This window comes from Oncorhynchus gorbuscha, linkage group LG13 (genome assembly GCF_021184085.1).
Source record: "Oncorhynchus gorbuscha isolate QuinsamMale2020 ecotype Even-year linkage group LG13, OgorEven_v1.0, whole genome shotgun sequence".
Classification (NCBI taxonomy): Eukaryota; Metazoa; Chordata; class Actinopteri; order Salmoniformes; family Salmonidae; genus Oncorhynchus; species Oncorhynchus gorbuscha.
In genome coordinates, this window is record NC_060185.1 from 70,490,544 (window position 1) to 70,634,722 (window position 144,179).

Here is a 144,179-nt window from a genome sequence, read left to right on the forward strand (position 1 = left end):
ACGGAAAAGTTTTGGCATCGGTCCCCAGATCCTCAAAAAGTTCTAGAGCTGCACCATCGAGAGCATCCTGACCGGTTGCATCAGTGCTTGGTATACCAGCTGCTCAGCATCCGACCGTAAGTAACTAGATGGTAGTGCATACGGCCCAGTACATTATTGCGGAGTACATTACTGTGGCCAGTTTTTATATTCTCATTTTATTTAACCTTTATTTAACTAGGCAAGTCAGTTAAGGACAAATTGCTATATACAATGACGGCCTACCAAAAGGCAAAATACAATATAAATATAGGACAAAATATACATCACAACAAGAGAGACAATACAAATCTACATAAAGAGAGACCGAAGACAACAACATATTAAGGCAGCAACACATGACACGGCATGGTATCAACACAACATGGTAGCAGCACAAAACATGGTACAAACATTATTGGGAACAGGCAACAGCACAAAGGGTAAGAAGGTAGAGACAGTAATACATCACACAAAGCAGCCACAACTGTCAGTAAGAGTGTCCATGATTGAGTCGTTGAATGAAAATATTGAGATAAAACTGTCCAGTTTGAGTGTTTGTTGCAGCTCGTTCCAATCGCTAGCTGCAGCGAACTGAAAAGAGGAGCAACTGAGGGATGTGTGTGCTTTGGGGACCTTTAACAGAATGTGACTGGCAGAACGGATGTTGTATGTGGAGGATGAGGGCTGCAGTAGATATCTCAGATAGGGTGGAGTGAAGACTAAGAGGGTTTTATAAATAAGCATCAACCAGTGGGTCTTGTGATGGGTATACAGAGATTACCAGTTTACAAAGGATTATAGAGTGCAGTGATGTGTCCTATAAGGAGCATTGGTGGCAAATTGGATGGCTGAAGGGTAATAAACATCTAGCCGCTCGAGACCACCCTTACTTTCCGGTCTATAAAATATGTCTCCGTAATCTAGCATGGGTAGGATGGTCATCTGAATCAGTGTTAGTTTGGCAACTGGGGTTGAAAGAGGAGCGATTACGATAGAGGAAACAAAGTCTAGATTGAACTAGCCTGCAGCTTTGATATGTGCTGAGAGAAGGACAGTGCACCGTCTTCCTGCCATCCAGGATCTATGTACTAGACGGTGACAGAGGAAGGTCCAAAAAGACTTCAGTTACCCAAGTCAGACTGTTATCTCTGCTACCGCATGGCTATGTCCAAAAAGCTCCTTAACAGCTTCTACCCCCAAGCAATAAGTCTGCTGAACAATTAATAAATTGACCACCCTAACTATTTCATTGACTACCCCCCCCCCCTTTGTTCTTCCACTGCTGCTACTCACTGTTTATTATCTTTGCATAGTCACTTCACCCCTACCTACATGTACAACTAACCTGACTAACCTGTACCCCTGCACATTGAGTCAGTACCGGTACCCTCTGTAAATAGCCTCATTATTGTTTGTTTTTTAATTACTTTTTTAAAGTTTAGTTTACTTTGTCTAAACACGTCGTTGTATTCAGCGCATGTGACAAATAAAATTTGATTTGGATACAGTAATTGCAGAGAACAGCAAGTTGAACATGTAACCCAAGTCAAAACAAACACCTACTGACAGCTTGGAATTCAATTGTATTGGAAATCTGTGAGAGTGGAGACCAGCACCCATCACCGTAGCCTCAGGGAAGAAACACAGAAATACAGTGATAACCTGCAGCACGGGATGGTCTCGGAGGGAATAGTAGATATGTTGACTGAGATTTATGAGGTGTATGAGACTCTGATAAACTGTGTTTCTTCCTGCCAGTCCAGAGGTGTATGAAGTGTTGCTGCCGGTTGGTGTGAGTGTTGACAGCCATTCCCGCAGGGAGACGTACGCCCGGGGCACTGAAGATGATCCACAACTCCCCTTGGTGTTTTTACCCAGAGTTCACCAGGACTGACACTGAACACAGATTTACATCCAGCACATCGTTTTGCACATCTCTTCTGTCACCACCACATAGAACTTAAAGCTTCCTTCACCAATGTGCTATTTTTTATATTGGGTTTGGACACATTACATAATATATACTCAATGTATCTATTATACATTGAGTCATACACAATACATTCCATAGGTTGTGAAGAAGGGGATGAGGATAGGCTGATTGAGGAAGTTGCTTATGGCAACCAGTTACTGTTGGTGGTGAACAATTGCATGACCATATGACTGGGCCAACAGAGACGTGAGAATACTAACTGCACACAGACGCTGTATTCACGTTAGCATTCTAACGTGATTGCGCATGAGGCAAGACAGCATCTCCTTCACATAATAACGGTGAAATGGATATTGTGCAAGAGACTCGTACACATTTGTTCTGTTCCGTTTAATTATTTTAGTCAGTAGTCATTAGCAGTCAAGTAAGGAAACACTCCCCAAATGTTACCAATGGGGAGACACATAAGCCATATGCCCATCCTTAGAACACTAACACTTCCACTTGCAACGAAGTGCTTTGTTTTTTCTTCAGCGGTTCATTAGATCCCAGCAGTTACAGTATGTCTAGATAAAATGGGCAGATGTGAAATGAGACGGGGCATAACAATGTTATTGGATCATTAACCAAGTCCACACTGGAAAGACTTGTCTGCAGACTCTGGATTCCCAAGTCTTGGGTGTGACTTGTCTTGGGTGTGACTTGTCTTGGGTGTGAGTGTGTCTTGGGTGTGAGTTGTCTTGGGTGTGAGTGTGATTGGTGTCAGCATTTAGTACAGATCTCTAAAACCATAGTATTGGTATTTATTTGGATGGATGAACATCCCTGTGAGCAATCTCTTAGAGCTCAGACAGAGCAAAGACACTCACGGCGTTACAGACACTTTTAAAGGCATTTATTGATGAAATACACACTAGTTTTCGACAACAAAAAAGCGTCCTTAATATTGTGTGTAGGAAATTCCAGCCCAGTTCTCTACCCAAAACTCCTTTAATGTAGCAATGGAAACCAGTTTATTACATGTGCAATAAAGAATCATAATTCAAAAAAGAGGACAAGCACAAAAGACACCTGAATAAGTGCCTGTGTTTAACCCAGAAACACAACTGTGGAAATGTCTGTCACAGACAACGGCAAAACAAGAGAAACAAGACCAAAACTAAATCCAGCCATTTCATATCCGGGTGCATTAGTGTAGTCTGAGATTCCTGGTCACCCCCAAGACCAGGAAGGCATTTTTGTGACCTGAGGAATTGACTGGAAAGCAAAACAAAACAAAGTTAAATTGAGTTTTTACGCTGAAGCCTGGAACCATCTGAGAAACTTATATTGCGTATATAACCACATTGCCAGATTTACATTTGTTTTTCTTTTACCCAAAAAGGAGCACAGCTTGTATTGGTCGTTTACAGAGAGCATTGCGCAGAGGTGATCACTTAGAATAATACAAAAGAGGGAGGACAGTTACAAATTCATAATTTAAGCCGTACAATATTATGCATGAGTCTTGTATGTTTTAAACAAACAAAAAGGTCAATCATGAACACGGGGAAGGATATCAAATCTCTTGACATTTTTCAAAAACAAATAAGCTACTGTAAAAGTCATAACTTTACAGTACAAATAAATAATAATAATTATAATACAAAATTTGGACAGATTTATATCGATGACGACCACATTTATGGCTCATGAGGGCCTGCCACTGTGAAGGTTGGTAACTGTGGGCTTACTTCCCTACGCGTTGAGGGAAAATATGACTGTAACTCGTTAGTCTATATCGAACCAACATTTATCTGGCTAATTAACTCGCGTTGACATCCAGACCACATCCCGTTCCTCTTTCTCAGTCTAGGTTCCTAGTTGCAGGGGATAATTTGACGCCTTTGAAATGGACAATTGAAATGGAAATCTCATGTTGAAGTGAAAGCCCATTCCAGACAGTTGCCCCTCAATTGGCACCACCTGTGAGACTGTGATTCACTCCACTTAGGCATAACACCGTCAAGAGCCAAGCTGCCTTTCTGAGTTAGTGCAGTGGTGCGGTGCCTCCCTGGCCCGACAATCTGTATTTTTTGAGTGTTTCATCCAGACTAGCCGTCTGAGTGACCCCAGTCACACGTACCTGGTCGCCTGGGTGATTACAGAGCTTTACAGGAGAGCTCAGGGGGCCAGAGTAAAAAAGAGCCATCATACTCAGTGAAGACTGTTATTACAGGAACAAGCACGGACATTTTGAGACCACCTGGAATACTTTGATGTCTATCCAGGGTATCCGGTCTAAAATGACTGCCACTGTTAAGACTTATCGCTCTTTAAAAAAAACTGTGTTAAAAGCCTCCTCATGTAGCATGTCTAGTTCTGGTCTTCATAAGTGGCATTATGACAACTCAATTCGCTGGTAGTCAATAAGGCAATTAAACTATTTATCAGTTCCTTTACAGCTCGCCCCAACCGCAGTGTGGATAATTCGGAGATAACAAGAAATGAGAGTTTATGAGTTGAGGCCGTGGTTTCCACACTGGCAACGATTCAGTCTGGATGCAAACACCGGTCTGCAGTGAACACTGTGGGGAAGCCTGTAAGCCTCTTAGCCTGGCTGTCAAGTGAAGCAGCACTGATGTCTCAATGTTGGGCTGATAAAAGCGTGAAGATCGATCCAATCCACTGCTTCGGAGGTGGAACCTGCCCGCACGTTACTCCTCACACCTCTCAGGCATACTATTATGGTCTCCTGGGTATGAGTTAACTATGGAAACATTCAAACAACAATATCTCTGCCTACTTTCCTGGCAAGGAATGCACCCGACCAATGCCTAAAAACTGCCAGAAGTCATAAAAGTGTAGTGAGTGATAAAGAAAACCAACTGTGGAATGAGATTTCTGTACCAATTACATAGAGAAGAATGAACAACTACAGCTAGGACTGGAATCCCCATGCTTTTAACTGAGGTTACTGTGGCTCGCATGAAAATACCCCAAAATAAATACACTCTCTCTCTCTCTGAAGCTGAATGATTTGGGTTTATAGCTACCCCAGCTTTTCTGTATTTTCAATAACACTCCTTCACGGTCCACAACTTTATTGACCATTCTCTCTGTTCCATTTCCAGAGCAAGCCTGGACCGTGGGGAAAAGCAAACAAACAAATCAACAAGAAAAAGCCAGCACATTTTTCCTCTGCACAGAGAGAGCGAGAGAGACAGTTGTGACAAGAAAAGACAGGGCTCCGGCACGTAGGCACTAGGCAGGTCGTCACGAAGCCCGACTAGTGAGTGACTGAACTACTATCAGCACTCGGAATCCACTGCACTCATTTTAACCCTCTGAAGCTGATCTGCACAAGATTGAGTTAGAGAAAAGAGGTTAGCACCATACTCAGCTCCAAGAAGAGAGAAAAGAAACGCAAGCACCAGCTTTCACGGTGGCAGAGCCCCCAAAACAAGACCCCCTCGCCGCCCCCATTCTGTCCCAGAGATCACATCACAGGGATCCTGAACAGTACTCACGTGCATACAAAACAAGTTGAGAAAAGAAGATCTGAGACCCATAACAACACCATGTAACATGCCTTTGTTCCAATTATACCAGTTCTTAAAGGAAAACTCAACCCGAAAACTATGCAAAATACATCACACGGGGGATGATTTATGTCATTTTTAAGTTACATATCTTGAAAACTTGAGTGCCGACAAGCAAAGCATTTTTGGGACTATATCAACAATGGACTAATGAAACAAACACCAAACGACGATATTGGGGTGGAATTTTCCTTTAAGAAGCCATAGATAATGCTGCGAAATAGTGACTACATCGTTTTTCTCTGATAGCTTTTTTTGCAATACGTAATGAATCCATGGCTATTTGGAGGGCGTACCGGCTAATATGCTGTTCAAACAAAGCTAATGTACATGTATGGGGCTTGTAACACAAAATGCATATTTCATTCACACTACAGACAAGGGGTCAATAATGACAAATAATACATGATTAATACATGATTAATACATGATTAATACATGATTAATACATGATTAATACATGATTAATACATGATTCGGCTCTTGGATGGGGTAAGCTAAGGTCAAAGGCTGAAGGTAGTGATAAAAACAAGAAATGAGTCAGACAGAACTTATGCATATTGTGTTGCCATATGCATACCAAAAATATTTCACACCATAAGACATCACAACAAATACCAAGGTGACCTGTGTATAGTCAAAGTATGGAAATGATTTTTTTTAAACAAAATACTTATATCAATATATTTATGCATTTACTGATGGGGGGGCTGTTAACCAAATACAAAAACATTTTGGTTAAGCTGGATTCCGTAGAGACCTGTATGAAAGTCTTTTTTACATAGTATGCACCTGTAGAAACGTATTTGGACTGTGTACAAGACCGACAGCTTTCCTTGCATAAACACAAGGAGGGGAACGAACAATTATTGACAGAAATATTGACAGTGCAGTGAGGTAATGCTGTGAGGTCTGAAATGTTATTTTAGGGTCCAGTTCAAGGAAAGGATATTTCAGTTGCACTGACGAAAAAGGTGGCCGTGACTATGAATTAAGACTGTTCCGGTCCCTCCGTGCCTTGGTTCCCGTAATACACAGTTAAGCCATTCAGCTCTGAAGTACTTTCTCCCCCAACTCTCATTAGATACACTCAAATAAGCACTCAAATTAGAGCCACCTCCCAAAGGTCAAAAAGTAGATTTTGATAATATCATATAAAAAAATGATTTTATTTCATATGCTCAAAAGAGTATTTCTCTTCAATATCTGAGTGTGCTTCTTTAACAAAATGAAGAAACTCGAAGCTCTTGTGATATTAATAACATCTCAATTTCATATTTGACTCTCTGTTTCAAACAGCTCTCTATCTCAGGTCACATACTGCTGTGAAATAGATGATATCTCAGCGACTTTCATATAGCTCACCACGTGGAAATACAAGGGGAAGTCAAGGGGTTTTTCAAGCCTTTGGCACTAAAGGTAGCGATGAGATAGGGACAGAAGGAGATAGGGACAGAAGAAGGGATGCCCTGTACATGAAGATCACCCAGTGGAATACATTCTACTAAGGAGTAGGACGCTATAATGCTATCAGAAGCTGGCTGCTTTTGTAGACGGTCTCAAATTCATATATTGCTCATACGGCAATGCAACGTCATTTCAGACCCTTTTCTTCTTCTTTTTTTTTACACGGCAGAAGATTTGATATATTTATTTGATTTCTCTCTCAGACAACTATCGGCTGCCCTTCTAAATACCGACAAGAAGTCTTCTCTGCATTAAAACTCTAACGTACCCTCCAATGCTACATTCGAGTAGCCCAACAATATAGCACTTCTGGAACTTTTCCTAACAGTCTAAAGTCTCTCTCCTACTCCTTTCAATCTCTCTCATAATGACATTTTATGTACAATATTGTTATATAGAACATAAATTACTAAACACTTGTTTTTGCCTATTCACAATCAACGTTCAGCAAATCCCCGAAGCAAATTAAAAATCAAAGAAAAAAAATCAGAGGACAATTCAACAACTCAACAAACAGCTTAGAAACAGTCTTATCATGTAACTTTATATACTTTCTGTGCTCCCAAGACTCACTGACTTTAACCTGAAAAAGAAAACGAATGGTTAAAAATCCTCGTCCTCCCCTTTTTTATCAGTTAATGAACGTCCGAGGAGTGAAGTCTGTAGAAAACAAAAAAGACGGTAGAACGATCACCCGACATCTTGTTCGTGTGTAAACAGAGCACCAGTAGTGTCTTGGTTCCATGTCTCTCACCTGTACAAAAGTATAAATATATGCTTTTTCTCTCTAATTTTTCACATATCTAGGACGTATAGTGGACAAAAAAAAGGTTGTTTTTGATCCAAACCCGCCAGTGGTGCAGTATCTGTGCTGGGGTTCGTTGTTTGCTGGCTTGTGTGTACTTTTGCTCTGGTGTGTTGGTGTTGGGGTTGATCGTCTCTGCATAAATAGTACGTTGCACAGTCCTGGGCCACTGGGCCAAAACAACCGTTCTGTCCGACTACAGCAAATCCATTTTGGGCCTGTAATGCAGCAGGAGGGGGGATTTCTGGAATACAAACAAAACAAATGACAGAGAAAGACTGACTGAAAACCATGCAGCTGGCATAATGTACTTCTAAACAAATGGATATGCTACTACTTTGTTTCTATCCTTTCTTAGCCTCTAGTATACGTCACCTGGATTTAAAATGATCAGCTTGGATCGTAACATACACTTCACTTTATCTTGGGGTTTTATGTCATCGTAGCAATTCGTGAGAGAAAGGGTCTCAAAATAGTTTCAGGAGAACAAGCTGTTTTCTTAACTGAGACCCCTGTGTGTAGTGATGGGAAAAGCGAAGCTTTCTCGGTCTTTGCGAGGCTTTCTCTGTCTTTGGGGCTTTCCCCAAATTGTGCCGGAAAATGGTTAATGACTCGGAGCTATTAATTAACGATGCACATTAGTGACATCACCTGGTTAGCAATGACAAAGCAGCATGTGACGTTCATATGGAAGTCTTTTCCAGAACATTAATCAAACCTCCGTGGCGCAGCGGTTAGTTGTGGGTGTTAACGCTCTGCGCTTTTAGAGAAAAACTCAAATGGATCTTCTGCTGTCCCCATAGGAGAACCCTTTTGGGGTTCTACTGGAAACCAAGAAGGGTTATCCTATGGGGACAACCGAAGAACCATTTTGCAACCTATTTCCCTAGGAGTGTACAATCAGCTACCATTACAAGTTCGCACCTTCCATCATGGGTCCCTTTTTTGCTGTGAATCCCTTTTTATGCTGTCAAAAATTGTGAATATATGGCATTATTTCAGATGTTATAGACAGAAGCTTATTCTACACTAAATAAAACAAATTGTTTGAACAACAATGTGCAAAAAGCGTGGTGTTGCACAATTTTTTTTTGTAAATAATATGTCTTCGCTGGGGTTTGACCCCATTCCCTGTCATCAGTGAGTGTTTTGGTCGCCGAGACCATGACTCTACATGCTGAGCTGTTCAGGTGACTCGACAAGAAGAAAATCCTAACTACATTGTAGGCCTAAGTACGGTGTCCAGTAGAGGTCGGTGTTTTAAAGCAACTTGGAATCGAAAATAGCACTGGAACCACAGCAAAATCTGTGGCATTTTGCAACACACGGTTTGAAAAACCACGTGATCAAACAAAGCTTCGGGTGCCATTGATCATGCGACAATGTTACTTTGAAACAGGCGTCGGTACATTGTGTCAGATCAGTAGTGCTTTGAAAACGGAATCGGAGCACCGGTGCTCCGGGATCAAATGTTCCATCACTACCTGTCTGCACAGCTTTTCAGCATGCATATCTGTGGATGATCTATGCAGAGTACATACATTCAACAGAACCTGAAAAGCAATATTAAAATGTCAGGAGACTTATATTAAGAAAGTATTACCTTAAATCTCCATCTCGTCACGACAACGAATTTCAAAGTGTGGTCCTTCCCCAAGATTTCTTCATTGCATAAAATGTCCAGCTGTGTGAATGGGAGATATAAGAACGCCACATGTATTACCATTTTACTGGAAGGAAAATCCCCTGCAGGGCATGCAGAGAGTAAATCCCTCTTAAGCTAGGGGTGTTTAATGCTGTGACAACAACCCGCATGACCAGAAACATGCTCTGCTATGATAACAGTTCATACGTTGTCCTTCTGAATCGGGCTTGTGTCTCCCATTGCCGTGGAATTATAAAATGAACCCTCCAAACACTTTCCTTTTCCTCTCACTTTCACTCAGCGTCAAACCATCTCCGTTTCTTGGAGAGGAAAGAAAGATGGCACCGTATATTTGACGGTGGGCCCGTAGCACCTTGCGCATGGAGGACTTTTGGAAAAGCACAAAAAGCATATTTGTAGACAACACGAATCAAATGCCGCCTTGCCAATCCACTCCTCCTCCTTAGATTAAAGTTTGATATTCTGTGAGGCGGCTGGCCGCATTTGCATTCGGCCAATCAATACTCTCCCTAACACAGACGCTGAGGCGCTAAGGGGAAAGGGAGAGAGGAGAGGAAGCCCGTGTGAAGCAGCACTGCCATAGCAGCACCTACTGGTAGCTGGCTGTTCCTTCTTTTTATGTTTTTTTTCTCCTTTTTGTCCCCAATTTCAAGGTATCCAATTGGTAGTTACAGTCTTGTCTCATCGCTGCAACTCCCATACGGACTCAGGAGAGACAAAGTTCGAGAGCCGTGCGTCCTCCGAAACACAACCCAACCAAGCCGCACTGCTTCTTGACACAATGCCCATTTAACCTGGAAGCCAGCCACACCAATGTGTCGGAGGAAACACCGTACACCTGGCAACCATGTCAGCGTGCACTGCGACCGGCCCGCCACAGGAGTCGCTGGTGCGCGATGGGACAAGGACATCCCTGCCGGCCAAACCCTCCCTAACCCGGATGACGCTGGGCCAATTGTGCACCGCCTCGTGGGTCTCCCGGGCCCAGCCGGCTGCGATAGAGCCTGGGCGGCTGGATGTTCCTTCTAACAGAGAAAAAATGTTTCTTCCTTGCTGTTTTTGCCTTGGTGTCAGTTTAAAACCGTCTTGCCACATCAAAGACATGCAGAAATAATAGACAGCGTGTATTCGAGTAGTGATTCAATTATTGATATTATCATAATATGAAAGAATGGACACAATATCCAAAGATGTGTTTGGGGCCTGGGAGACATGGCAACAAGTTCGAAAACTTATTAGAAAAAAATAAATAAATTATAAGACACATGGTGTGAATGACGCAACGCATTCAGCTCATGTGGGCTGCTGAAATATCAAGATGGATGCCACAATTATCTTACAGCTATACCAATACAACCCATGGGAAAGTGATGCGCTGTGCTTTGACACAGCGGGGGCTGTTGACGCACACTTCCTCTGTGTGTTTGCCGTTGAAAATAGATTTGGTTGGAACAATGACTCTTAATATTCAATAGACAACAATAGAGCAGCCGACAGCTGTATTGCGCTACGGACGCTGGTGATGGAAGAGTATGCGGTGAAGACCACCCACACACACTCACACACATCTTCATGACAGACAGATACCAGAGAGAAAAGGCTAATTGAACACCCAGGATCTCCCCCATACAGTTATGACAGGCAACTCACAACGACATGACAGAAAGCAAATTATATTACAAGAGCTTATTTCCCCCAGAACATATGGCGGATGGTAAATGCTTTGTGAAAAATAATGACAGCAGAGAGTGTTTGTGATGGTGCATACAGATTCACTGCCTTCAGAAGAACAAGAATGCCTTGTTAAAAGTGATCACCTTTCAGTTTAAAGTGCATGGGAAGGGCTTAAAGAGACAGCTAGTCAAAACCACATCTTGGGGCCTCCTTAAAAATAAGTCCTTTATCACTGAACAAATGTTACAGAGTCCAGGTCAGTATCAGCAGGTAAACCAGGAAAAATCCCCCCCCCCCTCCCTCCCACCCTTGCCATAAAGTGTGTTCGACGTACCTCATTAAACGATGTCAGGTTAAGCTTTTTGGCGATGAATTTCTTGAGGTGAAGGACCGTGGCTTGAGCCGAGCAGCGGATCCACTTGCGCTTCAGGTCGCGGAGCTTGCTGCTGTTGCACTCCAAACAGATGCTGACCTGCAGGAGGGAAGACAAACTACAAAATGACTGAGGTGGAACTTAACTTTTCCTTTCAGGCGTCTCAGTACAGTCATGAAGGCAGACCAGATGACTTATCTTAACTCTCCTGTGCTGAAAATACAGTGCATCAACCACTTTCCATCCTACGTTTAAAATACCATTCCACATGAGACTTGCTATCCAAATGGAATAGGTATCGTTCGTGGTGACTCTGTGCCATGTCATTGTCTCAGTACGCCAGGAGATGGAGAATGGCACCCTTTTGGAGCATGGCAAAACGAAGATGGAGCCGCAGGTGGCTTGGCAAGGCTGTGCCCGAAACGAGTCACATTGCATTACCAGCAACAGGCCTCTTCCTCAGATTGCCATACAGGCACAGGCAAAGTGCCCTGGTAAAGTGGCTTTCTCGTGCCATTTTCAGGTGATTTCTTGGGATCCGGGGATGGAGTAATAGAAACAGGGTATTAACGCCACCATCTTTCTCCCTCAAACATCAAGAGATCCAGAAACAGATAAGGCTCTCCAGACTTATGCTTTAACATGAAAATCATCTCAACTTGTAAATAAATACTCCTCAGCCATGTAACGTATCGAAAGCAAAGACTGCTGTAAAGTGTAAAGACTGCTGTAAAGTGTAAAGACTGCTGTAAAGTGTAAAGATCGCTGTAAAGTGTAAATGGCTGGTTTTCAATGGAACAAGCAATGAAGGAAACGTTATGATGCAAATGAAGGCTTCGCATTGAGAGAGTGAGAGACAGAGTTAATGGTAGTTCAGCAGCAGTCTTCGGGGCCATTACATTAGTGGAATCATTAGGGAACTGCCAAGCTGGTATGACTCGCAGCAAATTCACAGATATGACTGATGCAATAGCCCAGGATATTGAGTAAAGGAAGGTCTTTGGAGCAGCAGAGAACACCTTTTCTCTCTTCTTTTGAGCTGTGTAATGAACAGCAGACGACATCAAACGCTTAAGGAGAAAACGTGAAATGACTTTATAGATTCAATGACTAGAGATTTAAATATTTTACATTTCAGTCAATAGTTATGTCCATATTCAGCAGCCAAATATCACCATCCTGGAGTTAGATAGCATGGTGTCAGTCATTATAGTTTTTCTAAAAAAATGTTTTTTTTTGATCACATAACAGATCAGTCCTTGTATCGTTTTTTATCGGGAGCTCATTTCCCTTGAAAAGAACTGACACCAAATACACTCTCTCCATCGTCTGGAAATCCTGGATGTGCAAATTCAATTGTTTGTGCCTCGGCCAGATGTGAGCAGACATGGCTCTGATTCATTTTTCTTTCGTGGTTCTTCTTCCTTTCAGTTTCAGTATTGTGCTGCTCTCATTAGCCTGCCTTGGCTTCCCTTCACACCCCAAGGTCAACCTTTAGAAGGTCAGCCAGCAGACATGGTGGGAGAAGTCCAAACCCAGCCATGCATGGCCCTCTCCTGCTGTTATTACTACTACCAACTAGAGTTGAGCTGCTCGTCCTCTCTGTCCTCTTTCCTTCTGTTCTCTTTTCTGTTATCAGCCCTTTCTGTACGACCTCTCTCCTCTCTGTCCTCTTTCCTTCTGTTCTCTTTTCTGTTATCAACCCTTTCTGTACGACCTCTCTCCTCTCTGTCCTCTTTCCTTCTGTTCTCTTTTATGTTATCAACCCTTTCTGTACGACCTCTCTCCTCTCTGTCCTCTTTCCTTCTGTTCTCTTTTCTGTTATCAACCCTTTCTGTACGACCTCTCTCCTCTCTGTCCTCTTTCCTTCTCTTTTATGTTATCAACCCTTTCTGTACGACCTCTGTCCTCTCTGTCCTCTTTCCTTCTCTTTTATGTTATCAACCCTTTCTGTACGACCTCTCTCCTCTCTGTCCTCTTTCCTTCTCTTTTATGTTATCAACCCTTTCTGTACGACCTCTCTCCTCTCTGTCCTCTTTCCTTCTGTTCTCTTTTATGTTATCAACCATTTCTGTACGACCTCTGCTCTCTGTCCTCTTTCCTTCTCTTTTCTGTTATCAACCCTTTCTGTACGACCTCCCTCCTCTCTGTCCTCTTTCCTTCTCTTTTCTGTTATCAACCCTTTCTGTACGACCTCTCTCCTCTCTGTCCTCTTTCCTTCTGTTCTCTTTTATGTTATCAACCCTTTCTGTTCTCTCCTCTCTGTCTGTTATCAACCCTTTCTGTACGACCTCTCTCCTCTCTCTGTCCTCTTTCCTTCTGTTCTCTTTTATGTTATCAACCCTTTCTGTAACCTCTCTCCTCTCTGTCCTCTTTCCTTCTCTTTTTCTGTTATCAACCCTTTCTGTACGACCTCTCTCCTCTCTGTCCTCTTTCCTTCTGTTCTCTTTTATGTTATCAACCCTTTCTGTACGACCTCTCCTCCTCTCTGTCCTCTTTCCTTCTCTTTTATGTTATCAACCCTTTCTGTACGACCTCTCTCCTCTCTGTCCTCTTTCCTTCTGTTCTCTTTTATGTTATCAACCCTTTCTGTACGACCTCTCCCTCTCTCTCTGTCCTCTTTCCTTCTGTTCTTTCTTTTATGTTATCAACCCTTTCTGTACGACCTCTCTCCTCTCTGTCCTCTTTCCTTCTGTTCTCTTTTTCTCTTTTATGTTATCAACCCTTTCTGTACGACCTCCCTCCTCTCTGTCCTCTTTCCTTCTCTTTTCTGTTATCAACCCTTTCTGTCTCTTCCTCTCTGTCCTCTTTCCTTCTCTTTTATGTTATCAACCCTTTCTGTACGACCTCTCTCCTCTCTGTCCTCTTTCCTTCTGTTCTCTTTTATGTTATCAACCCTTTCTGTACGACCTCTCTCCTCTGTCCTCTTTCCTGTCTCTTTTCTGTTATCAACCCTTTCTGTACGACCTTCCTCTTTCCTTCTCTTCTCTTTTATGTTATCAACCCTTTCTGTACGACCTCTCTCCTCTCTGTCCTCTTTCCTTCTCTTTTCTTCTGTTCTCTTTCTGTGTTATCAACCCTTTCTGTACGACCTCTCTCCTCTCTGTCCTCTTTCCTTCTCTTTTTCTGTTATCAACCCTTTCTGTCCTTCTCTTTTCTGTTATCAACTCTTTTCTGTTATCAACCCTTTCTGTACGACCTCTCTCCTCTCTGTCCTCTTTCCTTCTGTTCTCTTTTATGTTATCAACCCTTTCTGTACGACCTCTCTCCTCTCTGTCCTCTTTCCTTCTCTTTTATGTTATCAACCCTTTCTGTACGACCTCTCTCCTCTCTGTCCTCTTTCCTTCTGTTCTCTTTTATGTTATCAACCCTTTCTGTACGACCTCTCTCCTCTCTGTCCTCTTTCCTTCTCTTTTCTGTTATCAACCCTTTCTGTACGACCTCTTTTTCTGTACGACCTCTCTCCTCTCTGTCCTCTTTCTTTTTTCTGTTATCAACCCTTTCTGTACGACCTCTCTCCTCTCTGTCCTCTTTCCTTCTCTTTTCTGTTATCAACCCTTTCTGTACGACCTCCTCTCTCCTCTCTGTCCTCTTTCCTTCTGTTCTCTTTTTTTCTGTTATCAACCCTTTCTGTACGACCTCTCTCCTCTCTGTCCTCTTTCCTTCTGTTCTTTTTATGTTATCAACCCTTTCTTTTCTGTTATCAACCCTTTCTGTACGACCTCTCTCCTCTCTGTCCTCTTTCCTTCTGTTCTCTTTTCTGTTATCAACCCTTTCTGTACGACCTCTCTCCTCTCTGTCCTCTTTCCTTCTCTTTTCTGTTATCAACCCTTTCTGTACGACCTCTCTCCTCTCTGTCCTCTTTCCTTCTGTTCTCTTTTATGTTATCAACCCTTTCTGTACAACCTCCCTCCTCTCTGTCCTCTTTCCTTCTGTTCTCTTTTCTGTTATCAACCCTTTCTGTACGACCTCTCTCCTCTCTGTCCTCTTTCCTTATGTTCTCTTTTCTGTTATCGACCCTTTCTGTACGACCTCTCTCCTCTCTGTCCTCTTTCCTTCTCTTTTATGTTATCAACCATTTCTGTACGACCTCTCTCCTCTCTGTCATCTTTCCTTCTCTTTTATGTTATCAACCTTTTCTGTACGACCTCTCTCCTCTCTGTCCTCTTTCCTTCTCTTTTCTGTTATCAACCCTTTCTGTACGACCTCTCTCCTCTCTGTCCTCTTTCCTTCTCTTTTCTGTTATCAACCCTTTCTGTACGACCTCTCTCCTCTCTGTCCTCTTTCCTTCTGTTCTCTTTTCTGTTATCAACCCTTTCTGTACGACCTCTCTCCTCTCTGTCCTCTTTCCTTCTGTTTTATGTTATCAACCATTTCTGTACGACCTCTCTCCTCTCTGTCCTCTTTCCTTCTCTTTTATGTTATCAACCATTTCTGTACGACCTCTCTCCTCTCTGTCCTCTTTCCTTCTCTTTTATGTTATCAACCATTTCTGTACGACCTCCCTCCTCTGTCCTCTCTTTCACTCTCCATTAACCTAATCTCCTGTCTCTCATTCCTCTCTTCACCTCCTTCCTTCCATCCTCTCTTTTTCACTCACACCGTCTTTTCCCTCTCCTCCACAATTTCATAGCAGACTCTCTCATCCACAGTGACTTATAGACCTTCTATCTACCCTCCAAATATTTGTTTTCTTTTATCTATTTTTCACATCCTCCCCTCAACTGTCTCCATTTCACCCTCTCCATCTCTCCTGTGTCTCACCTGACACTTGACAGCAGTTCACCCCTCCCTGTATTCTATCCACAGAGCCTAGCTACAGCTGCCCTATTAGCTATTCTTTCCACACTCCATTCCTCTGCTGAATACCAAAAGAGCGGGACCTTGGACCCCTGGTTCAATCTCCCAGCCAAGCGTAGACGACGTGCCGCTTGGCTGGGTGTGGACGGGCATATTTTCAAAAACGGACATGTTGCTCATTGCTCTGCAGGGACAATGGCTAAATGGTAAACAGCCAATCTCCTAAAGCTATACAGTCGTGACGAGTGTGCGACGGCTCCTTTATTGAAATGACTGTTTGTGGATACGACGGCGACATGCAGCTACAATAAAAGCCCTCTATGCATTATTGATATCATCCACAGGGCTGAGAAGTTACCTGAATACAAATGACATCAAGATGGAATTCATGTAAAACCGTCGCCCATTTTGAATGGGTTATCTGTATGTGTGTCATGCTGGGTTGTATATTTACAACTCAAAACAACCATAGGCCTACCATGTTGTGAACTGATAATTACAAAAGATTACCTATTACCCAGGGGAATGTTGATTAGATTACGTAATTTCATGCCATCCAGACATAGGAAATGAAAGATGAGCTTGGAGATGACTCCTTCCTGTCCTGCAGGAAATGAAGGGGGCATGTGGTGGAAGGGCACCTACCTGCTCGTCGCTGCGGTGATAATCGTTATCCTCCTCCGGTTTCTCCTCCGCCGTTTCCTTTTTGTCTGCGTTCTCTGTTTTCACCTCGCCTGTTGTCAACCAATGAGGGAAGTAACAGTTAGTGGTAATAGAGACTATTAAGCCAAAGTTCTTTCATTTCTATTAAATTCATCATTTGGATGTTTCAACAAATTAACAAATGTAACTTCATCAAGCCAATGCGTTCTACAAAATGACCACAGACAATTACGAGTGACCGATCTGTGTTACCTTTAATCTTGTAGACAAGACATAATTGACTTTCATGCCTGCTCTCTTTGTTGGCTAAACACAAGCAAACGCTCATTTGATGCCAGAAAACAGGGCATGCTTCTTTCTAATTAACTAAATGGCCTGTATTCAACTGTAGTCTCCATTCATGCAGAAGCACATTTATTAGACAATTACGTGGCCCAAAGTGTCAAGCAGTTTACTTGACTTGTCCACCATCGAAGCATATCCCTCCATTACAGGACACCTATTAATCAAGGCAAACCGATTCATTCATTCACTAATTTGCCATTGTGCCAGGGGAGGGGAGCTAACATCAGACCTTTCTTTGGTTTAAATCGGCCTCAGGGAACCATTTGACCATCTCCTCAAAAGGATGGAAGGAGATGGAGAGTTGGAGCTGGAGAAAGGTTATTAGAGAGTAAGGGCTGATGGTCACTGGCAAGAGGAGGAGAGAAAAGAGTCTTCTCCACACACCGGGGTAGCTAAACTGGGGAATAGTCTTAGAGCGGTGAGGCCAGCTCTTGTTCAACAAAACATACTATTGTTGGCTACAGCGATTTGGGTCACTGTGATGGAGAACACCTTGGTAGAAAGGGCCATGACAATCTCCCAATCGGGGTCAACTGAGTCAGTTTCGTGACGGCAAAACGAGGGACGTCATCTGAGCTCAGTTGATTAGGTAGCCCCTTGTTTGTGGACAGCCATTTTCTCCCTCTCTCTGATTGGCGATGGGACTGGGGCCCATCTTCTATTGTTCTCCCTTCGCTCTTCACAGCCCATCCCAAAGGGGATTGGCGGTAAGGCTTGAGATAATCTCAAGTGTAAACAGAGTGATTGCCGTTCAAGTGACGGAAAATTGGATACGATTCACCTTTAGCCAATCTGAAAATAACTCAATGACACTAAGTATAAAGTGGACATTGTTTCCATTTTGGGAATAATTCTAGGAATAAGGCGATTGGACAGTGCTCTGATTGTAAACGCTGATATTATCGAGTCTTAAAGACAATAAACTAGTGGGCTAATATGAATCCTACATGTGACAGAGAAACTGGTGGGCTAATCTGAGTACTACATGTCACAGAGAAACTTGTGTGCTAATCTGAGTATGACATGTCACAGAGAAACTGGTGGGCTAATCTAAGTACTACATGTCACAGAGAAAATGGTGGGCTAATCTGAGTACTACATGTGACAGAGAAACTAGTGGGCTAATCTGAGTACTACATGTCACAGAACAACTGGTGGGCTAATCTGAGTACTACATTTCACAGAGAAACTAGTGGGCTAATCTGAGTATGACATGTCACAGAGAAACTGGTGTGCTAATCTGGGTACTACATGTCACAGAGAAACTAGTGGGCTAATCTGAGTACTACATGTCACAGAGAAACTAGTGGGCTAATCTTAGTACTACATGTCACAGAGAAAACTGGTGGGCTAATCTGAGTACTACATGTCACAGAGAAATTAGTGGGCTAATCTGAGAATGACATGTCACAGAGAAACTGGTGGGCTAATTTAAGTACTACATGTCACAGAGAAACTTGTGGGCTAATCTGAGTACTACATGTCACAGAGAAACTAGTGGGCTAATCTGAGTATGACATGTCACAGAGAAACTGGTGGGCTAATCTGAGTATGACATGTCACAGAGAAACTGGTGGGCTAATCTGAGTACTACATGTCACAGAAAAACTGGTGGGCTAATCTGAGTACTACATGTCATAGAGAAACTGGTGGGCTAATCTGAGTATGACATGTCACAGAGAAACTGGTGGGCTAATCTGAGTACTACATGTCACAGAGAAACTAGTGGGCTAATCTGAGTACGACATGTCACAGAGAAACTGGTGGGCTAATCTGAATACTACATGTCACAGAGAAACTAGTGGGCTAATCTGAGTACTACACATCACAGAGAAACTGGTGGGCTAATCTGAGTACTACATGTCATAGAGAAACTGGTGGGCTAATCTGAGTATGACATGTCACAGAGAAACTGGTGGGCTAATCTGAGTACTACATGTCACAGAGAAACTAGTGGGCTAATCTGAGCACGACATGTCACAGAGAAACTGGTGGGCTAATCTGAGTACTACATGTCACAGAGAAACTGGTGGGCTAATCTGAGTACTACATGTCACAGAGAAACTAGTGGGCTAATCTGAGTACGATTCACAGAGAATGTATTTTTCTCAGTGAATTAGCTTTTACATAACTTGTTGACCATCTAAAAACATATTTGTCTTCACGGAGGATATTGTCGTAAAGAGTCGGCATGTGAAAGAGAAAGAGCGAGAGAGGAAGAAAGAAAGACGAAACGAGAGATAACAAGTAAGAGAAAGAGAACACAACAGTGAGAGAAATAGACAGAACAAAAATATGACAGTGAAAGCCTTTTTGAGCCCTTGAAGTGAAGGTGCCATTATAGATGCATCCATTAGCACGCTCATGTCATTCCCCGCTTCGGGGTTTGGCTCTCAGGAAATCTGGGAGCAGGAGCTGCCGTCTGTCATTAGCCCACGAGCTCCACACTATCTCTGTTTTGCTGGGCAGTGAGTGCAGACAAGGGTTTAATTTCTGCTAGGATTCTGTCAATGTGTGTGTTAGCCATGGCTCAGCCCAACTTACAGCGACAGCGGGGGGTAGCACGAGAGCAGTTCCACTTCCATTTGAGCGTTAATTACAAGAAATCAGAAAGGTTATTAAGCAAGCGATTAGGTCTGCTCTGTGACGACCCTCTGGGCACGCGTTTACAAAAACCCTCAGTGTCGGGCTGGGATGGAATGCGGCCGTGCATTACAGCCACCGCCACTTTCTCACACTGATTGGGTTGGGCTGAATCAAGAAACAAGGCGATACTAAGTGGAGGAAAATAGAGGACGGATATGATGAGATGTGTGTGCCTGGGTTCCGGCAAGGTGAGCTGGGCTGTACCATTGCGTTGAGGATCTAGATGTTTCATGCTGCACAGCTCTCCTTTGATGTCCCCGGGCACATCCATTCCCAGCTTCTGATAGAAGTCTCTTTGTTTTTTTATCTCCGCTGCAGGAGTGGGGAGGAGGGAATGAGAGAGAGAGACACAAGGGAGAATTAAGGCCTTGCTTTGGCTGAAGGTGCCTGTCACTAGGGATTCTTTAAGTCTGATATGGAGCAGTATTTGTCTCATTACAGTCCCTCAGATACGTCAGTGAATGCACATGTCAAATCCTTGATAGATATTCCAGGGCTATGTGCTTTGGGATGTTAGTTATTCAGTAACTCCGCCTCAATCTCACGGTACAAACAGATTGTAAGGAAACAGGGTTGAGAGATGTGTATGGGCAGAGAATAATAGTGAAAGTTTAATGTTATTGGTGAAGGGACAAGGAAGAAGATAAGCCAATATGAGATAATTACCCTCTTGTAACCCCGGCACCAACTTGTAGACAATGTCTTGCATTGTCCGGTCATGGCTAGAGGAAAAGAGATGAAATCTAGAAATGAAAAATCTAACAATTTATACTGACAGTTTAAGATATGTTATACCCTGCTTACTCGGTCTTGTTCGGAAGCTTTTATTTTACTGTAACTGACGTTGGCGAGACAGTTAAGATCATTCGATTTGTAAAAAGATGAAATACATAAATGCTGATCATACACACCTCCTAAATGTCAGCAGCATATGCTTGATGTGTGAACACCCTTTACCATGAAAGAGCGAGAGTGACAGCTAAACGCAGCGCCTCAACCACTGCCCAGCACAGCAGTGACCATACTCTATTTCAACAGCGGAAAAGCATTGTGACTAACAGGACCCAGTGGGGTGTGTTGTGATGGCACGAGGACCCTGGAAATATATTTGGTGTTCCTGCAATCTGGAGTGAAGGTCATTCCATCTATTTGCTGCTCAGGACCACAATTAGCTGATTCTCACCCAAAGGCCGACGAGACCCGACCCCTTACCACGGCGGTAGCTAAACTTTGACTCGCCTAAACACATCAAGGTGCGACAACTTTTTGACAGAACCCTTGAATGCACAGGGGCGTGGGGGTGGATGGAGCTTCAATTACTTTTTCGCTTAAATATGCAATGTGCAAGATTTCCTAATGCTCGATGATGACACATACCCTTCATTTTTGGGAGAATATGGCGTATCAGGAATGTTATATATATATATATTATATATATATATATATATACAGTAACAGTCAAAAGTGTGGACACACCTACTCATTCAAGGGTTTTTCCTTGGGTTTTTCCTTATTTTACTATTTTCTACATTGCAGAATAATAGTGAAGACATCTAAACTATGAAATAACACATATGGAATCATGTAGTAACCAAAAAGGTGTTTAAAAAATCTAAATATATTTTATATTTGAGATTCTTCAAAGTAGCCACCCTTCGCCTTGATGACAGCTTTGCACACTCTTGGCATTCCCTCAACCAGCTTCATGAGTCACCTGGAATGCATTTCAATTAACAGGTGTGCCTTGTTAAAAGTTCATTTGGGGGATTTCTTTCCTTCTTAACTCTTGATACTACCCATCCCGGGTCCGGGAGCATAATCATCAACTGACACTAATTAGCATAACGCAACGGACATAAATATTACTAGAAAATATTCCTATTCATGAAATCACAAGTGAAATATATTGAAACACAGCTTAGCCTTTTGTTAAATCACCCTGTCATCTCAGATTTTGAAAATATGCTTCACAGCCAAAGCAAGACAAGCATTTGTGTAAGTTTATCGATAGCCTAGCATAGCATTATGACTAGCTAGCAGCAGGCAACCTGGTCACGAAAATCATAAAATCAATCAAATTAAATTGTTTAGCTTTGATGAGCTTCGGATGTTTTCACTCACGAGACTCCCAGTTAGATAGCGAATGTTCCATTTTTCCAAAAATATTATTTTTGTAGGCGAAATAGCCCCATTTGTTCTTCACGTTTGGCTGAGAAATCGACAGGAAATTGCGGTCACGACAACGCCAAAAAATATTCCAAATTAGCTCCATAATATCGACAGAAACATGGCAAACGTTGTTTATAATCAATCCTCCAGGTGTTTTTCAAATATCTATTCGATAATATATCAACCGGGACTGGTGGCTTCTTAGTAGGAGAGAGAAACAATGGCCACATTTGTCCTTTACGCACCAAACACTCTGAGAGACTTCAGTTGACCACTGACGCAATGTTGACGTTTAGGCTCATTTTTAAAAATAAAAGCCTGAAACTATGTATTGTGACACTAGACGCATTAGGGAAGCCATAGAAAAAGGAATATATTTGATATCTCATTCACTGCTCAATAGGAACGCATAGGAACGCAGAGCTTTCTAAATAAGAGTCCCTTCCTAATTGGATTTTTCTCAGGCTTTTGCCTGCAATATCAGTTCTGTTATACTCATAGACAATATTTTTACAGTTTTGGAAACTTTAGAGTGTTTAACCTAAGCTGTCAATTATATGCATATTCTAGCATCTTGTCCTGACAAAATAGTCGTTTACTTTGGGGACGTTATTTTTCCAAAAATGAAAATAGTGCCCCCTAGATTCAAGAGGTTAATGCAGTTGAGCCAACCAGTTGTGTTGAGACAAGGTAGGGGGAATATACAGAAGATAGCCCAATTTGGTAAAAGACGAAGTCCATATTATGGAAAGAACAGCTCAAATATGCAAAGAGAAACAACTGTCAATCATTAATTTAAGACATGAAGGTCAGTGAATGCAGAAAATTTCAAGAACTTTGAAGGTTTCTTCAAGTGCAGTCGCAAAAACCATCAGGCGCTATGATGAAACTGGCTCTCATGAGGACCGCCACAGGAAAGAAAGACCCAGAGTTACCTCTGCTGCAGAAGATAAGTTCAATAGAGTTAACTCAGAATTGCAGCCCAAATAAATGCGTCACAGAGTTCAAGTAACAGACACATCTAAACATCAACTGTTCAGAGGAGACTTCGTGAAACAGGCCTTCATGGTCGAATTGCTGCAAAGAAACCACTACTAAAGGACACAAATAAGAAGAGACTTACTTGGGCCAAGAAACATGAGCAATGGACATTAGACTGGTGGAAATCTGTCCTTTGGTCTGATGAGTCCAAATTTTAGATTTTTGGTTCCAACCGCCATGTATTTGTAAGATGCAGATTAGCTGAACGGATGATGGTGGTTCCCACCATGAAGCATGGAAGAGGGGGTGTGATGGTGTGGGGGTGCTTTGCTGGTGACACTGTCAGTGATTTATTTAGAATTGAAGGTACACTTAACCAGCATGGCTACCACAGCATTCTGCAGCGATACACCATCCAATCTGATTTGCACTTATCATTTGTTTTTCAACAGGACAATAACCCAAAACACACCTCCAAGCTGTGTACGGGCTAGTTGACCAAGGAGAGTGATGGAGTGCTGCATCAGATGACCTGGCCTCCATAATCACCCAACCTCAACCCAATTGAGATGGTTTGGGATGAGTTGGACCGCAGAGTGAAGGAAAAGCTGCCAACAAGTGCTCAGCATATGTGGGAACTCCTTCAAGACTGTTGGTAAAGCATTCCTCATGAAGCTGGTTAAGAGCATGCCAAGAGTGTGCAAGGCTGTCATCAAGGCAAAGGGTGGCTACTTTGAAGAATCTCAAATGTAACATATATTTGGATTTGTTTAACACTTTTTTGGTTACTACATGATTCCATATGTGTTATTTCGTAGTTTTGGTGTCTTCACTATTATTCTACAAGGTGTGTCCAAACCTTTGACTGGTATTATATATATATATATACACACACATATATATTAGCGTAGTACAACTGTATCAGTTCATCATAAGCCCAAAAGTATTTGCATGAAATATGGTTAGATTGCATGAGTTTGCATGCATCAGTTTTCAGCACCAGTAGTAGAAGTTGTTTTGATCTCTGCCTCTCACACCTAGTTTGAACCTGTTCCATGATTTGTGTTTTTAAAAAATAATGCACTGATGTATCTTTCACCTGTTTAAATGTTTGGCATTCATGAGTTTTTTATTTGAAACAAACAACTACTCCAAGATGGGCCTTTCCATTAAAATAGGGGCATATGCCTAATGACTAAATAGCAGGTAGACATTTAAGCTGGCGAACATCCCAGTGGCCACAATACTAATTAGAACCTACTGCCCCAACACTGGACAACAGATGGACAACAGTCTCTTTAGTGTGTGTGTGTGTGTGTGTGTGTGTGTGTGTGTGTGTGTGTGTGTGTGTGTGTGTGTGTGTGTGTGTGTGTGTGTGTGTGTGTGTGTGTGTGTGTGTGTGTGTGTGTGTGTGTGTGTGTGTGTGTGTGCGTGTGCATGTATATATGCATGTATTCTGTTGTTGTGTGTTCCCCCTCCACTGCCCTCTCCTTTGACACTACATTGTTCATTGGACAGTGCTGCTGCCCCCTAGTGGCGGGTCTCTGTGCCTCACACTGATGAAACTCAACACTGAGCAGGTAAGGGGAAAGTGGTTTAATGTCCAGGCTGCTCACTCACCCGATGTACTGCAGTGGGTGGCTCTGGTGAATGACAATCCTGCACGTGGGACAGGTGTTATTCTCCTCAAGGTACTTCACTAGACAGCTTCTGCAGACTGGAAGACACACAGCGAGACACGCCCCTTCCATGATCAGCATTATGGGTGCCTTGTTCTCCTATCTTTTAGGTTTTAAAAAAGTGAAGCTTTTTGGAGAGAGAGGTTTTTGGACAATGTGAGTCTCGTTGCTTCATGTCTGGGGGTTGTTGAGAGAAAGTCATTTTCACCAGAGGATTATGATTAAAGCTACCTACTGTACACTCTACATTGACATTTGGTAAACGAAGACTTTCCACGTGTGGTACAATGGCTCCCTCTAGGGCATGACTGACCTACTACATTACTTGCGTTGCCACTGACATTCACGCAAATACATCTCTATCATTACCACAACTACTTTGTGGGGAGGTTTGCTTGATTGTTGTGATAATTACACTTTATTGTGACAACGGAAATGTATATTCTTGTATGAAACCTTATGCATGAAGCCCTCATAAAGATACAAGAGCAGTGTTACTATCTGAAGACTGTGTATGAGTTCCATCGGCAGGTACTCACAAGTGTGTAAGCACTCCGTGACAGTAGTGGCATCTATCAGGTACCCCTCACACAGGCGACAAGTGATGTGGGCGTTGATGTCCCACAACTTGATCTTCCTGGTTAGCGTCTCAGGGTTCTGGGGAGAAGAAGGACAAAAAAAACATGCTGAGTCCAAACTCAAGTTGTTCTGTTTTGTTTATTTTGTACATTCTAAGGGTAACCTCCCAATTCAGTTCTGAAAAAAAGACTAAAAGATAAAGACCTGTCAACTGTCCAACTCATTTGTATCAAGGTCATGCAGAGTACTGCTTTGTACAAAGTGCCTTCAGAAAGTATTCATACCCCTTGACTTAATCCCCATTTTGTGGTGTTACAGACTGAATTGTGTGTTCACACCCATCTACACACAATACCCCATAATGACAAAGTGAAAACAATAACATCACCTTTGACAACGATTACAGCTGTGAGTCTTTCTGGGTAAGTCTCTAAGAGCTTTCCACACCAGGATTGTGCAACATTTGCACATTATTCTTTTTCCAATTCTTCAAGCTCTGTCAGAATGGTTGCTCTGTAACTATTTTAAGGTCAACATTGGCTCATGGTGAAATCCCTGAGCGGTTTCCTTCCTCTCCGGCAACTGAGTTAGAAAGTATGGCTGTATCTTTGTTGTAACTGGGTGTATTGATACACCATCCAAAGTGTACTTAATAACTTCACCATGCTCAAAGGGATATTCCATATATGCTTTTTACATTTTTACCCATCTACCAATAGGGGCCCTTCTTTGTGAGACACTGGAAATCCTCCTTGTCCTTTGTGGTTGAATGTGGGTTTGAAATTCAGTGCTCGACTGAGGGACCTTACAGACAATTGTATGGGTGGGGTACAGAGATGAGGTAGTCATTCAAAAATCATGTTAAACACTATTATTGCACACAAAGTGAGTCCATGTAATATTACGTGACTTGTTAAGCACATTTTAACTCCAGAACGTATTTAGACTTGCCATAACAAAGGAGTTGAATACTTATTGACTCAAGACATTTCAGTTTTTCATTTATTATTTATTTGTAAAAAATGTCTAAAAACACAATTGTACTTGGATATTATGGGCTATTGTTTGTAGGCCAGCTACAGAAAATCTCAATCTCTTTTAAATTCAGGCTGTAACAACAAAACGTGAAAAAGTCAAGGGGTGTGAACACTTACTCAAGGCACTGTTGAGAGAGAAAAACAGACAGACAGAGACAGGCAGGCAGGGAAACAAGCAGTCAGTCAGTCAGTCAGTCAGTCAGTCAGTCAGTCAGTCAGTCAGTCAGTCAGTCAGTCAGTCAGTCAGTCAGTCAGTCAGTCAGTCAGTCAGTCAGTCAGTCAGTCAGTCAGTCAGTCAGTCAGTCAGACAGACAGACAGACAGACAGACAGACAGACAGACAGACAGACAGACAGACAGACAGACAGACAGACAGACAGACAGACAGACAGACAGACAGACAGACAGACAGACAGACAGACAGACAGACAGACAGACAGACAGACAGACAGACAGACAGACAGACAGACAGACAGACAGACAGACAGACAGACAGACAGACAGACAGACAGACAGACAGACAGACAGACAGACAGACAGACAGACAGACAGACAGAGGCCGAGACATGAAACTCCATTCATGGAGGGTGATTGTCTTGGCTTACCCCTAATGCCGCCATGTGTTGACTGGGGATAATTTGGCAGCCACGTCTCTTCCTGCAGGCACGAGGTGGTGTTAGCTCCGCATCATGGATGCCCTTTCATGTGGCTAGGAGAGAACACAGAAAGACAACAACACGGTTAGAATTTTTTGTGTTCTACAGCAGTGGTGGTTCCCCCAAAGTCCCTTGTACCATGGGATAAAACAGTCTTTCTAGCCCAGGGTCCTCCAACTCCTATCCCGGAGAGCAGTGTTGGAATATGAATTTACTGTTTTAAATGAGGCCTCACCTCCTGGCTACACTAGTGACCATATCCCCCGTGCATCCCGCAAAGGCGGAGGTGTTGCTAACATTTACGACAGCAAATTTCAATTTACAAAAAAAAAATGATGTTTTCGTCTTTTGAGCTTCTAGTCATGAAATCTATGCAGCCTACTCAATCACTTTTTATAGCTACTGTTAACAGGCCTCCTGGGCCATATACAGCGTTTCTCACTGAGTTCCCTGAAATTCCTATCGGACCTTGTAGTCATAGCAGATAATATTCTAATCTTTGGTGACTTTAATATTCACATGGAAAAGTCCACAGACCCACTCCAAAAGGCTTTCGGAGCCATCATCGACTCAGTGGGTTTTGTCCAACATGTCTCTGGACCCACTCACTGTCACAGTCATACGCTGGACCTAGTTTTGTCCCATGGAATAAATGTTGTGGATCTTAATGTTTTTCCTCATAATCCTGGACTATCAGACCACAATTTTATTATGTTTGCAATTGCAACAAATAATCTGCTCAGACCCCAACCAAGGACCATCAAAAGTCGTGCTATAAATTCACAGACAACACAAAGATTCCTTGATGCCCTTCCAGACTCCCTCTGCCTACCCAAGGACGCCAGAGGACAAAAATCAGTTAACCACCTAACTGAGGATCTCAATTTAATCTTGCACAATACCCTAGATGCAGTTGCACCCCTAAAAACTAAAAACATTTCTCATAAGAAACTAGCTCCCTGGTACACAGAAAATACCCGAGCTCTGAAGCAAGCTTCCAGAAAATTGGAACGGAAATGGCGCCACACCAAACTGGAAGTCTTCCGACTAGCTTGGAAAGACGGTACCGTGCAGTACCGAAGAGCCCTTACTGCTGCTCGATCATCCTATTTTTCTAACTTAATTGAGGAAAATAAGAACAATCCGAAATTCCTTTTTGATACTGTCGCAAAGCTAACTAAAAAGCAGCATTCCCCAAGAGAGGATGACTTTCACTTTAGCAGTGATAAATTCATGAACTTCTTTGAGGAAAAGATTATGATTATTAGAAAGCAAATTACGGACTCCTCTTTAAACCTGCGTATTCCTCCAAACCTCAATTGTCCTGAGTCTGCACAACTCTGCCAGGACCTAGGATCAAGAGAGACGCTCAAGTGTTTTAGTACTATATCTCTTGACACAATGATGAAAATAATCATGGCCTCTAAACCTTCAAGCTGCATACTGGACCCTATTCCAACTAAACTACTGAAAGAGCTGCTTCCTGTGCTTGGCCCTCCTATGTTGAACATAATAAATGGCTCTCTATCCACTGGATGTGTACCAAACTCACTAAAAGTGGCAGTAATAAAGCCTCTCTTGAAAAAGCCAAACCTTGACCCAGAAAATATAAAAAACTATCGGCCTATATCGAATCTTCCATTCCTCTCAAAAATTTTAGAGAAGGCTGTTGCGCAGCAACTCACTGCTTTCCTGAAGACAAACAATGTATACGAAATGCTTCAGTCTGGTTTTAGACCCCATCATAGCACTGAGACGGCACTTGTGAAGGTGGTAAATGACATTTTAATGGCATCGAGGCTCTGCATCTGTCCTAGTGCTCCTAGACCTTAGTGCGGCTTTTGATACCATCGATCACCACATTCTTTTGGAGAGATTGGAAACCCAAATTGGTCTACACGGACATGTTCTGGCCTGGTTTAGATCTTATCTGTCGGACAGATATCAGTTTGTCTCTGTGAATGGTTTGTCCTCTGACAAATCAACTGTAAATTTCGGTATTCCTCAAGGTTCCGTTTTAGGACCACTATTGTTTTCACTATACATTTTACCTCTTGGGGATGTTATTCGAAAACATAATGTTAACTTTCACTGCTATGCGGATGACACACAGCCGTACATTTCAATGAAACATGGTGAAGCCCCAAAATTGCCCTCGCTAGAAGCATGTGTTTCAGACATAAGGAAGTGGATGGCTGCAAACTTTCGACTATTAAACTCGGACAAAACAGAGATGCTTGTTCTAGGTCCCAAGAAATAAAGAGATCTTCTGTTGAATCTGACAATTAATCTTAATGGTTGTACAGTCGTCTCAAATAAAACTGTGAAGGACCACGGCGTTACTCTGGACCCTGATCTCTCTTTTGAAGAACATATCAAGACCATTTCGAGGACAGCTTTTTTCCATCTACGTAATATTGCAAAAATCAGAAACTTTCTGACCAAAAATGATGCAGAAAAATTAATCCATGCTTTTGTCACTTCTAGGTTAGACTACTGCAATGCTCTACTTTCCGGCTACCCGGATAAAGCACTAAATAAACTTCAGTTAGTGCTAAATACGGCTGCTAAAATCCTGACTAGAACCAAAAAATTTGATCATATTACTCCAGTGCTAGCCTCTCTACACTGGCTTCCTGTCAAAGCAAGGGCTGATTTCAAGGTTTTACTGCTAACCTACAAAGCATTACATGGGCTTGCTCCTACCTATCTCTCTGATTTGGTCCTGCCGTACATACCTAAACGTACGCTACGGTCACAAGACGCAGGCCTCCTAATTGTCCCAAGAATTTCTAAGCAAACAGCTGGAGGCAGGGCTTTCTCCTATAGAGCTCCATTTTTATGGAACGGTCTGCCTACCCATGTCAGAGAAGCAAACTCGGTCTCAACCTTTAAGTCTTTACTGAAGACTCATCTCTTCAGTGGGTCATATGATTGAGTGTAGTCTGGCCCAGGAGTGGGAAGGTGAACGGAAAGGCTCTGGAGCAACGAACCGCCCTTGCTGTCTCTGCCTGGCCAGTTCCCCTCTTTCCACTGGGATTCTCTGCCTCTAACCCTATTACAGGGGCTGAGTCACTGGCTTACTGGGGCTCTCTCATGCCGTCCCTGCAGGGGGTGCGTCACCTGAGTGGGTTGATTCACTGTTGTGGTCATCCTGTCTGGGTTGCCCCAACCCCCCACCCCCACACTTGGGCTGTGCCGTGGCGGAGATCTTTGTGGGCTATACTCAGCCTAGTCTCAGGATGGTAAGTTGGTGGTTGAAGATATCCCTCTAGTGGTGTGGGGGCTGTGCTTTGGCAAGGTGGGTGGGGTTATATCTTTCCTGTTTGGCCCTGTCTGGGGGTGTCCTCGGATGGGGCCACAGTGTCTCCTGTCCCCTCCTGTCTCAGCCTCCAGTATTTATGCTGCAGTAGTTTGTGTAGGGGGGCTAGGGTCGGGTTGTTAATTCTCTCCTTCTTTCTTTCTCTCTCTCGGAGGACCTGAGCCCTAGGACCATGCCCCAGGACTACCTGACATGATGACTCCTTGCTGTCCCCAGTCCACCTGGCCATGCTGCTGCTCCAGTTTCAACTGTTCTGCCTTACTATTATTCGACCATGCTGGTCATTTATGAACATTTGAACATCTTGGCCATGTTCTGTTATAATCTCCACCCGGCACAGCCAGAAGAGGACGGGCCTCCCCACATATGCTCACTCTAATTCTCTCTTTCTTTCTCTCTCTCTGAGGACCTGAGCCCTAGGACCGTGCCCCAGGACTACCTGACATGATGACTCCTTGCTGTCCCCGGTCCACCTGACTGTGCTGCTGCTCCAGTTTCAACTGTTCTGCCTTGTTATTATTCGACCATGCTGGTCATTTATGAACATTTGAACATCTTGGCCATGTTCTGTTATAATCTCCACCCGGCACAGCCAGAAGAGGACGGGCCTCCCCACATATGCTCTCTCTAATTCTCTCTTTCTTTCTCTCTCTCTGAGGACCTGAGCCCTAGGACCGTGCCCCAGGACTACCTGACATGATGACTCCTTGCTGTCCCCGGTCCACCTGACTGTGCTGCTGCTCCAGTTTCAACTGTTCTGCCTTGTTATTATTCGACCATGCTGGTCATTTATGAACATTTGAACATCTTGGCCAAGTTCTGTTATAATCTCCACCCGGCACAGCCAGAAGAGGACTGGCCACCCCACATAGCCTGGTTCCTCTCTAGGTTTCTTCCTAGGTTTTGGCCTTTCTAGGGAGTTTTTCCTAGCCACCGTGCTTCTACACCTGCATTGCTTGTTGTTTGGGGTTTTAGGCTGGGTTTCTGTGCAGCACTTTGAGATATCAGCTGATGTACGAAGGGCTATATAAATAAATTTGATTTGATTTGATTTGAATACCGATGTGTTACCACTGGACGGGAACAAAAGCCTGTACTCACCCAGCAGCTCTCCAGGACAGGAGTTAGAGAGGCTCATTCTAGCCTTATCCCAATGAAGAACTAAACTGAGATCAGACAAATATTGGAGCACAGAATTGATCTGCCTGATATCAGGCTTATCTTGAACCGCAACCGCTTAAGAGTTGGCTGTGACCCGCCATCTTTGGGACACTGATCTACAGACCTAAAATGAACCTGGGAAAGTGCTCAGACTATTGAAACAACATTTACACAATGAGAACATTGTATGAAGTGGAGACGTCCCTGAATTAATTTAACAAAATAAGAACCATATTTAAAGTAACTTCAGATCCAGTAAAGCCTAAAAATAAACATTGGACCTAATATTTCCAGGAGAAAAAGTGGTGTCCCCACATGACACGAGGACTGACGTATTGCAGTACTTAGTCACTCTATTAGACAGAGGCCTAGAGATTCACTACCCATTCTGAGCCAGAACGCTTTGAGTAGTGAGCTCCAAAAACCTCTTTGACTTGGCATGAGATGGACTCCCACCGCTTTTTCTAGCCTATTGATCTTAAATGTGAATTCTCTTTTACTCTGTCTGGGACAATACAAGTCTGCCTGTGTGCTTTTGTCTGCTCACCAGACCATGGCATCAGTCCACTTACTCCATTGAGGTGAGTGAAGGAAGGCTGCTGAGCATCTATTAGGGGTTCTCTATCACCTGGGCTGCGCACCAAACCATGTAACACAGTTGTTGTAACAGTTGCCAGACTGTCAGGGTTGAACAAGTGCATTCAGTTGCAGAGCCCTTGCAATTGCGTTGACAGGACGTGTTTACCTCTTTCCGTATCAAAATGACCCAGGGCGTGTTTACCTCCTGCCATATCAAAATGACCCAGGGCGTGTTTACCTCCTGCCATATCAAAATGACCCAGGGCGTGTTTACCTCCTGCCGTATCAAAATGAGCCAGGGCGTGTTTACCTCCTGCCGTATCAAAATGACCCAGGATGTGTTTACCCCCTTCCGTATCAAAATGGCCCAGGATGTGTTTACCCCTTCCGTATCAAAATGACCCAGGATGTGTTTACCCCCTTCCGTATCAAAATGACCCAGGATGTGTTTACCCCCTTCCGTATCAAAATGGCCCAGGATGTGTTTACCCCCTTCCGTATCAAAATAACCCAGGACGTGTTTACCTCCTGCCGTATCAAAATGATCCTTGACGTGTTTACCTCCTGCCGTATCAAAATGACCCAGGGCGTGTTTACCTCCTGCCGTATCAAAATGACCCAGGATGTGTTTACCTCCTGCCGTATCAAAATGACCCAAGACGTGTTTACCTCCTGCCGTATCAAAATGACCCAGGACATGTTTACCTCCTGCCGTATCAAAATGACCCAGGACGTGTTTACCTCCTGCCGTATCAAAATGACCCAGGACATGTTTACCTCCTGCCGTATCAAAATGACCCAGGACGTGTTTACCTCCTGCCGTATCAAAATGACCCAGTGTTGTAACCCTGTGTTTTGTTTACTACTGGGTTGTATTTACTACTTGCTTTCAATGACATTTTTCTCAAGACCTGTTCGACTACGGACCAAGCCTCTTACAGAGACAACTGAACGAGAGTGCTTCATTAATGAATGTAGGACAATTCCAAGTTGATAAGACCATAAGGGCAATTCCACGGTTCCCGGGATTACGCTTTGACTCAGATTTTTCATTTTAAAATGTACGCCAAACAAAAAACATTGATTTCAAAGTTTAACAAACCATACAATTCTATGCACAAGGACTTTCACAAAAACACATTTACTGGAAGAACTGTGCAAATGCAAAGTTTGGTAACAGAATTACTGTAAAATCTCCCTAAGTGTTTTATGTGACCGGGTTTTCCAGAAACTCTGTTAAATATCTTCTCCCAATTAAGATTCAAAAACATCTGCTGAAAGAAAGACACCTTGAGTTTGCAAAAATAAATATTTTGGTTATTGATCTACAGTAGGTGAAGTGGATTTACACCCGGTAACGGGATTGCCTCTAACCCTGTTACGGGGGCTGAGTCACTGGCTTGCTGGGGCTCTCTCGTGCCGTCCCTGGGGGGGGATGCGTCACCTGGGTGGGTTGATTCACTGTTGTGGTCGGCCTGTCTGGGTTCCCCCCCCCCACCCCTTGGGTTGTACCGTGTCGGAGATCTTTGTGGGCTATACTCGGCCTTGTCTCAGGATGGTAAGTTGGTGGTTGAAGATTTCCCTCTAGTGGTGTGGGGGCTGTGCTTTGGCAAAGTGGGTGGGGTTATATCCTTCCTGTTTGGCCCTGTCCGGGGTGTCTCGGATGGGGCCACAGTGTCTCCTGACCCCTCCTGTCTCAGCCTCCAGTATTTATGCTGCAGTAGTTTATGTGTCGGGGGCTAGGGTCAGTTTGTTTATCTGGAGTACTTCTCCTGTCCTATTCGGTGTCCTGTGTAAATCTAAGTGTGCATTCTCTAATTCTCTCCTTCTCTCTTTCTTTCTCTCTCTCGGAGGACCTGAGCCCTAGAACCATGCCCCAGGACTACCTGACATGATGACTCCTTGCTGTCCCCAGTCCACCTGGCCATGCTGCTGCTCCAGTTTCAACTGGCCTGGGCCCTAGGACCATGTCCCAGGACTACCTGACATGAGGACTCCTTGCTGTCCCCAGTCCACCTGGCCATGCTCCTGCTCCAGTTTCAACTGTTCTGCCTTACTATTATTCAACCATGCTGGTCATTTATGAACATTTGAACATCTTGGCCACGTTCTGTTATAATCTCCACCTGGCACAGCCAGAAGAGGACTGGCCACCCCACATATGCTCTCTCTAATTCTCTCTTTCTTTCTCTCTCTCGGAGGACCTGAGCCCTAGGACCGTGCCCCAGGACTACCTGACATGATGGCTCCTTGCTGTCCCCAGTCCATCTGACTGTGCTGCTGCTCCAGTTTCAACTGTTCTGCCTTATTATTATTTGACCATGCTGGTCATTTATGAACATTTGAACATCTTGGTCATGTTCTGTTATAATCTCTACCCGGCACAGCCAGAAGAGGACTGGCCACCCCACATAGCCCGGTTCCTCTCTAGGTTTCTTCCTAGGTTTTGGCCTTTCTAGGGAGTTTTTCCTAGCCACCGTGCTTTTACACCTGCATTGTTTGCTGTTTGGGGTTTTAGGCTGGGTTTCTGTACAGCACTTTGAGATATCAGCTGATGTACGAAGGGCTATATAAATAAATTTGATTTGATTTGATTTGATTTGATTTGATTACATCATGGGTCCCTGATCTGTACTGTACACAAATGCATAACTATGGATATGAATGTCATTCTCTTCATGGTGATGTATCCCGAATAGGTAAACGAACGTAGTAATATGGAATATCCTTATTTTGCAGATTTATTTTGCATATTCTAAACACTGGCATTTATTGTAATGGACTCCGCTCCCAAAAAAGACCACATTTGAAACAATCTGAACCAATCATAAACGTCTATGTTTCACAAGTTTGGACATCACTGTAGAGCACAGTAGAGCACTGAACAACACAGCACAGTAGAGTTCAGTACATTATACTGTACTCTGTTCTAGTGTGCTCTACTATACTGAACTATACTGTACAGTACTATAATGTACTCTACTTTCCTTTACTGTACTGTTCTCTATTGTGATCTACTATAAGTGTAGTGTCCTGTACTGTCCAAACTTGTGAAACATCGACGTCTATGATTGGTTCAGATTTGGTTTGGCCTGGGCAGACTGACCAAATTTCAACCACTTTTCAACATCCACGGATGTCCATTGTCAGCCGGTGCTCAGTGGGTACGGCTGCTGGTTACAGTAAATGGAAAGAGGGTAGGTGGTAGGTGTCAGGAAGAGCAGGGAGAGGTGGTATTAACTGGAGAGAGAGAGAGAGAGAGAGAGAGAAGAAAAAAGTGAGAGGGAGAAGTTGTCCAGACTGTTTTCATAGTCTTGCTTTGACCACCAGATAACAGAAATACAAAGAAAATAGTTATGAGCTGAACATAACAGTATGGCAGTGGAAGGGAGGACAGTAGCAGGTGACCCAACAGTGGTTTGTGACTACTATGATTGTAGCAAATTTCTTTGCAGTAATTTGATTCCAGATTTTTCTGTAATTCACTTAATAATTCATAAACAAACTTGATATCTTTAAAAACACAAACTAATTGGTAGGTCTACCTTTACTTATAACAGAATTACAAAGCAACAATTATTGAACTTACAGAATGTAAACAATTTGACTGGTACACCATTGAAAGGTACATTTCATTGAAATTTTACCTTCTAATTACTACCACAAAGATGACCGTCGGTCCACCCACCATCGAATGTCAACATAAATGGTCATGTCTGCAGTGATGTAAAGTACTGAAGTAAAAGTACTTGAAAGTACTACTTAAGTAGTTTTTGGGAGTATCTGTACTTGACTATTCATATTTTTGACTACTTTTACTTTACTTAACTACATTCTTAAAGAAAATGATGTACTTTTTACTCCATACATTTTCCCTGACACCAATAAGTACTCATTATATTTTGAATGCTTAGCAGGACAATAAAATTGTCTAATTCACACACTTATCACAAGAACATCCCTGGTCATGCCTACCATTTTTAGTTAATTGATGTTAAAAGGTTAAAAAAAGTATGGATTGTTTTTTATTTCATTTTAAATCCCAGAAATGATACAATAGTTTGACAGCGCTGTTTGTCAGCTTTCAAATGATACCAGTCTCAACCGTCTCATATCTCAATCTCTTCCAGTGATGAAGACATGGATGTCTCATGGTAGGGTGGTGTTTGCAAAACGTTGAGCACCTCTATCTCGTGAATGTTTTGTCCTTTCGGGTCCAAAAAGTCACTTTCTGACCTCTTCTACAATGGGCAAATATGTATGGAAGGTTTAGTTTAAAATCAAACGGGGTGCTGTCAAAACGTTTTTGAATTCTAATGGATTTACCCTAGAGACAGTTCATTTCAGGGTACAAGAGCTTGAAGAGTTCAATCAAAGTGCCCTGACTTGACCCTGAGGAGAGCCGACAGGGTGGATCATGTGTCATACCTAAGGTAATAGGAACCTCATAAAGCCTTGCCTGGTGCAGACCATGCTCATTCGGAATGACACACACACACACACACACACACACACACACACACACACACACACACACACACACACACACACACACACACACACACACACACACACACACACACACACACACACACACACACACACACACACACACACACACACACACACACACACAAATAAAGGCTAAGCCTGTAGGTCTACACAAACACACGCGCACACACATCCAGTCATTGATGGGTTGTGTGTCAATGCTGATGATGGCATACACACAGAAACAGACACACACACACTTTGGCATCACAAAGAGCCCCTGTTGGCAGCCTGTGGGCAGTGGAGTGTTTGGGTCCAGTGTAGACTGGGTGCCAGCCTGAGAGTCGGACACTGAGGCCTGTTTCAACAGAGAGAGCCAGGATGCATTGGATTCACTTCAAAAACACACACACCACACACGTGCATTCGCGTGTGTACGTACACACACACACACGGGTACACACACATGCGTACACACACACGCGTACACACACACGCGTACACACACACGCGTACACACACACACACATACACACACACACACACTGTTTATTCTACCCTTCTAAATACTCTGAAGGTCTTGACTGACGCGTGAATGAGAGTTGGTGGCAGTAGGGGCAGACAGACAATACAAGTGATCAAAAGTGAAGCAAGCTACACTAACGTCATGGGATGACAGAAGGCCTTCTTTTATGTAGTAGAGTTTGGACCTAGCTGATTCCCTGGTCCGTTTATGTACGGGGTAAGGCAATGGACAGTGATTGCTGTAGTTTGACCAAATGGAACCCATCTCGGGTAGCGCATAGAACACAGACATAATCAAGGAGATACACAGACATTATCAAGGAGACGAAACCCTATCATCATCATCATGATGATGAACACTTCGTTATTAGGAAACTATGCAGTATTTTGTATTTTGATTTAATATTTCTTACACTGTTACCCCAGGAAATCTTAAGTCTTATTACATACAGCCAGGAGGAACTATTGGATATAAGAGCAACGTCAACTTACCAACATTACAACCCGGAATACGACTTTCCCGAAGCGGATCCTCTGTTTGGACCACCACCCAGGACAATGGATCGGATCCCAGTAGGTGACCCAAAACAACGGCGCCGCAGAAGGGGCGACGGAGCGGTCTTCTGGTCAGGCTCCGTAGACAGGCACACCGCCCACGAGTATACTAGGTAGACAAAATTCGAGCAAGGGTTGCCTTCCAGAGAGACATCAGATATTGTAATATTCTCTGTTTCACGGAAAAATGGCTCACTCGGAATACATTATCAGAGTCGGTACAACCACCCGGTTTCTTCACGCATCGCGCCGACAGAAACAAACATCTCTCTGGTAAGAAGGGTGTGGGATTATTGTATGCCTTATGATTAACGAGTCGTGGTGTGATCATAACAACATACAGGAACTAAAGTCCTTTTGTTCACCTGACCTAGAATTCCTTACAATCAAACACCGACCGCATTATCCACCAAGAGAAATCTCTTCGATTATAATCACAGCCGTGTATACCCCCCCCCCCCCAAGCAGACACCTCGACGGCCCTAAAAGAACTTCATTGGACTCTATGTGAACTGGAAACCACATATCCTGAGGCTGCATTTTTTGTAGCTGGGAATTTTTAACAAGGCTAATCTTAAAACAAGGCTCCCTAAATTTTATCAGCATATCGAATGCTCGACCCGTGCTGGCAAAATTCTGGATCATTGCTACTCTAACTTCCGTGACACATACAAAGTCCCCCCGCGCCCTCCTTTTGGCAAATCTGACCACGACTCCATTTTGTTGGTCCCAGCCTATAGACATAAACTAAAACAGGAAACGCCCATGCTCTGGTCTTTTCAATGCTGGTCCGACCAATCTGATTCCACGCTTCAAGATTGAAGCAATCACGTGGAATGGGATATGTTCCAGATAGCCTCAGACAACAAAATTGATGTATACGCTGATTCGGTATTTATTAGCAAGGGCATCGGTGATGTTGTACCCACGGTGACTATTAAAACCTTCCACACCCAGAAACCGTGGATTGATGGGAGCATTCATGCAAAACTGAAAGCACAAACCACTGCTTTTAATCATGGCAAGTATACCGGAAACATGACCGAATACAAACAGAGTAGCTATTCCCTCCGCAAGGCAATCAAACAAGCTAAGCATCAGTATGGAGACAAAGTACAGTTGCAATTCAACGACTCAGACACGAGGCGTATGTGGCTGGGTCTACTGTCAATCGCGGATTACAAAAAGAAAACCAGCCCCGTCGCGGACACAGATGTCTTGCTCCCAGACAAACTAAACAACTTCATAACTCACTTTGAGGAAAATACAGTGCCATTGACGCGGCCCGCTACCAAAACCTGTGTGCTCTCCTTCACCGCAGCTAACGTGTTAACCCTCGCAAGGCTGCAGGCGCAGACGGCATCCCCAGCCGTGTCCTCAGAGCATGCGCAGACCAGCTGGCTGGTGTGTTTACGGACATATTCAATCAATCCCTATCCCAGTCTGCTACTATTCCCACATGCTTCAAGAGGGACACCATTGTTCCTGTTCCCAAGAAAGCTAAGGTAACTGAGCTAAACGACTATCGTCTTGTAGCACTCACTTCCGTCCTCATGAAGTGCTTTGAGAGACTAGTCAAGGACCATATCTACCTGACACCCTAGACCCACTCCAATTTGCTTACCGCCCCAATAGATACATAGACGACGCAATCGCAATCACACTGCACACTGCCCTAACCCATCTGGATAAAAGGAATAAATATGTAAGAATGATGTTCATCGATTACAGCTCAGTATTCAACACGATAGTACCCTCCAAACTCGTCATTAAGCTCGAGACCCTGGGTCTCGACCCTGCCCTGTGCAACTGGGTCCTGGACTTTCTGACGGGCCGCCCCCAGGTGGTGAGGGTAGGAAACAACATCTCCACCACGATGGATGATCCTCAACAATGGGGCCCCACAAGGGCGCGTTCTCAGCCCTCTCCTGTACTCCCTCACCCATGACTGCGTGGCCATGCACGCCTCCAACTCAATCATCAAGTTTGCAGACGACACTACAGTGGTAGGCTTGATTACCAACAACGGCGACGAGACGGCCTACAAGGGAGGAGGTGAGGGCCCTCGGAGTGTGGTGTCAGGAAAATAACCTCACACTCAACATCAACAAAACAAAGGAGATGATTGTGGACTTCAGGAAATAGCAGAGGGAGCACCCCCTATCCACATCAATGGGACTGTGGTGGAGAAGATGTAAAGTTAAGTTCCTCGACATACACATCACGGACAAACTGAAATGGTCCCCCCACACAGACAGCGTGGTGAAGAGCGCCTCTGCAACACCGCCTCTTCAACCTCAGGAGGCTAAAGAAATTCGGATTGTCACCAAAAACACTCACAAACCTTTACAGATTCACAATCAAGAGCATCCTGTTGGGCTGTATCACCGCCTGGTATGGAAACTGCACCGCCCACAACCGTAAAACTCTCCAGAGGGAAGTGAGGTCTGCACAACGCATCACCGGGGGCAAACTACCTGCCCTCCAGGACACCTACACCACCAATGTCACAGGAAGGCCAAAGAGATCATCAAGGACAACAACCACCCGAGCCACTGCCTGTTCACCCCGCTATCATCCAGAAGGCGAGGTCAGTACAGGTGCATCAAAGCTCAGACCGAGAGACTGAAAAACAGCTTCTATCTCAAGGCCATTAGACTGTTAAACAGCCACCACTAACATTGAGTGGCTGCTGCCAAAATACTGCCTCAAATCTCTAGCCACTTTAATAATTCAAAATTGGATGTAATAAATGTATCACAAGTCACTTTAAACAATGCCACTTTATATCATGTTTACATACCCTACATTACTCATCTCATATGTATATACTGTACTCTATACCATCTGCTGCATCTTGCCTATGCTGTTCGGCCATAGCACATTCATATATTTATATGTACATATTCTTATTCCTTCTTTTACACTTGTGTGTATAAGGTAGTTGTTGTGAAATTGTTAGATTACTTGTTAGATATTACTGCACGGTCAGAACTAGAAGCACAAGCATTTTGCTACACTCACACTAACATCTGCTAACCATGTGTATGTGACCAATAACATTTGATTTGATCAAACTACTGCAACAGGAGTGATACAGGGGGAGGGGATAAGGAACAAACAAGCCATGTTGTTTTCCTTCATTAACTCAGTAGCACAGACCATCGGCTAAAAACTATGTTTAAGAGAACTTTGGGGGTCTCCCGAGTGGCAAAGAGGTCTAAGGAACTGCATTGCAGTGCTAGAGGCATCACTACAGACCTGGGTTAGATCCCAGGCTGTATCACAACCGGCCTTGATTGGGAGTCCTACAGGTGTTTCCTCCGACACATTGGTGTGGCTGGCTTCTGGGTTAAGCGGACTGTGGTTAAGTAGCGCGGTTTGGCGAGTCATGTTTCAGAGGACTCCTGACTCGACCTTCGACCATAGGGGAGTTGCAGCGATGAGGCAAGATCGAAATTGGGGAGAAAAAGGGAGTAAAATACAACAACAAATAATATATATATATATATATATATACACCTGAAGGATATATATATATATATATATATATATATATATATATATATATATATATATATATATATATATATATATATATATATACATACATACACACACACACACACACACACACACACACACACACACACACACACACACACACACACACACACACACACACACACACACACACACACACACACACAATGCCTTCGGAAATTGGTTTCATCAGACCAGAGAATCCTGTTTCTCATGGTCAAAGAATCTTTAGGTGCCTTTCGGAAAACTCCAAATGGGCTGTCATGTGACTTTTACTGAGGAGTTGCTTCCGTCTGGCTACTCTACCATATAGGCCTGATTGGGGGAGTTCTGCAGAGATGGTTGTCCTTCTGGAAGGTTCTCCCATCTCCACAGAGGAACTCTCGAGCTCTGTCAGAGTGACCATCGTTGTTCTTGGTCACCTCCCTGACCAAGGCCCTTCTCCCCCGATTGCTCAGTTTGGCCGGACGGACAGCTCTAGGAAGAGACTTGGTGGTTTCAAACTTCTTCCATTTAAGAATGATGGAGGCCACTGTGTTCTAGGGAACCTTCAATGCTGCAAAAATGTTTTGGTACCCTTCGCCAGATCTGTGCCTCAACACAATCCTGTCTTGGAGCTCTACGAGCACTTCCTTCAACCTCATGGCTTAGTTTTTGCTCTGACATGCACTATTAGCTGTGGTACCGTATATAGACAGGTGTGTACCTTTCCAAATCAATCAATTTTTCCACGGGTGGACTCTGATGAAGTTGTGGAAACATCTCAAGGAGGATCAATGGTAACAGGATGCACCTGAGCTCAATTTCGAGTCTCATAACAAAGGGTCTGAATACTTATGTAAATAAGTATCTGTTTTTATTTAATCAATTCTAGAATAAGGCTGTAATGTAACAAAATGTGGAAAAACTCAAGGGATCTGAATACTTTCTGAAAGCACTGTATATAAATATATTAAAATAAGAGCTTTGATCTAGTGGTTGGGTTTGCCTTGAATCAAATTGCTAGATAGCCAGGGCCCTCTTCTGGGGTACTAGGGCAGGATTCCCCAACTGACGGGCCGCGGGGGTTTAATACAGGTTTTTTTGTTCAAATTTTAATTGTTGGACATGAAAGACTGTAAAAACACCAGGAATACAGCTGCAAGTATTCCGACGCATAATGGAGAGACACGCGATTGTATATAAATGTAAGCTAGGTTTTAAATGATTATGTTTTAGTTCCATGTTATAGCTGTTTGGGCTTCTTGTGGTCAATTTGCCCTCCGCTTAATAAACATTTTTTTGGCCTGCAGCTGAATCTAGTTGATGATCCCTGCACTAGGCAATTCTAGTTTAAATGTGTCTTGTAGAGGATGTCGAAGTTGTCAGTATAATAGAATTGATGCCTAGGCCTACATTTTCAGTCTATAACACAGCTCTCTGTTTTCACTTTTGCGTTAACGAGAAAACAATGTCAACCTTCGAGTTTTGACCTGAAGTAAAGTTTGTATTTTTAAACTAAAATATATGCTGTGGAATCTGCATGTTGAAAACATGTGTATGAATGCCCTAGATTCCATGACACAGTGCATGGCAAAGAGGATGAGGGGGGGGGGGTATATTTCCACTTATGAAGTGTATCCTAAACCAATTGTTACTTCAAAGATTGTCTGGCATGACACAAACTAAACCATGGCCAGTGTTCCAGATAAGGCTCTATGTTCAGATACACTTGTCGAGGCCAGCTGGTGTTATTTAATGGAAGGCTATGGCCCTTCAGCATTAATGTATCCTAAATCAATCATTTTCTTGAAACACATGAATGATGTGTGATTGTTCATCAGTTAATTTCAAGGTGTATTTTTTGTGTCTTTTGAACTGGTATAGGCTTGGTTGTAGGTGGATAGTGCATCAACAATCTCCAATTTGGAGATGCAGCCATAAATAATTTGATAAAGACAATTTTCACTCGCTTTTTTAAAAAAGAAGTCATTTTTGTGACTTCAAGTATAAAACAGTTGTGTTTCGGGCTGCCATGGCCTTCGTTTTAATTAGTAAAGTACATGCCAGGCATGATCCCGCTGAATTCAACCTGTCAGAGTGTCAGTCAGCCTCCTTAGGTCCAAGTGCCCTCTCTACTGACCCACAGGGGAATGACACCACTGACCCACGAGTAAAGTAATAACTTGCTATAGAGTCTGGCACCTGAGAGTTCGCTTTAGGTCACTTCACCCTAAATGTGGGCAGCAGTGCAAGTGTGATGACACAGGGTGCTTGACTGTGGATAAAGAGTTTGAAGCTATGAGAACAATGAGAGAGAGTAGAAAGCAGCCATTTGAAGGTTCTATATAATCCTTCTCGAGAGCAGGAAACAAAGAAATGTGTTGTGTGTCAACACTGTAATGATTTTGTGCAGTCCTCTTGCCATTGTTAAAAAAAACAGAGCTATGTTAAACGTCAGACTTCAACACCTCCACAAAAAGGCTGTTGTAAACTAAAACATCTTAAAACGGAACCTTCAATACAGACACCATTAGAAATTGGAACCGGCACTATATAAGCAAGTCACAACCTATTCGGTTCATGAACACAGCCGAAACATCCAATTTGAACAATTTAGCCCGTCTGAAAGCTAACACACAGGTGAATCGTCATTGAGTCTGAATTTGGTAGACTAGCCGTTGCCCCACACGTTTGTCACAGATGTTTCTCAAATAAATCGTATTTGTTACTGAAATGAAGGGAGAACTTTACATTGCAACACAGACTAAAGTGGGAATAACATGGCAATAGTGTGGTAACAAGTTAAAGTGACACACTGAACATGTATTCCTCTCAGACGTCCAGAAGACCATAGGACGTAGGGTCTAGTATTTGATTTGGGATTGGGTTACTTGAATTGCTTCACACAGCCTTCACATTACCAATCTCAAATTGGCTGAATTGACAAGTGTATCTGGATTCAGTCCAGTGCCCATCAGTAAGCTAGAATTCAGAGATGTAGTTAAATGCATGAATGATAGTGTTTCCCCAAGCCTTGGAATATGGCCTAACAGGCTATAGGCCCATCTGTCAAACTTAGTAAGTAACAGCCAGTGGATATAATATCAGTAGTTGTTCCTTTGATCAAGCCATGAGGTTGAAGGAATTGTCCATAGACAGGATTGTGTCGAGGCATAGATTTGGCCAAACTGAGCAGTCAGGGAGAAGGGCCTTGGTTAGGGAGGTGACCAAGAACCCAATGGTCACTCTGACAGAGCTCCAGAGTTTCTATGTGGAGGTGGGAGAACCTTCCAGAAGGACAACCATCTCCACACCACTCCACCAATCAGGCCTGTTTGGTAGAGTGGCCAGACGGATGCCAATCCTCAGTAAAGGCACATGACAGCCCTCTTGGAGTTTTCCGAAAGGCACCTAAAGACTCTCAGACCATGAGAAACAAGATTCCCTGGTCTGATGAAACCAAGATTGAACTCTTTGGCCTGGCACCTTCCCTACAGTGAAGAATGTTGGTGGCAGAATCATGTAGTTGGGATGTTTTTCAGCAGCAGGGACTGGGAAACTAGTCAGGATTGAGGCAAAGATGAACGAAGCAAAGTACTGAGAAATCCTTGATGAAAACCTGCTCCAGAGCACCCAGGACTTCAGACTTGGGAGAAGGTTCACCTTCCAACAGGACAACGATCCTAAGCACACAGCCAAGACAATGTAGGAGTGGCTTCGTGACAAGTCTCTGAATGTCCTTGAGTGGCCCAGCCAGAGCCCAGACTTGAACCAGATCTAACATCTCTGAAGAGACCTGAAAATAGCTGTGCAGCAACACTCCCCATCCAACTTGACAGAGCTTGAGAGGATCTGCAGAGAAGAATTTAAGAAACTCCACAAATACAGGTGTGCCAAGCTTGTAGCATCATATCCAAGAAGAATCAAGTCTGTAATCGCTGTCAAAGGTGCTTCAACAAAGTACTGAGTAAAGGGTCTGAAAGCTGATATTTCAATTTTCCCCCCAATAAATGAGCTAAATATATTTTTTTACGGTTTTTGCTTTGTCATTATGGGGTTTGTGTGTAGATTGATGAGCAAAAAAACTATTAAACCAATTTTAGAATAAGGCTGTAATTTAACAAAATATGGAAAAGGTCAAGGTGTCTGAATAATTTCCAAAGGCACTGTATGTGTGTGTGTGTGTGTCAAACCACTGAATTTACTTACATAACCTGTTGTGTGAAACAGTTTTCGATATGTTTCTAAGGCTGTGACAATACCAGTATTGCAATATTTTTTCCATTGCAAAAATCAAAACACAAAGCAGACCTAACTCTTCAGTCCTTTAAAAAACCTGCTGGATGTAAAATATTGTGTGCTTTAACTTGGAAAATAAATAAATGTGACTCTGGATGACATTAGGACTGTTTTCATAAAGAAGTTAAATCTGCTTTGTGTTTTGTTTCCTTGCTACGATACTAACAAGTATCGCGATACTGGTATCGTCCCGGGCCCTAATGTTGACATACAACAGCAACAGTCAGGGAAGTAAACTGTTACAGTTAGGACCTACTTCCCTCTATGGGTGTAATCCTAATCCCCTCTACGGGTGTAATCCTAATCCCCTCACGAGTGTAGAAAAAGTGACAGGCCAACACAGGTCTGGTTTTATTCACAAAATGAATAGGCCTTGTCATTCACCAGGTCTATAACAACAATGTGTGTTACCATTTTCTTGTGTCTGTATATGCTGACATAATTTCAAGGAGGTGTGTAGTGAGATATGGTTCAAGGGGGTGATGTCTGGTTTATGATTCATCTGTTGTTTTGCTCTGCTGGTCACTGATTGGGATTCTCATTAACAACAGTGAACACACCTTGACAAAGAATTTGGTATGGAATAGAACTTTATGGAACGGACCCTAATCCCAAAATGTTGGTGGATTCCCCAAATTATTTGGAATTTGGCATTTCCATCAAATGTATTTAGGTGGTAGACCCTTGTATAATTACCAAAACCCCTCAACCTCATTACAATGTAATAACTAACTACAAAGTAACAACGAGGTTGATGTCATAGTAGGCATAGTAGGCTAATTACAGTGTTACCACGGGTATAAGAGCAACTTTACACATGGGCTATTCTATACACTGCTGGACATACTAGCCATAACATCATGGACAGAGAGAACAACACGAAGCTGCAGCCTAATGGCCAGTATTTACACCACCGTCGAGGGGCAATCAACACCTTCATGTGGAATGTTTGTATGGCTACTGTGTTTCTTTGTAAAGTGTGAGTGGATTTGTTAGATAAGCCAGTTCATAACAAAGACTGTTATGAAGCAAAATACAGCTTTCTTTATTGCTCTAATGATACTGTCTCATTGATTGAGTGGACTAGAGATCCTGATCAACAACACTCAACATAGCCAATGAATTGCTCTCTGCAATTCTTCCCTGATTACGACATTTGCATAACCTATGTCAACCAGGAATGAAGAAGCTGTTCATTTTGAGATAAATTTATGATTTACAGGTTAAGTAACATAAAGAATATTGGCTAGTAATATGCTAAGTAGTTAATTGTACAATGAAAGTTGAGGATGTTTGTGCCTGCCTGCCTTTGTGATTTATTGTTGTAACAGTAAAAAACATTGAATCCCTACATAGGCTGAAGCCAGGAAAACCCACCTAAGTTTAGCTTGTATAGCCACTTGGCTATTGTGGCTTGTCCCTCGGAGCAATTGACATATTGCTGTCCCTTATTACAAGACATCAATCTAGCTACCAAAAGAGAGAGACTTGTTGGCTCGGCCCTTCACCAAAATCCCACAATGTCACAGTTCCATACAGTTAGATGGGGGCGAAATAGCCCCTAAAAATCATAAACTCCCTTTTGTCTAGATTTAATCAGGTGGCTACAACTACACCCTCGTGCATTAACACCGAACTTTCGAAGCCCGAAAGGGTTAATGGTGGACCATGGTTTTTCAAGAACATTCCAGGCAATGGGAAAGATTGGTTTGTCGCTCCAAACAACACAAATATTATGGGAGACATGTGAGCATCTACGAGAGCTCCCGTCGTATAGAACAAAAAGAGAGCTTCACTGCTATCCACACCCTCCCTTCTAATGCACTTTTCCTTGAAAAGGATCCCGGTGTCTAACTGCAGGGCCCGGCGCCGCCATACACTACCACATAGGCACATAAAACAACACGTATAGCATGCCCATACCACCAAGCGGAAAAGGCACAGACAAAAATGAATAAGAACAATACAAATCGCAGCCATAAATCACCAATAGACGCACTAATGCATTAATACGCCTAAAATCCTTCAAGTCAAAATAACTAACCTGTTTAGGAACAGTACAGTCCGCTGGACATTGGGTTGAATCCGATTTAAATCCACTATCAGTAAAACAAAGAGGCGAAAATGTCCGGCCAATCCCGAAACAGGCCGAAACACCTCTTGGAGCTTTGCTGAGCATGCGCTGATTAGTCGAGGGGGAGGAGGGTTAGTCGAGGGGGAGGAGGGTTGAATGAGAGTAGACGAATAGACAACATTGTATCGAGCTCCCAATTCATTTCGAAGAAACAATTATTGTGATACATTTTTCATATATTTTAGAATTCCGCGAAATTCTGAGTGAAACACTCAGGAAAAAAACTCAGATATAAGGGTTTAGAAAATTGGGGAATCACAATGAAAATCACAATGAAATAAATGTTGGTTTTTGGGCAAGACATGAGGAGAATCTTGTCAGAATACGTTTCTTTGCTGTAGGCCTAATGTTAGATTTCTGTAATGCCATTACCGTCAACCTACATTTGAAGCCTGAGATGTAGCACATTGCTTATAGGCTACAGTAGGATCTCAAAAGTCAAAGTGCTTATGTGCTAAAATGTACAGTGACGTAGAATGATACTGACAAATAGAGCAATATTTTTCACGTTGGGATTTTTTATTATTACTGTGTAATAAGGTGCTTATAAATGGCCCTGAGGTCTTTCTTACAAGATCACACTTTCAATATGTTTCAGATGTGTTCAGTGGATTGGGTTGGAGTATTTCTCCTGTCAACTGACATTTACTTCTGAGGTGCTGACCTGTTGCACCCTCAACAACTACTGTGATTATTATTATTTGACCTTGCTGGTCATTTATGAACATTTGAACATCTGGGCCATGTTCTGTTATAATCTCCACCAGGCACGGCCAGAAGAGCACTGGCCACCCCTCATAGCCTGGTTCCTCTCTAGGTTTCTTCCTAGGTTTTGGCCTTTCTAGGGAGTTTTTCCTAGCCACCGTGCTTCTACACCTGCATTGCTTGCTTTTGGGGGTTTTAAGCTGGGTTTCTGTACAGCACTTTGAGATATCAGCTGATGTAAGAAGGGCTATATAAATACATTTGATTTGATTTTGATTTGATTGAATTTCACGAAACATTTGATCACTCTGTTGTTGCTGAGAATTTTTCTGTGCAGCAGGAAATGCAGATGAATGTTGTGATGTACACTACATGACCAAACGTATGTGGACACCTGCTCATCGAATATCTCATTCCAAAATCATGGTCATTAATGTGGAATTGGTTCCCCCATTGCTGCTATAACAGCCTCCAATCTTCTGGGAATGCTTTCCACTAGATGTTGGAACATTGCTGCGGGGACTTGCTTCCATTCAGCCACAAGTGCATTAGTGAGGTCGGGCACTGATGTTCGGCAATTAGGCCTGACTCGCAGTCGGCGTTCCAATTCATCCCAAATGTGTTCAATGAAGTTAAGGTCCAATCGTTAATTAAACGTATTCTGTGCAGGCCAGTCAAGTTCTTCCACACCGATCTCAACAAACCATTTCTGTATGGACCTCGCTTTGTGCATGGGGGCATTGTCAAGCTGAAACAGGAAATCAACTTCCCCAAACTGTTGCCACACAGAATAGTCTAGAATGTAATTGTATGCTGCAGCATTAAGATGTCCCTTCACTGGAACTAAGGGGTCTAGCCCAAACCATGAAAAACAGCCCCAGACCATTGTTCCTCCTCCACCAAACATTACAGTTGGCACTATGCATAGGGGAGGTAGTATTCTCCTGGCATCCGCCAAACCCAGATTTGTCTGTCGTACTGCCAGATTATGAAGCGAGATTCATCATCTCAGAAAACGCGTTTCCACTGCTCCAGAGTCCAATGGCGGCGAGCTTTAAACCACTCCAACCGACGCTTGGCTTTGAGCATGCTCAGCCATAGCGACCCTTTTCATGAATCTCCCAATGAACAGTTATTGTGTGGACGTTGCTTCCAGACACAATTTGGAACTCGTGAGTGAGTGCTAGTGAGTGTGAGTGTTGCATCCGAAGGCAATTTTTAGATGCTACACGCTTCAACACTCTGCGGTCCCATTCTGTGAGCTTGTGTGGCTTACCACTTTGTGGCTGAGCTGTTGTTGCTCCTTGACGTTTCCACTTCACAATAACAGCACTTAAAATTGACCGGGGCAGCTCTAGCAGGGCAGAAATTTGAGGAACTGACTGACTTGTTGGAAAGGTGGCATTCTATGACGGTGCCACGTTGAAAGTCTCTGAGCTCTTTAGTAAGGCGATTCTACTTCCATTGTTTGTCTATTGAGGTTGCATGGTGGTGTGCTCAACAACAGTAGTGGCTGAAATATCCAAATCCACTCATTTGAAAGGGTATCCAAATGCTTTTGTATGTATAGAGCACATAAATTCACTCAATAAGACGTAGTAACACACTCTTATAATAGCATAATTTCATTTTTCATGTTGACTAATTTCGCCCAGTTAATAGCCTAACCACAGATCAAGCAACATTATGGACTAAACATTCAAATCATGTCGCTGCAGAAAATACTGGTTGAATTAAGATCCTAAACCTGTAGGTCAAACTCCAGGTCAAACCTAATCAATGGCACAAGATTAGCTTTTTCATTATCTTTGACTGGAGAAACATGTTGCATCACTGAATTTTGGGTGCACAGTTCACAGGTAGACCTCCACACATCCTTCACATGAGTGAGCGAGCACCAACATGAGAAGTCTCAAGTAATCAATTGCATAACCCTGACAAGCCACTTCGAGTGGCCTGCCCTACACATTGACCACAGGAGGTTGGTGGCACCTTAATTGGGCAGGACGGGCTTGTGGTAATGGCTGGAGGGGAATGGTATCAAACACATGGTTTCTATATGTTTGATGCCATTGCATTTGCTCCGTTCCAGACATTATAATGAACCGTCCTCGCCTCAGCAGCCTCCACTGACATTGACATAAATAATCCATGTGATCTCATATCCTTTATCTGATGGTAACTCCTCAAATTCAGCATGGACATAAATTGTGTAGTTTATAATAATTGAACACTTGAATAATAAAATAAGGTGTGTTAGTGCTGAGCTAGAACAAAAACGTGCACATCCCTGTGGGCTCCTAAACCGAATGAGCATTGAACTCGTCTAGCACTAGGACTCCATTTGTGGGGCGAGAAAAAGGGAGCGGATTCTGACTGACTACAGTCTCCTTATTGTCCTCACCGAAATATGGGGCGGATTTGTTGACTGTCAGACCGGCCGGTTGGGTTTCTTTCTCCGAAGGACAAGACAATGTATGTTTATCATAAGCGTTTTAATCCACATGACCCTTTAACAATATGATCGTTTGAGATTTATTATATTTTTTTAAATAAAAAGTCTATTGCATCTGGCTGGATACTACTCATGGAAAATGAAGATAATCTCTCGGATGAATTTCGGGTGCATGTTGTCATTCCGAGTAAACCCAATCCAATACTTGAAAAACTTATTGTATTCAAAGTATACAAGAGGAGATGGTTCATTTTGTTCGTGCTGTGCTTGCTAAATTGCTCGAACTCTATGGTAAGTAGCCTACTTCTCATTTGCTGTCTCCCATATGAAGTTGGCTGTTATCTGTCAAGTAATGAATTATGTGATTTAAATAAACTTTTTGTAGGAATGTAACACCTCTGTAGCTAGGTTTCCATCCAAATGGCAACATGTTTTAATTTGAATATTCTCAAATCCGCATAAAGTAAATATGCAAATTTCCCCAAATCCGCATAAAGAAATATGCAAATCTCCCCACCATTGTTGTTGCCACCAAACGGACTTGTTGCTGATAAAAAAGCAGTCCGAGAGACCAATGCTTTATATATACACACTAGTTGACTGTCAGGGAGCGCTGTTTTGAAGCCACGGTGCCTCCAGCTTGGCACTCCCTCCCAATCGTTATTTAAACGTATTTTGGAAGCTATAGAAATGCGTTTAATAATGTCTACATTTATTTTGCCACATTTATTCTATTAGAGACACATTAATACAGACTTTTAAATTATATTATGTAGCTATACATAAAAATAAAATACATTAAAACATCTTCCTTAAACGATTTATTTTATAAACTACTTTTGTTACTTCCCCCAATTTAAAAAAACAACTTAAAAACATATTATTTTGGCATTAAAACTTTCAATTGAAATACTTAAACCAAGAGGTGCAACATTGAGAGACTTCCGGGAACGCTTTCGAAACAAGACCAAACCGATCTGGCTGAGGTTTGGGGGTTGGAAAGTTAATGAAAGAAGTCAACAATTCTTCTTTAGTTGTTAATTTTCTCGAAATCTAAAGGCACAACGTAGGTTGTAGACAATGTATTGTGTAGCTGAACATATTATTACTCCAACCTCGTGAAAGTGACATACTGACACGTTTTAATTTCTGTGAAAAACAACTGAATATCGAAGGAGTTCCTTTGATTTGACGGCCTGCACATCAAATCAAATATAATTGTATTTGTCACATGCAGCAAATACAGAAGGTATTCGAATACCTTACAGTGAAATGCTTACTTACAAGCCCTTAACCAACAATGCAGTTTTAAGAAAATACCTACAAAAAGTAAGAGATAAGAAAAACAAATAGTTAAGGAGCAGCAGTAAATAATAATAGTGGGCTTTATACATGGGGTACCGGTTCAGAGTCAATGTGGAGGCTATATACATGGGGTACCGGTTCAGAATCAATGTGGAGGCTTTATACATGGGGTACCGGTTCAGAATCAATATCAACAGCTGGAGCGAGACAACCGTTACGCCTCGATCACAGCTACAGTGTCATTGCATTTTGGTACACCAGAAGAACATTCATTTCCACTGCATTTGCCTTGCAGCATTGCGTTGCAGTGGCAGTGCGTTCTGTGTACGTTGGATTTATCAAACTGCGTCAAACTATGTGTAGACGGCTTGAGAGAAATGGTAGCAGAAGTTACATGTTGAACTTTTGTTGCAAACATATCCAGATGATGCTGCATAACATTTTGCCCAATAACTACAAGGCAAATGAATGTACGTCTGGTGTACCGAAATGCAAATACACTTTCGCTGTGATCGAGGCAATGAGGTGTTTTTCTACGCATTAGCTTTGCTGGCCAACGTTGCTATTGACAAGGAGCATCAAACTCATCATTGTGTACTTTCACCACCACGCTGTGAAGTTCATCGTAACTTATTTTTACCTTTAGCCTAATAAGACTGCATTCTTTCCTAAGTCGTAGTGGGAGGACCACACATTACATCGCGTGACTCCAATTTTACTTTAATATGGTGGTTATTATATTAATATTTGTGCATACATGCATTTCCACCGCCATTTGTTGCATAATTAATTTTACTGACACGAAAAGATCCCATTTTGTCTAGGGTATTTTGTTTTGTTCCATCAGGCCTGTCGGGACATTATATATTTTTTTACTTGCATAAAAAGGTTGGATGGAAACAAGGCTCGTGCTACAATGTTCCAACAATGTAACAATCTCTATAGCACCTGGAAAAGCACCTGGCATATTGGGTTTCTCAGCTGTTGACAGCTAACATGTCCTGAGAAAAACTTGGCTAGTGACATGTATTGTAACCCACAGGTTACTTTCTATCGTTTGTGATCCTGATATAATATGGTATATTATGTAACGCCTTACCGCCACTTTTTATATGTGATGCCTAGTTATCCCTGAAAGAGTAGCCACTTTTTTGTGCCAAACATACTGCTGCAGACACACGCATCCAAAATGTGTGTTCGCCTTCACAATGAAATATAACAGCCACAATGAAATACAGTAAACACTATGAAATACAATAGCCACGATGAAATACAGTAGCCTACACTGAAATTACAGGAGTCATCATGCAACATGAGAACTTCAGCATATCACTCATTGAGTCAAAATGCATTTGGGTCAGACTTCTACAGCTTTCTGACATATTATATGGTGCACTCTAATGTGTCAGAGAATGTAGCTAATGGGGCTATTGATTTAGCCCTGGGGCTATTGATTTAATAGGGCATGTGTGCCTTAGGGCAAGTGTGCCTTAGGGCAAATACCCCCTAAAACCATACACACCATACACCCCCCAAATCAATATTCCATCTTATTATCTGTCATGTCAACAGAGTTGTTTCCACACATCATTACAGAAATCTAAAATAATCCTTTAACCGTTGTAAGTAATACCCACACTGTAATTACACGATACATGTATGTACTACCATCTATATACAGTATGTGCATTGAGGACACTTGGAATTCTACATCCATTCATGGAGGTTATATTTAACGACAACGGTGGATACCTACAGTGGAAGGCTGTGCTCACGTATGCGGCAGACAGTGGTGGCATTGTGTGCCCATGCCAGCTGACCTACTCCTTCATCTCGGCTGCATAAATGAGATTTTCTTGAATGTCAATTAAAGATAGAATTGTACGGAGTCCCTTTGTTGTTGCAGTGTTTCTGCGAACAACTCACTTCCATCCAATTGGTTATGCCTCTTGTCAAGGCACTGTGTATATTGTGTACTAAAACACAATCACACAATGGGATGCTTTGGTTTGCCCCAGAAAATCTCAGTTTATTCAAGTTGAAATTCAGGAGAGTTTTATTTGGTCTTCTTTAAAGTAAAAATAAAAAGTTAATCTTTGAAGGAAACTGTATGGTTAACCTGCTGTGGTTGTATAGGCCTATCACTGTTCATTTGGCTGGGATGGTTGGTCTCACTTCTCAGTATAGGAATTCTCTATGTTCATTTTGACCAGTGAATGCCAATATAAATAGGCCTATGTAAACACTTCATAGTTGCCTCTGATTTGATTAGATCAGCATAAAGCTGGGTCATGTGCTAATGTCTTGTGAGTCATAACTTCTGTTTTCACGTGACTTGGCGTTCCACAAGGCAAGGTTGTGGTTTACTTCCTGCTCAGTGATGTATCGTTTAATCACATGATCACATACAGTGGGGTCCGAAATCATTGACACCCTTGACAAAGATGGATAAAAATGACCGTATAAATAATTAAATATACTGAGCTATATTGTAAGCTCCAAAAATGGGGAAATTATATTATTTTATACTAATAGAATTTCTCAGAGAAAGAGATTTTGTTTAACAAGTAATACTTTTTCTCATCAAAAGGTAGGGATCAATGTTTTTGACATACCTCAAGGTGAGGTATTGAAAGGTATGCCAATGAAGGGGGGGTGTCAGTGTAAATTTGTAAGTCGCTCTGGATAAGAGCGTCTGCTAAATGACTTAAATGTAAATGTAAATGTAAATGTCTTATGGCTTGGGGGGAAAAGGAGCTTTTTGGACCTAGACTTGGTGCTCCGGTACTGCGTTCCATGCAGTAGCAGAGAGAACAGTCTATGACTTGGGTGACTGGAGTCTGACAATTGTCTGGGCCTTCCTCTGACACCGCCTAGTACATAGGTCATGGATGGCAGGAAACTTGGCCCCAGTGATGTACTATCTGCCCAAAGTTACAATGCGGAGAGCATACTGTCGGGCTTGCACCACAACTCCACCGCCGCTGACCGCAAGGCTCTACAGAGGGTGGTACACTCAGCCGAACGCACCCGTGTGCACCCAATGGTGCGTTCGATTGAGCGTACTGTTGTGACTTTACTTTAATTCATTTGATGACTGTTATTTATCGAATCAACTAACTATGTTTAAATGTTACCCAATTTTAAACTAATGTTTAAAGTGTTACTATCTCCCAAATTAAACTCTTAAGGTCTTTACCTCTCACATCCATAAAACAGTCAATGTATTCATCCTAACCTTGTACCATATCATCATTCTGAACAGTTGTAACCTCATGCATCTGCAAAAAAGAGAGGGAGGGACAGAGACATAAAACTTGGGTACATTTAGAACTACTCTCGCAGTATTCATATACTTTGCATACGAACCACTGCCCGTTTGGAGTTAGAAATAATGTGTAAATGTCTCAGTTCCCCGCGTATCTATGTCGGAACCAAGCATTCTTGGAAAGGGTTTGGTTGTGCCTTTCCGTGGCATGCTCGTGGCTCTGATTTGTCCAAAAGGGTCTGGACCCGTCTCTTCTACTGTTGTTCACTCTCCACGATGCTCTTTTGAAGATAGGCTAGCCTGCCATGTCGATGGTTCTCATCAGTTACAGAATTTCCTTTATAAAATGTTTAATGACATCACAAAATAACAACTCATATGACATTATTATTCTTTAGATCGCCTCTGACCATTACCCACATTCTATGTTAGAAATGGTTCCAGTTTTCGCTTTAGAACGTGTTAGAGTTTCAGTGGGAAAACTGTCTCTGTAGACAAAGGAACATTCCTGTGTGAATTTGGAGAGGGATGTTCTCTGGATCTCCTCTCCTTTAATTTACAAGGGGGCGTGAGGTGTCAACCCAAATCAGTTCCCTACTCCCCCCTCTGTGAGTGAGGGTCTGGTTGAAATTATCCATTGCCGAGCTGACCTATTTGGATCCAGTCATGACAGTACCACCCTCTGTAGAGCCTTGCGGTCAGCGGCGGTGGATTGCTGTACCAGGCTGTGATGCAGCACGACAGCATGCTCTCTGCTTGTAACTTTAGGCAGATAGTACATTTGATGAAATGAAGAGCAGATATGTCTGTACAAGTAGCACTAAATAAAGATGTAGATTAGATAATGTAATAACCCATTTATTGTATATAATCAAATGTGTTTGTGCCTGTGCTTCAATCCTCAGTTATGGCTGACCTTTGCTCCAGTGGCGGACCAGTCAGCCCAGTTCATGGGTGTCACCCTGGACCAGATCAACTGGCTGTCCATCATTTATATGGTGGTGGCCATACCTCTCAGCTTTGGGACCACATGGATGCTGGACACTTTAGGGCTCCGAATCACAGTATGTACAGATCGGTCAAGGTATAGACCCCATACAAGTCTCCCTTGTAAAAGCGGTCTCCTGACCTCAATGGGACTTAGTGGATAATTTAAGGTCCAATAAATAAAACAGACCGTTAAACCTGCCTTTATTTTTGTTTACAAGCCTGTGCACACACGTGTCTGTTTCTGAAAACAGAATCTGTCTACTGTGAGAAGTCTATATCCAGTACTTGAAATGAAAGATCGTTGCATTCAAGATCTCCATGAAAGAGGTGTACGTGGGAAATTCAGTGAAGTGTAAATGAGTCTGAAAAATCTCAGATAGTAAGAAAGTAAGCGTGTGTGCTGTCGGTGATCAAGGAAGCCGCCAATTTGCAGATGGCACTTAAATTTTAAGCGGTTGTACAAGTTTTCACCTGTACAGAGGAGATAAAACATGATAGGAGAACAAACAGTAAAATAAATGTTAAGAGAAATGTATAATAATATAATGTAAACGAACATCCACACAAGTGTATAGTTTGTGTTTTGAGGAAAAACATATACAAAGTCAACGCGAACTTAAATCATGCATTCTGTTCCCTCCCATGCCTGTTTCCCCTGTAGTTGGTGCTGGGTTCATGGCTTAACATGTTGGGAGCTGTGCTGCGTTTCGTGAGCGTCCTGGGGAGCCTTGTCAGTGCGGCCAAATTCCCTGTGGTGATGGGGGGCCAGACCCTGTGTGCCCTGGCTCAGCCCCTGGTCATTTTCACACCCACCAAGCTGGCAGCGCTCTGGTTCCCAGAGCACCAGCGGGCCACTGCCAATATGATAGCCTCCATGTGTGAGTGAGCTATGGTTGCTGTCCTGTACAAGTTACTCTGTTAAAACCACCTGTGTCAAGTCAACATTATTGGTTGAGTTACCACTTTCCATGTATGTTTAGTACAGTGGAGGCTGGTGGGAGGAGCTATAGGAGGACGGGCTCAGTGTAAAAACTGAAATGGAATGGTATCAAACACATCAGACATGGAAACCACATGTATGACTCTGTACCTTCAATTCCACTCCAGCCATTACAATGGGCCGGTCCTCCTATAACTTATCCCACCAGCCTCCAGTGGTTTAGTATTGTCAGTTGCTCCTCTTGAGTTTTTAGATTTCAGTTACAGGAACCAAGATTCCTGGAAGTAGGAAGAGAATATCAGATGTCTGGTAGTGTCAAATACAGGACAATACCATGCCAGCCTATTTGAAAATATTCTTCTGTGGCTTTTTAAAATGTTCTCCTTTCAGCAAATCCCCTTGGGATTCTTGTTGCTAGCATCTTTTCCCCTATGATTGTGGGGACCACCAACAACATCTCTTCATTGGTAAGTTAAGAAAAAGGACAAAGTTTAGCTAACACCTCATGAAGATAAATTGTCTTAGACTTTAAATTGCCTATACATTTATTAATCTATTACAAACCTTTTCCCCATCCATTGATATTCCCAGCTGTTTATATATGCTGTACCAGCAACCATCATCTGTTTCCTAGCAACAGTTGGGATCCGTGATAGTTCCCCCCCAACGCCCCCCTCAGCCAGTGCAGAAAGCTCCACCTCGGAGCCCTTCCTGGAGGGAATCATGCTGGTGAGTAATAATCATATGCACACAAAATGACAATAGTGTACTACTTGATAATATCGTTGGTTACCCCTCAACATTTCAACATTCACTCCTCATTATACAGTCATGGCCAAAAGTTGAGAATGACACAAATATAAATGTTCAAAGTCTGCTGCCTCAGTTTGTATGATGGCAATTTGCATATACTCCAGAATGTTATGAAGAGTGATCAGATTAATTGAATTGCAAAGTCCGTCTTTGCCATGCAAAACAACTGAATCCCCCAAAAACATTTCCACTGCATTTCAGCCCTGCCACAAAAGGACCAGCTGACATCATGTCAGTGATTCTCTCGTTAACACAGGTATATGTGTTGACGAGGACAAGGCTGGAGATCACTCTGTCATGCTGACTGAGTTCAGATAACAGACTGGAAGCTTCAAAAAGGAGGGTGGTGCTTGGAATCATAATTCTTCCTCTTGTCAGCCATGGTTACCTGCAAGGAAACAAGTGCTGTCATTATTGCTTTGCACAAAAAGGGCTTCACCGGCAAGGACATTGCTGCCAGTAAGATTGCACCTAAATCAACCATTTATCGGATCATCAAGAACTTTAAGGAGAGCGGTTCAATTGTTGTGACAAAAGTCCAGCAAGAGCCAGGACCATCTCCTAAAGTTGATTCAGCTGCGGGATCGGGGCACCACCAGTACAGAGCTTGCTCAGGAATGGCAGAGGGCAGGTGTGAGTGCATCTGCACACACAGTGAGGCAAAGACTTTTGGAGGATGGCCTGGTGTCAAGAAGGGCAGCAAAGAAGCCACTTCTCTCCAGGAAAAACATAAGGGACGGACTGATATTCTGCAAAAGGTACAGGGATTGGACTGCTGAGGACTGGGGTAAAGTCATTTTCTCTGATGAATCCCCTTTGATTGTTTGGGGCATCCGGAAAAAAGCTTGTCCGGGGAAGACAAGGTGAGCGCTACCATCAGTCCTGTGTCATGCCAACAGTAAAGCATCCTCCATACATGTGTGGGGTTGGTTCTCAGCCAAGGGAGTGGGCTCACTCACAATTTTGCCTAAGAACACAGCCATGAATAAAGAATGGTACCAACACATCCTCCGAGAACAACTTCTCTCAACCATCCATGAACAGTTTGGTGACAAACAATGCCTTTTCCAGCATGATGACCTTGCGATAAGACAAAAGTGATAACTAAGTGGCTCGGGGAACAAAACATTGATATTTTGGATCCATGGCCAGGAAACTCCCAGACCTTAATCCCATTGAGAACTTGTGGTCAATCCTCAAGAGGCGGGTGGACAAACAAAACCCCACAAATTCTGACAGACTCCAGGCATTGATTATGCAAGAATGGGCTACCATCAGTCAGGATGTGGCCCAGAAGTTAATTGACACCATGCCAGGGCAGATTGCAGAGGTCTTGGAAAAATAAGGGTCAACACTGAAAATATTGACTCTATGCATCAACTTCATGTAATTGTCAATAAATGCTTTTGACACTTATGAAATACTATGGAATACTGAAGTATAATTACAAAGTATAATTACAACCATCATCTGACAAAAATATCTAAAGACACGGAAGCAGCAAACTTTGTGAATATTAATATTTGTGACATTCAAAACTTTTGGCCACGACTGTACATAGATGCAGTTTTAATCATACTTCATCTAAGAGAGGTAGTGGCCTATATCTTGCATTGAAGGATCCATTACTGCAATCGTATGAAAGGAGCATCTGAAACCCCCCGTTTGCCTCCTGTTCCTTTGTAGTTACTGAGGAACAAGGCTTACATGATTCTCCTGCTGTGCTTCGGCTCGGGGATCGCTGTATTCACCTGCTTCTCTACACTGCTGGAGCAGATCATGTGTGTCCGAGGGTACCCTAATGTAAGCACCCATTTATGATCCCAAATTAACAACAAGATTAGTTTTTTTTTTCATTACAAAAGAATGAATGAAAGATTATGGCCCATGATTCTGTTTTCTGAACAATATTTTCACCATCTCACCAAAATAATGAATGAAACAATGTGAAACATAACTTAATGTGTGTTGTGCTAGGACTTTGCAGGACTGTGCGGGGGTCTCTTCATTGTTTTCGGTATTGTCGGGGCTGGTTTCCTTGGACTGTACGTCGACAAAACCAAGAAGTTTATAGAGGCCACCAAGGTTAACATGAGCCTTTCAGCACTGGCCTGCATTGCCTTTTCAGTGGTGAGTACAGGTCAAAGGTCAGGGTTTTCAGTCTTGTACTTCATGAAGCGCTGTGATGAAGAAACAGTTTTCTTCTAAGGTGGAAGAAAATAGGATATTTGCAGTTCTGTGTGTATGCGTGGTGTAGACAACACCTCATCCCTGTGCATTTCCCCCTACCAGGTATCTCAGATGCGGAATCAGAGAATAGCCTTGGCCGTTGTTTGTTCGCTCTTCGGCTTTTTCGGCTTCTCCATTTACCCGGTTGCCATGGAGTTGTCTGTGGAGTGCTCCTACCCGGTTGGAGAGGCCACCTCAGCTGGCCTCATCTTCATATCAGGGTACTGTCTGATATTGGTTCATACAAGGACAACACACACTGAAGATCAAGACTGTAAATACAGGCTTATGTTAAAAAGCATGTGCTTGTTTTTCCCCCCAGACAGATCCAGTCAGTTATCTATATACTGCTTCTTCAGGGGTTGACCAAACCAATGGCCGACTCGCCCTTCTCTACCTGTTCTGCAGATGCGTCCTTGAGTTGGAGGGGTAGGGTTAAGAACTGCCATGTGTATCAGTGGGATAAATTAATTGTATGCTAATTGAGGTACAATTGGTTGCCCACCATTCAAATTCTGCAGGCAATTACAGCTATTAGTTGTTTTGTCAGCAGTTTAGACTTTGCATTTGTATGCAAATAACACAGATGGTGGACCAAAATTGTGGCTGAAATTTAAACTGTGTTCTAAACCACACATGCTTTGCCACAGCTAAAAATATTCATAGCAGATGCATCATGCTTATTGAAATTGAGGGGACAGGTGCCCCCACTAGCTAGTTTGTGACATAGAATTTTGCTATTACTTGCCCTTCCAAAAAGAAATGACATGCATGATGCCTCTGGTAAAGGAAGCAGATCCACTTTTTAGACATTAAGGCCAAAACACAGTGACTATGGATGTTATGTTGCTGCTCTCAATTCTATTTATGGCATAATGAAATCCTCCCAGGCCTTGATGTCATTGATATGGGGCTTTCCTGTAGCTCTCTAGAACACACACACTGTGATTAGTTGCTGGTGGCAATGGGCTTAGCGCGTCATTGACTCTGTGTTTCTCTCCACAGTGCCCATGCTGGTGATGGCAGGTCTGTGCAGTGCCTTTACCTGCTGCTTTGTTATCTTCTTCCACACGGAGTACAGGAGACTGGACGCTGAGGCACAGGCTATTGGAAAAAAGCCAACTCTGACAGCATGCCAAACCGTAACAAGCCAAACTCTGACGACTCGCCAGACTCCAACAACAAGCCAAACTGACAACACACAAGACTCTGACCAAAAGGAGGAACAGGCCAGTGGTTAACTGAACTGCTGTTGAGATGACCACCTCACTGGCATTGTTTCAGAAGGAGGCCAAGTGTATTGACTTACTAATACATTCCTTTATATATAGATCATTTAACTTTATAGTACATATACAGTATCTAGACCGGCGGGTTGCCTCTCACAATGTATCAATGCTCCAGCTTACATGTCTGAAGAAGTTCTGGCGTCAGTTGGGACAGAGGACAAATTGGATATGGGATGCATAACACCTAGTGCTCTTGCTCCTATGTCTAGGTTTCTAGTAGAAATACCATATAAATGTCTGATTACTATTGTAAGGAAGGCATTTCGAATGTAACAGTAATCATCTGAAGTGAATGATTAGATTTTATGGTGGTGGTAAACTGGGCTTTCCTTTTTAATACAGGTTTGCACCGAATAGCACCTTTGCCCTGAGGCAGAGCAGAGTTGAAGTCATTTCTGCTCTGTAAAAGTGGACATATTTCACATGCAAAAGAAATCCAAAACCTGAATTGACTAGAATTTCAATGGAATTAAACTGATGTAGGTGGACATGTATGAATTTGGGGTGTAAACAAAAGTTAATTTAAAAAAAACATACTGTAATTTCCGGACTATAAACCACTACCTTATTCCCACACTTTGAACCTCGCGGTTTATCTAATGACGCGGCTAATTTATGGATTTTTCCCGCTTTCACAAGATTCATGCCGCCAAAATAACTGAGCAGTCACATAATGTGACGTAAATCAAGCGCGCTCAAACTTCCCATCATTCTGATTACGGTAGTAATTTTGTCACCCTCATCATGGCAAAGACACGGAGAAATGCATATGATGCAGCTTTCAAGTTGAAGGCGATAAATCTGTCTGTTGGAAAAGGAAATAGAGCTGCTGCATGGGAGCTTGGCCTTAATGAGTCGATGATAAGACGTTGGAAACAGCAGCGTGAGGAACTGACTCAGTGCAGAAAGACAACAAAAGCTTTCAGAGGGAAGAAAAGCAGATGGCCCAAAGTATTTGCAGCCACTCGACATCAGTGTAAATCGTGCATTTAAGGTGGCGCTCCTTGTTCAGTGCGAGGCTTGGATGACAAGTTGGGAGAAATCCTTCACTAAAACGGGCCGCAGGTGAAGAGCATCTTATGGTCAAGTCTGCCAGTGGGTCCTGACAGCGTGGAGCATTGTCAAAAAATCCACTATCATCAACGGGTTTCAAAGGCTGGACTGCTGCGTGTTGAAGGGGCAGCATGAGCTCAGCGGGGTATTTGCCTCCGGATGAAAGTGACGAGAGCGACAATGAAAACGATCCAACATCGGATGAAGCAATTCTGAGGCTATTCAACTCCGACACCGAAGGAGATGACTTCAGTGGTTTCAGTGCACAGGAGGAGGAAGATGGTGACCAATGACTTTCTTGGTAGGCTACTGTTTTAATTTGTTACAAGCCGTGTTTCGTTAAAGCCTATTATTTTTGTTACAAGCCGTGTTTCGTTAAAGCCTATTTATTTTTGTTACAAGCCGTGTTTCGTTTAAAGGCTGTGTAAAGTTCATTTGTTTCAATGTACCGGTAGGCACCTGCGGCTTATAGACATGTGCGGCTTATTTATGTACAAAATACATATTTTTTAATAATTCAGTGGGTGCGGTTTATATTCAGGTGCGCTTAATAGTCCAGCAATTACGGTACATAAATTGCCACATGTCTCTTCCACTATCTTTTATACATTGTGTTTTAAGTGCCGTTTTAAACTACTCCTGTAAATATACAAAAAAAAAAAGTTATTAAATCAACCACTTTATTGAATTCCATGTCAGTCATTGTTTTCTTTCCTTGAAGAGGTGGCTAAGAGGAAAGGGATAAGGGCAGGAAATGTAAATGTCACACAGTGGCCAACAGAAGACTACAGTTTTAACTGTTTCCCAATTTCCATTCACATAAAATACATAAAAAAGAGCACGCTCGCCTGCTGCTTTTTGCCCATTTGCAACCTCAGGTTTTTAAAAGATCCACTTTAATAGAGCCCCACAGTGGAGGTGTCATAATACCCACAAAACCTAGCGGTCAAACAGGGAAATGGTTCCAAACGTTTATCCAACATTCATTTTTCCCATAGGGAATTTTAGAAACGCTTAATAAAGACTGTGTTTCGTGTAGGCTGACCCTGGCCGTGGCGTTTTGATAACCATGTACATCTCTCGTACAAGGTGACTCGTCAATAGATATGGCTCTATTTACAGATAAATGCTAACTAGCATCAAAGTAGACAGGTTTTATGGGTATTGTGGTACTCTATAGGACTACTAAACAAAATGGAGGGGGAAAATAGAAAAGGAAACGAAAGGGCCCGAAAGAAAGAACTTAAAAATATGGTAATTTTACAGTTAATACCTTGAACGGCACTCACCACACAAAGTCGAAATAACAAAAAAGGTCTAACGAGGAAATCTTGATGCAAGAGCTGGCTATGTGTGTAGTATGGCGTTTGGTGTGTACGGGCTCAGAGCTGCAGGGCACAGAACTGCTGGTACACAGCTAGGATGTGATGGTCGAGCTCGGCGGTGAACAGCAGGTTTTCCAGTGTCCCCATGTACTGCTGGATTGTCACATGGTGCTGCAGAAGGGGAAAACAGAACTAAATTAACATTAATTGAACTTGAATTACATGGAAAATAATTGACTGAAGAAGGAGTAGTAGCTACCATGAGGAAGATTTGCTGCAGCCTCTCAATGCAATTCTTGTACCAGGGCGTGCTGAAGTCCACACTGCCTGTCTCGCAGCGCACCAGGTGCTCCGTCAGCATCATGATGAAGCGCTACGGGGACAGAAGAGAGGAAATAGAAGCGAGAGGGAAAAAACAAGGTTGAAATTGGTCTGTAATCATACAGAATGTCATCACTGAAAGGGCTGAACAGTTGAAAACAATACAGGCAACCATGTTGCTGATAGTCTATTCAAATTCACAAAGCTTTATTGTCCATCCAGACCAATACCTGGAAGATGACCAGGAAAAGGTTCTTCTGCTCACTCTGGGCCGACTCCACCTTTTCTTGCAGACGCTCTATCTGCTCCTCCAGCTGACCGTCCTCATCCTCACTGTTCTTCTCCATGTCTTCCTCGTCTCCACTGTCCTTCTGCTGAGAGATGGAGGGAGAGAGAGACACGAGAGTCCGATTTGCTTGTATGTTAGGCTCCTCTAGTTCCTTTAATATGGTAATAATGCTGACATATACTGATGACTTATCAGGAAACAGACTAAACTGATAAAAATGTTTGAAAGGGACAGTGTGTCCATTCAAGGACAAATTCAATTAGTTGGTTTGATAAGATCCCGTGTGACGCAGGTTTAGACAGCAAAACTAGGGCACCATTAAAAAGGTCACTACATAATCAAGGAGGGAACATTCTGCTTTGTGCAAACCTTGGGGCAAAAAAATACTGGCACAATCAGTATTATAATTCAGAGTAATATTGTTGGTTAATTCTTGGCTTTAAAAAGTCTAAGAGGCTCCGCTTACAGCAGTGGTTGCTAGGACACCCTCCTGCTGCCTACCTTTTTATGCTGTTGCCTCTCCAGCTTATCCTTGGCCTCTTCCAGCTCTTTCTGAATCTTCTGGACGTGTTTGTTCATCTTACGGATGGTGGAGTGCAGAATCTCCCACACGTAAAACCTGCCCGCCACAAGGCCACACATGGATTATCCATGAGTTAATTCACTTCAAAATAGTTATACCGTATTAGGATAACTGAGAAAACTACTTGATCGATATTCACATAATTTAATTTACAGCAAGGGAAGACACAGCAAACGTGTGCGAGTGCACACGCAGAGGGTTTAAGGCCCACCTGGTAAACTCATGAGCCATGCTAGGGGAGAAGAGCCAGTTGGCTACGGCTGCACAATCCACAATCTGTGTACGGATCAACTTGTCCACCAGCACAGAGACCATCTGCACAGACAGACAGGTCAACCACACAGAGTTACACCAAAGACTTACCTTTCTCCATACAATCTATGGTCACGGCACAATTCACAACATTATATTAAAGGAGAACTTGTTTTTTTTAAATCTCTATTTGTGATGTAAATGGCATGTTTTGTGACGTTAACGTTTGAGAAACTTACCCCAAACCAGTGATAGAAGAAGTTAAGATATCTGAATAGAAAATGACTCAAGTAAAAGTCACCCAGTAAAATACCACTTGAGTAAAAGTATTTGGTTTTAAATATACTTAAGTATCAAAAGTAAATGTAGTTGCTAAAATATACTTAAGTATCAAAAATAATAATTTAAAATTCCTTATATTAAAACCTCCATGGGATCGCCATGGGGTCAACAAGGGTCAGATCCTTAAGAGGTTTTTAAGCAAACTAGACGGCACAATTGTCTTGTTTTTAAAAATGTATTTACGGATAGCCAGGGTCACACTCCAACACTTCAACGTCATTTAAAAACAAAGCATTTGCCAGATCAGAGGTAGTAGTAATAACCATGGATGTTCTCTTGATAAGTATATGAATTGGACCATTTTCTGTCCTGCTAAGCATTCAAAATGTAACGAGTACTTTTGGGTGTCAAGGAATATGTATGGAGCAAAAAGTAGCTCATTTGCTTTAGGAATATAGTGAAGTAAAAGTTGTCAAATATAAATAGCAAAGTACAGATACACAAAAAAACACTACTTAAGTAGTACTTATAATTAAGTAATATAATTAGTAAAGTACAGATAATAAAAAATACTACTTAAGTAGTATTTTTAATTAAGTAATTTACACCACTGCCCCAAACAGCAAATCTCGTCCTCGTTGTTTAGTATGGGGGCCCTGAAAACACTTAAACCGCAACAAAAACATCATTTTAGAAATGGCAAAGCTCTCAGCATGGTGATGCAGGTCTTTAGATGTTGTATACGTGAAATTGTGTCGTTCCGATCTAAATCCTAAATGTTATATTCCATTATGTGCTCCTCGAGCCGTCTTGGTTCCATTTTCAGTGGAGCCTGCTGCAACAGGTAACTGCCAAAATAAAGGAAACACCAACATGGTGTCTTAATCGGAGGGCCTGTTGTCCCGACCTCTGGCAGTCTCTATGGGGGTGCCACAGGGTTCAATTCTCGGGTCGACTCCTGTCACTGTATATATCAATGATGTCGCTCTTGCTGCGGGTGATTCTTTGATCCACCTACGCAGACGACACCATTCTGTATAAATCTGGCCCTTCTTTGGACACGGTGTTAACAAACCTCCAAACGTGCTTCAATGACATACAACTCTCCTTCCATGGCCTCAAATTGCTCTTAAATGCTAGTAAAACTAAATTAATGCTTTTTAACCGATCACTGCCCGTACCCGCCCGCCCGCCCGACTAGCATCACTACTCTGGACGGTTCTGACTTAGAATATGTGGACAACTATAAATACCTAGGTGTCTGGCTAGACTGTAAACTCTCCTTCCAGACTCACATTAAGCATCTCCAATCAATCCAAAGTTAAATCTAGAATCGCTTCCTATTTCACAACAAAGCCTCCTTCACTCATGCTGTCAAACACACCCTCGTAAAACTGACTATCCTACCGATCCTCGACTTCAGCGATGTCATTTACAAAATAGCCTCCAACACTCTACTCGGCAAGTTGGATGCAGTCTACCACAGTGCCATCTGTTTTGTCATCAAAGCCCCATATACTACCCACCACTGCGACCTGTGAGCTCTCGTTGACTGACCCTCGCTACATATTCGTTGCCAAACCCACTGGCTCCAGGTCATCTATAAGTCTTTGCTAGGTAAAGCTCTGCATTATCTCAGCTCACTGGTCACCATAGCAACACCCACCCGTAGCACGCTCTCCAGCAGGTATATTTCACTGGTCATCCCCAAAGCCAACACCTACTTTGGCCGCCTTTCCTTTCAGTTCTCTGCTGCCAATGACTGGAACGAATTGCAAAAAAAACTGAAGTTGGAGACATATCTCCCTCACTAACTTTAAGCGGCAGCTGTCAGAGCAGCTTACCGATCGCTGCAGCTGTACACAGCCCATCCAACCAACTACCTACCTCATCCCCATATTAGTTTTTCTGCTCTTTTGCACACCTCATCTCTACACATATCAATCCAGTGTAAATTGCTAAATTGTAATTACTTTGCCACTATTGGACTATTTATTGCCTTTACCTCCTTAATTTTCACACACCGTATACAGATTTTTCTATTGTGTTATTGACTGTACGTTTGTTTATCCCATGTGTAACTCTGTGTTGTTGTTTTTGTCGCACTGCTTTGCTTTATCTTGGTCAGGTCGCAGTTGTAAATGAGAACTTGTTCTCAACTGGCATACCTGGTTAAATAAAGGTGGGAAAAAAAATAGGGTGTTGGGCCACCACGAGCCGCCAGAACAGCTTCAATGCTCCTTCTACAAGTGTTTGCAACTTCCTGTATGGAAGCACCCCATACTTTCAATATGCTTTGTATCTCTAATTTACTCAAGTGTTTCCTTTATTTTGGCAGTAACCTGTAAAATGGACGGAGAGGTGTTATTCGAACAGCAACAAAATGGAATATAGCATTGCGGATAAAGTTTAGACATAATTTAATGTGTACAACATCTAAAGACCCGCATCACTATACTGAGAGCTTTGCCATTTCTAAAATGATGTATTTTAGGTGTTTTTGGAGACTTTGTTCAGGGTTTTTCATGGCCCACATACTACACAACGAGGATGAGGAAGAGATTTGCTGTTTGGGGTAAGTTTCTCTAAAACGTGAAATTACAAATAAGGTGTCTGGACTCTTCAATAACATGCCATTTAAAAAAAGGAAGAGAGACTTGGTTGTAAAAAATAAACACATTTCTTCTGACTCTAGGGAAATTAGTGTTCTAGTGTAGGTGAATGGGCCGGTTCTAACCTGTGGGTGGTTCTTCCAGACCTCGTAGACCACCCGGAGGATATGCAGCTTACCCTCGTCACAGTCTGTCAGGGCTTTTAGGATCTCATGGAACCTGAGAGACAGAAACAGGACACTTTAGGTGTTGTGTACACAGACAAAGCACGTGTGTTCTTTCAACTGCCTAGTAGCATAGCAATGCTACACTCAAGACTGAACAATGCCACCCTTTTCTGTGGCACGTAGCAGAGGGCGGCACAGGAATGGAAGGTGTGGGTTGGAATAACAGGCACACTCACTTGGCCAGGGCACTGAAGGAGTGACTGAAGGACTTGGCAGCCAGATGGAGGAGGGTCTGCAGGAACACCTCTATCTTCAGGGGGTTGAAGCCCTCACCCTCATCTGGAAACAGACAAAGGAGGAGTGAATGAGAATGAGTAGAACATATCCCAATAGGAACACGGAAGATGAGTGTGTTTGGGGGCTAACTGACCGTCGTCATCTTCCTGGTTGGGGTTTGGCACCTCTTTGAGCACGGTGAGGATCTCCTCATTGGAGGCCCGGTTCTTGATGGCGTTGCCCACCGCTATGGCCACCGCATAGCCAGGCAGCGCACCTAGACAAAGGCAGAGGTGTAGTCATGTTGTATTTCTGATGGTGCTTACGTAAAAGAGTCCAACAGAAAAGGAAGACGGTGCACACCGTATTTAGTTCACTGGGATAACAACACGAATGTGCAGTGGTACCCCTGGGGCTTCTTTGAGGTTGACACTCAAAAGGCAACACATCTACAATACAACAGAAAACCAAATGGCAGACCAATACTTTTCAATAAACCAGGCTCACAAAGACAAGCACATTAGAGTCATCTTAGTCCCCTGGCTATGCTGAACCAACAGACAGCATCTTACAGAAATTAAACCTTTGGAGAGGCGGTGTACTTACTGTTGGCCTCATCTTGGTATTTGTAAAAGAAGATGGGGTCGGCTGGGATGAGTCCTGAGAAAGTGGGAGGGACGATGTCCACTATCCGCTGATGATAGGAGAGCCTGGGGGTGAAGAGCAGAAGCTCATTGGTCACTTTCTAGAGACAGACCAATATCCATCCCTATGTATGCTCTAAAACAAGGTGCAGCACAGCAGTAGTGGATCTGAATGGAAATACCTCATGCATTTCTCCAGAACCTCCTTGACAAACTTGGGCTTGGGCTTGTCTGCATCCAGGGCCAAACAGTCCACCCTTTGGAGATGAACGTGAACAGATTGCCGTAACCATAATAAGGAGTGATTCCAACTACATCAAATAATTCAGTTGAGGAAGACAGCTGATCTTACCAGTCGTCCCAGCTCCATCGGAACTGAAAGTTGCTCAAATGGTGGGAGAACCAGTTGAGTAGTCGGTCTATGCAAATAGTGTTCATGGTGTCCAACCTCACGTACATCATCTCTGTGGCTTGGGCCAACTGGGAGGAGGCTGTTAAGGGGTTAACTATCACTATTTATGTGATGTAAAACAAGTATCCAAGTCCGACAAAAAAAATGATGGTTGAATCATTGGTTTAATGAAAACTAGGATCTCTGAAAACTGTATTTCTGAATTTTCCCCGTGGTATTTTGTGTACCTTAGTTCCCCGTATTCAATTTTTAGGCAGAGAAGAAAAATGCATTCCTGAAGTAGTCAAATATTGTGTCCCAGTAGCGGGGTGAAGGATACAACTTGTGGCAGGGAGCCTGGCTGCAGCTTGCAGAGCTCAATGAGCAGCGTGGTGTACATGACGTCGATGTGGGGGGGACAGGGCAGCTGGAAGAGCTCTCCAAAGATCACCTGGCAGAAGACAGAGGAATGGAAGTGAACTAAGTTCCTGTTCTCCAGTTGATAAAACATCTTGGTATGAAGCAGTAATGGACTTACCTCCACAATGTGATAGTTGAGTGGGATCTTGTTTTTCCCTGGATAGCTCAGCAACTGCGCAGCACTGATATATATATATATACAAAAAAATATATATAAATTATATATATAAAAATGCTCTCTCACATTTGCTCAATCACAAATGACTAACTCGAACAACAAGAGGACACATTAAGAAGTTCATTAAACTGTACAACAGCTCACCAGTTCTTCCTCTCTTTCCAGTGGGACTTGATGATGTTGTGAAGGTTATCCTCAATAACAAACCTCTCCACAGAGTGGCTACCTGGCATGACAGGGCCCTGTGGTCAGGGAGAGAAAGAAAAGCTAGCTCAGAGCATTCCAAAAGGCAACCCCATTCCCAAACGTTCCTCTTTCTCTGTACTCTTGACTGGTCTGAGAAAGGGAATGGTACATGGTACCTCGGGGGCATCGGTGTAGTCGAACATGCGAAAGATAACGCGGGGCATGGGGTACTGGCAGTCGGGCATGTGGGCTGGTGGGGTGAAAGGTGGCAGGTTGTGCTGCAGGGCCTCGCACAGCACGCTGTCAAAGGCAATGTACGGCCGCAGGATGTGGCGCTCCTGCCAGCGGTCCTTCTTTAGTTTCTGGATCTGAGCGTACAGGCAGTCCAGGTACTGAGGGAGAGAGAGGTGGTGGTGATGGAATATAATACTTATCAACACTGGTATCTCCTACTTCAAATCAAAGTGTATTTGTCTGCTTGCACAGGTTAGAACAGGTGTAAGTGTTACAGCAAAATGCTTACTTACAAGCTCGTCCTCAACAATGCAGTGTTCAAAGGTAAGAAATAGAAAATCCAGAATAGGGTCTTAAAAAACAAACACTGAATCAATACTTGGCCAGACAAATAAAAACCACTTACCTCTTCTTGTGGGTGTGGCTTCTCTGCCGTCCAAACCTGAAGCATGGGGACATGAGTCTTCAGTCGCCTCCTGAAAAACAGTAGATCGGTGTCACCACGATCGTCTCATCACTATTTAGTGCAGTTGCATTACGTCATTAAACAGTTCCTCGACAAAAGAGCCAGAAAGACACTACATACTGTAAGTCTCTCTGGATAAGAGCATCTGCTAAATGACTCAAATGTAAAGACATGTAAATACCAAACTATAGTGGAAGACAGAAATAAAGAGTACTTGAGATAACCGTCAATCTGGTTGAGGAGCCGGTCCATCTCCACGTCCTTCTTCTCATCAAGCTCCTTCCCAACCCAGGGGAGACTGGAGAGTACAGCATAGACAAACCAGTCCGAACGCACCTGGGAAGAGAGAAAACAGTCAAAAATGCAATAGTCAAACTAAACTGTATATAAACACACAGTGGCCAGTTTATTAGGTACCACGTTCATGCAGTGGTTCGCTCCTACAGACAGTGAGTCATGTGGCCGTGGCTTGCTGTATAAAGCAGACACAGACAGACATCCAGTTACTGTTTGATTGAACTTTAGAATGGGCATAACGAGTGTCTTAGACCCCTGGACTTCTTCCACATTTTGTTATGTTACAGCCTTATTCTAAAATCGGATTAAATTCATGTTTTCCTCATCAACCTGCACACAACACCCTATAATGACAAAGGGAAAACAGGTTAATTTTTTATTTTTGCTAATTGGGGAGAAGGGCCTTGGTCAGGTAGGTGACTAAGAATCCAATGGTCACTCTGACAGAGCTCTAGATTTCCTCTGTAGAGATGGGAGAACCTTTTAGAAAGACAACCATCTCTGCAGCACTCCACCAATCAGGTCTTTATTGTAGAGTTAGGCAGACAGAAGCGACTCCTCAGTAAAAAGGCACGACAGCCCGCTTGAAGTTTGCCAAAAAGCACCTAAAGACTCTCAGACCATGAGAAACAAGATTCTCTGGTCTGATGAAACCAATAAGTTATATTAACCGAAAGGTTGCTGGATCGAATCCCCTAGCTGACAAGGTAAAAATCTGTTGTTCTGAACAAGGCAGTCAACCCACTGTTAGGTAGGCCACCATTGTAAATAAGAATTTCTTAACTGAATTGCCTAGTTAAATAAAAGGTTACACACAGCTCAGTTTTATCTCACTCTTCATTCAAAGACACTCTTACTGACAGCTGTGGCTGCTTTGTGTGATGTATTACTGTCTCTACCAGCTGCCATGCTGTTGTCATGTTGTGTTGCTACCGTGCTGTGTTGTCATGTGTTGCTGCCTTAGGTCTCTCTTTATGTAGCATTGTGTTGTCTCTTGTCGTGATGTGGGTTGGGATAAAAAAAACAACACGTCTCCGCAGGAGGCCATTTGGTAGGCTGTCATTGTAAATAAGAATGTGTTCTTAACTTGCCTAGTTAAATAAAAGATTGAACTCTTTAGCCTGAATGTCAAGCGTCACATCTGAAGGAAACCTGGCACCATCCCTACGTGAAGTATGGTAGTGGCAGTGTCAGCATCATGCAGTGGGGATGTTTTTCAGCGGCAGGGACCGGAAGACTAGTCAGGATCGAGGGAAAGATGAACGGAGCAAGGTATAGAGAGATCCTTGATGAAAATCTTCTCCAGAACACTCAGGAACTCAGACTGGGGCAAAGGTTCACCTTCCAACAGGACAACATCCCTAAGCACACAACGCAGGAGTGGCTTCGCAACAAGTCTCTGAAAGTCCTTGAAGGGCCCAGGCAGATCCCGGACTTGAACCTGATCTAACATCTCTGGAGAGACATGAAAATAGCTGTGCAGCAACGCTCCCCGTCCAACCTGACAGAGCTTGAGAGGATCTGCAGAAATACAGGTGTGCCAAGCTTGTAGCTTTATACCCAAGAAGACTCAAGGCTGTAATCGCTGCCAAAGGTGCTTCAACAAAGTACTGAGTAAAGGCTCTGAATACTTAAGTAAATGTGATATATTTTTTTTTTTTTATAAGTAGCAAGAATTTCTACAAACCTGTTTTTGCTTTGTCATTATGGGGTATTGTGTGTAGATTGAGGGGGGAAAACAATTTAATCAATTTTAGAATAAAGCTGTAATGTAACAAAATGTGAAAAAAGTCAGGGGGTCTGAATACTTTCCAGAGGCACTGTAAGTGACTTTGAGCGTGGTATGATAGTCGGTACCAGGTGCACCGGTTCCAGTATCTCCAATGGTGCGACAAACAAAAAATATCCAGTCAGTGGCAGTTCTGTGGACAAAAAAAGCTTGTTGATGAGGTCGGTGCGGCAGGGTAGCCTAGTGGTTAGAGCGTTGGACTAGTAGCTGGAAGGTTGCAAGTTCAAACCCCCGAGCTGACAAGGTACAAATCTGTCGTTCTGCCCCTGAACAGGCAGTTAACCCACTGTTCCTAGGCCGTCATTGAAAATAAGAATTTGTTCTTAACAGACTTGCCTGGTTAAATAAAGGTAAAATTTAAAAAATGGCAAGTATCGTGCAAGCTAACAGGTGCTCAGAAAGGCATCTCGGAACGCACGACTTGTGGGCACACAATCAGCAACACTGGACAATTGAGGAGTTGAAAGACATTGCCTGGTGCGACGAATCCCGGTTCCTGTTGTTACGTTCATGTTTTAAGTATCCCTATATTTCTGTTATTACGGGGCTATCACTCTGTCAAGAGTGCGCTTGCACATGGAGTCTTGTTGTGGATGGACCGAGCCTTGGGTGTAATGGCTACCTTGTGTGTTCATACGGTATAGTAAAGTTTGTTAAACTGGAACCTTGTTGTTGTGTCATTTCGAGTTAACATTGGTAGCAGAGGATGGTTGCAACTTGGCATCTAACACAAAACGCACTACTGTACAAAACATTCACGAGGCAAACAAAGTTGTTCGTAAACTGAAATCACAACAAGTGACTTTAAAAGTTTCAGCATGTTGGCAAAGATTACTCTTTGAAACAAGTTGTCTTCAGTGATGCTTCTCTAGGGAACCTCACAGATGGAAGCACACAAGGTGGACATCTAGTCGTGTTAATGGGTGAAGGAGGAAGATTCTCACCTATCTGTTGGCAGTCAAAAAGGATCAGAAGGGTTGTCCAAAGCACACTTGCTGGAGAAACACTTGCTCTTGTGGATGGAATTGACAATTGCGATCTTTCTTGCATCTCTGTTCTCAGAGCTTACCACTGGTGAGACAAAACGGCACATTCTACCTGTAGTTTGTCACTGACAACTACTCATTAGTTGATGTGAAGTCAACCAAGTCTGTCACAGCGAAAAGACTTCGTCTTGAGATTAGCAGCATCAAGGAACTTATTCAAGCACAGAGAATCCAGCGGATTCTGTGGTCGACCACAAAGGAACAGCTTGCTGACTGTCTGACTAAAAAAGGAGCATCCGGTCTTGTGCTCCTACAGGCTCTCAGTAATGGAAAGTTGAGTAATACAAATGAAAACTGTAACAACCCATTTGTAATGAGGATCTTGAATAATAATTGGACATTTAATTATGTTGTTGATGTTTTATTAGTCTTTAAAGGGGGAGATTGTTAAGTTCATGTTTTAAGTATCCCTATATTTCTGTTATTACTGGGCTATCACTCTGTTAAGAGTGCGCCTGCACATGGAGTCTTGTTGTGGATGGACCGAGCCTTGGGTGTAATGGCTAGCTTGTAGTGTGTTCATACGGTATAGTAAACTTTGTTAAACTGGAACCTTGTCGCTGTGTCATTTCGAGTTAACACCTGTTGGGTCATGCTGATGGCAGTCAGGATTTGGCGTAAACAGCATGAGTCCATGGACCCATCCTGCCTGGTGTCAATGGTACAGGCTGGTGGTGTAATGGTGTGGGGAATGTTTTCCTGGCACACGTTAGGTCCCTTGATACCAACTGAGCAAATAAACTGGCCACTGAGTGAACTTGCATACAATTCAAGGCCTTAAAATGTATCAATAACATGTTACCTGCGGAACATCCTCCTCCTGAGTGACGCTAACAAAGTTCTCAAACATGGCCACCATGGAGGGGGCAGCGATCACATGGCAGTTCACCAGGTCACAGAGGAAGCGCACCTGGAGAGAAAAGTGTGTCAAACATTATTGAAATGCACCTGTAATTGTTTTTGAGAGTCACTTGCTAAATTTGCCTGGTGCATCTGTGGACCAATTATTTTATGGCACCAAACACTTACCAGGTAAAGAGCTTCGGTATATAGGTTGGCCTTCAAGGTCTCTTTAAGTTGTCTGATCATGGCCTCCACAAACTCCCCGCCAAAGTTGTAGTTCCTGGCATTGAGAAGGCCCACTAGTGTTGTGTAGACGGTCAGCTTCTCGGGTAGAAGTCGAGCCCTGTCAAAACAAGACACACAATTAGAATGCGGAAACTTTCTGTACTGTACCTATGACTGCACTAAAAGTATTTCAAATGTATTAGAATAACTTGGAATAGCTTACACAGCACACAAGATGCGCAGGATTTTGTTTTTGTAATTGGGGAGGTCTGCTTCCAATACACCTGCGAGACCTTCCAAGTTGCTTTCCAGGGAAGAGGTACTCTGCAAATGAATTAAGAAGTTGCAAAACAGCATATCTGGTGATTTCAGGGGTCAAATCAGACAACAGTGGGACAGAAAACATACCCACACTTACTGCAAAGCCCTATTACCTTTTCTCCCACCCGACATATCAGTGATTCCAGGCGATCCTCAATCTCAACGGGCTCAGATGTTCTCCTTCTTTTGTGAGATTGGCCACCTAGAATGAGATGGACACATACATGATGGATGACAGTGAGATGGAACAGATAGTCTGAGATGGACCCTTCCTTCAATTGAACCTTTTGTGCTAACTCACTGACACATGAAATTATTCTCTCTTTAAAAACATTATCTTACAGTAGTGTAGCTGGCTACTTGTTAATTTCACAAATCATTATTTTGCAGATCCATTATGGGGTAAATGGCAGAGGCTACAAGCCTGCTAGCGAGACAACTATTTGACATCACTAGTTGCAAGCACCCCCAAGATCTGAAATGTGCCCCAAAAACAACATTTAGTTAAAAGGGGCCATCTGCAGTTACTACATCCACTTTTGGACTTACAAATTAATGATATGTACCCATTGATTATTGACTAATATAACTTATAAACGCCTCATGAGCTTAGTTCAACTGCATACCCCATCAAAACCCCAAATACAAGCTTGTTCAACTCCAATGTTTGTAAACAAACTAGATGAAAAATAATTAAATGCTGGTATCATGGATGGTCCTTTCATCCATAGCTCGGTCTATGAATTTGAGAGTGGTTACATTTCTCCAGCCCCATCCCTCAGCTTTGTATTGAAACAGGGGCTGGGAAACCTTAATGTTTCAACGGCTGATTATCAATTTATCACAGTGGTTAACAAGACAATTTATCAATTATTTGTAGGACAAATATATAATTAAGTGGGTGCATACATTTGTCCCATTTCAAATTCAAAATATAATTTTTGCATATTCCACTCTCCCCGAGACAGCCTCCGCCAGGGATCAACAATTATTGACGGCGACCCTGAAACAATTAGGTTTAAGTGTGTTGCTCAAGGGCACATGTTTCACCTAATCAGCACGGGGATTTGAACCAGAGACCTCTAGGTTATTGGCTTAACCGCTAGACTACTACTTGCCGCTGGTAGGATAGGGCTGCATACGATGGTAGACGACTAGTAGTTAGGTAGCTAACTAGCTAGACCATTTCTAGTTAACCGGCTAAAAGCAAGGGCTATGTTAACCCATCAGGCTAGCCAATCATGGGGTGTTGGAAAACTGCCAATGTGACTTGCAAAATACTTGGTTTGGTGTTTCACATTGATGTATGAACCGATAGTCAAATAACTTCTCACGTTAGTTAATTGAACTGACTATGGTGATTTAACTAGTACGCAAGGTAGCTAGCTAATTTAGCATGCTGCACATTGACTACAGAGCGAGCAGCATCACCTCACGCTGGCTTCAGCGAACGTTAAGGCAACTAACGTACTTTGGCCTCGAATTAGCTAGCTAACGACCACTTACCATCATCTCCGTCACTGTGCCGTCTTCTAGACATTTTATTATTGACACCGTTGGATTAGTAACTGTATGCTGCTTCTTATTAATTATGGTAACAGTCTATTTCGAGATAATGAGATTAGTTATCAAGCTTTGAGTTTTTCAATAGTGGTCAGATTCAAGTGAAGCACATCCGGAGCGGAGGTTGACCGGACGTACTTGGTTGTGTACTTCATTTGTCTTCCGACATTCTTGTGTTTTGTTCCTTGTTTCTCATCACTAGTGTGGCCTAGCTAGCAACTGTTACTTTTCAGCTATTTTTTGTTGGTAAACTGATTTTATGGCAATTTGTATTGCTTCGTTAAATGATTGAATTACTGACATAGTTAAAGTAAAATGGTGTAGCTAGCTATCCACTGGTGTAGGCTGGCTAACGTTTCCTAGCAAACCGGAAGAAAATGCAGTCTTGACTTGAGTCTAGAAAAAGTCTAGCTGGTTAGTTTCTTGTCTTAGCAAACCATTGACATGACAACCGATGATGTTATGGCTTGCGATGAGTTAATTAACCTAGATGTTGACACCATTGCACCCCATGGTTTTAAACAAGAGAAACCCCAACTTTCTGCAACTTTACGAAGGTACTACTCATTATGTAAGAGGAGGGTGAGTGTAACAAACGTAACGTTAGCTATCTTATTAGCTAGTTATATCCACTCCGTTTATTTTCTTAGTATGCCATAATGAAAACATATCTTATCTTGCAGACATTTGGTACATTCGTGGCATCCAAAATAGCTTCATGTCATGAGGCAGAGTCTCCAACAACAGTTTGGAATTGCTGTGGCCAGACCTTTAAGGAAGCTCCATCTATCCACAAACATGTGGCAAGGACTCATGACACTGACATTCAGAAGCTTACCAAGTTCACATTTGAGATTCTACTGAGCCCGAATGAGAAAGAAGCTGCTTCACAACAACAAGCAACAGAGAAGGAGCCAGTTGACATCTTCTCCTGGATACCTGACACAAGTCACATCACCGGTGACCAACTACACAAGTAGGGCTTCCTCGTGGGCTCTTTCAGTGTTGAGTCATTACAGTGGATTTTATAGTGCTCTGAAATTAATACATTTTCATGCTCTGTCTCTTGTAACATGTAAAGTGGCCCAGGTGAGGTTCTTCTGCTCTACTGCTACTGTCCGCTGGCAGATCCACCGCTCATCTGTGCTTGGCAGAAGGCCCTTTGTGAAAAACTCCAGTTAACTGGCAAGGTAACAGAATGACACAATCCTGGCATATATAAATATTATGATTTTCCTTTTTATAATTCAGTACTCCATTCAGTTATAATACCATTTCTGTAGGTGAGGGTGGCAACAGAGGGGATAAATGGAACAGTTGGAGGCACAAAAGTGGCGACGGACTTGTACATCAAGGCAATGTGCTCCCATCCCATCTTCAAGATAATGGAAAAAGAAGACTTTAAGGTAAAAACAACATCAAATCAAATTATTTGTCAATGTGCCAAATAAAACATGTGTAGACCTTACCATGCAATGCCTACTTGCGAGCCTTTTCCCAACAATGTAGAGTTAAAAAAAAGTAAGAAAATTTAACAAAAAAGGAAATAGTAATACAATAACGAGGATATATAAGAGGAGTACCGGTGCCACGTCAATGTGCAGCGGTACAAGGTAATAAGTAGGTAGGGGTAAAAGTGACTATGCAATCAGGATGGATAATAAACAGGGTAGAAGCAGCATATGTGAAGAGTGTGAAAGTGTGTGTGGTGTCAATATGCGCGTGTGTGTGTGTGTTGGAGTGTCGGTGTAGTATGTGTGGGAAGAGTCCAGTGAGTGTGCAGAGAAACCAGTGCAAATAAATAAATAAATCAGGGGGTCAATGCTAATAGTCTGGGTAGCCATTTGAATAACTGTTTCGCAGTCTTATGTCTTGGGGGTAGAAGCTATTCAAGAGCCTTTTGGTCCCAGACTTGGCACTCCGGTACTGCTTGCCGTGCGGTAGCCGAGAGAACAGTCTATGACTTGGCTGGAGTCATTGACAACAGAAAAAGGCTTGGGGTAAGGTTTACAAATGTTTCTCTGTGATCCATTCATTATTGTTTTCAATGTCTCCTTAGACCAGTAATGGGGGCGCAGAGTGTTTCTCTAACCTTCGAGTTGGAGTCTACAAGGAAATAGTGCCAATGGGAGTGGACCCAGATGCCCTCTCCTACAGACTAGCAGGTAGGCCTATAACAAGTGTCTCGCGTATGTCTGCGTTGGATATGTTATTTGATATTATGGAAGCAGTAACTGGTAATGGTTGAATATGGCCCTGAGTTAAGCCTCTGTTTTTTTCCACTTAGGTGCTCACCTGGAACCTGAAGAATTCCACAAAGAAGTGGAGGCTCTTTTGTCTAAAGGTGACTCTTGCAATGATACAATACTGCTGGACTGCCGGAACTTCTATGAGAGTAAAATTGTAAGTATTGGATTTGACTGCATTTGTCCACTGTGTTCTGTAGGTATATTTGTATTTATCATATAGAGTAATAATAATGGCAGTTTAATGTACCAAATATTTTTTTGCTTTCAGGGGCAGTTCAGCCAATGTTTGGCTCCCAACATCCGAAAATTCAGTTACTTCCCCGATTACGTTGACCAGAACCTTGATCTCTTTCGAGACAAGAAGGTCCTGATGTACTGTACCGGCGGCATTCGCTGTGAACGTGGCTCAGCCTATCTCCGCTCAAAAGTAAACTTACCTTTCAGTGACAGTGTCTCATTGAAACATGACAAACATGCTTCATCCAACCCAAAAGCTCAACCTAAACAAATGTTTAAAAGTATGTTTCTCTCTTACTTCCAGGATGTGTGTAAGGATGTTTATCAGCTGAAAGGTGGCATTCATAAGTACATGGAACAATTCCCTGAGGGCTTCTATCGTGGCAAACTGTTTGTGTTTGACGAGCGCTATGCCATCTCCTCCAACAGTGACATCATCTCTGGTCTGTATAAACTGTGAATTGCCCTTAGGACTTTCCGATTATCACAGTGCTTTTTTATGTAAGCAGTAGTCTAGTTTTTGAGCTTATGTGCCAACCCAAAGAAAAAGTTCCTTCCTGTTAGAACGAGAGACGTATTCATCAATAGTCCTCTCCCCTTCCTCCTCTTTGTCTGCAGAGTGCAGATACTGCGGCTCTCCGTGGGACCAGTACCAGCTGTGCTCCACCCACTTCTGCTGCCAGCTGGTCCTTTCCTGCTCTGCCTGCAGACAGGGGGGCCACACCGCCTGCTGTCCCACCTGCCAGACCAAGGGCCAGGGAGAAGAGCCCTCTGCCACACCTACACAAAGAGAGGAGTGTGAGTGTACAGATGGGCGGCCCAGGATCCCCCAGGATGCATTGTGATGTTTTAAAACGTTCAACAGCGCTAAGCAGAGACCTTACCTGGAACTTTACCCTCATGGTTTTGACGATCCTGGTTCAACAGACCCAAATGTGGTTGTGGTGACAAACCGCTAGTGTCTATTTGTATTAAAGGAATCCTCAACATCAGTTATTTTATGAGCTTGCCTTGAATGGGTCTTGAATGGCTGAAGTAAAAAAAAAAATGCACTAACATTAGACACTATATATTACATGTGACATGATCAGAGGTGTCATGTATGTCGCCGATATCATGATCTTGTATATTGTTCAATAAAAACCTATATTTAGAGATTACATATTCAATATTTTGAACATAAAAATAGGTGCTGATTTAGCTACTCTGATTATTCAACACTGATCCATCTCATCTATGGGTGCGTTTGTAAATTCAACCTGGAGTGCCAGTGCGCTCTGGGGGTGTGTAAATTCAAAGCGTTTCGCTCTCTGAGCTTTCAGAGTGTGCACTGGATGCCCAGGACAGGGAGTAGGGTTAATCCGACAGTCAAGCACCCAAGCTAACAGGCCAATGTTGGCTAGCTTGCTAGCTACTTTCAGACACCTGAGAGAACACCTCACTCTGACCATTTCACTTGCACTAGCAGAGCTGGTTAGACTGTTTCATGTTATCTAGAGCGTTGGTGACTAACTGTGCTGCTGGCAACAATTTAATAACGTTTTTTTTGCCCACATTTATTGACACAGGTCATATTCAACGGGTGTTGCACGTTCGTAAATTCATGTTATTCTGCGCTCTGGTACTCTCAGACGAGAGCGCTCTGAAATAGGAGTAGATAGCCAGAGTGAATTTACGAAAGCACCCTATATCTCTTGCACATCTGCCTACTAACAAGCTGGCGCCGTTATGCCAGCTGTAGCTCGTCACATCAAATCAAATGTATTTATATAGCCCTTCGTACATCAGCTGATATCTCAAAGTGCTGTACAGAAACCCAGCCTAAAACCCCAAACAGCAAACAATGCAGGTGTAAAAGCACGGTGGCTAGGAAAAACTCCCTAGAAAGGCCAAAACCTAGGAAGAAACCTAGAGAGGAACCGGGCTATGTGGGGTGGCCAGTCCTCTTCTGGCTGTGCCGGGTAGAGATTATAACAGAACATGACCAAGATGTTCAAATGTTCATAAATGACCAGCATGGTCGAATAATAATAAGGCAGAACAGTTGAAACTGGAGCAGCAGCACAGTCAGGTGGACTGGGGACCGCAAGGAGACATCATGTCAGGTAGTCCTGGGACATGGTCCTAGGGCTCAGGTCCTCCGAGAGAGAGAAAGAAAGAGAGAATTAGAGAATGCAAATGTGGGGTGGCCAGTCCTCTTCTGGCTGTGCTGGGTGGAGATTATAACAGAACGTGGCCAAGATGTTCAAATGTTCATAAATGATCAGCATGGTTGAATAATAGTAAGGCAGAACAGTTGAAACTGGAGCAGCAGCATGGCCAGGTGGACTGGGGACAGCAAGGAGTCATCATGTCAGGTAGTCCTGGGACATGGTCCTAGGGCCCAGGCCAGTTGAAACTGGAGCAGCAGCATGGCCAGGTGGACTGGGGACAGCAAGGAGACATCATGTCAGGTAGTCCTGGGACATGGTCCTAGGGCCCAGGCCAGTTGAAACTGGAGCAGCAGCATGGCCAGGTGGACTGGGGACAGCAAGGAGACATCATGTCAGGTAGTCCTGGGACATGGTCCTAGGGCTCAGGTCCTCCGAGAGAGAGAAAGAAAGAGAGAATTAGAGAGAGCAAATGTGGGGTGGCCAGTCCTCTTCTGGCTGTGCCGGGTGGAGATTATAACAGAACGTGGCCAAGATGTTCAAATGTTCATAAATGACCAGCATGGTTGAATAATAGTAAGGCAGAACAGTTGAAACTGGAGCAGCAGCATGGCCAGGTGGACTGGGGACAGCAAGGAGTCATCATGTCAGGTAGTCCTGGGACATGGTCCTAGGGCCCAGGCCAGTTGAAACTGGAGCAGCAGCATGGCCAGGTGGACTGGGGACAGCAAGGAGTCATCATGTCAGGTAGTCCTGGGGCATGGTCCTAGGGCTCAGGTCCTCCGAGAGAGAGAAAGAAAGAGAGAAGGAGAGAATTAGAGAACGCACACTTAGATTCACACAGGACACCGAATAGGACAGGAGAAGTACTCCAGATATAACAAACTGACCCTAGCCCCCCGACACAAACTACTGCAGCATAAATACTGGAGGCTGAGACAGGAGGGGTCAGGAGACACTGTGGCCCCATTCGAGGACACCCCCGGACAGGGCCAAACAGGAAGGATATAACCCCACCCACTTTGCCAAAGCACAGCCCCCACACCACTAGAGGGATATCTTCAACCACCAACTTACCATCCGGAGACAAGGCCGAGTATAGCCCACAAAGATCTCCGCCACGGTACAACCCAAGGGGGGGGAGCAACCCAGACAGGCTGACCACAACAGTGAATCAACCTACCCAGGTGACGCACCCCCCCCCCCCCAGGGACGGCATGAGAGAGCCCCAGCAAGCCAGTGACTCAGCCCCCGTAACAGGGTTAGAGGTAGAGAATCCCAGTGGAAAGAGGGGAACCGGCCAGGCAGAGACAGCAAGGGCGGTTCGTTGCTCCAGAGCCTTTCCGTTCACCTTCCCACTCCTGGGCCAGACTACACTCAATCATATGACCCACTGAAGAGATGAGTCTTCAGTAAAGACTTAAAGGTTGAGACCGAGTTTGCGTCTCTGACATGGGTAGGCAGACCTTTCCATAAAAATGGAGCTCTATAGGAGAAAGCCCTGCCTCCAGCTGTTTGCTTAGAAATTCTAGGGACAATTAGGAGGCCTGCGTCTTGTGACCGTAGCGTACGTGTAGGTATGTACGGCAGGACCAAATCAGAGAGGTAGGTAGGAGCAAGCCCATGTAATGCTTTGTAGGTTAGCAGTAAAACCTTAAAATCAGCCCTTGCTTTGACAGGAAGCCAGTGTAGAGAGGCTAGCACTGGAGTAATATGATCACATTTTTTGGTAGAAACAGCAGCTTCACACAGGGTGCGTTTGTACATTTCCTCTGGCTATATACTCTGATTTCAGTGTTAAAGAGCACAGAATAACTGATGAATTGTTGCACACGCAACACCTGTTGAATATGACCGTGTCAGAATCATAAAACACGGGACGAGATGTTAAAAACTGTCCATTGTACCAATAGATGGAATGCACTCACATGAGATTTGCCGTGATGTTGACAGAGTGGCATGGGAGGTTTATTTCTTAGACTGGGGTAAGATGTCAATTTTGGGACACATCCTCAGTAGTGTGCCTTCGAATCAGTGGGTGTTTCGGCCTTTAATCACTAAACACCCTCATCAAAGGTGGCCAGCTAAAGGGTAATCAAGCCTTAGCTTGTGTCCCATGCCCAATTAAGATGTCCCACGGGACTATGCAAGGTAGGGGCGTCCTCTTCCCTGAGCCAGCCATACAGCTGACCGCATACCTCATATGCCCTCCTCAAGTTGGAGGGATCTGAATTGGGTTCTCAGGTGGGGGTGGGGGGGGTCATGAAGTTATAGCCCAGCAAGGGTCCTTCCGTTTGATCCAGATCCACTGGCTGCCTCTTTCAGCTGCTTGAGAAACTGCTCTGACGGTCTGCCGCAGAGCCTGTCCATGGATTCCAAGTTCTTTCAGCAACCTGATGATGGAGAGAGACAGCCTTTGCACTTCTTGCAGTCTCCTCCTGTCTGCGCACCTCCTCGACCACCAGCTTCCTGCGTTCAGATGTTGTTGCCTTATGGAACGTCGGTTTGCTTGCTGCCTGGCCAAAGCCTCCTCTTCCATGCTGGATATTCCCCACAATGTCTTGGTGTCTCAGGGCTGATGTTGCTTGCTGCACAGCCTTGGATGATGTCCATTTCCGTCCAGTTTGTAGGAGAGGTGCAGCCTTGCTAATGGTCTGGTCTTTGGAGTCCTTCAATGTCATCTGAAGTCTTACTTTAGAGCACTTGTACTCCTCCGTTAGACTTGTAAGAGGTAGTTCAAGGACCCCTTTGCCATAGAGGCCTATGTTACTCAGGCATCGTGGGACACCCAGCCATTTCTTCACGTATGAGGTAATGGTTCACTCCATCTTCTCCACTGTTGTTATTGGGACCTCATAGACGGTAAATATTGGCAAAAATTGTTGCCAGCAGCACAGTTACAGTCACTAACGCTCTATATAACCTGGGAGTGTGGTGCCAGGAAAATAACCTCTCACTCAACGTCAACAAAACAAAGGAGATGATAGTGGACTTCAGGAAACAGCAGAGGGAGCACCCACCTATCCACATCGATAGGACTGCAGTGGAGAAGGTAGAAAGCTTCAAGTTCCTCTGCATACACATCACTGACAAGCTCAAATGGTCCACCCACACAGACCATGTGGTGAAGAAGGTGCAACACTGCCTCTTCAACCCCGGGAGGCTGAAGAAATGTGGCTTGGCACCTAAAACCCTCACAAACTTTTACAGATGCACATATGAGAGCATCCTGTCAGGCTGTATCACCGCCTGGTACGGCAACTGCACCACCCACAATCGCAGGGCTCTCCAGAGGGTGGTGTGGTCTTCCCAACATATCACCGGTGACAAACTACCTGTCCTCCAGGACACCTACAGCACTCGATGTCACAGGAGGGCCAAAAAGATAATCAAGGACAACAACCACCCGAGCCACTGCCTGTATCATCCAGAAGGTGAAGTCAGCAGCAAAGCTGGGACAGAGAGACTGAGAAAAAAATCTATCTCAAGGCCATTCTACTTTTAAATAGCCATCACTAGCACATTACAGGCTGCTGTCCTATATACATAGAATGGAAAGCACTGGCCACTTTAATAATGGAACACTAGCCATTTTAATGATGTTTACATATTTTGCATTACTTAGCTCATATGCATATACTGTCTTCTCTCCTATTCTACTGTATATTAGTCTATGCCACTCTGACATTGCTCATCTAAATATGTATATGTTCTTAATTCCATTACTTTAGATTTGTGTGTATTGATGTGAAATTGTTAGATATTACGTGTTAGATATTACTGCACGGTTAGAGCTAGAAACACAAGCATTTCGCTACACCCGCAATAACATCTGCTAAACACGTGTATGTGACAAATAAAACTTTGATTTGAAAACAGTTTAACCAACTCTTCTTGGGCGATTAAAATGTTCAGTGAGGTGTTCTCTCATTTGTGTCTGTAAGTAGCCAGCAAGCTAGACAACTTTAGCCAGTTAGCCTGGGTGCTTGATTGCCGTTGTGAGGTCAGAACTCTCGGATCAATCCCAATTCTCCGCAGAGCGTCCAGTGTGCTCTGAAAATACGAACAGATATTTTAACAGCGCACTGAATTTACGCCCTCTGACACACTGGAGACAATTTACGAACGCGCCCGAAATCGCCTCAATTGGGATGAACCTCAACATAGCTAGACAACAAGTCGAACAGGAGTTAGCTACGGCAGGGTGTTCACAAAAACACCAGACGAACACCTAGCTAATGGGAATAGTACTGCTCTTGGTGACAGCCTTTCATGTGTCTTTGTCACCCTGTGCCTTTCTGTTGATAAAGGACAGTGGGACCAAGAGATGTCTGCGCCGGGTTTTACGAGCCTGAAAACCTCTCTCGGTCACAGCTTGAATTCAACGCCGAATGGTGGAGCAGCACCCCCCTATCAGAATGGTAAAACAGGCTGTGGAGATTAAACTAGCCAGTGGTTGAAATAACTAGCTAACTAATGTGGCTGTGTGAAAGCCCTGTTGCTTGGATATTTGTTGCGTTTGGTAATTAGCTTAGCTAGCTAACGTTAGTTGCGTAAATTATGACGTTATTAATAAAACCGACAATTCCGTTTTTAAAAGAGAAATCGAGAATTTCTACCTAGCTAACGTTAGCTAGTATCAATTCAAGTTTGCCACACTAGCCAGCTATCTTAAACAAGCAAGTTTATTTGTGCTAATATTTGTTATGTTCACAAATTGATTTGGTATTCTTTGTCTATTTCACTAATGCAGCCAGGATCCACCACGGGGTCCATTGTGGGAGGAATCTTTGGCTAGTTAGCTACTGTAGCTAGATGGCTTACTTGGGCATTTTAAACCTGTCACTAGCTAGTAACGTTAGGGCGTCATCATTACACCGGCAGCTGGCCAGTCAGATCTAAAGTATTTTACTCTTGGGTTGCTGCTTAGATGACTTTGACATGTTTGATAATTTCTATAGAATATTTATTATGTAACGTTAGCTAGTAATATATATGTAGGTAATACTTTTGATAATAGTTGATCACACTATTTATGATAATTATATATCCTCCTTGTCAATAATTGGCATCAATGTTTAATTTACCCCAAACCCCTTTGTTCTAACATTAACTCTTATTCTCTTCAGGTCCAGGGAGGCACACTTACCCATCCACATATCCTTTGACTGGGTACTATGGAGCCGGGCCTCAACAGCAGGGCAACCCAACCATTCCAGGCCAGTGTGCCCCTGCCCCCCCAAAAGCTCCAATCACGAACAATCATCACAGTGCTTACTGCCACCAGCAGCCGCTGCAGCCCACTGCTGCACCTACTGTAGCCCCCTCTGCATACGGAGCAACCCAAGGCTCCCACCCTCCCTCTCTGCCCTATGGCACCCCCACCACTCTTCCCACCTCCGCTACCCCTCCAAACCCCCAACATGCACCTTCATTCCAACAACCAGCCCCATACGCACAGCCTGGGGCCTACTATGGACAGCAGCAGTACCCTACCTCCCAAATGCAACACCACCCCCAGCAGCCAAACTTGGTTTTGGCACCCCCCACCAGCCCAGGTGCTCCCCTGTATCCCATTGTCTCGTACCCCTCTGTTCCGGGAAGCAGCCAGTACGGTACATTGCGTTCCTCCCAGGCTCCCACCGGCCCAGCAGCTGTTCCCAACCTGATGGGCGCTCCCCTCCACCAGTACGCCCAAGGAAATGACACCAGTCACCCAGCATCTACTGCAGCGGTTCACCCTGGGTATAGCATGGCTCCACCCGGCCAACCAGCCACAGTCAACGGTCAGGGTAATGCAGGTACAGTCAACTCCTTGGCACTGTTGAGAATGTCCGTACAGAATACGTTTTGAGACACTTGTCAATTCACTTTTCATGCCAATTTGTGTATTTGATATATTTGCCTCTGCCTTAATTGGTTTCTTCTCCCCGGTCCAAGACCCAGTCCTCCAGCACTATGACCAAAGTCACCAGGCACCCATGACACATGACCACTACAGAGGAGGAGTCAAACACAACACTGGGGGTGCTGACAGGGACATGCCACCTTTAGGAATCCCATCCACTTCAGTTAATTCCTCCCCAGGGCATCAGCAAGGTAAATGGAGAGGCTTTTAACCTATTGAATTAGCCTGGATCTCTCTATAGTATCTGTATAGGTTATCTGAATTGACGTCATCAATGGTAGGCCCATGTCGGCCATTTTAATGCAAGTTTTATAGGATCCTGCATCGTTACATTTGTGTGGTTCTCCGTCCTCACCTTGATTTAAATGATTGATGAAGGCATCTGTTTTTCATCTTCATACTCTTTTTCTAGGCCTAGTCTAAATAAGTGAATTGAAGAGGGGCATTTCCATCGAAAATAACCGATGAGCACCAATTTAAGTTAATAGGTGCATAACAAATTGGGTGTCAAATGAAAGTTAAGAGTATGTTTTGCAGAAGTGAAGGCAGAGATTCATTTTTTAAAACTATTTTCATTCTTAATTGGGCATAAGCAAAGGCTTTGATTTCTGGATAAAAATGTGTAAAATGTATCAGAAATGCATCAAAACACACTAATATTGATGTAAACACCCCTGCTAACTACCGTAATTTCAGGATTATAAGCCGCTACTTTATTCCCACACTTTGAACCTCGCGGTTTATACAATGATGCGGCTAATTTATGGATTTTTCCCGCTTTCACAAGATTCATGCCGCCAAAAAACTGAGCACCGTCACATAATGTGACGTAAATCGAGCGCGCTCAAACTTCCCATCATTCTGATTACGGTAGTAATTTTGTCCACCCTCATCATGGCAAAGACACGGAGAAATGCATATGATGCAGCTTTCAAGTTGAAGGCGATCGATCTGGCTGTTGGAAAAGGAAATAGAGCTGCTGCATGGGAGCTTGGCCTTAATGAGTCGATGATAAGATGTTGGAAACAGCAGTGTGAGGAACTGACTCAGTGCAGAAAGACAACAAAAGCTTTCAGAGGGAAGAAAAGCAGATGGCCCAAAGTATTTGCAGCCACTCGATATCAGTGTAAATCGTGCATTTAAGGTGGCGCTCCTTGTTCAGTGGGAGGCTTGGATGACAAGTGGGGAGAAATCCTTCACTAAAACGGGCCGCAGGTGAAGAGCATCTTATGGTCAAGTCTGCCAGTGGGTCCTGACAGCGTGGAGCATTGTCAAAAAATCCACTATCATCAACGGGTTTCAAATGCTGGACTGCTGCGTGTTGAAGGGGCAGCATGAGCTCAGCGGGGTATTTGCCTCCGGATGAACGTGACGAGAGCGACAATGAAAACGGTCCAACATCGGATGAAGCAATTCTGAGGCTATTCAACTCCGACACTGAAGGAGATGACTTCAGTGGTTTCAGTGCACAGGAGGAGGAAGATGGTGACCAATGACTTTCTTGGTAGGCTACTGTTTTAATTTTTGTTACAAGCCGTGTTTCGTTTGAAGGCTGTGTAAAGTTTATTTGTTTCAATGTACCGGTAGGCATCTGCGGCTTATAGACATGTGCGGCTTATTTATGTACAAAATACATATTTTTTAATAATTCAGTGGGTGCGGTTTATATTCAGGTGCGCTTAATAGTCCAGCAATTACGGTAATATCAGCAATTATATTTCGTTCTGGAGAAATTGTTTACCATCTGTAAGTTTAAGAAATATTACCTTGTGCCATGTAATTCCATTACCAAAAATCTGTTACGAAATTGGTAATGATGATACCATTGCAATCAGTAATGGAATTACTGCAATTTAATTGGCTAAAATGGGAAATCATAATATTTACAAACCACAGTTGGGTCACCTGCTACTGGCCTCCCTTCCACTGCCATACTGTTATGTTCAGCTCATAACTGTTTTCTTTGTCTTTTTGTTGTCTGGTGGTCAAAGCAAGAGTGTTAAAATTGTCTGAGTCTGGACAACCCCTCCCTCTATCTCTTGCTCTCCAGTTAATGTCACCTCTCTCAGCTCTTACTGACACCTAGCCATGAGAACACTCTTTTTCCATTTACTTTAAACAGCATCCTCACACACTGAGCATCAACTGACACTAGACGTCCATGGACGTTGAAAAGTAGTTGCAATTTGGTCGGTCCACCCTGGCTTTGATGTTAACGTCCACGGACGGACCGTACTGGACCAAAGCTGAACCTATCATAGACGTACAGTATCGGTCAAAAGGACACACCTACTCATTCAAGGGTTTTTATTTTTTACTACATTGTAGAATAGTAGTGAAGACATCAACTATGAATCATGTAGTTAAGAAAAAAAGAAGTGTTAAAAAGAAGTGTTAAACAAATTAAAAAGAAGTGTTAAACAAATTAAATATATTTTATATTTGAGATTCTTCAAAGTAGCCAGCTGTGCACACGCTTGGCATTCTCTCAACCAGCTTCATGATGAATGCTTTTTGAATGAGTTCCCAAATGCTGAGCACTTGTTGGCTGCTTTTCCTTCACTTTGCGGTCCAACTAGAGCTATGGTGGTCACGCAATTTCGGCAGCGGTGATGGTTAAGCAAATAACTGTCGGTCTCATGGTAGTAGACGGTTAATTAACATAAACACTTAGCATTTCCTGGCTTCCACGCACAGCCTACAAGCATTTAAAAAAGTTGAATAAATCCATGTAATATAGCCTACACCTTCACAATAAATCCATGATTTATTTTAGACCGGTCTAAAGAAGCATGATATGAAGAAAATGTGGTCTATTTCAGAAGAATTTAATTGCATACCATTAGTTGTCTGTATGTAGATATGCTAAATGGCCGTGGGCTACACGAGTTCATTTAGCAGACAATATTTGCTTATAATTCCGTGACATTATTTTATAGCATGAAGAATACAATTGAACAAAGCTGAATAAAATATAAATATATTCTCCAAACGATTTGAGTGCCCGCATGCGGCTATTCTGTGAGGGTAACAAAGAAATAGGTATTCCTATATGCTTAATTTAGTTATTAACTTTAGTTGTTCTGCAAACGTTGGGCTGTATGTTTTTGATTTTTAATACATTCTAAGGCTGTACGGTGAAAAAAGTTGCTTGAAAGGTATGAGCTCCAATTTTCTTTTTTCACAGGCTATACACGCTCCAATAGTCTCTCATTCACAATTTGGCAAGCACTTGATAATGCATCGAATTTCATGGCGGCATCCCCTTTGTGTCCGTAATGCACCCTAAACAATCCATGCCTTTTGCAGTCCGGAGTGCTATGTTGTGCCCTTGTCGCTGAGTGTGCTGCTCAATCTGAAGCGCCTCTCACTCACATGGCTCTCCGTCACTTGATCAGGTCTTTCTCACAGGCTACAAGTAAAGACAGACACATCGCACGTCCTTATCCAATTCTGAGGTGCTTATTGAAGGTATTGGAAGAACTGTCCACATTTACTTTTCGTCAACCAACAAGATGAGTAGGCCTAACAAACAGTAAAAGCACTAGCCTATGTCAATCTACTACCACCCATAGTATTCCAAACATAGTCTGGGACAATTGTGGGATGTGATAGATCCCAAACTAATACATCCACTAGAATCCCCAAACTAATACATCCACTAGAATCCCCAAACTTTTTTTTATGCATTATGGCTAACACAACAGATCAGAACGTTTAGCTTAAAATGTTTATAAACTATTTGGCTATTTCTCCACATTATAAGCGCATAAATGTGCACATGGCTATAAATGCTAATTTTCCAATAGTGGAATACACTGTTATCAAAAGTGACCGCAAATGCAATTTATTATAAAGGTGCATTTTTATGGTGGAAATGATCTTCCCCAAACTTGAAAGTCAACGCGCTGATTATATATGCCAGTTAAGCTCAACATCCCTTGTAAAGTGGATTAATGTGTTTAACTTGAAGAAGTTCTTTGGCCACTTTGTTGTGATCCAAACCTTATTAAAACACACAGGCCTATGGGCTAGGCTACATGAGATGTGCGACTGTGATTAGAAAAAGTAGCAAAAAAAAAACATTTTTTTTTCTTATGACTGGCATCATTCACAACTGATTATTGACAGGCTATTATTGACAGGCTATTATTATCAGACTATTCTTGATTTTAATATTGTCTTTACATTTACTAAATAATGTGTGAAATTTGTTTTGATTTAGATTGGACCATTATAATGCACCTGTGTCAATTATCATGCACGTGGGCAGCGGGAAAAATACATACCTAATACACATGCACTTAAATAGCGAATGGAAGACACTTTTCCCCGTGGTTTATTTTCATGCCAACCAGATTGGCTATACTGCTGTTGTAAATATAAGCAATGTGCTTAATATTAGGAAAGTTGAGAATTTAACATAGTAGGTCTAGCCTATAGAACGCTAATGGATCCTCGTCTTTTTATTAGCGGCCATCACTCCGTTTTCTCCTGCAATTGCATAGCCTATATAAATGTTGCGCTACATGAGCTCATGGGCACTCATGAAGTGTTTGATTAGATTTTCGAATATATTTGCATTGACTTCAGCGTGATTAGTGACAATAGAGTGCTGAGTACCAGACAGTTAACAAGTTTGGTAGGCTACTAATGACCATCAGCAGCATCAGAGCTTGGAAAAGCCTAATTAGCGACTAAACAGTCATGTGGAATTTGACTGCTTTATGACTCGTGACTAGAGGTCGACCGATTAATCTGACGGGCCGATTTCAAGTTGTCATAACAACCGATTTGGCCGTTTAATTAAAAAAAATATATATATATTAAATTTTTTACAGACCTTTATTTAACTAGGCAAGTCAGTTAAGAACACATACTTATTTTCAATGACGGCCTAGGAATGGTGGGTTAACTGCCTCGTTCAGGGGCAGGATGACAGATTTTCACCTTGTCAGCTCGGGGGATATAATCTTGCAACCTTAGAGTTAACTCGTCCAACACTATAAACATCTGCCTCTCATTGCACTCCACAAGGAGACTGCCTGTTACGTGAATGCAGTAAGCAAAGGTAAGTTGCTAGCTAGCATTAAACTTATCTTACAAAAAACAATCAATCATAATCACTAGTTAACTACACGTGGTTGATGATATTACTAGTTTATCTAGCGTGTCCTGCGTTGCATATAATCTGACTGAGCATACAAGCATCTGACTGAGCGGTGGTAGGCATTAGCAGGCTCGTAAGCATTCATTCAAACAGCACTTTCGTGCGTTTTGCCAGCAGCTCTTCATTGTACTTCAAGCATTGCGCTGTTTATGACTTCAAGCCTATCAACTCCCGAGATGAGGCTGGTGTAACCAATGTGAAATGGCTAGCTAGTTAGCGGGGTGCGCACTAATAGCGTTTCAAACGTCACTCGCTCTGAGACTTGGAGTAGTTATTCCCCTTGCTCTGCATGGGTAACGCTGCTTCGAGGGTGGCTGCCTTTGTGTTCCTGGTTCGAGCCCAGGGAGGAGGGAGGAGAGGGACAGAAGCTATACTGTTACACTGGCAATACTAAATTGCCTATAAGAACATCCAATAGTCAAAGGTTAATGAAATACAAATGGTATAGAGGGAAATATTCCTATAATAACTACAACCTAAAACTTCTTACCTGGGAATATTGATGACTCATGTTAGCTTTCTTACATGGTACATATTGCACTTACTTTCTTCTCCAAAACTTTGTTTTTGCATTATTTAAACCAAATTGAACATGTTTCATTATTTATTTGAGGCTAAATTTATTTTATTGATGTATTATATTAAGTTAAAATAAGTGTTCATTCAGTATTGTTGTAATTGTCATTATTACAAATACATTTTTAAAAATCGTCCGATTTAATCGGTATCGGCTTTTTTGGTACTCCAATAATCGGTACCGGCATTGAAAAATCATAATTGGTCGACCTCTACTCGTGACCGCCGGTGTGGCGGTAATATGGTGACCGCAACAGTCCTAGGTCCAACTCATCCCAAACTGTCTCAGTTGGGCCAAATCAAATACAATTTTATTGGTCACATACACATGGTTAGCAGATGTTAATGCGAGTGTAGCGAAGTGCTTGTGCTTCTAGTTCTGACCATGCAGCAATATCTAACAAGTAATCTAACAATTCCACAACAACTACCTAATACACAAGTGTAAAGGAATGAATAAGAATATTTACATATCTAATATTTGGATGAGCGATGGCTGAATAGCATAGGCAACATGTAGTAGATGGTATAGAGTACAGTATATACATATGAGATAAGTAATTTAGGGTATGTAAACATTATATAAAGTGGCATTGTTAAAGTGACTATTGATAAATTTATTACATCCAACTTTTAATTATTAAAGTGGGTAGAGATTTGAGTCAGTATGTTGGCAGCAGCCACTCAATGTTAGTGATGGCTGTTTAACAGTCTGATGGCCTTGAAAAAGAAGCTGTTTTTCAGTCTCGGTCCCAGCTTTGATGCAACTGTACTGATCTCGCCTTTCGGATGATAGCGGGATGAACAGGCAGTGGCTCGGGTGGTTGTTGTCCTTGATGATCTTTTTGGCCTTCCTGTGACATTGGGTGGTGTAGGTGTCCTGGAGGGCAGGTAGTTTGCCCCCGGTGATGTGTTGTGCAGACCTCACTGCCTTCTGGAGTGCCTTATGGTTGTGGGCAGAGAAGTTGCCGTACTAGGCGGTGTTAGAGCTCTCGATTGTGCATCTGTTAAAGTTTGAGTGTTTTTGGTGACAAGCCACATTTCTTCAGCCTCCTGAGGTTGAAGAGGTGCTGTTGCGCCTTCTTCACCACGCTGTCTGTGTGGGTGGACCAATTCAGTTTGTCTGTGATGTGTACACCGAGGAACTTGAAACTTACTACCCTCTCCACTACTGTTCCATCGATGTGGATAGGGGGGTGTTCCCTCTGCTGCTTCCTGAAGTTACGATCATCTCCTTTGTTTTGTTAACTTTAAGTGTGAGGTTATTTTCCTGACACAACCCTCCGAGGACCCTCACCACCTCCCTGTAGGCCGTCTCGTCGGTGTTGGTAATCAAGCCTAACACTGTAGTGTCGTCTGCAAACTTGATGATTGAGTTGGAGGCATGCATGACCACGCAGTCATGGGTGAACAGGGAGTACAGGAGAGGGCTGAGAATGCACCCTTGTGGGGCCCCAGTGTTGAGGATCAGCGGGGTAGAGATGTTGTTTCCTACCCTCTCTACCTGGGGGCAGCCCGTCAGAAAGTCCAGGACCCAGTTGCACAGGGCGGGGTTGAGACCCAGGGTCTCGAGCTTAATGGCTAGTTTGGAGGTTACTGTGGTGGTAAATTCTGAGCTTTAATCGATGAACAGTATTCTTACATAGGTATTCCTCTTGTCCAGATGGGTTAGGGCAGTGTGATTGCGTTTGCGTCGTCTGTGGACCTATTGGGGCGGTAATTAAATTGGAGTAGGTCTAGGGTGTCAGGTAGGGTGGAGGTGATATGGTCCTTGACTAGTCTCTCAAAGCACTTCGTGATGACGGAAGTGATTGCTACGGGGCGATAGTCATTTAGCTCAGTTACCTTAGCTTTCTTGGGAACAGGAACAATGGTGGCCCTCTTGAGGCATGTGGGAACAGCAGACTGGGATAGGGATTGATTGAATATGTCCATAAACACACCAGCCATCTGGTCTGCACATGCTCTGAGGACGTGGCTGCTGGATGCTGTCTGGCCCGGCAGTCTTGCGAGGGTTGACATGTTTAAATGTTTTACTCACGTTGGCTGTGGTGAAGGAGAGCCCGCCGGTTTTGGTAGAGGGCCGTGTCAGTGGCACTGTATTGTCCTCAAAGCAAGTTGAGGTCGGGTGATTGTGGAGGCCAGGTCATCTGATGCAGTACCATCACTCTCCTTCAGCCCTTACACAACCTGGAGTTGTTTTGGGTCATTGTCCTGTTGAAAAACAAATGATAGTCCCACTAAGCGCAAACCAGATGGGATGGCATATCGTTGCAGAATGCTGCTGTAGCCTTGCTGGTTAAGTGTGCCTTGAAATCTAAATAAATCACAGTGTCAGCAGCAAAGCACCATCACACCTCCTCCATGCTTCACGGTGGGAACCACACATGCAGAGGTCATCCGTTCACCAACTCTGCATCTCACAAAGACACAGCGGTTGGAACCAAAAATCTCAAATTTAGACTCATCAGACCAAAGGACAGATTTCCACCGGTCTAATGTCCATTGCTCGTGTTTCTTGGCCCAAGCAAGCCTTTTCTTATCAGTGTCCTTTATTAGTGGTTTCTTTGCAACAATTCGACCATGAAGGCCTGAGTCATGCAGTCTCCGCTGAACACTTGATGTTGAGATGTGTCTGTTACTTGAACTCTGTGAAGCATTTATCTGTTCTGCAATTTCTGAGGCTCTTAACTAATAATTAACTTATCCTCTTCAGCAGAGGTAACTCTGGGACTACCTTTCCTGTGGTGGTCCTCATGAGAGCTAGTTTCATCATAGCGCTTGATGGTTTTTGCGACTGGACTTGAAGAAGCATTCAAAGTTCATGAAATGTTCCATATTGACGGAACTTCATGTCTTAAATTAATGATGGACTAGTTCTCTTTGCATATTTGAGCTGTTCTTGCCATAATATGGACTTTGTCTTTTACCAAATATGGCTATCTTCTGTATTCCAACCCTACCTTGTCACAACACAACTGATTGGCTCAAACGCATTAAGATGGAAAGAAATTCCACAAATTAACTTTTAACAAGGCACACCTGTTAATTGAAATGCATTCCAGGTGACTACCTCATGAAGCAGGTTGAGAGAATGCCAGTAGTGTTCAAAGCTGTCATCAAGGCAAAGGGTGGCTACTTTGAAAAATATAAAATCTATTTGGATTTGTTTAACACTTTTGGTTACTACATGATTTAATATGTGTTATTTCATCAGTATTATTCTACAATGTAGACCATAGTAAAAAATAAATAAAAAGCCTTGAATCAGTAGGTGTGTCCAAACTTTTTTTACAGGTACTGTATGTTTCACAAATTTGGATTGTACAATACATACAGTACAGTATATCATACTGTAATCTGCTGTGCTTTACTGTGCTGCGCAGTGCTGAAACCTGAGAATGACATTCATATCCATAATTATAAGATTTTGTATAGTACAGATCAAGTACACATGATGGAATTTTGTTACCGTAATTCCGTTACCGGGCGTAAACCTTCAGTTACTGTAGTTTAATACCACCCCATTCTTTCTGCAGACGTGTTTGAATCTTAATTCGGAGCAAATATATTTTTGAAAATAGTGGAAAATAAGTTTTTACATGGTCGCATTAAAACCTGAGGGAGATTTTACAGTTAAATGTTGATTTTAAAAAAAATTCTATAGTGAACGTGCCTACACTGGTATTGTGTGCTCAAGCCAACAGCTGGCAGATAGTGTTGGTATAGCCTACATGATGAGATTATTCTGGACAAAAGAGCCATTTATCAAATGGCAGCCAAGCATCGATCATTATGTCACCAGAATAAGACCCTCAATATTTATTGGAAAGGAACATCAAGCCTGTCACATTGCACTTTCACCACCCTGTGAAGTTCATAATTGTTTTAATCTGTAGCCTATCAAACTGCATGTTTTCCAGAGTTGTGTTGTCCTCCCACTACCACATGTCATCGCGTGACTCCAAGTTTAAATCTGATATGATGGTTGTATCAATATTTGTTCATAAGCGTTTCCATCACCATTTCTCGCATTATTAATTTTACTGACACAAAAAGATCCCACCTTGTGTTTTGTCGACGTTTGGAAAGTTTACCGCCAAATTTGCTGTTTCCATCAGGCCTGTCGTGACACTTTTTTAAACTTGTACTTTACTCGCATAAAAAGTTTGTATGAAAACCTGGGTTGTGTGGTAGAAGCTAGTGAGTAGTTATATTTTTGCAGGAGAATCGCAACCATCCTCAACAACGTGCCCACCACACAGACACAGATTTCCTGGACTCAGTCCTTTGGTTCTGTCCCCCCCCCCCCACATAGTTGATGGTTGTTCTGTTTGTACCCTCTCCCACCCCCCCCACAGGCATGCACTACGGATATTTAGCCAATAGTGGCGCTAGCTCTGCCAACGCCGCCGCCAACGTTGCCCCCTCGTCATCCAGCTCTGATGAGGATGAGGAGGAGGAGGAGGATGAGGAAGCAGGTCTGCTTATAGCTTTTATTCCCAACCCAACTCCAATAACCATCCACTAACCTGACCCTCACATCAACCCATGCAGCACTTACTTTCCTTTCAACCCCAGGCACTTTGCATTCATACTCATGTCTCAAAGCCACCTCCGCCCATCTCTAGCAGCCTCTCTGCCCCCCTCTACTGCCCACCTGACGGCCTCCACGCATTCAACAGCTATGCCACATCTTCTCCCAGCATTATCACTGTGTTCCCAATAGATAATGGATGTTAGTGATGAGAGCTCATTGTAACTGAAACCACAGTGAAGCATGTCAGTCAAAGGTGCTGATCAATTAACCTCTTCTTGATCAAGATAAGCCTTGATTAAGCTTAATTCGATTTCATCGGTGAAATCATGTGAGTAGGGTGTAGTGTTTGAGAGCAAATTAGTTGTTTTAGGATCGGTTTAGTCTTCTTGACATGCAGGCTACGCACTCGTTTTTGTGCTGTCCAATCATGTCCTCTCAGCTCTCGCCCACTAACCATTTAGGAACGATTGCATTTCAATTACAGGCACTGATCCAACTGGTTTCTGAATTAAGAAGCACATTTTTCTTCCCGTTGCAATTTCATCCTCCTGAAAAACAATTGATTTTGCATGATTGGTTTTGCATTTAGATAAGGGGGAAAAAACACTTTTCTGTAGCTCCCTATCTGGGCCAGTTACTAGCCAACACTTTGTTTGTAACCTTTAATCTTAGCACCTAACATAGTTATGCTATGCTGATAACGATGTTATTGTACTACATTCCCATTTTGGTTATCAGCATGCACTGTACATGCGGTGTTTCAACAAGACGGTGTTGATGAGTGTCCTAGGGGTGCTGGTGGGTCCCACCCTTGGGTTTTGTGTAATTGGCTAGAGGTTAACAGCTTTTTAAATATAGCAGGTCCCTTGTTGCTGTGGGCCAGCAGGCACCGGTCTCCGCCGGGAGAAGGGTAGAGGCCTAGGCATGTCAGCACTAGCTCTCGCTAGCACCTCCTGCTAAAGGTGTGCTCCTCCTTCCCATCTTACACTCCAAACGCTCTCTATCATTCCATCATTGTCATTTTCAAGTTGCAGATGTTTGTCCTGTTTGATCAGGGCCCTTATGATTCTGTCTCTTTCTGTTGCTTGGCCAACATTTTTTGTTTATACCTACCCTTTTGCTGTTTTGTGTTATGACATGAATTCATACGAGAACAAGGGCATGTCAATCATATCATCCTTGTGTCCCCAGCCAGCCAGTTTCACTAATATCCAGATCACTTAATCCAGTGGGGTGGCAGTCAGATTTAGCTGCCTGGGATAATTGGAGCTCATCCAATGAGCTCTTGGCCTGCGCAGGCAGTGCTATCTTGGTTCACTGTCACAGCCTTCCATTTGGCCCAATTTGATTAATCAACTCCGATGTGCGTGTGGCTGAGACTTAAAAGCACCATCTCATAGTGTCCCATAGCCCCTCTACCCAATTACTCAAGAGATGGAAGGAAGGCTGTATGTGCACGGCCTAGGGAGATGATGATGATAACTGCTGTCTGTTTCTCTATAAGTAAGTAGCCTTGGATTGTGCGAGCCGGAATGGCTCATAGGAGCCGGAGCCTATCTCCTGTTTCTGTAGCGTAAGTAAACATGATGTACAAGTACACCCCCTGACAGGAGGCTAGTCTATCTCCTTAATGCTGAGTGCCATGCAAAGACTCACTGAGTTCCATTTTTACAGTTTTTGGTATGACAAGGCCGGAGATCCAACTCCCAATCTCAGTGCGGACACTCTACCCATTTCAGCTGCTTTCATGTGTTATTTTTCTCCCGCCAGCATGTCCAAGGCCCTGCAGAGTTGTACTAAACCGTTGAAAGACAACAGCTCCTCACAACTCTGTTTCGTTCTTCAACTCCCTCCTTTCTCAGGCGGGGATAGTTCCTCAACCACCACCGGCAGTACGTCCCCGGTGCCCAACAGCTACGACTCACTGGAAGGCGGCAGCTACCCAGGTACATACTTTACTCAGCTCTTAACATCCAATGCTACGTGTAGTCTGCATTGTGGAGGCATTTGAAACATTTGACCCAACCAATCTTGAGGCCAGATCCGTCATCCAATTTAACATTTCTTCTGCCACATATCTCCACTCAACCACAGTCCCAAATGTGCTCAGCGGGCAGCTATCCATTGGTACATGCAACTTTAATGTTTCTCTCTTTATTTCCAGAGTTCTCCAATCCACCGTCTACCGACAAGCCCAATCAGCCAGTCTATCAGCAGAGGCCGGTCTCCAGGACAGACTCCTCCCCCTCACACCGCGGGTACAACCAAACTGGCTATCAGCATTTGCCACAGGTAAGATGTTCTGGTGCAACCCACGTGGTTGTGTATGAGTAAAATGATCAAAATACTATATATTCCTCATTCTAATATGGTCCCTCATGAAATACATGAAAAGGAGTTAGCCTACTAAGTCAATACCAGTGGTGTAAATTACTTAAGTAAAAATGCTTTAAAGTACTACTTAAGTGGTGTTTTGGGCTATCTGTACTTTACTATTTATATTTTTGTCAACTTTTTCTTTTACTTCATTACATTCTTAAATAATATATATTTTTAAACAATCTTAAGAAATTTGTGCCGTCTGGTTTTTATATTTAAAACCAAATTTTGAAACTTACTCAAGTAGTATTTTACTGGGTCACTTTTACTTGAGAAATGTTCTAGTCAGGTGTCTACTTTTCTTTAAGTATGACAATTGAATACTTTTTACCCCACTGGTCAATACATTTCTCATCTGTTCCTTTCTGTCATGTTCATCTCTGTTCCACACCGGACCCTTGTGGTAATGATCTACCTGTCTCATTTTACTGTGTGACTAACTGCATCCCATTTGTCCGCTCAGCCCTTCCCTAACATGTCCCAGCTGTCTGCGGCCCTCGGGGGACTGAGCGGTGTACCAGAGCTGGAGGTGGAGGCGCTGCGGCCGGTCAACCTGCTGCAGGAGAGGAACCTGCTGCCCCACCAGCCCCTGGATGCCCCAGAACCCAACCTCAGCGCTGACCTAAAGAAGGCCAACTGCAGCCCGGAGTAAGAGGGAGGGAGAGTTTGTGGGTTTGAGAATATGATGGTATCTGAGCACAAAACTCACTGACAATATGCAGCATAAACTGAAACACTTTGAATGACAGGTCTCCCAAGCTTATTGATAGGATCAAGCAAAACACATATTGGAAACATTGTTGATTTCAAACGTACTTCTCTATCTCCACACTATTGTTCATCCATAGTCTCCGCTAACTCAATGAAATATATTAGCTCATGTCTGGCAAGGCAGTGCTAAACGCTCTTCTCTCTGGCCTCCACAGCACATTCAGGTGTACCCTGACCAACATCCCCCAGACCCAGGCTCTGCTGAATAAAGCCCGGCTTCCCCTAGGCCTGCTCCTGCACCCCTTCAGAGACCTCGCAGTAAGACATCCAACCCAAACACAACCAGGGTCCTGCCCACAAACATCCCTTGGCTCCTAACTCCTGGTGTAGATCTGAGAGGATTGGATAGGTGTAAGGAACTGACATTTCAGGGAGCTATGAACTCGAAAGGGCAATTTGCTACATAACATAACACAGAACAAATGTAGTGGAATTGAGTGAATATCCTAGAAAACTTGTCAGTGGCTATTTATATTGACTGGTTATCAGTGTTGATCTATACTATGCCCCCTAAATAAAACTGTCATTCTGTCATAGGAAGTTTAAACTGAGTACAGAAACAGAACAGTAGGAGGCAATGCAGGTTGAGATGGAGGATGAGGAGGTGCAATAATACATTGTTTTAGGGTCAGTCGAAGTGCAAAGTGGTAAAAGTACAAAAAGCCAGTCAGTGTTGACATAAGGAGTTTACAGAAAGGATTCCACTCTTACAGATGCATATTGCAGGTTCGATCAAATATAGAGTTTAGACCAAATTTTCAGAAATAACTTTGCAACAAACCACAGATGAACAAAAAGTAATCTTCATCACAGAATCTCTCTCTATCCATAGCAACTCCCAGTGATCACGTCCAACACCATAGTGAGATGCCGCTCCTGTCGCACCTACATTAACCCCTTCGTCTCCTTCCTGGACCAGAGGAGATGGAAATGCAATCTCTGTTACAGGGTCAATGATGGTACGGATCCCTCTATTCAATAGGTGTACAAGGGCAGCACTGTCCAAATGCTGATGTTCAATAACATCTGCTAAATCACCTGAATGTAAATATTCTCCTCCTCAGTTCCTGATGAGTTCATGTATAACCCAGTGACCCGCTCATATGGAGAGCCCCACAAGAGGCCAGAGGTACAGAACTCCACTGTGGAGTTCATAGCCTCTTCAGATTACATGGTTAGTATTCATCCATCCAGAAGCAGTTTGCCCCTCAGGTCTCCATCAGACACACGTCAGACTGCAGATGTGAACTGGTTGAATGTTTTGAGTAAAGCATGTGTTCTCCCCAGCTGCGTCCCCCTCAGCCTGCAGTGTACCTGTTTGTGCTGGATGTGTCTCACAACGCGGTGGAGGGAGGCTACCTGAACGTCTTCTGTCACACCTTACTGGAAAACCTGGACAAGTGAGTCGCTTTGCCATAGAGTCCATACATAGTATTTGGCAACCTTTTAGTTCTCAAAATAAGACTCTCTTTTTGTAGTTTAGTCTCCATTTCAAAGAAGGTGGGAAAAAATAAAATGAGAAATGTAAAACATGGCCGCTTGCATTGGCCTGCTTGCAAGTGCGTAAGAACTGGAGGAATATTGAAATTAATCTCTCTGGTGCATTCTGTTTTAGCAGTTAAGTCCATCAGCATGCATTATTCTGTTTTAGCAGTTAAGTCCATCAGCATGCATACATCTAAAATACCCCTTCAGCCCCCAGCTGTGCCCTGGACACCATATGTGAATTGATTGCCCCCCATCTATCTTCAGTGTTCTGTTAGGTGACCTAAACTGGGAAATGCTTAACACCCCGGCTGTCCTACAATCTAAGCTAAATGCCCTCAATCTCACACAAATTATCAAGGAATCTACCAGGTACAACAATAAATCTGTAACCATGGGCATGCTTGTAGATATCGTCCTGACCAACATGCCCTCTAAATACACCTCTGCTGTCTTCAACCAGAGTCTCAGCGATCACTGCCTCATTGCGTCCGTAATGGGTCTGCGGTCAAACGACCACCCCTCATCACTGTCAAACGCTCCCTTAAACACTTCAGCGAGCAGGCCTTTCTAATCGACCTGGCCCGGGTGTCCTGGAATGATATTGACCTCATCCCGTCAGTAGAGGATTCCTGGTTGCTCTTCAAAAGTGTTTTCCTAACCATCTTAATAAGCATGCCCCATTCCAAAAAAAATTACACAGTCATTTAGGAAAGCTAAGGCTAGCTTTTTCAAACAGAAATTTGCTTCCTGTAGCACTAATTCCAAAAAGTTTTGGGACACTGTAAAATCCATGGAGAATAAGAGCACCTCCTCCCAGCTGCCCACTGCACTGAGGATAGGAAACACTGTCACCACCAATAATCTACGATAATTTCAATAAGCATTTTTCTATGGCTGGCCATGCTTTCCGCCCGGCTACCCCAACCCTGGCCAACATCACAGCACCCCCTTCAGTAACTTGTCCTAGAGACGTATATTTCCCTCTCTAATTTTAAGCATCAGCTGTCAGAGCACCTTATCAATCACTGTACCTACCTGTACACAGCCAATCTGCAAATAGCACACCCAACTACCTCATCCCCATATTATTACTTAACCTGTTGCTCTTTTGCACCCCAGTGTATCTACTTGTGCAGATGATGATGTGCATCTGTCACTCCAGTGTTAATGCTAAATTGTAATTATTTAGCCTATTTATTGCCTACCTCCCTACTCTTCAACATTTGACAACACTATACAATAATTTTTCTTTTTTTCCTATTGTGTTATTGACTGTACGTTTATTTGTTTGTTACTGTGTTATTGTTTTTGTCGCACTGCTTTGCATTATGTTGACCAGGTCGTAGTTGTAAATGAGAACTTGTTCTCAACTGGCCTACCTGGTTAAATAAAGGTGAAATAAAAATAGAATAAGATATGGGGAGCAATAGGATTTTGGCAACCCTGAGGCAAAATCTGGAACAGTTCCACAGGGAGTAGCCCATTTGAAGTTGATACGCTTCAACTATGAAGTAAAGAGAGATGTATACATGCATACAGTTGAAGTCGGAAGTTTACATACACTTAGGTTGGAGTCATTAAAACTCATTGTAAGTCGCTCTGGATAAGAGCGTCTGCTAAATGACTTAAATGTAATAAATGTAAATGTAATTTTTCAACCACTCCACACACTTCTTGTTAACAAACTATAGTTTTGGCAAGTTGGTTAGGGCATCTACTTTGCATGACACAAGTAATTTTTCCAACAATTGTTTAGATACAGATTATTTCACTTAGAATTAATACAATTTACACTTTAGTTGACTGTGCCTTTTAAACAGCTTGGAAAATTCCAGAAAATAATGTAATGGCTTCTGATTGGCTAATTCACATCATTTGAATCAATTGGAGGGGTACCTGTGGATGTATTTCAAGGCCTACCTTCAAACTCCGTGCCTCTGCTTGACATCATGGGAAAATCAAAAGAAATCAGCCAAGACCTCAGAAAAAAGAATTGTAGACCTTCACAAATCTGGTTAATCTTTGGGAGCAATTTTCAAACTCCTGAAGGTACCACGTTCATCTGTACAAACAATAGTACGCAAGTATAAACAGCACGGGACTACGCAGCCATCATACCGCTCAGGAAGGAGACGCATTCTGTCTCCTGGGGATGAACGTACTTTGGTGTGAAAAGTGCAAATCAATCCCAGATCAACAGCAAAGGACCCTGTGAAGATGCTGGAGGAAACGGGTACAAAAGTATCTACAGTAAAACGAGTCCGATATCGACATAACCTGAAAGGCAGCTCAGCAAGGAAGAAGCCACTGCTCCAAAACTGCCATAAAAAAGCCAGACTACGGTTTGCAACTGGACATGGGGACAAAGATTGTACTTTTTGGAGAAATGTCCTCTAGTCTCATGAAATAAAAATAGAACTGTTTGGCCATAATGACCATAGTTATGTTTGGAGGAAAAAGGGGGAGGCTTCCAAGCTGAAGAACACCATCCCAACCATGAAGCACGGGGTGGCAGCATCATGTTGTGGTGGTGCTTTGCTGCAGCAGGGACTGGTACACTTCATCAAAATAGATAGCATCATGAGGTAGGAAAATGACGTGGATATATTGAAGCAACATCTCAAGACATCTGTCAGGAAGTTAAAGCTTGGTCGCAAATGGGTCTTCCAAATGGACAGTGACCGCAAGCAACCTTCCAAAGTTGTGGCAAATTGTCAAGGTATTGGAGTGGCCATCACAAAGCCCTGACCTCAATTCTATAGAATTGTTTTGGGCAGAACTGAAAAAGTGTGTGTGAGCAAGGAGGCCTACGAACTTGACACAGTTACACCAGCTCTGTCAGGAGGAATGGGCCAAAATTCACCCAACTTATTGTGGGAAGCTTGTGCAAGGCTACCTGAAAAATTCCAACGAAGTTAAACAATTTAAAGGCAATGCTACTGAATACTAATTAATTATACAATGGGGCAAAAAAGTGTGTGAAAACCTTGTGAAGACTTACAGAAAACGTTTGACCTCTGTCATTGCCAACAAAGGGTATATAACAAAGTATTGAGAAACTTTTGTTATTGACCAAATACTTATTTTCCACCATAATTTGCAAATAAATTCATAAAAAATCCTACAATGTGATTTTCTGGATTTTTTTTCGTCTCATAGTTTGTGTACCTATGATGAAAATTACAGGCCTCATCTTTTTAAGTGGGAGAACTTGCACAATTGGTGGCTGACTAAATACTTTTTTGTCCCACTGTATGTTAACATCTGACCCATTGGGAATGTGATGAAAGAAATAAAAACTGAAATAAATAATTCTCTCTCTTATTCTGACATTTCACATTCTTGAAATAAAGTGGCGATCTTAACTGACCTAAAACAGGGCATTTTTACTTGGATTATATGTCAGGAATTGTGAAAAACTGAGTTTAAATGTATTTGGCTAAGGTGTATGTAAACTTCCGACTTCATCTGTATATCTAGTTTTTCTCGCCAGGAAAAGGGACATGGAATACTTGAACAGGACTGTTATTCCAGATTTTCCCAGGAAATTAAATTGTTCTTTGTCGTAACCAAACAAAACTAGCTCTGACAACTGTTCCCTGCTGGTTTCAATGTCTGGAAGATCTGTCACATCAACTCCATAATGCCAAATCGATAATCCCACTTTTTGACGTGGAAATGAGTTCACCAGAATTCCATTGTCAAAGCCGAGAGAGATTCTGCCATTTCCATTGTCCGGTACTGTTATACGCTGGAGGCTAGGGTGACTCTCTGGGGGTTCTGTCTGTGTTTCAGGATCCCTGGGGACACGCGCACCCGAGTTGGCTTCATCACCTTCAACAGCACCATCCATTTCTACAACCTCCACGAGAGCCTCTCACAGCCCCAGATGTTGGTGGTCTCCGACATCGACGGTGTGTGTTCTTTCAGTCAGCTCCCCTGATCCATCTTCAGGTCCACTCCCTAGAAATGTCAGTCGGTTTGTGCTCTAGCCAACATGTTATCTTGCTAAACAACTCTTGGCAAGGCAACAGTGTAGTATTGATGACTGCATCCCCCCTCCCTCAAACTGACCTGTCACTTATTTACTGATGGTTGAAATAATGATGTTTTTTTTGTTGGTTTTCTCCAAGTTAAATATCTAAGGAAATTGAATTGGAGCTGTGATACATTAAATTATTCCGTCTTGGTTCTGTTTTTGTAGATATCTTCATTCCAACCGACGACAGTCTCCTGGTGAACCTGAAGGAAAGCAGAGCGGTAAAGGTTTTTATTTGACTGAGAATGTGTGCAACTATTTGTGTTTACTGGTGTCATCACAGGCTGGTTTTCTTGACTGGCGTGTGAAGGTGAGAGTCTTCGTGTGTTTTTGACAATGTATGGTTGCTTTAGTGTGATAGTATTTTTTTGATTGTGTGTGCCTTTTTTTAGTGATTTGGACTGCTCTCTTTCCCTCCCTCTCTCTCCTTTCTCCCTCTCCTCCTCTCCCCCCCTCTCCCAGCTGGTGAGGGTACTGTTGACCTCCCTACACAGCATGTTTAGCCAGACCAGGGAGACCCACAGTGCCCTGGGCCCGGCGCTGCAGGCTGCCTACAAACTCATGTCCCCCACGGGGGGGCGCGTCTCCGTGTTCCAGACCCAGCTACCCACGCTGGGCCCAGGCCTGTTGCAGTCCCGGGAGGACCCCAATCAGAGGTCCAGTACCAAGGTATGAGTGCTGAGTCACACAGGCATGACACACACACAAACATAGTACCAGTCAAAAGTTTGGACACCTACACATTCAAGGGTTTGTCTTTATCTATACTATTTTCTACATTGTAGAATAATAGTGAAGACATCAAAACTATGAAATAACACTTATGGAATCATGTAGTAACCAAAAAAGTATTCAAATCAAAATATATTTGAGATTCTTCAAAGTAGCCACGCTTGGCATTCTCTCAGCCAGCTTCACCTGGAATGCTTTTCCAACAGCCTTGAAGTAGTTCCCACATATGCTGAGCACTTGTTGGCTGCTTTTCCTTCACTCTGATCCAACTCATCCCAGACCATCTCAATGGTGTTGAGGTCGGGTGATTGGATACCGGGTCATCTGATGCAGCACTCATCACTCTCCTTCTTGGTCAAAAGCCTTTACATAGCCTGTAGGTGTGTTGGGTCATTGTCCTGTTGGAAAACGAATGATAGTTCCACTAAGTGCAAACCAGATTGGATGGTGTATGGCTGCAGAATGCTGTGGTAGCCATGCTGGTTAAGTGTGCCTTGAATTCTAAATAAATCACTGACGGTGATGATTTCCTTTCCTGTGGTGGTCCTCTTGAGCCAGTTTCATATTAGCGCTTGATGGTTTTCTTGGCATTTTCCGGATTGACTGACCTTTGTCTTAAAGTAATGATGGACTGTCGTTTCTCTTAGCCCTATTTGGTAAAAGACCAAGGCCAAATTATGCGAAGGACGCTCAAATACTAGAAACAACGAAGATATGAAGGTCAGTCAATCCCGAGAATTTTGCGCTAGGATGAAACTGGCTGTCATGAGGACTGCCACAGGAAAGGAAGACCTCTTCCTCCGAGGATACATTCATTAGAGTTATCAGCCTCAGATTGCAGCAAAAACAATTCTTCACTGAGTTCAAGTAAGACACATCTCAACATCAACTGTAAAGAGGAGACTGCGTCAATAAGGCCTCCATGGTCGGATTGCTGCAAAGAAACCACTACTAAAGAACACCAATAAGAGGAAGAGACTTGCTTGGGCCAAGAAACATAAGCAATGGACAATAAACTAGTGGAAATCTGTCATTTGGTCTGATGAGTCCAAATTGGAGATTTTTTGTTCCAACCGCCGTGTCTTTGTGAGACGCGGAGTAGGTGAACAGATGATCTCCGCATGTGTGGTTCCCACCGTGAAACATGGAGGAGGTGGTGTGGGGGTGCTTTGCTAGTGACACTGTTGGTGATTTATTTAGAATTCAATAAACATTTAACCAGCATGGCTACCACAGCATTCTGCAGCGATACGCCATCCCATCTGGTTTTGGCTTAGTGGCACTATCATTTGTTTTTCATATGTGATATTCATTGTCGTCATTACTATTCTACAGTGTAGAAAATAGTCCAAATAAAGAAAAACCCTTGAATCGGTAGGTGTGTCCAAACGTTTGACTGGTAGTGTACACACACAAAATTAAATTACATTTTATTGGTCACATACACATGGTTAGCAGATGTTAATGCGAGTGTAGCGAAGTGCTTGTACTTCTAGTTCTGACCGTGTAGCAATATCTAACAAGTAATCTAACAATTCCACAACAACTACCTAATACACACATCTAAAGGGAGGGCATAGGAATATGTACATATAAATATATGGATGACCGAGCGGCATAGGCAAGATGCAATAGATGGTATAAAATACAGTATATACATTTGAGATGAGTAATATAAGATTTGTAAACATTATTAAAGTGACTAGTGTTCCATTTATTAAAGTGACCAATGAATCGAGTCTGTATGTAGGCTGCATCCTCTCTGTTAGTGGTGGCTGTTTAACAGTCTGATGGTCTTGAGATAGAAGCTGCTTTTCAGTCTCTCGGTCCCAGCTTTGATGCACCTGTACTGACCTCGCCTTCTGGATGATAGCGGGTGAACAGGCAGTGGCTCAGGTGGTTGTTGTCCTTGATGATATTTTTGGCCTTCCTGTGACATCGGGTGCTGTAGGTGTCCTGGAGGGCAGGTAGGTTGCCCCCGGTGATGCCTCTGGAGAGACTTGCGGTTGAGGGAGGTGCAGTTGCCTTACCAGGCGGTGATTCAGCCCGACAGGATGCTCTCAATTATGCATCTGTTAAAGTTTGAGTGTTTTTGGTGACAAGCCAAATTTCTTCAGCCTCCTGAGGTTGAGGAGGCGCTATTGCGCCGCCTTCACCACGCTGTCTGTGTGGGTGGACCATTTCAGTTTGTCCGTGATGTGTACGCCGAAGAAATTGAAGCTTTCTACATTTTCCACTGCTGTCCCATCGATGTGGATAGGGGGGTGCGCCCTCTGCTGTTACAGCCAAATGCCTGAGTATGGTTCTGTGACGTAAGGTTCCAGTTGTCTAAGAAGTCTATTGTGCATATTATGTTGTGACAGGGGGCCCAACACCTGGGCCCAGCCACAGACTTCTACAAGAAGCTGGCCCTGGACTGTTCTGGCCAACAGATAGGAGTGGACCTGTTCCTCCTCAGCTCCCAGTACTGTGACCTGGCCTCACTAGGTAAGACGTGACCGACCATTCTTTAGCTGAAAAAAAAACAGACAAAATCTCATGATAAAATAGAATATAGCAGTCTTTAGGGTAAACTTTGAACATAGGGCTGACCACGGCATCCTCTGTCCCTCTCCTCGGTCCAGCCTGTATGTCTAAGTTCTCAGCGGGCAGTATCTTCTACTACCCCTCGTTGCACCACGTTCACAACCCAGCCCAGCTGGACAAGTTCCAGAAGGATCTGGAGCGCTACCTCACCAGGAAGATCGGCTTCGAGGCCGTTATGAGGATACGCTGCACCAAAGGTAGGTCTCAAAGATGTAGGCAAGTATGTAGTTGTTACGATTTTTGCAACCGTAAACTACTTCCAGGTTTTTTGTTGTTGTGTGTGTCTTGTCTTTTAGCGGTTTTATTTCCTTTCTGAAAGTTACTGTTGTCACTTGCCAAAATGAACAGTACCGTCATTTCTGGACTATTAAGCGCACCTGAATATAAACCGCACCCACTGAATTATTAAAAAATATGTATTTTGTACATAAATACGCCGCACATGTCTAAGCCGCAGGTGCCTACCGGTACATTGAAACAAATGAACTTTTACACAGCCTTTAAACGAAACACGGCTTGTAACAAAAATAAATTGGCTTTAACGAAACACGGCTTGTAACAAAAATAAATTGGCTTTAACGAAACACGGCTTGTAACAAAAATAAATTGGCTTTAACGAAACACGGCTTGTAACAAAAATAAATTGGCTTTAACAAAACACGGCTTGTAACAAAAATTAAACAGTAGCCTACCAAGAAAGTCATTGGTCACTATCTTCCTCCTCCTGTGCACTGAAGTCATCTCCTTCGGTGTCGGGAGTTAAATAGCCTCAGAATTGCTTCATTCGATGTTGGATCGTTTTCATTGTCGCTCTCGTCACTTTCATACGGAGGCAAATACCCCGCTGAACTGCCCTCAACAACAAGCAGTAGTCCAGCCTTTCGAAACCCGTTGATGATAGTAGATTTTTTTGACAATGCTCCACGCTGTCAGGACCCACTGGCAGACTTGACCATAAGGGGCTCTTTGCATGCGGCCTGTTTTAGTGAAGGATTTCTCCCCACTTGTCATCCAAGCCTCCCACTGAACACGGAGCGCCACCTTAAATGCACGATTTACACTGATGTCGAGTGGCTGCAAATACTTTGTTGTGCCCCCAGGAATCACAGCTGGAATTGAGTTTGTCCTCTTGATGGCTTCTTTCACAGAATCTGTTATGTGGGCCCTCATGTTGTCCAACATGAGCAATGCCTTGTTCTTGTGAAAGAATCCTCCCGGTCGCTTGCCGTAACACTCCGTGTGCCATTCATGCATTAGGCCTTCCGTCAACCATCCTTTCTTGTTGACTTTCATAACAATTCCTCTCGGGAATTTTTCTTTTGGCATCGTCATGCGTTTAAAAATTAACATCGGTGGAAGCTTTTCTCCCGATGCCGTGCAGCTCAGAACACAGGTGAAGTGCATTTTTTCATGCCCAGTTGTTTTCAGCGTGACGGATGATTCACCTTTCCTGTTGACAGTCCGAGTGAGAGGCAGGTCAAACGTCAGAGGAACCTCATCCATATTTATGATGTCGGGCGGGCCGATGGAATGCTCCTCTATCTTTGCATCAGTGAATATGCAGAAGTTTGAAACGTTTTCCTCGTAGTCGGGAGGGAGCTGCTGACACAGACTTGTCCGTACCCTGATGGACAGGCCTTTACGTCTCATAAATCCTAGACACCACGATGGTCCACCTCTAAAATCCTCAATCTTCATTGCGGTGGCGATTTGTTTTGGCTTTCAGTCGGATCTGCACAGTTGAAACACCTCGGCCGTCTGCTATCTTTGTGTTGACCCAGTCTTCAAGCTCATTTTATAATTCGGGCCATCTGCTTTTCTTCCCTCTGAAAGCTTTTGTTGTCTTTTTGCACTGAGTCAGTTCCTCACGCTGCTGTTTCCAACGTCTTATCATCGACTCATTAAGGCCAAGCTCCCGTGCAACAGCTCTATTTCCTTTTCCAACAGCCAGATCGATCGCCTTCAACTTGAAAGCTGCATCATATGCATTTCTCCGTGTCTTTGCCATGATGAGGGTGACAAAATTACTACCGTAATCAGAATGATGGGAAGTTTGAGTGCGCTCGATTTACGTCACATTATGTGACGGTGCTCAGTTTGTTTGATGGCATGAATCTTGTGAAGGCGGGAAAAATCCATGAATTAGCCGCGTCATTGTAATACATTTATTGACCATTTCCATATCTATTTAGTGGTTATCATTAGTAAATATGTCGGTCTCCTCTCTCCTTGGTTGACAGGCTTGTCCATCCACACGTTCCACGGGAACTTCTTTGTGCGCTCGACGGACCTGCTGTCCCTGGCCAACATCAACCCAGACTCGGGCTTCGCCGTGCAGATGTCTATAGAAGAGAGCCTGGCCGACACCTCACTGGCCTGCTTCCAGTCTGCGCTGCTGTACACCTCCAGCAAAGGTACACACATTCGCGCACACACAGTTTAATCTCTTCAACCTTCTCACATTTTAATTAATTGTGGAAATAGTTTTAGTCATATTTGAAATGCTCGTAGAGAAGTCATTCCACTTTTTTACTTTTACCAAAATTAATTATTTGTTTCTAGACAGTTATTTTAGTATCATCTAACAAAGAGTCTACGCCCTTCTCTAATTCTTTCTGTGACCCTCTCTACGTCCTCTTAGGGAAGAGGCGGATCAGGGTCCATACTCTGTGTCTGCCAGTGGTGAGCCAGCTTAGTGATGTATATGCCGGGGCTGACGTTCAGGCCATCACCTGCCTTCTAGCCAACATGGGTGAGTGTGTGTATATCTCTCTCTCTCGCTCTCTCGCTCTCTCGCTCACACACATGCTGTATTTGTTCATGGGACCTGATTTTTCCATTTCTATGAACAGCCATTGACCGGTCGATATCGTCAAGCCTGTCGGATGCCCGGGATGCCCTGGTGAATGCGGTGGTGGACTCTCTGAGTGCATACAAGAACACCGTATCTAATATCCAGCAGTCTGGTCTTATCGCCCCTGCAGCCCTGTGTCTCTTCCCCCTCTACGTGCTGGCACTACTCAAACAGGTCAGTCTGTGCGCTACACACACAAACACAGTCTGCAGACAGGACTGTACACATAGAAACATCTCGGGTATGTGTACATATGCCCCAACACACACATACATCTAAGGTTGTCCCGGGGACAATAAAAAATAGTCTGGATGATAGATCCAAAATTCATACAAACACCAAAAAATGATTTAACCAATGAGGCTGATGCAACAGATCTGAAAGTTTAGCTTAACATGTTGGTAAACTATTGTTTATTTGCATAACAGGGCTCCACTGACTTTTTCAGTTGGTGACACCAGCCCATTATTTGGTCACACTCTAAAATAATTTATTCAATAAATAAGTTATAAAAAAAAAACAAGTTATTACATTTTAAACAAGTTTATGGTTAAATATTTTTTTAAATTGCGGACTGCCTCTGCTCAGATTGCAAGGTGGGTGATGTGCCGTGTGCAACAGGCACTGGCCTTTCTCTTTTGACCTTTTGATCTGAACGAACCGTGTCGACAGTCAAGCCTTGAGCCATTAATGTTAATTATCTTATATTGTATTTGTCAAACATGACCGGCGTTTTAGCCTATATTTACAGTGCATTCGGAAAGTATTCAGACCCCTTCCCTTTTTCCACATTTTGTTACGTCAGACTTATTCTAAAATGGATTTAAAAATAATAATAATCCCCTTATCAATCTACACACAACATCCCATATTGACAAAGCAAGTAACAGGTTTGGAGAAATTTTGGCAAATTAGTATTCAGACACTTTGCTATGAGACAACATTGCGCTCAGGTGCATCCTGTTTCCTTTGATTATCCTTGATGTTTCTACAACTTGATTAGTCAGTCTGTGTAAAATTCAATTGATTGGACATGATTTGGAAAGGCACACACCTGTCTATATAAAGTCCAACAATTGCCAGTGCATGTCATTGCAAAAACTAAGCCATGAGGTCGAAGGAATTGTCCGTAGAGCTCAGAGACAGAATGGTGTCGAGGCACAGTTCTGGGGAATGGTACCCAAACACGTCTGCAGCGTTGAAGGTCCCCAAGAACACAGAGGCCTCCATCATTCTCAAATGAAAGAAGTTTGGAACAACCAAGACTCTTCCTATAGCTGGCCAAACTGAGCGATCGGGGGAGAAGGGTCTTGGTCAGGGAGATGACCAACAATCCGATTCCTCTGGAGATGGGAGAACCTTCCAGAAAGACAACTATCTTTGCAGCACTCCCCCAATCCAGCCTTTATGGTAAAGTGGGCAGATGGAAGCTACTCCCTCAGTAGAAGGCACATGACAGCCCTCTTGGAGTTTGCCAAAAGGCACCTAAACACTCAGATCATGAGAAACAACATTCTCTGGTCTGATGACACCAGGATTGAACTCTTAGGCCTGAATGCCAAGCATCACTTCTGGAGGAAACCTGGCACCTTCCCTATGGTGAAGCATGGTGCTGGCAGCGGCATGCTGTGGAGATTTTTTTCACTGGCAGGGACGGGAGGACTAGTCAGGATCGAGGGAAAGATGAACGGAGCAAAGTACAGAGAGGTCCTTGATGAATACCTGCTCCAGAGTGCTCAGGACCTCAGACTGGGATGAAGGTTCACCTTCTAACAGGACAATGATCCTAAGCACACAGCCAAGACAACGCAGGAGTGGCTTCTGGACAAGTCTCTGAATGCCCTTGAGTGGCCCAGCCAGAGCCTGCACTTGAACCTGATCGAACATCCTCGGGAGAGACATGAAAATAGCTGTGCAGCGACGCTCCTCATCCAACCTGACAGCTTGAGAGGATCTGCAGAGAAGAATAGGTAAAACGCCCCAAATACAGGTGTGCCAAGCTTGTTGCGTCATACCCAAGAAGACTTGAGGCTGTAATCGCTGCCAAAGGGGCTTCAACAAAGTATTGAGTATAAAGGGTCTGAATACTTATTATGGTTTAGAAAATTCTAAACCTGTTTTTTGCTTTCTCATTATTGTGTTTAAATTGATGAGGGGGGAAAACTATTTAATACATTTTAGGATAAGGCTGTCACGAATTTTCTCGGGAAAACAGTCCAGCTGACTTTAAATGTATGCAAAATAGATTTGAATATTATTCAAATGTTGTTTTTTAGAGGCAAATATTTGAATGCGAATTTGTGGCTGAGTTGATCTATTTCAGTAGTCCATGTATTAGCCTTTCAAATCACTGTGAATGACCTAGGTCCTAGAGTAGAGCCATGTTGGAATATTACTTTATTTTGTAAAACTTTGTATATTTTTTTACAAGTGGGCCTATTTTCGTTTGTATGTACTGTTTATCTCAGTCACTAGTTAAGTTAGAAGGAAGCTGTCAATGCCACCCCTTCTCATGAGTCTGTGTTCCCTCTTCTCCTATTTCCTCTTCCTCTCCACCGAAACAGAAAGCACTGCGCATGGGGACCAGCACCAAGCTTGACGAGCGTGTCTTCGCCATGTGTGAGTTCAAGAGCCAGCCGCTGCAACAGATCATGCGTGCGGTCCACCCCGACCTCTACCGCCTGGACACCATGTCAGACCAGGTGAGAGATCACACCTACACTCTGCTTTTAACAACTGATCCAAAATCAACTCTCCACTGACCCCTAGTGTTATGATCTACACATGTGGGAAATAACTTTTTGGTTCACCTTTAGATGAGGTAAAAACCTACCAGCCACTCAGATTTTTTTTAACCAGCCAAAATACTTACTCATTCAAGGGTTTTTCTTTGTTTTTACTATTGTCTACGTAAGTCGCTCTGGATAAGAGCGTCTGCTAAATGACTTAAATGTAAATGTAAATGAAAGACATCAAAACTATGAAATCACACATGGAATCATGTAGTAACCAAAAATGTGTTCCAACAAATCAAAATATATATATTGTTTGAGATTCTTCAATGTAGCCACCCTTTGCCTTCATGACAGCTGCACACTCTTGGCATTCTCTCAACCAGCTTCATGAGGTAGTCACCTGGAATGCATTTCAATTCACAGGTGTGCCTTATTAAAAGTTAATTTGTGGAAATTCTTTCCTTAATGCGTTTCAGCAAGTCAGTTGTGTTGTGACAGGGTAGGGGGGTATACAGAAGATAGCCCAATTTGGTAAAATGCCAAGTCCATATTAAAGCAAGAACAGCTCAAATAAGTATAGAGAAACAACAGTCTTATCATTACTTTAAGACATGAAGGTCCATCAATACGGAACATTTCAAGAACTTTGAAAGGTCATGTGCAGTCGCAAATACCATCAAGCGCTATGATGCAACTGGCTGTCATGAGGACCGCCACAGGGAAGGAAAACCCAGAGTTACCTCTGCTGCAGAGGATAAGATTATTAGCTACCAGCCTCAGAAATTGCAGCCCAAATAAATGCTTCAGAGTTAAACAGACACCTCAGGACTGCGTGAATCAGGCCTTCATGGTCGAATTGCTGCAAAGAAACCACTACTAAAGGACACCAATAAGAAGAGACTTGCTTGGGCCAAGAATCACGAGCAATGGATATTAGACCTGTGGAAATTTGTCCCAACCGCTGTGTCTTTGTGAGATGCGGTGTGGGTGAACGGATGATCTCCGCATGTGTGGTTCCCACCATAAAGCATGGAGGAGGTGGTGTTATGGTGTGGGGGTACTTTGCTGGTGACACTGTCTGTGATTTATTAACAATTCAAGGCACACTTAACCAGCATGGCTACCTCAGCATTCTGCAGCGATATGCCATCCCATCTGACTTTGGCTCAGTGGGGCTATTTTTCAACAGGACAATGACCTAACACACCTCTAGGTTGTGTAAGGGCTATTTTACCAAGAAGGAGAGTGCTGGAGTGCTGCATCAGATGACCTGGCCTCCACAATCCCCCCGACCTCAACCAAATTGAGATGGTTTGGGATGAGTCTGACTGCGGAGTAAAGGAAAAGCAGCCAACAAGTGCTCAGCATATGTAGGAACTCCAAGACTGTTGGAAAAGCATTCCAGGTGAAGCTGGTTGAGAGAATGCCAAGAGGGTGCAAAGCTGTCAAGGCAAAGGGTTGCTATTTGAATCTGTTTTGTTTTATTTGTTATTATTTGAGTCATTAGATACACTTTTTTTCAGTTACCTCTAAGGGGCGGGCCGTTAACATGATAAGGGGACACTCCATGTCTGTCAGAGAGGAGAGTCTCTGCTCTCCGCTAGCAGCAGACAGTTGCAGCAAACTCAAACTAATATTGAAATGCAATCTAGCGTCTGAATAAAACTATGTAACTAGCCAAGAAGCACAAGGACAAAGTCACACTTCAGTAGCCTTTCGGGTCAATTCGACCAACTTCTACATTTGAGCTTTGGATTGAAAGCATACTTTTCTCAAACGTTCTGTGGCCAACGTGGCTGGTGAAATAGTCATTCTTACCTGCCAATGCCAAAATCGATCCGCGCGTGGCAGGTGTTCATTTCCCATCCTGCATATAGCAAATGAGTGAAAACAGTTCTTGGTTCAGTTCTTAGACACAGTGATTCTATAATGGTGGACTGATACTGATTTGTTATGTATTTGCAGCCTTAGACTGGTTCACAGCTGGAAACATTGGTTTTGTTTACCTGGGATGGTGACGAGTATACTAATTACGGATACTGCATTACCCTTTCTGTCCACAGGGGGCTCTCCACCTGAACGACTGCATAGTGCCCCAGCCTCATCTGCTGCACCTCACGGCTGAGAAGCTGACCAGAGAAGGAGCGTTCCTCATGGACTGTGGCAGCGTGAGTCCTGCTGTGCTCTCACTCATATGACCAAAGTCCTTGTAAAACGTACCTGTCTCTGTTTGAAGACTTTAGCAATGCACTCCTCCATCCGTTCTTCCATGATAATAACAGATCTGACGAGGTTGGATAGGTGAAGGCAGTACTGGTTGTAACTCCACTTTCACGTATCCATTCACGTATAGATCAGTGATTACGTCAGAGAAGGGACTGGAGGAAAGAATCTTGTATTTGTGACGAAAGATCCTGTTCTGATGTGCACTACATTGGCTGCCTTTGTTCTCTTCTCCAGGTCTTGTACTTGTGGATTGGGAAATGCTGTAATGATGTGTTCATTCGGGACGTGTTGGGATGCCCAAACCATGCTTCTATACCCACTAGCATGGTTAGTGAGGCACAGACCTTCATTAGACACAATGTGACATATCTACCGCTGTGTGTAACTCAGTGTTTTATCTCCAGCTGGTGCTTCACAACGAGTGAGTACTGTACTCAGTTAGTTCAGCTAGAGAGTCATTGACTAGTTAATCATTTGTTTATATTTGGTTCTACTTTTTGACGAATGGCCGTGGCTACCTCAAATAATGTGTCATACCACACAACTGGGGTGTTGCACCAACCAACCACGTACGAACTTCACATTCCAAACCACACGTACTTATTTCACTAAACCACACACGCATGAGACGTGAAGATCTGGCATTGAAACCAACCACTAGGTCTCTGGAGTCTGTACGCACACAGTCTTTCTTGAGGGTGCAGCAGTAGTAAAAACAATGGTGTGGCTCTTTTTTTTCCCCCTGCTTCTCTTTTATGAATACCAGACCCAAATTCCTGAGCTGGAAACCCCTCTGTCTGACAGACTGCGTGCACTCCTCGCCTGGCTACAGGACTCGAGACCCTTCAGCTCAACTCTTCACGTCGTGAAGTAAGTCAAGTGCCCCTGGTCTGATTAATTGGTGTGTGCGTTGCAAAGGAAGTGCCTTGGTCCATGTCATGTAGCAAACCATCAGTTTTTTCATGTGGTAAAAAAGGTACTGTATGTTCAATGTGAACGTGCAGCAACTGCGAGGGTCATTGATGGACGGCTAGGATGGAGGCCCCCTTTAGTGAGCTTTGTTTTAGTTCATTCTAACGTCATGCCGGTGTGTTGTTGCACTATGACAGGCTGCTGTGAGGATCTGTTTCCTACCCATGTCTAAGGACCATAGGACATTTCTTCACACCAAAAGGAAGTCTTATGAACTCCAAGAGGCCGTTTTTGAGAATTGTTTTATTCCCGAAAGAAAGTCTTACAAATTCAAAGAAGCTTTTAGAGAATCAAAGGAATTTCAATAGACTGTACATTTATTCAGACTATGCTCTCATTCCTATTTCACATGCTCATCCATTTCATTACTTCTTCCTATAGGGATGATGCTACAGCGAAGACCAGCTTTTTCCAGCACTTGGTAGAGGACCGGTCGGAGTCGGCCCTCTCCTACTACGAGTTCCTGCTCCACATTCAGCAACAGATGTCTAAGTAGGACACATTGAGCAGAAGGTCCCTTGAATGTGGCACATGACAAACTGAAAACTCCCTCAGACTGACTGTAGTGAGGTAGTAGGACCACCGATGGACAACGCCACCACCCCAACCCCACCGAACCCCTAGCTCTCTGGTCAACCGTGGCCTATGACTGTGGGAGGGGGAGGCTGGTGGAATGACCAAAGTGAAGATGACTTCCGGAGTTGAAGTGAAGGAATTGGCGTTTTGGACTCACAGAGCAAGTTGTGCACTCTGAACAAGCTGCTGCTTCAACCAGCTCGATGGCTTGAACCCTTCCCCCTGTCGTCTCTCAGCCGCTTTCGTAGCTCCACGTGGCATCTCTCCCCAAGAGAAAGCAAGGAGAGGCTGCTACTTCATCTGATTAAGTTGACTCTTCTCCGACACTCCCCCGCACGTTTTGGTATCATAGTTTATCATACATCCTCCCCATCCTTGTTCCATTTTCTGTTATTGTCAAACACATTGACATAATAGTACAGGATCTCCTCTGGTGGTTTGGAGCCGCATCTTTCACCATTGTGTTTGCTGCTGCTAGTCGGGTGATTGGCTACCCTCTGCTTAACAGGATGCTAGTCAAGTCTTTGAAGATCCTGCCCCCTCCTCCTGCCGTTCAAACCCCGTGTTGTCTAGATTCAACTGAAACCCCTGAACTTCCCCCTTCTTGTTTTTTGAGCCGCTACCAGAAGTTGCTGTCCACTTTGTAACTATTGAAAATAATATTTTATGTGCAATAATTTATGACGAGCTTATTAAATAAAATGAAACAGTATTTGGCTTGATGATTATTTTTCCCTCTTATAACAGTAGGCTATTTACATGTTTTGCAGATGTTGTCTGTTCTGGTATTGCACTACAGGATTTCTCAAACTCGGTCCTAGGTACCCCAGGGGGTGCATGTTTAGTTTTTTCCCCCTAGCACTACACAGCCAATTCATATAATCAACTAAACATCAAGTTTTGATCATTTGAATCCACTGTAGTTTTAGGGCAAAAACCAAAACGTGCACCAATTGGGGTCCCCGGGACCGAGTTTGGGGAAACGTTGGACTAAAGGATGTTCATCTGCTAAAATATATTTAATTCATGGTGTGTGTGGAGAATATTAATAGTTGTATCATGTGACCAAAACGGTTTTGCTTTGGTTGAGGGGACACGACTATGGTCAAGTGATTGGCAGGAACTTTGCATTTCTTTTCATCTTGGCTAAACACATCTACGTTTTCTACTGATTTCTTTAAGATGCCTATCACAGAGAACTGAAAGGCATATCAAAGTTATGTTTTATAAAGGAAATGGAAGGACTGTTTCGATAGGAATACAAGATATTTTACATACTCAATGAACCACTTCACTAATGACTATAATCATCTGCACTGTATACTTAAAGTACTTAGTATAGCTGGGAACTTGCTAACATGTCTCAATGTCAATAGTATAAAACTCGAGGAATCATTTAGCTTCATCCCTGAAAAGGAAACTAAATTAACATCCATCACTTTCTGTTCTCTGTAATTAGACCAATGTTTTGGAAGACATTCTGCCATTTTACTCACCATATCTCCTCTAGTAAACACATTTTCTAAGATTTGGTTGACTAACTTAAAGGGGGCATACCTCACATGTACTCGTTTAAAAATATTCTGTAGATATATGGATAATAAATTAACCGTCCTGACTCCCTGCTCCATTTGCAAACATCTGTGGTTCCCACATGGTGAACTTGTTATTTACAAGGGAAATTGCTTTGAACCTCAAATATTCCATCCAATCATGCTTTTAATGTCCGCCAAGAAGGACTATGTCAAGTAGGGAATATGTTGTAGACCACTCAGAGATTTTCATTTACTCTTTCTTTCTACTTTTGGGTTCGATACATACTTTGATACAGTCTGGACTAGCAAGCCAGAACAGTGCAAGGTATACTGTTTCTTTATCCCCATCCAACTGGAAAGAAACGTATTTTCTTTTAACTGTTGAGACGAGCTACAAATAATTTCACATAGAACCTACTTGTTACTTTTCACACAATGGAAATATGGCCAAAAGTAATTAGATCATTGACTCAGTGCACAGATGTTTCTTCCCTGCAGTGTTACACACACACACACACACACACACACATGCAGGCCTTGAAACAGCAATTCAAGTCGAAGGGTATTTCCTTTACTTTTAAACTCTACCCTGACTGTACGCAGTGAGGTGTTGCAGCACAACTCATGTGCCCCTCACCAACAAACAAATGATATTTAAACACCCATTTTACTGGCCAGCCCCCACGCACACTTCAACATCCCCTTTCACTTACCAGCCCCCCCCCCCCTTTGTGTGTGTGTGTGTGATATCTTCATGGAGCATGATGTCAGTTTCCCATTCAGCCTTGCAACATGACTTAGTTTTCCCATCTTGAAAACCAGAAAAAGAAGGGTTTATAATTTTATTGTGTCTACTGCTGCAAATGTACATCTTATTTGAGACAGAAGGTTTTCTCCCCTCCACTATTCAACTGAACTTATTACACACACACACAGGCCTCTTGTCTCATGTGGTAGGACTATCTTCTAGTGATATGCTGCTTATAGTCTTTGGGTGTAGTCTTCAAAAAAAAGGTATTTTCTGTGCTTGTCTTGTAAGTGTACAATGGAGTTTTGTTTGACAGGATGCACTGCAGATAGTAGCGGTAGTCAAAATAAAGATGTTTTTCTTTGTAATCCAGTGAAAAACAGTGTGGTTGTACAGTGGAAAATATCCAGAAGTCTCCTTTTTATCCCTATGGTAAAATAAACCTATCCTCTTCTGCAGCTAAAAGTATCTAACGAGCCATATTTATTTTAACATGGTAGCATATTATGATTTTTTATATTTTTACGATAGTAATAGTTTCATGGTAGGAAACATTCTGTTTCCACATCTGCTGTTAGCTATACACAAACAAACAGTGGTGTAAAGTACTTAAGTAAAAATGATTTAAAGTACTAGTTAAGTCGTTTTTGTTGGGGTATCTGTACCTACTATTTATATATTTGCCAACTTTTTTCCTTTTACTTCACTACATTCCTAAAGACAAAAAAGGCCTTTTTACTCCATACATTTTCCCTGATATCCAAAAGTACTTACATTTTGACAGGAAAATGGTCCAAATCACACACTCATCCCTACTGCCTCTGATCCGGCGGATTCACTGACCACAAATGCTTTGTTTGTAAATTATGTCTGCGTGTTGGAGTGTGCCCCTGGCTATCTGTCAAACTGTCTGGTTTGCTTAATATAAGGAATTTAAAATGAATTTACACTACTGTTCAAAAGTTTGGGGTCACTTAATCATTTTTTTGTTTTTGAAAGAAAAGCATAATTTTGTCCATTAAAATAACATAGAATTGATCAGCAATACAGTGTAGACATTGTTAATGTTGTAAATGACTACTGTAGCTGGAAACGGCTGATTTTGTATTTTTATGGAATGTCTACATAGGGGTACAGAGGCCCATTATCAGCAATCATCACTCTTGTGTTCCAATTGCACGTTGTTTGCTAATCCAAGTTTATAATTTTAAAAGGCTAATTGATTGTTAGAAAACCCTTTTGCAATTGTTAGCACAGCTGAAAACTGTTGTTCTGATTAAAGAAGCAATAAAACTAGCCTTTTTTAGACTAGTTGAGTAACTGAGCAAGAGGACAAGTACATTAAAAGGTCTAGTTTGATAAACAGACTCCTCACAAGTCCTCAAATGGCAGCTTCTTTAAATCGTACCCGCAAAACACCAGTCTCAACGTCAACAGTGAAGAGGCGACTCTGGGATGCTGGCCTTCTAAGCAGAGTTGCAATGAAAAGTCATATCTGACTGGCCAATAAAAAGAAAAGATTACATGGACATTACATGATTACATGGACAAAAGAACACAGACACTGGACAGAGGAACTCTGTTTTGCAGGTTTGATTTAATGAAGCTGCCATTTGAGGACTTGTGAGGCGTCTGTTTCTCAAACTAGACCTTCTAATGTACTTGTCCTCTTGCTCAGTTGTGCACCGGAGCCTCCAACTCCTCTTAATATTCTGGTTAGAGCCAGTTTGCGCTGTTCTGTGAAGGGAGTAGTACGAGTTGTATGAGATATTCAGTTTAGCTAACACAACATGCCATTAGAACACAGGAGAAATGGTTGCTGATAATGGGCCTCTGTACGCCTATGTAGATATTCCATACAAAATCTGCTGTTTCCAGCTATAATAGTCATTTACAACATTACCAATGTCTACACTGTATTTCTGATCAATTTGATGTTATTTTCATTGACAGAAAATGTGCCTTTCTTTGAAATACAAGGACATTTCTAAGTGACCCCAAACTTTTGAACAGTAGTGTATGTTTTTACTTTTGAGACTTAAGTATGTTTGAGAAATTCCATTTATTTGTGATACTTAAGTATATTTAAAACCAAATACTTTTTTACTTTTACTCAAGTAATATTTTACTGGGTGACTTTCACTTTTACTTGAGTCATTTTCTATGATGATATCTTGATGATATCTTTACTCAAGTATGGCAACTTAGTTATTTTTCCACCGCTGCAAACAAGCTTCTCTACAACACTCTTTTAATTCAGAAATGTATCTTTGCAACACTCAATGTTTGCATTACCGTGAACAAAGGAAATGGTGTTCTCTTATAGAGGTCATCAGACGCACATTCTGCAAGTCATATCTGCTCCATCTCTATGGTTTTATGGGCAGAATTAACAGCAGTGTTTGTTCAGCTTTCCAATAGCTTGACAGAACACACAAACGAACTAGCTAACAACTAGCCCCCCCCCCTCAAACTCTCCAACTGTCAGAGAGAGAAAGAGAGTCTGCTGCGAGTTTATTTTGATGAGAATTCCTTGAACAGGCCTGACTTATGAACTTGAATCATATGCAGAACGACTTGTGAGAGACTCCCATAGAGACATGGGGCCCCACAGTTTATGAAGTCTGTTGCTTACTCAGTCAATACAATATTTCTCTCACGAAAGGCAGCTTGGGTATATCAAATTGGGTTTAATTTTTTGAATTTCAAAGCCATTTCATTGTGCTAAAACACTACATTGTTTCTTTGTTTCGGAAATACAGCAAAGGAATGATAGTGGTTCCATCTGTGTGACTGTAGCTATTGTTGTACTTGACCAGCAAAGTTAGTAATAGTAAAAGACTCAACTCGGTCCCTTCCCGTAGCCTATAGTGGCCCCAGCTTGATGTCACAATGAATAAATCTGCCCAATTACGTAAGACATCCTGACTTCGCACTGTGTATATATATATGTATTTTTTTTTAAAGCTACTCCACCCTTTTCCACATCCTCTTCATTGGCCAGCGTACTGAGCTCACAGGAAGTTGCTTCCTGCCATTTGCACAAAGTCTTGGCTTCCCCCCTTGCCGATTTATTAGAGCCTTCTTTAGTGCTTCCTCTATGAGGGAGCTGAGTGTGACACCGCCGAGAGCCGGCCAAACGGGCAAGCTCCGACGCTTCGCTCTCTGTCCCCAAACCCAACACTAATCCATAACCCAGCAGCTTCATTTCCTCCTCCAGGTACAGGCGAATTTGATTCTTAATTTCCAGATGTTTCTGTAGGGGGGCGGCAGGAGGGGAGTTGGAGGGGAGGACCAGACTGTCATGTAACGCCTATGTGATATGGTCCGGCCTCCTTAAATAACTGACTTGTGCAGGAGCTCCTTTCACGGCGACTCCGAGGCCGTTATAGGTGCTCTCTAATGGAAACAAGACGTTTGGATCCTGTGGAAATCAGCGAGTTAAAGCCAGGGGGAGACGAGCAGGAATCTGTTTTTTCAACCTCCCAGAGGACTTAGCGATTTAGTAGTGGTATGGCCTACTACATATCAGTTCATATATAGATTTATTTTGCACACTGTACAACCACATTTCCTTTTCTGGAAATGGATTTGGGTGTGTGTTTTAGGTTTCCTTTTATTCTATTAAAAACACGGGGGGGGAAATACTTAGGTGACTCAAGAGACCTGTCAAAACCATTGGGCTGTCATAACAGTAGAATAATGCAAAACATCTCTGGAGTGAATTGTGACAGGCCTACTATAACTGTCATAAAACTGTTATGAGAATAAATCATTGAATCATGCACTCATTAACAGGAACTCTTGGAACAGGAACTCGGCTGGTAGTAATTGTCATGGAATGTTATGACACAAGCATTGTTTTTCTAACCACAGCATATTGCGTACATCATGTCAGAGTCGAACCGTATAGCGTGTTCCAAACATGGTGACTTAGTTGTGTCTTGTGACATCACCCTCTCATTCATTCACTAGTAAATACCCATATCCTCTATATATACAAAGTATGTGGACACCCCTTCAAATTTGTGGATTCGGCTATTTCAGCCACACCCTTTCCTGACAGGTGTATAAAATCGAGCACACAGGCATACACTCTCCATAGACAAACATTAGCAGTAGAATGGCCTCACTGAAGAGCTCAGTGCCACCTTTCCAACAAGTCAGTTCGTAAAATTACTGCCCTGCTAGAGCTGCCCTGGTCAACTGTAACTGCTGTTATTGTGATGTGGAAACGTCTAGGAGCAACAACGTCTCAGCCGCAAAGTGATAGGCCAAACAAGCTCACAGAACAGAACTTCCTCGGATGAAACACTCACTCCCGAGTTCCAAACTGCCTCTGGAAGCAACATCAGCACAAGAACTGTTTGTCTGGAGCTTCATGACATGGGTTTCCATGGCCAAGCAGCTGCACACAAGCCTAAGATCACCATGGGCAATGCCAAGCGTTGGCTCGAGTGGTGTAAAGCTCAACGCCATTGGACTCTGGAGGAGTGGAAATGCAGTTGGATCGCAGTGGAAATGCGTTCTCTGGCATCTGGCAGTCCGACGAACAAATCTGGGTTTGGAGGGTGCCAGGAGGACACTACTTGCCCCAATGTATAGTGACAACCTTAATTTTTGGTGGAGGAGGAATAATGGTCTGGTGACGTTTTTCATGGTTTGGGCTAGGTCCCTTAGTTCCAGTGAATGGAAATCTTGACGCTACAGCATATAATGACATTCTAAACGTTTCTGTGCTAACAACTTTGTGGCAACAGTTTGGGGAAGGCCCTTTCCTATTTATGTATGACAATGCCCCCATGCACAAAGCAAGGTCCACACAGGAATGGTTTGTCAAGATTGATGTGGAGGAACTTGACTGGCCTGCACAGAGCCCTGACCTCAACCTCATCAAACACATTTGGGATGAATTGGAACACCGACTGCGAGCCAGGTCTACATGCCCAACATCAGTGCCAGACCTCACTAATGCTCTTGTGCCTGAATGGAAGCAAGTCCCTGCAGCAATGTTCCAACATCTAGTGGATAGCCTTCCCAGAATAGTGGAAGCTGTTATAGCAGCGAAGGGGGGACCAACTCCATATTAATGCCTATGATTTTGGAATTCGATTTTCGACGAGCAAGTGTCCAAATTCTTTTGGTCATGTAGTGTATATACTAAAGCATTCTCCTGTCTGTCATAATTCCATGGTCCCAGTGATCTTAGGAATTTGCCACCCAATATATAATGATGATGTGTCAACACAACACCTTACCTCTGACCTACATGTAGCAATAGTCTCATTCCGAGCCATAAATATATGACACTGGTCCCAGTAAAAGTATTTTTGTATTTCATTAGTTGCTGCTAAAGCAGCAACTAATCTTCCTGGGGTTGACACAAAACATGACATAATACAAAACATTAATAGACAAGAACAGAACTACATACATTTAAAATATGACATACACTTTCACTGCTTAGTTCCCCTGACGTGAACAGAGCCGCATACAGTGAGTGTACAAAACAGTAAGAACACCTTCCTAGTATTGAGGTTTACTCAGCCTTTTTTTCCCTCAGAATAGCCTCAATTCATCACGGCTTGGACTCTACAAGGTGTCCAAAGTGTTCCACAGGGATGCTGGCCCATGTTGACATCAATGCTTCCCACAGTTGTATCAAGTTGGCTGGAAGTCCTTTGGGTGTTGGACCATTCTTGATACACAAGGGAAACTGTTGAGCATGAAAAACCCAGCAACATTGCAGTTCTAGACACAAACCGGTGCGCCTGGCACCTACTACCATACCCTGTTCAAAGGCACTTAAATATTTTGTCTTGCCCATTCACCCTTTGAAGGGCACACATACACAATCCATGTCTCAATTGTCCCTAGGCTTAAAAATCCTTCTTTAACCTGTCTCCTCCCCCTTCATCTAAACTTATTGAAGTGGATTTAACAGGTGACATCAATAAGGGATCATAGCTTTTACCTGGATTGGGGCAGCAGGGTAGCCTAGTGGTTAGAGCGTTGGACTAGTAACCGGAAGGTTGCAAGTTCAAACCCCTGAGCTGACAAGGTACAAATCTGTCGTTCTATCCCTGAACAGGCAGTTAACCCACTGTTCCTAGGCCGTCATTGAAAATAAGAATTTGTTCTTAACTTACTTGCCTAGTTAAATAAAGGTGAAATATATATATATATATTTGTCCACTCAGTGTAGGTCCTATATCTCATGGAAAGAGTAGGTTTTCGTCATTTTTTGTCCACTCAGTGTAGGTCCTAAATTTCTATAGCTGTCATGTCTACTGGCACAGGGGCACGTGCCCCATCAGATTTGTACTGGAAATCTGTTTTTGTTTCTCTGTAATACTACTAGCCATTTAGCTAGACCAGATAGGCTCCCAATCTCCCAACCTCATAACCAGCTACCAAGAAGCCATTTCAGGCTATCAATTGCTTGCATTTCTAAAGTCTATCAACCTTGTCGTGGCATGCCAACTAAGACAATTACACAAGCTAGGTACTCTAACTTGATTGATAGCCTGAAATGGCTTATTGGTAGCTGGTTATGATGTTGGGAGATTGGGAACCTATCTGGGCTAGCTAAAGCCAACCTTATAAAACTCAATGTATGGAATAAGACACATTCCTTTCAATGTTTTACCAAAATTTTAGTAGAGATGCATACTTGTTTAATTAAAAAAATAACTACCAGTCAGGAGGATAGAGAGATCAGAGGTATGCTTAGATTTGCAGACATGTATTTTATTTTACATAGAATTAAGCATAATGATTATGGCTCTATATTGCAAGAAAAATCATACGGTAAGTTCTGCCGACGAACGAGTAATTACACATGTAAAAGACGGTAATGAGTGGTGATGAGTCACTCAGCCTCTCTGTGTATGTGTACTAAGCACAACCAGAGGATCAATACAATGTTATTCCTTTGATTTGATTCATTTGGTCTCAGTGACTAATTGTCGTTATGATACAATATCATTTAATAGTTGAATGTAATTGGACTTGAGAAAACAGAGGGCATTGTCCCATAGGTCAGGAAAGGATATGCTGAGTAGTCACATGCACACAACTCATTCTCCTGGCTGGGTGACCGATTGTAATGGCGTTCGTCTGCTGAAAGAGAGGCGGACCAAAATGCAGCGTGGTGGTTACTCATGTTCTTTAATGAAGAATAGACGATACATGAAATAACTATATATAAACAAAACAACAAACGAGAAAACCTATACAGCCTGTCCGGTGTCAACTAACACAGAGACAGGAACAATCACCCACGAAAACACTCAGAATATGGCTGCCGAAATATGGTTCCCAATCAGAGACAACGATAAATCACCTGACTCTGATTGAGAACCGCCTCAGGCAGCCATAGACTAATTAGTCAACCCCACAAAATCCCCAGAGACAAAAAACACACCACAATAACCCATGTCACACCCTGGCCTGACCAAATAAAGAAAGAAAACACAAAATACTAAGACCAAGGCGTGACACCGATAAGGTTACTACAAATTTGATCAGGGATTGTGGTTTGTACAACCTGTCAAACAGGCTTTTATGTAATACAAATCCCATTCAACTCTATTTTGTATTACTTGTGGTATAATGGTCATAAATTGACAGGTTGATGTCTTTATAACATTTGTCAGTAATAAAATATGTCTGTTAACCAATCAAAAATGCTGCTCATAGGTTTATCAGTAATAACTTTTTAATGCATTTTACTTACACTATAGAATAAGGTTTAACAGGTGCAGAGTATTGCAGACACTAAAGTCATGGGCAACATAATGCATACATTTAATACCTAAACAGAAGCAAGGCTGGGGTTTTGACCATCTTATCCAGCTATTCAGTGAGAGTAACATATAATTGTGGGCCAAATCTGAGTTTGTGTGCAAGTATTTGCTTTTTATCCCTGAGAAGATCAACACCATAAGGTAATTTCCATTGTAATAGCAAGGAGAGCCAAGTCAAGAATAAATAAATAAATCCTCCAGTGTCAACCTTTTGGGGGACCCAACCAAATTCACATAGAAATGCGAGTTATAGATCTGTCATTATCATTGAAAGCAAGTCTAAGCAGTGGTATATCTGTTCTATATGCACTATTTAGATGTTTCCCGTCTTAAGTTTAGGTTATGCTCTTTTACTCTTGGTTTTGTACATCGGCTTCAAACAGCTGAACATACAATATGTTTGGCTATGGGGAAAACATTTTACAGAGGTTTAGATGGTGCAATGGTTCTCTACACCATACGTGCTTGTTTTGTCACATAAACTGAAATTTGGTGAACTGTTAGAATTTTAGCAACCAGGAAATGGCAGAGACATTTCTGCATAGTGCACCTTTAATGGTTTGTTACAATTTCCTCTTGGTTTATGGCATCCTAAGACTCTAGGGTAGTACCTCCCTGAATGGCAATGAATGATCGATCCCATTACATGTTCCAAGTAAGTACATTACAAGTAATTACATGTTTATTACAGTTGTAGAAATAAGTTGAGGGGGAAAACTCCAAAACGTAACGATACTATTTGGTTGAAATAGAATAACCTGATCTGGCAGGTTGCAGGTACAGCTGGGGCAGGGGCTGGAGCACACAGTCTCGTGCATTCCTGACGTCACCAGGCATATGTTACATACTGTGAAGAGACCAGAATTGTCAGCAGTTGAGTGGAAGAAGCTGAAGCACTATAGGTATGTTATGGAAATATTTACATTTTTCTAGTAGACCTACTGTATTCATATATTAATATGTATGTCACTTTAAAACGTGCTTATATTTTGTTGCTTCAAACTTCAATTAAATTTCACATAAAATGGGAGTGTTCGGTGAAACTTGCTCTGGGATAACCACTGTTGACAGTAGTAGCGTTTACACAGTCCACATTCTCAGTCAGTGTGACATGCTTTTAGTTTGTTAGTTTCGCAGGGGTTGTACTTGTAAAACGATTTCTGTTTGTTCTTATCTCCAGCATTTCCTAGTTGCCACTGGTGTTTACTGGCAAACGGACGTCATTTGCATTGGAACTTCAAACACGGAGTGTTCTAATTTAGTGCCTAGGCTACGTTATAAAAACGACTTCTGTGGCCGAGAGCTCTTTTTGGAGGGAACATGGCTTCAAATGGGATAGAAAGTATGCAGTTAGGGGAGGATCAGATCAAAATTCTGGAGGAGAATTTCAACAGAGTCAGCAAGCATCCGGATGAGTCGACACTCATGTTAATCGCAGCTGAAAGCGGACTAACCGAGGAAGAGACAGCCGTGAGTGTTCACTGTTCAATTATGTTCTCGATGTTGTTTTAGGCCAAATGATAAGGTTACGCTCTCTAGGAACATATACTTTTTCTATGAAGGATACAATGTTGCGAGGAAAGAAACTTTGCTGAGGATGGATAGGCTGGAAACGCTCTATAATGATTGACACCACACACAATTGCCAATACTCTAAATTCAGTTAATATTGCAAATTGAAAATCAACAACAATGTCGACAATCAAATGGTTACCTTATTTATCTTGAACAGAAAAAGCAATTCAGAGAGTTACACATATTTGGGAACCTATAGGTTATAATGTTGTTGCAGTGTGCTTTCCAATTAGTTTTCTTTTCTTTTTTTCCGCGCACCATTGAACAAATAGGCTGCTATGTAGCAAGCCAATTTTCCAGAGACAATTGGTATTTCACTGAATAGGCGTAATGGGCCGCAGATGAGAGTCGTCAGCAGAATGATCGTTGTTTTGATGAGATATTATCGACCTCTATTATGCTACCGAAATATCTAGCCTTTATTTGTGTATTCAGTGGGAACAATGTAAACAGAGAATAATAGCGTGATACGGACAGCGCTGACTCTGCGCGCGTCCACGCCTCTTTGCGCGCCTCATTCGGCTCGTATGCCATGCCAGTGCCACTGTCCCCGAAATAACACGATGATGACATTTTTAAATAGAGCATTTACCCATCATCACAGGAATTCCAAACATTCTGATAATAAATACGAACACCAGTGGTCCTAATAAAATTGGGTTACATAACAATGTTTCCAGTTGGATCAGCTTTGGATTCAGTCAAAACATAAATTGTATTAAGTCAATATTTGTTGTTTGACCTTACTCTTGATCATGTAATAACCAAGCCATTAGGTAATTCTACGGCATGACAGAAATGGATATATAGTGTCATGGTGGGGCCTATCCTTTGTTTGAAGTTATACAGACATCTCTATCTAATAGAATTCCTCTTATGTAGAGGATAGTTATTCTAATTCAGTATTTAAGCTGTTTTATATCCTTGTTGTAATGCACAGTGTTGTTTATTGTCCTTTTTACATAGCCTACTGTAGTTGATGGAGAAACAATATGTTCCGTTTCAGGATTCACAATACTGCCCTACCAAGCAAAAATGCAGTAACTACTCATAGCGTGGAACTGACAAAAAAGGTTTTTATTTACCTTGGTTTCACAGTAACTTTATGCAATTACTGCTAGCATAACCCACATGTTCTCCAGAACGCAATACAATAGAGGCAGGATACTTGTCCACATGATTAAGTATGTATTTAATGTAGCAAAAATGACATAACTAATTTTCAATCAAATGAGCAGTTACTGCCTTTTTGCTTGGTAGGGCAGAATACACCTTTGGCGTTGTTTTGGAGGAAGATATGTGAGCTGGGTTCATTTTATAGGGAAATTGTGAGTAGGTACTGTGAGCAGATTTTGTCCCACATATTATTTGCAGTAACAAATTGAGGATTATCAAGTACAGGTCATAGCAGCCAGTATGACACATGTTTCTCAAAAGGTTCTCCCTCTCTCCTCTGCAAACCGTTTTGGCATGCTCACCCCACTGCTGTTGTGACTGCATGTTTCCATTGTGAGTGCACAAAGATGGGAGATGCCCAGTCGACTTGACTGGACAAATGTGGTTCTGGGTGTACTTGGCCCTCTGACTTCATTTACAGCGGATGTTTTTAACCACCTACTGTTGGAACATGAATTGGAACATGGCGCTGGCTGTTTAATAGTCATTACAGTACCTTAAGGGAAGGGCACACCCTGTTACCACTCCCTCACCTGCATAAAGAGCATTTACAACATGTTTCTACCTCTTTACAAAGTGTTTTATACCAGTGGTTCCCGTCTCAACCTTTGTTGAACCGTGGCACATCTTGATGGGACATACTATTCTGCAGCACACCTAAAATGTCCCTGTTCATTTATTAAGTGGTATAATGACCTTTATCTCATCTGGTCCATACTGCAAATCATCTATTTTCTGTAACAAATGTTTTTTTAATAGATTGAATAGGGTTAATTTGAAATATTTTCCTTACTCATGATGGCTAATTTGTAGGTACCCCTTTACGAGCATCCTGCGAATCTGTGCCAGAAAGTAGTTCCAAAATAGTTATTTAGTTTTGAACGGTTTGGGCTATAGTCCAGCGGTATTCTGCATTGTAAAGGTGTAAACACAGACACAAAGCCATGCTCTGTTTGTTTCTTCAGCAGAGGTTGTGGTATAGCTAAGCCCAAAACCATATATTAATAAATAAAAGTATCTGGCTAAACCTAATCAGACTTGCCTGTGCTAATAGTTATCACAGACCAAATAAAATGCTACAAATGATTTTGGTCATGATGCGCGCCCATCAAATGATACAAATGTATCAACAGCCTGAGTGCACTGGACTTCAAACAAAGATACAGATGTAACCATGGATGCAACTTTTACTAGGGATGGGGACGAGACGGGACGGACATGCGCCCACATTCTGAAATTGCATTTTTGTCCTCCCCAGTTTTATTATTGGAATGTGATACAGAATCTGTCACGGTGTGCTTTAGGATCATGTAGAGCGGTTGGGTAGGCTGTTTGGAGTGTTTATACGTCTCAAAAAATAAAAATAATAATAATATAAATACTTTTTGCCCCACTGTATATAAAATAATAATTAGGACCCCCCCCCCCACTGCTAAAACAAAAGTTGCGCCCCTGGATGTAACCATGTGCCATTTAATGTATTATCTGACTGGCACAAGTGCTCCCAAGTCAAAATGCTATGTGCACTCCACAGGTCACGTTTATAAATTAGTGTCCCAAAAAATGATCAAGATTAGGAAAAGTTCCGTGGCACACCTGACGGGTTTCCACCACTTCCGAATTTGCCCCCATTCATTTTCAACAGGAGCATGCGGAGCAATGCACAGGGGATTGTGGGAAGATGTGCAGAGCGAACCCTGCTAGTGGAGAGATAGAAAAAGTTTAGCTCTGGTCTACTTTATGCAACTTGCACACTGCCATTAACCGATCAGGTGAGGAGCAAATTTTTGCTTGAAAATCTTCCATTTGTGAAACATAGTTCCACCTGTCATTAGTTCCTGGCAACACAACCAAAAAACATTGGAGCTAACAGCAATTGAATAGGGTGAAAGGATTTCCTACTCCAGCTGTCAGAAAAGGGAGTAGGTGTACTAGTTAGAAAGGACAGGTTGCCGGATGACATTATGAAAATATTCCCCCTAAAGAGGAAAACTATCAAGACAGACCGAGAGATAATAGCTATCTAATTAATAAAATTATGCCTGTTTCTTTGTGATGTCTGGGGAGCTGCGAATGCCTGTCTGCAGATGAAGAGGTCCCAGTGAATGTCCCAAGGGAGACTGCTGGCACATCCTTGTATGCCACGCGTTGTATGTGTACTTATGTTAGTAAATGTTGTATCCAACAATACAGTTAAAAATCACACACAATGTAGGCTACAAACTCATTACAACTGGAGCAGGTCAATCCTTCTCCTGAAGGTGTGCTGGGTGTTCAGGCTTCTGTCCCAGCCCAGCACTAACACATCTGATTCAACTTATAAAACCTAATAAGTTGACAATAATGAGTATTATTGCTGGGCTGGAATAGAAGTCTGCTCATCCAGTAGAGTAGGGAGTGGAGCAAGGTTGGCCACCTCTGGTATGTTTATTCACCCGAAATGTAATAATAGCCTACTTACTAAAATGTCTAACATTTACAAACAAGTTAGATTATGTTGATTCATTGAAGTGAAGTGTTAAAAACATTATACAAGATGAACTAGGGTCGATGTTCATTCATCACAGATCACAATTCTGAAATAAAAAGGTGTGAAAGGAATCTGTCTCTAATTTGTCTCAGGATATAAGGCCATGTGAACCCATTTTGCAGCTTATCATAGTGGCATGCATCACCAATGCAGCCATAGGCCTTCAGTATGATGGCAAAACTGGCCTAATGGGCATGTGCAATTAATGTGCCCCTTGTCAATGTACATATGAAGCAGAGAATAGCTAAACTCACACATCATTTGCAAATGTAATATCGATGAGTTAGCTATATATTCTCAATTTAAAATGATAGACGTACAGTTGAAGTCGGACGTTTACATACACCTTAGCCAAATACATTTAAACTCGGTTTTTCACAATTCCTTGACATTTAATCCTTGTAAAAATTCCCTGTCTTAGGTCATTTAGGATAACCACTTTATTTTAAGAATTTGAAATGTCAGAATAATAGTATAGAGAATGATTTATTTCAGCTTTTATTTCTTTCATCACATTCCCAGTGGGAATGTTTACATACACTCAATTAGTATTTGTTAGCATTGATTTTAAATTGTTTAACTTGATCAAACGTTTCGGGTAGCCTTCCACAAGCTTCCCACAAAAAATGGAGTGAATTTTTGCCCATTTCTTCTGACAGAGCTGGTGTAACTGAGTCAGGTTTTTAGGCCTCCTTTCTCGCGCAAGCTTTTTCAGTTCTGCCTACAAATATCGGATTGAGGTCAGGGCTTTGTGATGGCCACTCCAATACCTTGACTTTGTTGTCCTTAAGCCATTTTGCCACAACTTTGGAAGTATGCTTGGGGTCATTGTCCATTTGGAAGAACCATTTGTAACCAAGCTTTATCTTCCTGACTGATGTATTGAGATGTTGCTTCAATATAACCACATCATTTTCCTTTCCTCATGATGCCATCTATTTTGTGAAGTGCACCAGTCCCTCCTGCAGCAAAGCACCCGCACAACATGATGCTGCCACCTCCGTGCTTCACGGTTAGGATGGTGTTCTTCGGCTTGCAAGCGTCCCCTTTAACCTTCAAACATAATGATGGTTAGTATGGCCAAACAGTTTTATTTTTGTTTCATTAGACCAGAGGACATTTCTCCAAAAGTACGATCTTTGTCACCATGTGCAGTTGCAAACCGTAGTCTGGCTTTTTTATGGCGATTTTGGAGCTATGGCTTCTTCCTTCCCCGTTTTACTGTGGATATAGATACTGCAATTGTTGGACTATAAGCCGCTACTTTATTCCCACACTTTGAACCTCGCGGTTTATACAATGACGCAGCTAAATTATGGATTTTTCCCGTTTTCGCAAGATTCATGCCGCCGCCAAAAAACTGAGCACCGTCACAACGCTCAAACTTCCCATCATTCTGATTACGGTAGTAATTTTGTCACCCTCATCATGGCAAAGACACGGAGAAATGCATATGATGCAGCTTTCAAGATGAAGGCGATCGATCTGGCTGTTGGAAAAATAAATAGAGCTGCTGCATGGGAGCTTGGCCTTAATGAGTCGATGATAAGATGTTGGAAACAGCAGCGTGAGGAACTGACTCAGTGCAAAAAGACAACAAACCTTTCAGAGGGAAGAAAAGCAGATGGCCCAAAGTATTTGCAGCCACTCGATATCAGTGTAAATCGTGCATTTAAGGTGGCGCTCCGTGTTCAGTGCTGGGCTTGGATGACAAGTGGGGAGAAATCCTTCACTTAAAACGGGCCGCATGCGAAGAGCAACTCATGGTCAAGTCTGCCAGTGGGTCCTGAAAGCGTGGAGCATTGTCAAAAAATCCACTATCATCAATGGGTTTCAAAGGCTGGACTGCTGCGTGTTGAAGGGGCAGCATGAGCTCAGCGGGGTATTTGCCTCCGGATGAACGTGACGAGAGCGACAATGAAAACGATCCAACATCGGATGAAGCAATTCTGAGGCTATTCAACTCCGACACCGAAAGAGATGACTTCAGTGCTTTCAGTGCACAGGAGGAGGCTTGATAGGCTACTGTTTTAATTTTTGTTACAAGCCGTGTTTCGTTTAAAGGCTGTGTAAAGTTCATTTGTTTCAATGTACCGGTAGGCACCTGTGGCTTATAGACATGTGCGGCGTATTTACGTACAAAATACATCTTTTTTAATAATTCAGTGGGTGCGGTTTATATTCAGGTGTGTTTAATAGTCCAGCAATTACGGTACTTTTGTACCTGTTTCCTCCAGCATCTTCACAAGGTCCTTTGTTGTTGTTCTGGGATTGATTTGCACTTTTCGTACGTTCATCTCTAGGACACAGAACATGTGTGGTATGATGGCTGCGTGGTCCCATTGTGTACAGATGAACGTGGTACCTTCAGGCGTTTGGAAATTGCTTCCAAGGATGAACCAGACTTGTGGAGGTCTACAATTATTTTGTTGAGGTCTTGGCTGATTTCTTTTGATATTCCCATGATGTCAAGCAAAGAGGCACTGAGTTTGAAGGTAGGCCTTGAAATACATCCACAGGTACACCTCCAATTGACTCAAATGATGTCAATTAGCCTATCAGAAGCTTCTAAAGCCATGACATCGTTTTATGGAATTTTCCAAGCTGTTTAAAGACAGTCAACCTAGTGTATGTAATCTTCTGACCCACTGGAATTGTGATACAGTGAATTCTAAGTGAAATAATCTGTCTGTAAACAATTGTTGGAAAAAGTACTTGTGTAATGCACAAAGTAGATGTCCTAACCGACTTGCCAAAACTATAGCTTGTTAACAAGAAATTTGTGGAGTGGTTGAAAAACGAGTTTTAATGACTCCAACCTAAGTGTATGTAAACCTCCGACTTCTTCTGTATATAGAGCCCTTTTGCATGGAACTTCCTTCCATCTCACATTGCTCAAATAAACAGCAAACCTTTGTTTCAAACAAACAGATAAAGCAACATCTCGTGGCACAATGCCTCTCCCCTATTTGACCTAGATAGTTTGTGTGCATGCATTGATATGTATCAATGTATTATGTTTCATGTTTTGTGTGGACCCCAGGAAGAGTAGCTGCTGCCTTTGCTTCAGCTGATGGGGATCCTAATAAATTAACAAAATCCAAATACTGTGAGACGACTATTTTGTGTAAAAAAAGCAACAAATGATTTATGCACATCAACTATTGATATTGTTTACATTTATTTGACTCTTTATCTCAACAGATGCGTTAAATATTTGTAAATGGTTCAAGATGTTCTATGTGTAATACATAGCATAATAAAGTCTGGGTGTGAGACAAGGCAAAACAGTCAAATCCAGACATTAAATTCTTTAGAAAATAAACAAAAGAACAAAATTGAAAGCTGAAACAAAAGGTGTGTTTTAATGTCTACTGAAAGGTAGAAATGACGTTGCCTCGGGCAGCACCACAGCTATTGTGAGATGCAAGACTACGCTCGCACACATGGCACGGGTTGTATCCACGCTGTTACAACGTGGCAGCAGCGGGTCCTTCGCTCTTCAACTCTCCTAGTTGTTGCGGAAATTGACCCACTATGCTGTTTACTTCGTGCGTCTACATCATATTGCTGAGTCTACCTTTAAGGTTGGGGTTGGGTTTAAAATCAGATCGTATGACTTTCTGGCTGTGCCAGCTAGTGACTACCCTGCAGATCTTTCTTCCTGTACATGAGTAATCTCAATAAATGCCAATCTGCCCTGCATAACGGAAATCGGAAATTGCTTAGGAATCTTAATGTCATTATGAGTTTGTTCAGTGTATAACCTACCATTACCTCTCCCAGGTCAGTTTACAGATTCTGTGACTAACGCTCCAATAATAATGCTATTTGGAACTAATACCTGGTGGAGCAATAGCAACAATGCCGTGGTGTGACGTCACCTGTCTCTGACACCTATCTTGGGCTCTTTTTGTTTGTTCCAGAAATGGTTCAGGCTACGCAATGCACGGTGGAGACAGGCGGAGGGCCTTCCAGCTCAACTGGGATCAGTGAAAGACTGAAATTGGAGTGGTGAAGGAAACCTCCCCCTCACCCCGTTGCTTCTGACTGATTTGCCACGCCCTTACTGACCAACTCCCAGGACACATCAACCACTCATACCTTCCTTCCATCACTTTCTCTCCTTTGTATCTAAGCTATTTTCATTTAGTGAATGTGTAATGCGAGTCAATGTTTTTTTGCCAATATAATTGGCATGTTTACATATAATAATAAATAAACAAACATATATTATAAATGACGTAGACTGCTTTCATGCTGCATGTTATCAGTATGAGGGGCCTCCTACAATGGCGGAAAGGTTTGGAGGGGGGGGACTTTGTTGTAAGCCTTTGTTTTGTGCATCTCTCAGCAGGGAGCGGGATAACATTGGGCTTTCATGGGACTATAAAACATGTGAGGCATCACTCATGTTATGACACATTCAACAGGAATCAGCTGGCCCTGTAACAGGGACTTGGGGTCGATGGCTAATTTGAAGGGAAAGGCTTTAGACGTAAGCTGGGATCAGAGCAACCAACTGCCAGCAGGTGATGCCACCTACCTGTCGGTTCAGTTGTCCCTGTTTCTAGGATGTCAGACATCCTTTCTAAATATCTGTCTCGGGAAAACAACAGGCAAAGGAAAGAGAGGGAGACAGAAACCACTGGGCACACACTGGCTGAATCAACGTTGTTTCAACGTCATGTCAATGAAATGACGTTGAATTGACGTCTGTGTCCAGTGGGAAGGGAGTGATATCCTGCCAAAGAACCTAGGATAATGGTGGACTGATCGTGGGAACTGCCTACATAACAGGCCTGATACCAACTCATCAGGTACCTACTTCTGGTCCTAATACAACGTATCCCTATCTGACAGTCTGTCTGTTTTACTGTGTGTCGTGACAGATAGCTATTTGGCCTGGCTGGCACACACTGCACACATACACACTGTTTTTGTTCAGCTGACTGTGAAAAAAAGAGTCCCACCCACAGAGGAAAAACAAGTGTGTTTATTTAGAGTTGAACACACCAAATGCAGAACATCATCAAGATGTATTAGTTGTATGTACGGGTTACACATGGTACACACCGTCCAACTAAATGTTTACTTGTAGGTTCCTTCTCGACAATGCAACAACAATAAGAAATCATCAAATATAAAAATACGAACATAAAGTAAGTTGCTCAGTAGAGTAAGTATAATACAGGAAACACAATTTATAGTCCAATATTTACACATGTTTTGTGGAAGGGGGGATTGGGGGGCAATTGTTTAAATTGTGCAGTATTTAGGAATCATAATTAGAATCTGGTAGCAGCAGTTGTAATGTATGAATGTATACTGACCAAAAATATAAACACATGCAACAATTTCAAAGATTCTATTGAGTTACAGTTCATATAAGACGTGGATGTCGATTAAGGCAACCCCCCGCACCTCTCTGATTCAGAGGGGTTGGGTTAAATGCGGAAGACACATTTCAGTTGAATGCATTCAGTTGTACAACTGACCAGGTATCCCCCTTTATAAGGAAATCAGTAATTAGACTCTAATCTCTAGATTTCACATGAATGGGAATACAGATATGCATCTGTTGGTCACAGATACCTTTATAAAAAAGGTAGGGGCGTGGATCAGAAAATTAGTCAGTATCTGATTTTACCACCACTTGCCTCATGCAGCGCTATATATCTCCTTCGCATAGAGTTCATCAGGCTGTTGATTGTGGTCAGTGGAATGTTGTCCCACTCCTCCTCAATGGCTGTGTGAAGTTTCTGGATATTGGCGGGAACTGAAACAGGCTTACACGTTGTACATGTCGATCCAGAGCATCCCAAACATACTCAATGGAGGTACTGCCAAATTATCTAAAACAACATTGGAGGCGGCTTATGGTAGAGAAATTAACATTAAATTCTCTGACAACAGCTCTGGCGGACATTCCTGCAGTCAGCATACCAATTGCACGCTCCCTCAAAACTTGAGACATCTGTGGCATTGTGTTGTGTGACAAAACTGCACATTTTAGAGTGACATTTTATTGTCCCCAGCACAAGGTGCACCTGTGTAATTATCATGCTGTTTAATCAGTTTCTTGATATGCCACACCTATCAGGTGGATGGATTATCTTGGCAAAGGAGAAATGCTCACTAACAGGGATGTAAACACATTTCTGCACAACATTTAAGATAAATACGCTTTTTGTGTGTATGGAACATTTCTGGGATTTTTTATTTCAGCTCATGAAACATGGGACCAACACTTTACATGTTGCATTTATATTGTTGTTCAGTGTATAAGTGTGTGTGTGTGTGCGTGAGTTAGTGCATGTGTGATAAGGTGTGGTGAAACAGAGCAGGTCTCAGTCCAGTTCAAGTGTTCAGCAGTCAAATGGCTTGTAGATAGAAACTGTTTCTGAGCCTGTTGGTATCAGACCTCATGCTCCGATACCGTCTGCCCAACAATAAGGGAGTGAACAGCTCGTAGATGGGGTGTGTGGTCTCCTTGATGATGCTGCGGGTCCGTGATACAACCGGTCAGGATGCTCTCAATGGTGCAGTGGTAGTATTTGGAGAGGACCCGGCATTGCATGCCTAATTTATTCAGTCGCCTTAGGAAATATAGATGCTGCGCCCTCTTGACAAGAGTGGTGATGTTTTTGGTCCATGTCAAGTCCTCGTGATGTGGCTGCCAAGAAACTTAAAACTGCTGACACTCTCTACTGCAGTCTCGTTGATGTGGATTGGGTCATGTTCCTTCCTTTGCTTCCTGAATTCAACAATCAACTCCTTTGTTTTGCTGACGTTAAGGGAGAGGTTGATGTCCTTGTGTATCGGAACATAAGTTGGTCATAGTCATGTGATGAGGTAGCCACGCCTGTTTCTACCCTCGGCCCAAGAGAGAATTTCCTCTTGTTCTCATGGTCTAAGAAGTTGGTTGCTGCCGTAGGAGACCCGGGTTCACAATGCCAGTTCACTGTACCTCCTCCCTTTAGGCTGACTTGTTATTGTTGAACCACACCAGCAAACATGATGGAGTTGGTGTCATGCAAAGCCACGCAGTTGTGGGAGTACAGAATAGGGCTGACGACACACCCCTGGGGAGCCCCTGGGAGTCAGTGTGGAGGAGGTGTTGTTGCATTCCTCACAGCCTGTGGTCTGCCCATCAGGAAGCTCCAGCTGAAAGCATACAGTGTCCCTTCTTACACATCACTATTAAATCATATGATTTGTGTTGCAGCTGAAAAAAACATTAGCAAAACCATAAAGAAATGGACAATTGAAAAAAATGATACCTCACCGCTCCTTTATTGATATGTATCAGAAAGATAATGCCATTTCCGAACTACAATTCAATGGAATGAAAGGCTTGCTGGAGTGATTGTTAGCATGCTATAGAGGTCCATGAGGTGTGTGTGGAAGTTGAATGGGCCCTGGTATTGTCTGTTGCTAAGGAGACTTAGCAGGCCTGTGTGGAATCTGTCACCCCAGGACTGGTGAGCGTCAGAGCCGGGAAGATTCACTGGTCCAGCTGGTCCCAGGAACTGACTCCAGAACTTTCCAAACCGCACTTTCCAAGACCCGAGAAGCTGCTAGACGAATACGGTTCACATGTGCATCAATGTATGAGCGAAGATAGTTCTCACAAGGACTTTTGTTGTTGATATTCACTTGACTTGAAATTCAACAAACGATGCAATTGAGGACATCTTGGTTTGTTCTTATTGCTGGATTAAGAGGAAATGTGCGTTGAGGATGCAGCACATATTTTGCCAACACACTATAAAAAAGGTTAACAACTCGCAGTGCAACATGAATACTGCCCTTGTCACAGACATTATGTTGAGAGCATGCTAGCTACATATGCTAGCAACATTTCTTTGATCAGAGGGTTTTTGCATGCAGCTTTGAATAGTCAAGGATGATATGACAACATCTTATCTAAGGCCAATAACACACAGATTGGAGCATGGAATTTGTTTTCATACTTAGCAATTGAGGCAATGAGTTGATAGGAAAAGGAAAAATATTTGTGCAGAATGAACTTCATAAAGGGTTCATCGGAAAGTTGTTAAAGTAGCTAATTTCACTCAATAGTGATCTTCATTCATGTGTTTATAATGTGATATATTTACACACACAACTGACTATTACCAATGACTAAATCAGTAATGAAATGCCTATAAACTACCCATGCACTGTTTATAAACCCTTTATAAACGTGTTGCCTAATGCGTAGCTTAAAATAGTGTTGCAGTTATCTGCCAAAACCAGATCAGTCGCACTAATACTCTGCAAGCGTAAGCATCCCATCTAGCCGGCGGGATCCAGACTGAGACAGCCTCCCCACTCACAGCCTATCAGTGTCAGAGCCGGCTGCCACAAACAGACAGATAACCAGCAGCAAAGTTCAGAGCTCCTCTCTAGGCACAGGTGCACCATAGGAACTGAGTCAACTAGCGGGAGCCACCGACAGAGAGATTATACACCCCTCCTTTCTCCTTTGCCTCCTCCACCTTCCAGTAACCCTCTTTACCCTACAGTCCCAGGTCACGATCATTGGTGGCTTATCCCAGATTAGGTCCCAGTTGGACGCTTGGATCTGCTTTGAAGTCTAGCCTCTGAGATCCGTACGCCTCTCCACTGGGGCTCTACATCCATGGTGGCTACACCAACCCTCCCACACCGTTCTAAATCCACATGACCCTTTTGAAAGCCATTGTGTCCACCTTTACATAATGCTCACATGCGCCTGTAGTTGAACCAGGATTACGGTGGATTTCAAAGCAAGCTCACGGCGCCCCTTGTAAATGATACAGTGGTCATACAGCGAGGGTTGGCTGCGACGCTGACTCTTTAGAAGGAATTTGAAGCTCCTGGGGCGAAAATGTTATTTTTGAATCAATGTATGTGATTTCACTTTCTCAAGGAAAACACATGAGGAATCTTTACAACATGTGGTTATGATATAAACAGAGAATCCAAAATGATTGAAATGTAGAAACACATGTGGATCTTTTTATCATACCTTTGCTTTCATTTCAAAAGACGATAACACATTCTTTTGGAACAGGGGCTACTTGATCTTGGAAGTAGCAAAGTAAAGAAAACAACCCCAATGGACAGAAAGGAGACAGTTTGGTTTGGCCATTTGCTAAAGACAATGAAATGTAAGGCTTCGATTTTGTTCGAAAGAGCTCCAAGCACAC

At 42.9% G+C, this 144,179-nt stretch overlaps 5 protein-coding genes and 1 long non-coding RNA gene across 10 annotated transcripts; 4 read left to right on the forward strand and 2 right to left on the reverse strand.

Annotated features, from left to right (window-relative positions):
* Positions 1–6,685: 6,685 nt before the first annotated feature.
* LOC123993457 (polycomb group RING finger protein 3-like) lies at positions 6,686–47,695 on the reverse strand. Of its 2 annotated transcripts, XM_046295628.1 has the most exons (11): positions 47,576–47,695; positions 37,645–37,816; positions 27,024–27,127; positions 25,343–25,460; positions 24,745–24,841; positions 20,641–20,696; positions 20,179–20,286; positions 16,966–17,054; positions 11,482–11,619; positions 9,411–9,491; positions 6,686–8,051 (listed from the first exon to the last, which is right to left on the reverse strand). In XM_046295628.1, exons 3-11 carry the CDS (start codon positions 27,036–27,038, stop codon positions 8,004–8,006), a joined length of 750 nt encoding a protein of 249 aa, XP_046151584.1. In that variant the 5' UTR covers positions 27,039–27,127; positions 37,645–37,816; positions 47,576–47,695; the 3' UTR covers positions 6,686–8,003. The 2 variants fall into 2 exon arrangements, with proteins under 2 accessions (XP_046151584.1, XP_046151583.1); XM_046295627.1 differs by lacking the exon at positions 37,645–37,816 and having other exon boundaries at positions 47,576–47,691.
* Positions 47,696–50,771: 3,076 nt separating this feature from the next.
* Positions 50,772–62,302, forward strand: LOC123993459 (solute carrier family 49 member A3-like). The gene is made up of 10 exons (XM_046295629.1): positions 50,772–51,116; positions 56,304–56,462; positions 57,050–57,266; positions 57,719–57,795; positions 57,920–58,057; positions 59,828–59,944; positions 60,119–60,271; positions 60,434–60,591; positions 60,693–60,799; positions 61,376–62,302. The coding sequence occupies exons 1-10, from the start codon at positions 50,958–50,960 to the stop codon at positions 61,609–61,611; spliced, it is 1,521 nt and encodes a 506-aa protein (XP_046151585.1). The 5' UTR covers positions 50,772–50,957; the 3' UTR covers positions 61,612–62,302.
* Positions 62,303–63,372: 1,070 nt separating this feature from the next.
* LOC123993460 (nuclear cap-binding protein subunit 1) lies at positions 63,373–77,550 on the reverse strand. Of its 2 annotated transcripts, none has more exons than XM_046295632.1 (22): positions 77,366–77,550; positions 75,973–76,061; positions 75,762–75,862; positions 75,500–75,656; positions 75,273–75,380; positions 71,553–71,674; positions 71,279–71,348; positions 70,815–71,030; positions 70,597–70,694; positions 70,393–70,456; positions 70,195–70,305; positions 69,816–69,943; positions 69,646–69,720; positions 69,426–69,529; positions 68,974–69,096; positions 68,780–68,882; positions 68,502–68,595; positions 65,442–65,545; positions 65,149–65,266; positions 64,589–64,729; positions 64,297–64,410; positions 63,373–64,208 (listed from the first exon to the last, which is right to left on the reverse strand). In XM_046295632.1, exons 1-22 carry the CDS (start codon positions 77,397–77,399, stop codon positions 64,095–64,097), a joined length of 2,388 nt encoding a protein of 795 aa, XP_046151588.1. In that variant the 5' UTR covers positions 77,400–77,550; the 3' UTR covers positions 63,373–64,094. The 2 variants fall into 2 exon arrangements, with proteins under 2 accessions (XP_046151588.1, XP_046151586.1); XM_046295630.1 differs by having other exon boundaries at positions 64,589–64,732.
* LOC123993461 (thiosulfate sulfurtransferase/rhodanese-like domain-containing protein 2) lies at positions 76,941–81,065 on the forward strand. 2 transcript variants are annotated; one of them, XM_046295634.1, is made up of 9 exons: positions 76,941–77,993; positions 78,106–78,398; positions 78,504–78,612; positions 78,706–78,828; positions 79,482–79,587; positions 79,710–79,825; positions 79,940–80,098; positions 80,213–80,351; positions 80,527–81,065. In XM_046295634.1, exons 1-9 carry the CDS (start codon positions 77,913–77,915, stop codon positions 80,751–80,753), a joined length of 1,353 nt encoding a protein of 450 aa, XP_046151590.1. In that variant the 5' UTR covers positions 76,941–77,912; the 3' UTR covers positions 80,754–81,065. The 2 variants fall into 2 exon arrangements, with proteins under 2 accessions (XP_046151590.1, XP_046151589.1); XM_046295633.1 differs by having other exon boundaries at positions 76,946–78,004.
* Positions 81,066–86,028: 4,963 nt separating this feature from the next.
* On the forward strand, positions 86,029–120,322 carry LOC123993462 (protein transport protein Sec24B-like). 2 transcript variants are annotated; one of them, XM_046295635.1, is made up of 24 exons: positions 86,029–86,479; positions 87,188–87,859; positions 87,999–88,157; positions 98,074–98,193; positions 100,115–100,198; positions 100,417–100,544; positions 101,095–101,279; positions 101,558–101,660; positions 102,235–102,361; positions 102,467–102,576; positions 102,690–102,802; positions 106,686–106,804; positions 107,095–107,150; positions 107,392–107,598; positions 110,025–110,148; positions 110,286–110,444; positions 112,488–112,661; positions 112,889–112,999; positions 113,100–113,275; positions 115,666–115,803; positions 117,900–118,004; positions 118,297–118,389; positions 118,829–118,932; positions 119,416–120,322. In XM_046295635.1, exons 1-24 carry the CDS (start codon positions 86,386–86,388, stop codon positions 119,528–119,530), a joined length of 3,576 nt encoding a protein of 1,191 aa, XP_046151591.1. In that variant the 5' UTR covers positions 86,029–86,385; the 3' UTR covers positions 119,531–120,322. The 2 variants fall into 2 exon arrangements, with proteins under 2 accessions (XP_046151591.1, XP_046151592.1); XM_046295636.1 differs by lacking the exon at positions 98,074–98,193 and having other exon boundaries at positions 86,030–86,479.
* A 9,976-nt stretch (positions 120,323–130,298) lies between these two features.
* LOC123993463 lies at positions 130,299–131,025 on the forward strand. Its single transcript, XR_006831452.1, has 3 exons — positions 130,299–130,356; positions 130,472–130,603; positions 130,882–131,025. It is a non-coding gene; the product is annotated as an uncharacterized LOC123993463 (long non-coding RNA).
* Positions 131,026–144,179: the final 13,154 nt, after the last annotated feature.

Bases quoted from the DNA above. Each gene is read 5' to 3' on its own strand.
- LOC123993461 (XM_046295633.1), top strand. From the start codon at position 77,867: ATGACAACCGATGATGTTATGGCTTGCGATGAGTTAATTAACCTAGAT. The intron at 78,399-78,503 runs GTAGGGCTTCCT...TAACATGTAAAG, and splicing joins ACCGGTGACCAACTACACAA to TGGCCCAGGTGAGGTTCTTC. The intron at 79,588-79,709 runs GTAGGCCTATAA...TTTTCCACTTAG, and splicing joins CCTCTCCTACAGACTAGCAG to GTGCTCACCTGGAACCTGAA.
- LOC123993460 (XM_046295630.1), bottom strand. From the start codon at position 77,399: ATGTCTAGAAGACGGCACAGTGACGGAGATGATG. The intron at 75,381-75,499 runs GTAAGTGTTTGG...TTTTCTCTCCAG, and splicing joins ATACCGAAGCTCTTTACCTG to GTGCGCTTCCTCTGTGACCT. The intron at 70,695-70,814 runs GTACCATGTACC...CCCTGACCACAG, and splicing joins ACTACACCGATGCCCCCGAG to GGCCCTGTCATGCCAGGTAG.
- LOC123993459 (XM_046295629.1), top strand. From the start codon at position 50,958: ATGGAAAATGAAGATAATCTCTCGGATGAATTTCGGGTGCATGTTGTC. The intron at 58,058-59,827 runs GTGAGTAATAAT...GTTCCTTTGTAG, and splicing joins TCCTGGAGGGAATCATGCTG to TTACTGAGGAACAAGGCTTA. The intron at 59,945-60,118 runs GTAAGCACCCAT...GTGTTGTGCTAG, and splicing joins GTGTCCGAGGGTACCCTAAT to GACTTTGCAGGACTGTGCGG.
- LOC123993462 (XM_046295635.1), top strand. From the start codon at position 86,386: ATGTCTGCGCCGGGTTTTACGAGCCTGAAAACCTCTCTCGGTCACAGC. The intron at 100,199-100,416 runs GTACATACTTTA...CTTTATTTCCAG, and splicing joins GGAAGGCGGCAGCTACCCAG to AGTTCTCCAATCCACCGTCT. The intron at 118,390-118,828 runs GTTAGTGAGGCA...TATGAATACCAG, and splicing joins CTTCTATACCCACTAGCATG to ACCCAAATTCCTGAGCTGGA.
- LOC123993457 (XM_046295628.1), bottom strand. The intron at 11,620-16,965 runs GTAGGTGCCCTT...TCCCTCCTGCAG, and splicing joins ATCACCGCAGCGACGAGCAG to GTCAGCATCTGTTTGGAGTG. The intron at 8,052-9,410 runs GTAATACTTTCT...TTTGTATTCCAG, and splicing joins TGACGAGATGGAGATTTAAG to AAATCCCCCCTCCTGCTGCA.